Source organism: Primulina tabacum, chromosome 8 (assembly GCF_025594145.1).
Source record: "Primulina tabacum isolate GXHZ01 chromosome 8, ASM2559414v2, whole genome shotgun sequence".
NCBI lineage: Eukaryota > Viridiplantae > Streptophyta > Magnoliopsida > Lamiales > Gesneriaceae > Primulina > Primulina tabacum.
This window is the reverse complement of record NC_134557.1, coordinates 6327853-6469052: the sequence shown is the minus strand read 5'-3', so window position 1 is coordinate 6469052 and position 141200 is coordinate 6327853. Positions and strand designations below refer to the sequence as shown.

Genomic DNA, 141200 nt, shown 5'->3' with positions numbered 1-141200 from the left:
ATCCCCGCTTTTTCGGGTTCGGGGAATCCCCAAACCCGAAACTTCGGGGATCAACTTCCCATCCCCGTCCCCATCCCCGTTTCAAAAATATTAATATGGCAAGACGATGACGAATTCGGAGATTTTCTCAAACCAAAAAGTTATTATTATCAATTATTATTTGAGATAATATTAATATTAATATCAATATCAATATTAATAATAATAAGATTATTAATATTTTAAAAAATAATATTATTATTATATTATTAATGTTGATAATACTATTATTTTATTATTGATATTATTTTCGGGGCGGGTTCGGGGATGGGGATAGTAATCCCATACCCGTCCCGAAATACATCGGGGATTTAAAAAAATCCCCATCCCCGAACCCAAACCCGAAAAAATCGGGGATCCCCATCCCCGTTTCGGGTTTTCTCCGCGGGGCCCCAAACCCGTGGGGAAAGTTGTCATCCCTATACACACATGCATCGCGTGTGCAAAGTAACTGGTATACAAATAATTGTTGCAAGCTATTTTACACTCCGTAAACATATTAATAATTTTCGCTTAATTGACAAGCAATAGGTGAACAAAACATTTATTTACTCACCTGCCGGGCCAATGGCCCAATGGGCCCTTGATCCCTTTGCTTCTACCTAAAGTGACGGTGAGCCTACCAATTCTTACTTTTCAAAACTCATTTTCAATAGATTGTAGAATTTTCTAATCATTAATTTCATGACTTATTTACTAACCCCACTTTGCATGTGCTTTTTTATTTTTTTCTATAGAATATTTAGTTATTTTCATTCAAATCTATCTTTGATATTCTGTATATCGCGTGGTTGATGTTTTCCTATTATCACTTGATGTAGATTAAATAACAATGCTAACATACATGTTTCATTTACACATAATTTTTTTCAAGACCGTCTCATAGTTCAATTGTGTGAGACGGATCTCCGACATCGACATGACTTATGAAAAATTGTTAATTTTTATTCTAAAAGTATTATATTTTATGATAATTGTGGATCAGATCACCATATCTCATATATAAAAATCCGTGAAACTAACTTATATTAAATTTAATATAAGAAAGTCATATCTATCACTTCAAGTTTTGAAATCTTGACTTGGCAATCAATTGTACATATCTTATTTGACTTATTAATTGTTATTATGGGTGTATTTTTTCAAAGGAAAAATAAATAAATTTTCCCCCTATGTTTAAATTTCAACACCTTGTGAGCGGATTTTTACACTACAGTTGAAGTCACTTAAACTTTATTTAATTTTTATTAATACTAAAAGTTTTATAGAATTTTAATTTTTTAATATGAACTAGCATATGTTTATAATAATTGATTTTGAGAAAAATAAAGTAATGATTTTGATGCGCATATTTTCCATGTGAATCATAGTATATGATATTATATGATTTATCAATTATTTAAATTTTGTGCATAATGACTTAAATGATGTATCAAATTTTTTGTTTTCTATTAATGTCCAAATTATTCTTCGATGTTTGTCAATGTCATTATTTTTTTTACCATTGGTTTCAAAAAATGATGTGAAATGACTTTGGCTTTTGACCGCAATAATTCTTAATAGTAAAAAAAATTGAAAAATCCTTTTTGGAATTAAAGTAAGGCAATACATCAATTCAATCTATGGGTGAACAAATATTGATTTCAACCCAAATAACTTATCAAGCTGAATTCATTTAAAAAATCAATTCAGGAACCTACGTTTTGATTGATAGGTGATTTATACATTTTTATCTACGTCGTTTACTTATTTATCGAATCTGATATATTTATTTAATTGACAGCTTGATTCGTTTTATTTTAACTCGTCCCGTTTCTACAGCAACAACGGAGCGAACATTTTCATCAATGAAACTTGTTAAAACAACTCTTCATAACAAGATAGAATCATAGTTTTTCGGAGATTCTATGATAATCTACATCGAACGAGATTTGGTTGAAAATTTTGATAACGATTTAATAATTAATGAGTTTTATTCTAAAAAAAATCGAAAAGCACAACTTCAGTAGTGTTTTAACTTCATGTTTTCGAATGTATTAAATATTAAATACCATTTGTTTTATGTTTTCATTAAATCAATATTTACATATTTTTAATTTTTAATTTTTTAGTTAATTATTTATTTTATTAAATATAGTATGAGACGGAGCTAACCCAAATAATTTTAAATCCTAACTCGGCCTCTGGCGTGGCTGCTATATTTATTTACTCCATGGGAACTTTGGTCGTGTCCCCCCCTACATGGGGTAGTGAGATTCTAAGAGGGGAGACTGAAACTCTAGCCTATAGTTTGGGGAATTTTCTCAAAGCTTTGATTTTCTTCTCCAATTTTCTTGTCACTTGTTTATTTCTGAACTTGTTCCATCAATTTTCAGTGATGTTGATATTTATCGAACTTTGGAATTAGTCAATAGATAGGACTTGTTATCGAAACCGTTCCAGAACATTTTATTATATTCAATAATATATATATATATATATATATGTCAATTAATTTCATTATTTATGTATAATATTTACATATTCACAAACCGTTTGGTCGGGAACTTTTTTAGAAAGAAAAAAAACTTTCTTCTTAAAAAAAATACTATTTGATTACAAACGTTATTTAAAAAAAACATTTATTTTAAAAAAAATCTAAAAGCTATAATGTATGTGGGTTATGCTTCTATTTTTATTTAAAAAACAAAAACAAAAACAATTTTTCAACATTTATAAAAACGTCAAAATAATTTTCTTTTAATAAAAACAATTTAAAATGTTATAAATATTTAAATGTTTTTTTTAAATATAACTTCAGCATGCACACCGCCCTAGGTAATACAAAAATGAAGTCAACGTAGACTAGTGGAGGAACAAATATTAATTGTGGTGGGTAATTCCAGGTGAAAAAAAAAGGCAGTATCCATAATTAATAACCTCATCAATGCTATTTCCCACTATCGAAATAAAAAAGGTGAATCAAAATCTGACACGTACAACATCTGACACTGTTTATCTTAAATTAACCAATCCACATAACCTGGTCAACAAATGTTCCTCTCGCAAACATGCCCAAAACTGCCTGTGACACGGTTTTATTGATTAATTTTGTGGAAAAAAAATTTTTATTTGCGTCGTGTATAAAAAATTATTATTATTTTTATTGTAAATATGAATATTATTGACTTATTTTATAAACAAAAATTCGTTAGATCGTCTCACAAGATATATATCCTACACATACCGTGTCACCTTCGGCAGTGGCAACTAACTATGCATCGAGTTGGGTAAACTCTATTATTTTTCAAGATTTTGAAGAGTGGACTGTGCTTCGGCCATTAGTTTTCATTTTTTAAAAAAATTAAAATTTAATTAGATCAAAGACAGACATCTGTGCGAGTGCGTGAGTGTTTACAGAACGAACTAATTAATTATAAAAATATATTGAATTAATTGGGAAAGAGTAATTTATTAATTTGAAGAAATTTTTTTTTTTATAATTTCTAAACTATGAGATGGGGAGGGCTGACGAGATCACTTGGGCTAAAGTCCGGTCTCATATTGAAGAATTTACCATACTCATACATAACAATCTTATCATGTTGGGAAAAAAATTTATTAAATGTATATCTTAGGAAAATATTGATAAATTCATTTGGTGAAAAGATTATATAATTTAACCACAATATATATTTTGAATAGAAACCAACAATTTAAATATATTCCCCATATTAAAACTGCAAATAGTTTTATTTTTTGTTAAAAAAAAAGAAGAAAAAAAGCAAGCTCCATCGAAAGATGGCATGAATTTGAGTAACCTACGACTCTACCCCGCGACAATATAATTTTCCACCGTATTATTGTTATTGGCCTTTCGTTGTTATGTGATCAATGAGTGGAATAGCAAAGGCTCCACTTTTATATCCTTCCTTTCTTCTCACAACTTCCTACTCTTCCATAAACCAACAATTAATTGTTCGCCATACATTAAATTTTAAATAGTTTAAAAGTGGAGCCATGTTTTCTTCCCTCCCCACTGCTTTATTATTGCCCAAACTAAATCCACATTTGGATTTTACATTAAACTTGACTTTACACTTATTCCCTTACCCAATTCGATCATAATTTTTTTTCTAAAGCAGTCTTCCTTGTCATGAAGATGTGTAATTTTTTCGCTTCTACGTGGATTGTTTAATAAAACGATGTTTGTATCACTTCATCCAAATGAACTTTGAAGATTTATTCGGAAAATTATGTATACAAAACCATCACAGTGAATGTAATCACTAATCCGTGGACCTGTAGTTCTTTTTTTATTTCTTTGGGTTTTTTTGTTTTTTGTTTACTATTTATGTTGATGTTAACATGTGGACTCGGGGTAGTATAAAATACAGACAAAGCTCGCTGCTGCGGACACAAAGAGACGGCGGGGTGGAGGGAGGGAATGAGATATTGTGGTAGCAGCAAGGATCCTGCGTCCATCTGTTCTTTCCACTCCACACACCACTCTGTTGTCTCGTCTTTGCTTGTTTCCCGCCAAAACAAAGGGAAAAAGGCGCGTTTAATTACAGCTGCTGCTGCTTTGCTGCCTGAATCACACCCCCTTTTCCCTCTCTTTCTTGAAACCTGTGCGACCCTACACCCACAACTTCTTCTCCCTTTGTATGTTCTATATATGTACCGGTGCATGCCTATAGAGAACTGAAGCAGTTGTCTAATTGCTTTAATGCTTTCTCTGCTTTTGTAAACTATTGTGAACTTCTTCCGTCTCTTCCGTCTTCACCTCTTTCAGTACTTGAGTACTGCTACTGCGGATTTTTTACTCAACTCCTTTGGTCTAAAGATTATTTGGAAAGAAATTCATCATCGTTTTGTTTTTTTTCTTCATTTGGCTTTTGATTTTGAGCTTATGTGAGGTGGTAGAGCGGCTCCACTACTTACGGGTTTCTTGTTGTGTTTATGCTTTAGTCTATTTGGATACCAGAGCAATGGAAGTCAAGCGACCATTCAAGTTTACGGAACACGTTGTCTCGACTTCCAAGCTTGTAAATCACCGGAGATCCACCGCTGATCCAAAGCGAACCCGGAAAGTAGTTAGAATCATTCTAACAGACGGCGACGCTACGGAATCATCCGGCGATGAATCCGACTCCGCCGCAGGACTCTGCTCGCGAAGAGTCAAGAGGCACGTGGAAGAGATAAGTTTCCGTACACCGTCCACGCAACAGCTACCTGTACGAGATAAAGATCGTTTCAACAAGAAAAGGCGGTGGAGTCCGACTGGAAATGACGTCACCAGCCGGAAAAAGTTCCGGGGTGTGCGTCAGCGGCCTTGGGGGAGATGGGCGGCCGAGATCCGGGACCCGACCATCGGAAAACGAGTCTGGCTGGGAACCTACGACACCCCGGAAGAAGCTGCCACCGTTTACGACAGCGCGGCCGTTAAATTGAAAGGCCACGCCGCTGTGACCAACTTCCCTGTTGCCTCCCCCGTCATAGACTCCGCGACAGAGAGCGAGCCCGTCTCCTCCGGAAACGACGCCGCACTGTCTCCGACATCAGTCCTCCGGTTCGAGGATTTTCCGGCTTTCGAAAGCCTCGGTTACGGCGTCGACGATTTGGGGTTTGACTTTGATTTGCCGTTGGGCCTGCCGGGCATAAGGATGTCGAGGGATCACCTGGCCGACGAATTCGGCGAGTTTGACTTTGATGACTTTATCAACGACATCATGACATCAGCTGATCTTGACGTGGCGCTATAGGATTGGCCAAAAATGATGCGGGAACTTTATTTATTATATAATGTTCGGATTTGTCATTAGTTGTCTTAAGAGCTTGTATTTAGTAATCCTATAATCCTACATATATATAATATTTATATAAATATATATAATTATATACCGCAGCGAAGTCTTTGATAGGAGATTTTGTGTGTGTATTTCTAGTTAGAATCAAGCTATTAGATAACTTTAATGTACTGTAAAAATTAATTTCCAATACAAATCATATAATATTTTCTTGTTATTACATTATTTATTTATACAAAGCGATTGTTTGTGAAGAACATCGCAATCGGTGATATTTTGACAATAATCAATTTCTAATTAAGGTAATTTTAAATCTATTTTAAGATTAACTAATTAAAATGATATACTTGACGAATCCATATGATAAAGACAGTATTGAATAGTAAATTAAGTTGTAATTTCTAGCAGTCGTCGAAATATCCTAGTCCATTTAGAGTCTTAGACAAAGAATATGTGGTTTGTGTTGGGTTTCCTAGTTCAATAAATTCATGCCTGGGGTGGCCCTGCGCATTTCTACACTTGGTTCGACGGCAAATGCTATGGTCATTGGGTGTATTTCACACTGTGGAACCGGTCACCCATCCCCAGTCGATGCTACACCTAATGAAAATAACGTTAGCACTTGTTTTATTTGGTGCTGGGACTGTGGCCATTTATTTATTTTTATACGACTGAGGTCCAGGTTTCTTATCTAGACCATCTGTTTATTTTCAAGTGAGATTTTAACTCAAGATTTTATGGGTTTTGTACTTTCTTTCAAAAGGTTTTCATAACTCTTTGTTTTTTTTTTTTTTTTTTCAAAACACGTTTTAGAGTGAATCGGTCAATCCATTCAATACATAATTTCGTCATATGAAATCAGAACGATTTCATACCTCTATAACACTGACTGGTTCAACATCTCTCTTAACCTCTTTGAGTTTAGAAGCATTCTCAAGTAGGAAATTGGTCATGTTTAGCCTTATTAAGTGAAATAACATTTTTTGGACGTCACTTTTTAAACAAGTACATGAACTTTGTCACGAATAAGAACAGAGCAGCAGGAGACGAGACAAGAGGAGTTAGCGAAATATTTCTCGATCGGAGAACAAATAGTCAGCTATATGAAGCGCGAACAATTAGATAGATATAAGGTCACATCCAAAAATATCTAGAGCGTGAATTAACTTATTTGAACTAATTTATTTATAATCAACACAAGCAAACAATTTGAAGATAACATTTTGTGAGAAGTCTCCCACTGTGCTTTGGAATGAGTCATATTTGTAGATACATAGATTCGTTTTTAAAACAATAAAGACTTTTAATTTTCAATAGATGTATAAATCTTTTTAGACGTATTTGGAGAGATGAATTTGAAATTTATCAGTTACAATTATTTTTATGATTTGCAATGAAACAATAAAAACATATTTAAATACTTTTAAAATTAATTAATTTGAAATTCATCGATCTAAACGTGACTCAATGAACCTTGTATATGTTTCTTAAAATTGGTAAGAATATTTGCCATCCAAGTGCGATCAACGAAATATGAATCTTTTTTCAACGCACAAAGAAACCGATGACTGGAAATTGCGTGGAAAAAAGAGGGATAAGAATAAAGAATTGGATGGGTCCAATGGTTGGTGACCAAATGTGACCAAACTCTCTACGTGGCCGTTCATTTAGCCGCCGCCTCCCACTATTCTCTCCAAAAATCTTTGCCAAATATATATATCAAAATTCATTTATTTTTAGCAAAAATATTGTTATGTTTTCTAAATGTAATTTCTCTTGTTAATTTTTTTGGCATGGATACATATTAAATTCTATATGTTTGATATGGTTTTTTCAAATATTTACTTTTAAATTTGATTTTATTGTATTTTAAATTGTAGTTAACGGATCTTTATATGTGACACGAGTTAATCATGTCCATACACGAGTTAATCCCATCCATATTTGTAATAATACTTTTGAGATAAAAAATAATATATTTTCATGAATAACCCAAATATGAGATCAGTCTCACAAAATTGACCTGTGAGATTGTCTCACATAAATTTATGTGACAATTTAAATACATGTTAAAATAAAAGATAAATATAATTATTAAAATTCTTTAATCAATATCAAAAAAAAAAAAAAAAAAAAAATTTACCCACAAAATGTGTTCCTTAATACTCGATCAACAAATTGCTTGGAAACTGGAGTGAAAAAACCGCACTGCTGATTAATTTAATTATTAATTTATTTGATTGGCTTGGAATAAAGCGTGCTTCAACTTCAACTAGCAACTTCTTTCCTTTAATAAACATATTTTCATTTAATAATCCTTTAGGGGGACTTAGACTAATTCCTGTCGATTATTATATTTTGACTACTTATCAGTAATATTTTTTTTTGTAATGAAATTGTCCAATAGGCTAAATGTCACATACTAAAAAAGATAAAAATATATCAATCAAAACTAACTTATTATAAGCATGCTATTTATCTATTTCAATGACGTACATCTCAAATATTTAGTGTACTTGTTCAAGAATATCAAATTCGACGGACACGAAATACGTGCAGAGGACATGATACTATGACCATACAATTAAAGATGACAATGGGTCGTGTTGATATAAAATTTTACGTCTTCCGTCTGTTTTTCATTTATTATATTCAAATTCATCCTTTTCTTTATCGAGTATTAAATTTAATTTGCATACTTATATCCGTCGTCGAAAGATTGAAAATCCGTATCTTACCCAAATTTTTATTATCTACTTATGATTGTATTTTATCAAATTTGAATTAATTTGAATAAGCTACGAATATTTACTAAATTATTGAGATAATAATAAAGAAAAAATATAAAGATTAACAAATTAAACATTATAGAAAAACAAAATAATATTATAAACAATTTATTTTAACATAATGATCCAATCAGGTAAAAAATCTTTCGGTATCCCCATTTTTGCTATGTCCTGTTTTCGCATTCTCAAATCGGTGTGTGAAGAAAGAGAGAGTGAATGTTCTAATTTTTTGTGGGGAGTAGACGCAGGGAAAAAGAGAATGCACTGAAAATTGTGGCCAGCCTTGTGTAAGCCGAAATGCATGGGTGGTTTGGGGTTCAGACAGCTGGAGACTTTCAATCAGGCCCTACTAGCTAAACAGATTTGGTGCATTATCTCGGAACCTGAATCTTTGGTGGCAAGAGTCTTGAAAGGCCAGTATTTTCGCCATCAGGATATTATGGAAGCCGATATGGGCAGCAATCCTTCTTCCATCTGGAGAGCGTTGATGTGGAGCAGGCCTTTACTTGCTGAAGGTTTGTGTTGGAAGGTGGGAGATGGTAGATGGAACATGCCTCTGATCCAAAAGAATTTCTCTCCACTTATTGCTCAGAAAATCACTTCTATTCCCATCACTCTGACAAGTAGAAATGATACGAAATTTTGGAAATATGACCAGAAAGGTATATATACGGTACGGGATGGGTATAAGGCTGCCCAAGGCCTCTATGAACAGCCTCCCTCGTGCTCGGCCCCTCTCCAAAAGGGCTGGTGGAAGTTCCTGTGGTCACTATCGATTCCTCCAAAAGTGAGAATATTCTGGTGGAGAGCGCTTAACAATATTATTCCAACGGAACAAAACCTACTTACACATCATGTTCCGGTTACTGGAAGGTGTCCGTTGTGTCAATTTAACTGGGATACAACCAGTCATGCCCTATTTCCTTGCCCGGCTGTGAAATCTTGTTGGAAAAGAAGCTGGATTTGCTCGTCTCTTAAGCAGCTTCGCCACTTAAACGTGTTTGATATATTTCTAGGGATGAAGGAGAAGATGAGTAAACCTGATTTCGAACTGTTTATCATGCGTACTTTGGCCACTTGGAATGAGAGGCTTCGCTATCTTCATGAATGTAATGGTAAGGCTCGAGAATTGGATGCTGATTGGTGTGAAAATATGCTCCGGGAATTTCGTGCGGCACGTGATTCAGTTATGAGCGGCAAAGAGTCAAATTTGATCAGCTCTCAAAGCACTTGGTCTGCCCCGTTAGTTCACCAATTCCGGTTGGATGTGGATGCAGCTTATAAAGAGGGATATCCTAGTTGCACAGTCGGTGGAGTTATTCGTGATCATGAGGGACAACCGATTTTGGCTTTCGGAGAATTGATTGACAAGGCCCAATCTGTTACAATGGCCGAGCTTCTTGCCATCCAGGTTGGCTTGAAAGTCGCTAGGCAGCACAACATTCAGATTCATCAAATCACCTCGGACTCTCTTCTTGCAGTACAAGCAGTCACAAGGCCAGAAGATGATCTTAGTTATGTGGGTTCTATTGCTGCGGATATTAGCATACTTATGGAGGCACTCGAGAGCCCTCATCTTTTTCATGTCAGGAGATCGGCTAACCGAGTGGCTCACTCGGTTGATGCTTTTGCTTTTTCATCCTCCTCTCATTTTGTTTGGGAGCATGAATCTTTTCCTTTGTGGTTAATTAAACTTGTAATTGCGAATCTATCTTCTTTTTAATAAATTACAAGATTTCAGCTGTAAAAAAAAAGAGTGCCTCAATGATTTATCTCGTTGCCATCTTTTTTTATTTTTTAAAGTACTTCAATAATATAATAACTACGACATTAATTTTAAGCATTTTTATTATTTATTATTTATTATTGAAGAAAATACTTAAATAATGATAGGCTTGATTGATTAAAATTATTTTAACAATAAAAATATGTGAATTTTTGTTGGCTTAAGATCGTTTGTTTGTCATTTTGGGGTAAGTGGGTTTGGGCTGTAAAAATATCATCTTCTGCCAAATGCCCGTTCGTGGAAACCCATTTCGATGAAGCCCAATACCTGATAAGCCCATATCCACTGAAATACAGAAGTTAAAACTTAAAAACCCTGGAGTCCGTATCCTGGCCGCCAGGTTTCACAATCGCAAGCACACCAGCAGCATTCTCTAGGTTTCAAGTTTTCTGGAGAATCCCACAGCTGAAATGGTGGAATAAATCTCAGAAATCAACGTTTGTGAGTGTGAATTTCGGGAGAAAATTTTGGAACGCTTTACTAAATTTAGGAGGTAAAATCTGTGTGTCGGGTTCTGGTTTTCTGAAATTTTGATTTTATTTGTTTCGGATCCGTGTATCGGGTCTAATCTGGCATGAGGCGGTGGAGATGGCGTAAACAACTTGTTTGCTGCTTGCAGAGTTTTGAATGTTCAGAAGCTTCTCCCTTTTCCATTCGTTTTTTGTTCAAAATTTACTTAGGGGGCCTATGATGATCGAAACTATTGCCTACATTGTCTGATTTTTTAGGTGAAGAATGTTATCGACTACTTCTGAGGCCTCCTTTTGGAGATTATGAATGATTGGGATGAATTTGAATATTTTTGGGTATGAATTTTTTTTTCTATGGATTTCAAATTAATGGATTTTAAATCCAATTGATTACTTGGATTAATATGTATATTCGGTCAATTTCTAATATATCAATTACTAAATCTATGTAGATGTAATAGAAATTACGATGGATTTAATATTAACTCAAGATATGTTACATTTCAAATTCATCGTTCAAATGTATGCAGCCAGCGTTGTGTTCCTTGTTTTCTATGATTTGGATTCAACGTGGAGGCAGATGAAAACTACATATCAACAGTCCTAAGGCTTGAACAATCATCCTTAATATCGACTTTTAAGAGAAACCACTGTAGTTTTCTCAATATGTTTTGTGAAGCTTTTTGTGCAGTTTGATTCAACATGTTATACCTGGTTTTATTACACCTTCATGCAACAACAAGGTGATCGACACCAGGGCTACAACGGATAAAGTAGCAAAAACCGGGGTGGAGCTAAATCTGTATCCTTCATATTGGTATAAACTAGTTCCGGTGAAACTTGGCGACTGGTTGCAGCCATTGTTAATGGTTTGGTTGAGATCTTCGATGGTAGCTTCATCTGACGTTAAGATCTCAAGTTTAAGACGATGTTTCTAGTATGAGACTCGATTGTAATAATTGTCATTCTCTACTGAAAAAAAAATAAAGAAATTTACCTTGAAAAATATATTTTATTTGTTGAATGTTAAAATGCAAACAGCTTCGGTTTTAGTAAGAGAGGGAAGAGTTTAAGGATTTATACTGTGTAAGATATCATATTGTTCGAGGAACCCTTGACGCTGTTGGAGCAAAGGATCGTCAACAAGGGCATTCTATTGTGTTGTAGATTTTTATCCAAAACTTATATCATTTGATGATGTCATGTGAATCGTTAGAAACATGTGAAGTGTGTGATAACCCAGTAACGAAAGTTTCCGTAAAGACTGCAGCAAGCTACCATGAGAAAAGATTTTTGACTTCAGAACTGTCACAGTGTCTAAGGTTTAATGTTGAAATAATTTCAGATGTTTTTTCTGATTTTGTACGTTTCAACAAATAGTTTAAAATATTTTGATTTTTTTGGAACAGGTCCTGAGTCAAATCAGCAATGATTAGAAACACTTATTTTTACATTATTTCGGAATTCAAGAATTCAATCATATGAACATGTAAATTGCGGGAAAGTCGGATACGATTCCGTGAAAATAATCTCATAGCAAGCTTCCATGAAGGCCCAGCTGGAATATTAGACACTATAAGTAATTTATAGTATTTTTTAAAAGATAGTTACGTATTTGATTTAAAATGAATTACGTGTTTGAGTGACATTAATTACTCATAGCCAATGATTCAATCAAGTGTTTAATGGTACTAATTTGAACTCCAAAAGTGTGAAAGTTCGATTTGGAATAGATATGCTATTCACTGTTATTTTAAATTTTATCAAAATGGGATTGCATGTCAAAATTAAATAAGATTAGTCCAATGACAGATTTTTACCAACAGTATCTTTATTAATTATGGAGGTAAAACACCGAAGTTTGCTATTATTTTACACAAAAATTCTTGTTCGACTGTCTTATGATTTGATTTTTTGTGAAAACATATCTCCGATCCGACATATGAAAAATATTATTATTTATGACAAAAAAATATTATTTTCATGACTTGTATAAATCAAATTAACTCGTCTGATAAATATAATTGATCAGTGAGATAATTTGACAGTAACAGAATATAGCAACCGATCTCCTCTTGTCTCCTATTCCGATAATCGATAAATTTTGAAACTAGGTAGTACTTGGGGATTATCAATTTTACAGAGAAATGATTCCTAAATTATTTTTATGCAATATTTATTTATTAAAATCCATATGTGAATATGTCAATTTGAACAACAAACAACTCATTATCAGAAAAATTGACACCAAAAATCCAGAATGAAATTGGTAACTTAATTTCTTCTTCTTTTTTTTAGTGGAAATCATTTGCAATTCGATAAAAATAAATTTTTTAAATACCGTTTACACCGTAAATAAACTATTTTCGAACTCTCTGTGAAAATATACACTCTCAACACGTACAAAACGACTACGAACAAATACCAGACAGGTACATGTAAAGACAAGGTTACGTTTGACTTAAAAGATATACAACGGAAGTATACGCTGGATGTACTTTTCCTCGCAGCCTCTCTTTCCGATCTGTCTCGCTGAAGCTAGATCCATTGGATTTCTTTCATCAAGAAATAATCATAAAAGGTGAGCCATTTTTTCTGGCCATTCTTTTGCTTTCTTTTTGCACAACTTTTGTTCGATTATTTTTCGCATAATTATTATATTTTTCTGGTAACTTGTCGACTGATTTCATGAAAATCCCTCTTCTTCCACTGATTTCTTTATCTCGGTTTTTTTTTTTCCTACTAGTTTTTGCTGCTGGGGATTATGAAGCTTTTCCCATCTTCACAAGTTCCTCCATAAATAATATATTTAAGTTATTAGTAATAAATATTATCGAATTTTTTTTCGGTTTTATTTAATATTATTGTTATTATTAATATTATTATCTTTACGGTTATATAAATGATCGGAGACTTAGATAAACTGCTCTGGTACCAAAATTTTTGTTCTCCTTCTATCCAACATCTTTTGTCGGTGTTACTTTTTATTACTTTGATTTTATATGTTTTTTTATTTCATTTTTCTGATTTGTATTTGTTGATAGCTTTGATTGTTTACGTGCAAAAGTTATCAAGTACTTCACATAGAGATGAAACAAAGGTAATCGAAACCAAAAGTTTTGGTTTATTTGTGTACAAACACATTCAAAATTGCAAAATCTTGATCAAACCTCAAAATTTTCTCCGGTCGAACATACTCTGTCCGCCAGTTTAGAAAATGAATGGTTGATTATTTTGTTCTAGCTTCCTAGTGTTGTTGTGGGAACTTATGGTGTGTTTGTTTAATGCCATAGTGGCTTTCAAGAAATTCGTTCTTGTTCTATGATATTTGGGTGTATCAGACGCTAGTTGAAAGAATTTATTAAAATGTAATATGATAAGATGTGAGTTTGTAAAATGGACTTCAAGATGCAACTCATACTTATTGAATGAGTTATTTCATTTGTTTCTACCAAGAATTCAGAACTATCAGGTTGCTTTGAGTTTGCAGTAATGGTACCAAAAGATGTAAGAAACTTGTTTCGACACTATATTTTTAATTTAAAAATGTAAATCTAATCCTCCAGGCATATTTGTCAATTGAAGTACTATCTATGTGAAAGGGATGCCATGTAAATACATAGAAGCATATCCAGAAAAATCCTCCAGGCATATTAGTAGTACAACTTCAAGATTTCTTTTTGTTTAAATGGAGAATACTGCCCTGCTCGCTCCTGCTAGGTCCATCCCTACGGACTAATTTGCGGATGATTCTTAACAGTAAATTAGTGCGGCGAACTTAAGAGAGTCGATAGTAATAGTTTAATGTAATGCAATGGATGCATACATACATATTAACACTATTATAGATTAGTTTGTTTATTTTGCCGCTTTCCGTTTGCTTGTTTCTCACGAGATATTAAACTCCTTTGCTAGTAGGCGAGGCCAAATAGAATGAAGAGATTGAAATCAAAGAAGTCACACTCTTGGTGGTGGGATAGCCACATTAGTCCTACAAACTCCAAGTGGCTACAAGAAAATCTTGAAGGTTAGATATTTGGAATGGAACATACATTTAACATTGTATAATATCTTGGCTACATTTGGTTGAATATAAGGTTTCCATTACATTGATTTCGTTACGTATTCGATGAGTTAAAAAAGCTGTTTGGGTACACAATAAGTGTACTGAGGCACATATGAACATTCTCAGTTGATGAAACAGTAGTAGTAACAGAAAATTATTTGAACCTCTCATCTTAAAAAGGATTCTGTCACAGAATGTCATTTACTAAATTCTTGCATATTATGGACTTTGGTTTCAAATATAATGTTCTTGTGCACCACATTAATAAAAAGTATGACACAATATATTATATTTAATTGATTTCAGAAATAGACGAGATTGTCAAACGAATGCTAAAAATCATCGAAGGGGACGCAGATTCATTTGCCAAAAAGGCTGAACTGTATTATAAGAGGAGACCAGAATTGGTCAATCTGGTTGAGGAGTTTTATCGAAGACATCGATCATTGGCTGAGCGATATGATGTCGTCGCCGGAGAACTCCGAAAAAGCATACCCTCCGATCTTGTATCTCAATGTTCCGGAGTTTCTGATGTGGGTTCAGAACAGAGTATCCATTCTTCTGATCGAAAGAAAAGTCATGGTAACTCCCGTTCTCGTACAGCGGGATTTGATGTTTTTCTTGGTAGTGGTGGCAGTGGCTCGGAATTAAATAATAAAGGAGATGGGTCATCTAGTTCTGAATCGGAAACCGATGATTCCTCCATTGATAATTACGATATCACCCCGAGCAATGATGGTGAGACACAAGAGTTGCGTCAGAAGAATATTGAGTTAGAGAACCAGCTTGGGGAGGTGAAAGAGAAGCTGAAGATGCTCCAAGAAGAGATTTCTGAAGAGCATAAGAAATCCCACGATGGGAATGCTGAATTTTCCTCCAAGATAGCTGTTTATGAAGAGGAACTGCGAGTTGCTAAAGAAAAGATACAGCATTCTGGAGAAGAAATTACTCACTTGACAATCGAGCTTCAAAAGTATCATCAGTCTTTGGAAGATTCAAACAATTCTGTTACTGATCCTAAAGTCTTGGATTCTAATTCATTAGAGGAGCTAAGTCCAGCCCTAGAGCTTGGGAAAAACAGCAATCGTTCACAGGCGGAGGATTCTGACTCTGTCCACAACATTCAGATGCTTGAAGAAGAGCTGAGAATCGCGCAAGAGAAGCTTCATGATTCAGTGGAGGAAATCGAGAAATTCAGGCAGGAACTTATGAGCAAAGGCTCTTTGATTCAGAACTTGCAGAATCAGCTTGAATCAGCTCAAACAGAGGCATCGGACACAAAAAACAAACTCGAGAAAGAGAGAAGAAAGATTTTGGAGCTGCAAAATGAAATAATCAGGTACAAAACCTGCCTTTCAGATAGCGATCGAGTTATCCGGGAATTAAAAGAAACGTTATCTAATGCCAAGATGAGCTTATCTGAAGAAAACGAGCAACTTCAAACACAGATATCAAGAATGACAACGGGAAAAACTCACTTGGAGGACAACCTAAAAGAATTGGATTTACGTCGTCAGTCCTTAGAAGACGAACTGAGACTGGCCAAGGCTGGAAAAGACGAGAATGGAGGTGAATTCCGAGTTCAAATAGATCAGTTAAATGCTGATATTACCGAGAGGAATGATCGCTTGGAAGAACTAAACAAAACCTTTGATTCATTAAAGCTCAAACACGAAAGTCAGATGTCCAAGAAAGATGATCAGATCGATCAAATGAGCAAACATCTGCACCAACTGCATATTGAGCACGTTAAATTGATTGCTGGAGCCGAGAGGGCACACAAATTGTCAGAGGAGCTGGGATCGAGGGTTAAAGAACTGGAAAGGGAAGTAGAGAGGAAACAAGAGACCATTCTAGAAGGAGCAGAAGAGAAACGAGAGGCAATCAGGCAACTTTGCTTCTCGCTCGAGCATTACCGCGATGGGTATCATAAGCTTCGTCAGGTCATTTTGGGCCACAAGCGATTGCCTGTAATGGCATCCTGAGTTTGTCGTACTTTTGAGGTGTATCATGTTTACCGGGCTGTCTTAATCCGGATTTTGTTTCGGTCCTGTGTTTCTAGCATTCAGCAGATGATCATGAACTACTTCAGCTGCGGTGTTACGGTTGTCACTGAGTTCTAAAAGGAAGAAGAAGACGCGATGATACTAAGTGTAATGTGTTGGATTCCCTTGTCGATTATTGTTTTCTTAAAGGGCATCATTCGCATTCATGTGTATTTCTTTTGTCCGATAATTAAAATGAATTTAGTATTTCTGTTTTTTTTTAAATAAGTTATTGAGACTATCCTATTCCTTGGTGTCGTGATTGTGTGTGTGTATATATATTATATGTCAATTAATGATTTTTTTAACTTTTTTTTATTCATATATTGTGACTAAAAGAATTCATTTGACATCTCAAATTTTAAATCAGTGGAAGGAAGATTGGGGTCACTAATAGCAATTGGCTCCCTTTCAGTAGTTATTCTTAGTGTTCATTTATATTTCAATTGATTCGTGTAAATAGGTCTATCTGAATTTTCACGCAATTTAAAAAAGTTATTGAAAAAGCAAATTTTATAATGAAAAATTTCATCTTATTTAGTGAATGCTTTAGTAGAATAAAAAATTTGTTATAATTAATTACTGTATTTACTTAGAGGATATATATATATATATATATATATATATAATATATGAACTGATCTTTTTCAAATTTAAAAAAAATTATTAGAAATTTTGAAATAGGTGATATGTAATAAATGATTGAAAAATATTAATTTTATCCATTTTTATCCATTTTTTTATCTAGACATCTCAATTTTCTTTAAAATATTGTAACGTAAATTTAAAAATATTTGAATATAAACTTCATTTATTATATGCATTGATTATACTATTATTTTGGCAGTTCTAATTTGAATTTAATTCATATTTATGTAAATTCAATCGTGATTTATGAATTTATTCAAATTGAAATTCACTTAAAAAAATAATCTACTTCTAAATTTTTGCATTCTAGTATCAATTCATATAATTTGATATATGATTTTGTGTTAATTTGATATATTGAGTTGTTAGTATAAATTGTATAAATAATTCAGTTGATTTCTATTTATTTTAAAAATTCAAATTTGAATTTGACTTCATTTGAAAATATAAATTATATTTAAATATTATAATTATTATTTTATTTAATTTTGAATACGGTTTTGAGTTTTGTGTTACTTTCATAAATTAAGTAATCATTAATCTCTAAAATATTAAATAAAATATACAATTTTATATAATATTATGTTTTTCAATTTTTCAGTGAAAAATATCATCTTGAATTTTTGATATATTGAATATTCGTAAATTGATATTATTATTATTATTATAGTTTATCTTAATCAAAACTTTATATAATAACTCTTTAACATATTTTAAAAAAATAATTAAAAAATCATATAATAGATGACATAAATTTTTGAAAAATATTTATTTAATCTTTAAAATTTTGATAGATAGAATAATATGTATTTGTTTAGATATCTTTTTTATTATTATTAACAACAGTTTCACTAAGCCAATATACCGATTGTAATGCTAAAGAAGTCAATTTGATCTAAACATTTGTGTATAATAATTTTTTATAAGAATATTCAAAATTTAAATATATTCATTATATTATATCAATAATTTTAAGTGATTATTCAAATACTTATATTTCATTAATTTTAATAATTGGTTACATACAATGATAATATATGTCAATATATGCATCGCACGAGTGATATACTATTAGAAAATGAGTTCAATATACAATCACAATAATTTGTCTGAAATTTGGTTGTGTTAACAACTTTGAATTTTGTAATTCTCGATAAATCAATGTCAGTTGGCTATTCAGATAAGTTAAATGCGGAAGCATGCTAGACTCTGACAGATTGAAAACTCAAAATTGTCAAGTAAGAAAATAGTTGGTTTATCAAGAGTATGTCGAATGAAATGTAAATAATACAAAGATGTTTTTGGATGTTCGGATATTTGAACAACTCCTACGACAATCCTTTTTTCTTGTGGGAAGAATGTTCACTAGAAAACTTTAGAAATTTCAACTTTTATATCAATTCGATTCAGTCATATTTTTTATGGATGCTTACGAGATAAGAGAGCAATAATGAAAACTCTGACATGTATTTACTGCACGCAAGACCCTTAAGGTTTTAATCGTTTGTAAATGGTTATGTGATGAATTTTCTTAATTGTTGATATGCTATTCTTTGAATTGATGTATTTACCTTTTCTAGTGATTGCATTTCTAAGAATAAACCCCTCTAAGAGCATTTGAAAAGGATATTGAAAAACACCACTAATAGTAATTTATAATGATTTTTAAAGAGCTCTTAAATTTCTTTCCACTGTTACTGTTAATAAGTTTTCATCACATCATGATTCATTCATATAATAAGTTACAATAAAAATTATTAAAATTTTTAAAGATCCAAATAAGGACATCAATGAAACAAAAATAATTGTTTTTCCACCTTACAAAACATCTCAGTCGATACTTGCCACCTGCATGTACCATTCATATTTTTTAAACAATGAAAATATAAAGTGAAGAAAAGAGAAGAGAAGATAAATGCTACAAACTTTTACCTTAATCTCTAAAACCCTCAACGAATTAAGGATCCTCTTAAACAATAAATATAGTCTCCTAATCTAAACTATTTGCAGCTTTTATTGACAATTTGATAGTTAACATTTCTTGGTACGCGCAATAATTTTTTTAACGGAGTCGACGCTCTGTTAATCGATGTATCGATATAGCTATCAACCAATAATCAAGTCGATTTTGTTTTTTGTTTTTTGTTTTTGGATTTCAGCTAATAAAGATTGAATAAGTTCTTCGTTGTAAAATGTAGATTTTGTGACTTTTTAGGCTTTTCATTTATCGGTTATTTTCTTGGTTTCATCGTTTTTTTTCGAATTTTTTTATATAAAAAATATATTATTTTTTATTATTAATATAAAAATATGTGTTATCGTGAGTCAAATTAATAATTAATTTAAAAGTTTTTTAATATTAGTTGACTTTACTACCTTACGTAACGCTGTAATAGAAATAAAATATCAGCCGAATTGCAAGAAATCATTTTCGGGGTTAGGTTTGATTGAAAATACTGTCCCCATCCATGGTGGTAGGGTTGTAAAAAAATATATAACATGACGTGGATAAAATAAAAAAATATTATTTAATATTAAATTTAGAATTGAAAAAAATAATTATGATTAATTCAGAAAGATCAATTGCCCACAATTACAAAATCCTACTTTATCTTTGAGAAATTAGAATTATCTTTCAATTTTAACTTGATATCATAACATGGCATCCTTTCAGAAGTTTTTAATAGGCAAACTGTGATTATTTTATTAAAACTAGTATTTCGATACATGTGTTGCTGGTTTATATGGTTTTTTTTTTAAATAATGATAAAATTAAAAAAATATAACGTTTTCGTAAACAAATAGGAAATTCAATTTTTTTTTTTTCAAACAAAGAATTTATAATTTTGTAATTTTATGAAAGTGGTTGGATTTCAAAAGAATCGTCGACGATCAGTGTGGTCATACCAAACCCCTTAGTTAATTATGAACAGGGGAGAAGTTCATTTATTACATTAAATGCTTATATATATATATATATATATATATATATATATAATAACAAAAGTTTAGAAATCTATTATATATATATAATAAATACTCATTTTTCTATAAATGTATTTGATTTTTATTTCTTAATATCATTAAATAAAAGTTTATTAAAAAATTAGTCTTTATGATTTGTTTTCTCAATAATATTTTTACAATTTATGTGAAAATAAAATATATTATATAATTGAGAGGAGAAGTTCTTACACATCAAAATAAAATATTTTAATCCTTCAAAATTGGAATTCAAACATCGATAGATGAATCAATCAGTCTAGATATTTATAATAATTAACAACCAAGTTTTTAAATTTAAAAGAATAATAAAAAAAGATTACTTCACCCAAAAAAAAGGAAAGTATAATTAAATGCGACTTTACGGCCGTACCCCAAACCCGCTTACCTACCCTCAAATCCTTTCCTAAACGTAAATTCACGTCTGGATCACCGTCTGTATCTTTGACGGCGTCAATTCCCTTATTTTTAACAAACAGCCGTTAACTTTGACGCCGTCAAACCCTGTCTCCACTCTCCTCCTGCCATTCTATAAATCTCTACTTTCCACCACAATACTGGACAACTCCGCCATCCTCCGCCGTGAAACCCCACCACTGGCCAGATAAGCTGCTTCCAGTCATGGATCTTCTCCTCCTCGAGAAGACCCTTCTCGGCCTCTTCCTCGCCATAGTCACCGGCACAGTCATTTCCAAACTACGAGGCAAGAAATTCAAGCTCCCCCCGGGTCCCATCCCCGTCCCAATCTTCGGAAATTGGCTGCAAGTCGGAGATGATCTGAACCACCGCAACCTCGTGGACTACGCCAAGAAATTCGGCGAGATATTTCTACTCCGTATGGGACAGCGCAACCTCGTCGTTGTATCCTCCCCCGACCTTTCCAAAGAGGTCCTCCACACTCAAGGAGTGGAGTTCGGGTCCCGCACGCGCAACGTCGTGTTGGACATATTCACCGGTAAAGGTCAGGACATGGTCTTCACGGTGTACGGCGAGCATTGGCGGAAGATGAGGCGGATCATGACGGTGCCGTTCTTCACCAACAAAGTTGTGCAGAGGAACAGCCGCGGATGGGAGGCGGAGATGGCCGCCGTGGTGGAGGACGTGAAGAAGAATCCCGAAGCTTCCACGAATGGGATCGTTCTCCGGAGGAGACTCCAGTTAATGATGTACAACAATATGTTTCGGATCATGTTTGATAGAAGGTTTGACAGTGAAGAGGATCCATTGTTCAATAAACTCAAGGCTTTGAATGGGGAGAGGAGCAGATTGGCGCAGAGCTTTGACTATAATTACGGGGATTTCATTCCCATTTTGAGGCCATTTTTGAGAGGGTATCTCAAGGTCTGCCAGGAGGTTAAAGACAAAAGATTACAAGTATTCAAGGACTATTTTGTTGATGAGAGAAAGTAAGTTTTTTTTTTTCCACCTTGTTTTTTTTATCCCAATCATTGCTCTAACTTTACTTCTTTTGATCCATCCTTTTCCGTTTTCTAAAAGGTGGGGTTTTCCAAAAAAAATTGGTGGGGTCGAAACACCCTTGATTTTTAGGATACCTTACAGTTTTACCTCAGAAGATTCAATTTTTAAGAAAGAAAACATGATTTATAGGGACTACTCATACCTACTGACCATCTATCCGTTCAAGCTTTAGCGTCATCAAGAAATAGGGTCATTACGCATCTTATTCTGGAGGAAATAGCCTAATAGCTAGAGTTTCATGTTATAGGAAGCTTGCGAGCACGAATGCTACAGACAAAGATGGCCTAAAATGCGCCATTGATCACATCATCGAAGCCCAAGAAAAAGGAGAAATCAATGAAGATAATGTCCTTTACATTGTTGAGAACATCAACGTTGCAGGTGAGTTTTTGCTTTATTTGTCCAGTCTTTTCGTTCTTATTGCAGGTAAATTTTCCATTTTTTAAAACCAATTTTTCTCCTGGTATAATTGATTCTTTGATGATTCCTGATTGTGTTGTTGATAAGTATGGAAATGGGGATTGGGGATCTTGATCGATTCATAATTATTTGAATAAATGACAATGACCCAGAGACAATTTCAAGGCTCAAATATGTCCTGGTCGGTAATTAAATGTACTTACCAATAAACTAGTGGTGGTTTTAAGTAACCCCACGAACTATAGTCTATATTTCTTGCTACAATCGCTCGAGGACTTCAATTGTAGATCACCAAAATTGGGCCCAACTTCAACTTAAAGAGCGAGCACAAGGACATAGAGGATAATATTGAAAATTAAATATACTGTTAACACCTTTTTTCGATTTACTGAGGGGAAATAGCTCTTAAAACATATAATTAAAACTTTTTCTCAGACCAAGATTTAATAGAAATAAATTATTTCAAAAACTCGAACTCTTAAGAGAATGACTGACTCGACAAAAGTAATCGTTCATGATCAAGCCAAATCTAAAGCATTTTTTTTTCCTTGAACAGCAATTGAAACAACACTTTGGTCAATTGAATGGGGCATTGCTGAATTAGTGAACCACCCCGAAATTCAGAAAAAGCTTCGGAATGAAATAGACACCGTGCTTGGCCCGGGAGTACCAGTTACGGAGCCCGAAATCCACAAACTACCATACCTTCAAGCAGTTGTCAAAGAAACGCTCCGCCTCAGAATGGCCATTCCTCTTTTAGTACCCCACATGAACCTCCATGATGCCAAGCTAAGCGGCTACGATATTCCAGCCGAAAGCAAGATCTTGGTGAATGCTTGGTGGCTGGCTAACAACCCTGACCACTGGAAAAACCCCGAAGAATTCAGGCCTGAAAGATTTTTGGAAGAGGAGTCTAAAGTCGATACTAATGGCAATGATTTTCGGTACCTGCCATTCGGGGTTGGCAGGAGGAGCTGTCCTGGCATTATTCTGGCATTGCCTATTCTTGGCATCACTTTGGGGGGACTGGTGCAGAATTTCGAGCTGCTGCCTCCTCGAGGGCAGTCCAAGATCGACACCGCCGAGTGCGGTGGCCAATTCAGTTTACGTATTTTGAATCATTCCACCATTGTTTTGAAGCCAATATCTTAATAATGTTTAATCAGTTTGAATAATAGAGTAATTGGACTGAATTTTGGATTCATCAAAAGCATGTTTTGTAATGTTTCTATCTTGTGCGTCATTGGGTGATTATATGTATATTCTTCACAAATCCTCTTCTTCGTGTTTTTCTTGCTTCCTTTCTTTTCTTTTTTAACCCCAAAAGCCCTTTAATGTATTATGCTACTTTGTCTTTATTTCTAAAACTAATTTTGTCATTATTTCTAACACGATTATGTATATTTATTTTTATTTATTCTTATAAAAATGTAGATGAAAGATAGTACATTATATGTGGAGTAGGTCTCCTATGAAACGGTCTTACGAATTTTTATCCGTGAGAGGGATTCTCCTTACCGATATTCACAATAAAAAGTAATACTCTTAGCATAAAGAATAATATTTTTTCATGGATGACCCAAATAAGACATATGTCTTATAAAATACGATCCGTGAGATCGTCCCACGTAAGTTTTTGTCTACAAAATTGGAAATTAAATATGATAGTGGAATAACTTAATAAATAATATAATTAATTTAATTTAGAATTTATTCATGGAGTCCAATTGTAATAGCAAATAATATATGCTATTATCTTGCAACAAGCGAAAATGTTTAAAATCATATAGTAAGAGATGAAAAATAATCAATTATTATAAAATGAAAGGATATAAATGAGAGTGGACTAGATCTAATAAATTTCATAATTAAATTAGAATTATAATTTAAGTTCATAAATAAATTTGACAGTTACGATTAGATGGAAAACAAACTTGATAAAATTTACAAAATATTATAAACTTTAATAATTTATAATCAAATCAAACTACGAATGTGTTTGAAGATAGTAAAATTATATTATTGAAAAATTTATAAATTTTATTAAAAGTAAGCAATATGTAATTAACTCTATTTACTACTCTATATATATTTAACACCATTTTATTTTGTGTTAGTACTAGTGCATATTTTTATATTTATATATTATTCAATAGAATAATACGTGCGAGACACAATAGTTATATAAAGTTGAATGAATTTCAAATCATAACATTATTAGGTGAACTTGAAATTCATTCTAATTAACATAAAATACTATATAAATATGAAAAAAATTGATTTTAAAAAATACATTGAAAATCAATAAATTTGAAATCATTTGATTCAAGCACGACCTAAAAGTGTTTCCATTTTTTTGGGGCTTATTTAAGTTGGGCCATTGTTTGCTCCTTTGAGTCGCCTTCTTCTTTTATTGGTCCATGTTATTATCTGCTTTGGGCTTCTTACCATTAAAATCTTTTCTGAATAAAGCCCACTCTTGCAACGAGGCAATCTAAACCTTTCAATTTTAATCGATACTAGTGGACCATGTGCACGTCACGTGCTGTACAACAATTTTTATAATTCATTTAATTTATATTTAAATGAACATCAAAATATAATTATAAAAAATAGTGACAAACTAAACTACCATTTTGATAAAACGAATTTAAAAAATAAATATAAAAAAGAAAGGAAAAAGAGACCAAGAATATATAATTAACATGAATAACTCAACCGTGAATTATAAAAATCGTTGATTTTCATCTTGATATAATTAACATGAATAGCTCAACCGAATATTTTTTTTATCCAACTAATCAATCCTACGTTGCTTACTACAAAAAAACGAGGAAAAAAAAATCCAATTAAATAGAAAAAACATGGTAGAGAAAAATTCCATCAAAGGACAACCTAAATATTGAATGAACCATGGTTGGTTGTGTTGGAAAATCTTATATGGATTAGAGGAAACCGAACGTCGTAGCAATAAATGAACTACAGATATCACCAAAGAAATATTAGATTGAGGTGTGTCGATGCACTTGATTAAATAGTATTTTAGCCTATTCGATTAACAGTCCAACACTTTCCAGAATACAACGATCTCGTATTGTTCGCGAGTTACATGGTTAAAAACAAGGCTTTCTTTTACACCTTACGAACTGTCATTGTAGCAAGTGAAAATCACTAGATAAGTGCATCTATTAATTTGAGAAGTTGGCTTGAACAATTGATATACAGTACAAGTCATATAGAAATTTTCGTTATGTTTTCAAACTATAAGCAGGCTCGGGTAATGGCTTGAAAGTAGAAGGCCAAAACCCCTAAAACTCATAGTTTGATAAGGCTGCATGCCAACTGAGAGTGGAATAATAATTTGGTTAAGGCTTTCCGATTTGAGAATGAATTGAGAGTCGAAGCTCAAAACCTGTAAACCTCGTAATTTGGTTAGGACTCTCCTACTCCAGAGTCGAAGCCCAGAACCCATAACTTTTGAACTTGCCACACCACAACTCAACCCTCCTAACTTGAAAATATACGAAGCTTGTAAAAATATAGCCGCACCATTATAAAAATTTAAAAATATATATTTTTTTGTTTTCAAAAGGAAATAAATACACGCGACTACAGGTCCCCGAGTAGTGCCCTTTATGTCATGATGATTCGGAGGAGGATCTTCATGTTCTTATAACTTGTCATCTAGCTCGTAATGTGTGGAGTCTTACATCAATTGGTTGTCAGGTTGGTTTAGTGGGATTTTTTGTTGGGTGGTGGAACTCTTTTGTTACAAATAATTCACTCATGGAAGTCGAGATAGCGGCGGTCATTTTGTGGTGTATGTGGAAGAACAGAAATGATGTAGTGTGGAATCAAAAGAGTACAACGGCAATCAAAATATCTAGACAGCTTTGGATATTAGATCTCAATGGCAAGCTGCTCATACTATCTCTTTGAACTCCTCTGCTACTTCTATTCAGGTCAATATCATTAGGTGGACTCAACGTCCAGAGCATTTCTTGAAATGCAATGTTGATGCAACAATTTTTTCCATGTCGGGTCACGCTGAATATGATTGTATTATAAGAAATCATCTCGGATATGTTCTAGGAGCTGTTCATGGGATTTTTCCTGGTATTCGAAATCCTTCAGTAGCCGAAGCACTAGGAATTAGGGAAGCCTTTAGTCGGATCAAAGATTTGGCTCTCTCTCATGTCTTAATTGAATCTGATGCTCTATCAATTGTTCATAGATTAAATTCCTCAATTCCAGATTTCTCTTAAGTTGGGCTTATTTTGGAAGATGGGAAATCCAATTGCAAAATACAAGCCTTGGATTTTCAATCTTTATCATTTGTTTTTGTTAAGAGATCAGCGAATCATGCTGCTCATTTTTTAACTAGGGCTGCTGTGTCTTTGTCTGGTCTTGAAAGCCGGGTTTAATTCAATCTCATGTGTTTGAGAATGTGATTCTTCAGGATTTAATTTAATATTATTAGTGTTTCATTCAAAAAAAAAAGTACACACGACAATTTTTCCAGAACCAGGCATCATTTTCCATCGTCTTCACTATTTTACTCACTCCCACACACAGATCACACCCACTGCACATATTGTGCACGCACGCACACTGCACACGCAGATATTGTGTGCACGCACACTGAACACGCAGAAACACACAAGCACACTGTCCATGCACACACCTTGCACATGCAAAAACACACAACTTGCTCACGCACGCACACTTCACACGGAGAAACACACACTATTCATGCACGCACACTGCACACGGAGTAACACTCACAATTCACGCACACACACTGCACACGGATAAATACACACTGTCCATGCACGCCCACTGCACAAGGAGAAACACACTATTCACGCACGCACAATGCACACGGAGAAACACACACTGTCCACGCACGCACACTGCACACGGAGAAACACACACTATTCACGCACACACACTGCACACGGAAAAACACAAACTATTCATGCACACACACTGCACACGGAGAAACACGCACATAGATCGCACGTATGAGAACAATTAAAAAAAAATATGCATTCCTAACTGGTTGAAGCTAGTAAAATAATTATGAAGCCATTTAATAAATAATAAAAAATTATATTCTAGTAATTGAAAGAATAATTTCTAATTCCTCAACCCAAAATTAAATTATATATCAAATATCATATAATTAATCCCACCACCACATAAAATACATACCTATAATTTTTTTATCACACATATAATAAATCAATATCATTCAATCATCTAATATCAGCATAAAACGACATTAAATTCTATACATATACGCCTACACAACTTGAGTACTCGTTAATTTTTTCCATTCTTGAAAATTTTCATTCAAAATCGCCTTAAAACTAAAAGAATAAAAACACAAAATAAGCTTATTAAAAAAAATTCGAAAATAAAAAGGTGCTCAAACAAATAAAGACCTGTGTTAATGAATATTTATTCTTTATATATATATATATATATATATATATATATTATAATCCAGAAATATTTGCATAATCCCATTGTTATGTCCAAAAATAATTCAGAAGCCCATAAACAAAGCTCAAACATTCGGCCCAAGAAGAGTTGCAGTTTGGTCCAAGAAAGCACGATGACAGTTGAGCCATGACCCAACGTGAGTGAACATGAGATGTGGTTGAAACTTCCATGTGGAATGTGACAAAAGCAGAATGATGAATCAGAAAGAGGGGACGAAAAAATCAACAGCAAACTTCTGCAGAATTCTGTAATTAATTGTTCGCTCATTTTTCATTTTCAAGCAGTTTATTTTCTTATTTCTTTAATTTTGTTGTAGAATGTTGATCAAAATTCATAACAGCATATTTAAGTTTGATGTTGTCTCTTTATAATTTCTTTATTTTCCTCAGTTTATACGTTTAGCTTTGAAGCCATATCGAAGGAATTATAACTAACGGTCAAATCGAGACTCGTAACGCTTGATAAACGAAGTCAGATCTTTTCACATTTGGTACGGTTACGTGCCTGGCACGTCCCGCAATTCTCGTGAGAAACACCCATAATGCATTATTTGTACAAGTTGAAAATTTACATACAATTAAGTTCGTGCTGGGTGGATCATGCCATGCCTCTCTTTTACGGCATGATTTTTGATGCCGCTACATATTAATTATATATGCTAAATGTAGAAATATTTGAGAGGCTACGCACCTATATATTTCTAGGACTTTAACGACTTTACATTATTTGTGGAAGATTAATAAAATTTAATTTAATGATTTGTTTGGAATAAATTAATATTTCTCCTAAAATCTCTTGAATATTATGCCCTAATGTACGCGGGGTATAGTTTATTTGATGAGTAAAATTTATATTATATAAACAATAATATACAAAATTAAGATGAGTGGTGGTTGACGATATGGTCCCGTTAACTGAAGTTCAATATTGATTTTTAAAATAAAATATGTTATTTAAATCTGAAGAATTTTATATATTCGGTGTATAAATTTCCCTACTTGCCAAAATTAATTAGCATTTAAATTTTTTTTTTTGGAAGCTAGATAGTATTTGGTTTCAAATAATTAAAATAAATAGGGATGAGGCATGCTGTTGGGAATTTAAGTCAGAGATTCTGATGTACGTTTGGGATCCCTGTATCTTTCATGCTCTTCTTTATGGTAAAGTCGATCCTACTCTGGCTGCGCGAGTTATTGTTATTTTTCATTCGTGTTAATTCATATAACAATGCGAGGTTGTTTCTATAAATAACCATACGGATCCATTTCACTGCTGTAAACCACCAGTGATTCTGGTTGACAGACTCTCGCAAATGGATCTTTCCATCTTCCAAAATACCCTTCTGAGTCTCTTTGTCTCGGTAACATTCGCCATTTTAGTCTCTAAGCTACGGAGGAAGAGCTTTAAGTGCCCGCCAGGCCCCTTCTCCTTGCCCATACTCGGAAGCTGGCTTCAAATTGGCAACAACCTCAACCACCATGACTTTACCAGCTATGCAAAGAAATTCGGCGAAGTTTTCCTGCTCAGAATGGGCCAAAGGAAGATCGCGGTGATCTCCTCGAAAGAGATGGCCAAAGAAGTCTTGCTCACTAAAGGAATCGAGTTCGGCTCCCGGTCCAGAAACATCGTTTTCGACATCTTTACCGGTAAAGGGCAAGACATGATCTTCACAGAATACGGGGAGCACTGGAGGAAAATGAGGAGGATCGTAACAGTGCCCTTTTTCACCAACAAGGTCGTGCAGCAGAACAGCCACGAGTGGGAGGCGGAGGCGGCCGCGGTGGTGGAGGACGTGAGGAATAACCCGGCAGCGGCGACGAAAGGGATTGTCTTGAGGAATAGGATAGAGTTGATGGTGTACAATAACGTGTACAAGATAATGTTTGGTAGAGGGTTCGCGGGTGAGAAAGATCCTTTGTTTGTGAGGTTGAAGACTGTAAACGCGGAGAGGAGCAAGTTGGGGCAGAGTCTTGAGTACAATTTTGGTGATTTTGTTCCCATTTTAAGGCCTTTCTTGAGACGTTACTTGAAGATTTGCCAAGAGGTTACAAAGAGGAGGTTGAAGTTGTTCAAGGATTCTTTTGTTGATGAGAGGAAGTAAGTTCTTCAGTTGGAAAAATCTTCTTTATCTTACATATATGTTATATCATATCATCAAGCTTGCCATAAATCTTGGAAATATTATTTTGAATTCTGAACCTGATTTTGTTGAATCAGTCTATAATATTTATTACTTTTTTAAAACACCATGACAATAGGTCTAAATTTCTCACTCTTTGATTAAATTTTCCTTAGTTACTTCATAATTGACACTCTTTTTTTGAAAAAATGAAATAAATTCAAAAGAAAAAATTTAAGCACGAGAACAACCCAGACCAAAGATGTGAAGTATGGAATCGATCACATTCTTGAAGCCAAGAATACGGGAGAGATAAATGACGACAATGTCCTCTACATCATAGAGAACATGAATGTTGCTGGTACGTAAAAAATTTCAACTCTATTTTCCCCCAGTAGTCCCTATATCCCACGGTGCTATAAAAGCTTATTTACCTTAATTAATACGTGTTTGAAATTATTATGATTAAATTAGAGATGCAAGAATTTTATTTTATTTTATTTTTGATTTGCCGAGCAGCAATCGAGACAACCATATGGGCAATAGAGTGGGCGGTCGGAGAACTGGTCAACGACCCACGAATCCAAACCAAACTCCGGGCTGAGATCGACACGGTGCTGGGACCGGATGTGCAGGTTACCGAGGCCAATGCCCTCAAGCTCCCCTATCTCCAGGCAGTAATAAAGGAGACTCTTCGCCTAAGGATGGTCGTCCCTTGTTTGGTTCCACACCTGAACCTCCATGATGCTAATCTCAAGGACTTCACTATCCCCGGAGGAAGCCGAATCTTCGTCAACGCCTGGTGGCTCGCGAACGACCCGGCTCACTGGAAAAAGCCGGAAGAATTCAGGCCCGAGAGATTCTTGGAGGAAGAGAGTAAGGTGGAAGCCAATGGCAATGACATTAAATATATCCCCTTCGGGGTTGGCAGGAGGAGCTGCCCCGGAATCTTCATGGCGATGGCTGTTATTGGGATCACCTTGGGAAGGTTGGTTCAAAATTTCGAGCTTTTGCCTCCGCCGGGCCAATCGAAGGTTGATATGACAGAGAATAATGGACAATTCGCTACCCGCATTCTGAACCGCCATAACATCGTGATGAAACCTCGATCTTCCTGAAGAAAACTACTACTGATCTCCCCCCGCGTCACACCATATTTAAATGTGTGCGTAGTGTGTGTTTATGAAAATAAAAACAAAACATGTCTTGCATCGGCATGTATGCGCTCCCGTAAGATTTCAACCGTATCTTCGATGTTAATTATAGCAAATAAGACACATACGCACGTGCATATGTAATACATATGAAATATATACATGTTGTATTTTGATATCTTTAAATTATCTCAAATTGATCTAGTTTGTTCACGATTTGGTTAACTATTAATATTAATACTTGGACCTAACTCAACCCCAAAAGCTAGCTCAAGGGAGAAGGATTGTCCAAACCCATATATACAACTCCCAGGTTATTTATCCAACCGACGTGAGACAATTAACTTTAACCGCCAGAATTGAAGTGAAACTGAAAATTCTGTTTTAATCGAAAACTGAAACATTAATTCGATTCAAGTTTTAGCTTTTTTTGGATTTTTTCCTTTTTTTTAGCTCAGTTAACCGTACCAAACTGAAAACAAATTATTTAATTTTTAAAATCATTTTTTAGTTTTTAAAACATTTTTTTTTAATTTTTTGTGATTTATTTTTATTAATATTAAATATAACTAATTAAAAAATGGAAATTCGGGTGATCCAATTTTTTTCCAGAGGAAACATATAAAAATAAAATAGTCATCTAACTTTTTAAAGTTCACTTAATAAGCTGTGCAACATCTTAGCCAACGATTTTTTTATTTGTTTATAGTTTTTATAACATTGAGTTTATAGCATATCTCAAAAACCTCATCCACACAATCTTAATAGAGAGAGATTAATTATTAGCGATAATTAGCAAAATAACATTTAAAAAAATTAATCATTTCAAGTGTGAGTAGATTTCTTGTGAGACAGGCTCATGAATTTTTATCTGTGAGACGTGTCAGCCCTACCGATATTCACAATAAAAAGTAATACTCTTAGCATAAAAAGTAATGTTTTTTCATGGATGATCCAAATAAGAGATTTATTGACTCGTGAGACAGTCTCACACAAGTTTTTGTCATCAAGTATTTAATCAAATACACTTGAATCTATATATATAAAAGTAGAATTGTTGTTATATAGTTGGTTCCGGCCAAAAAATTTATGCTAAAAAAATATATATGTATTAGTGTTATATTTAATAATGTTATAATTTTCAATATTATTAACTAATTAATTTCTAAAAAGATATAATATTCCTCGTTATTTCTTATATATTTATGTAAATGTATTGATTTTTAATAATATTAAACAAAAATATATTAATATATTTATATATGTAATTAAAGTAATAATTTACATTAAAATAAAATAATACAAATATTTATTATTTCATTAAAGATAAATTCATTCGGAAAATATAAATCTACAATGACACGCACAATAATTATGTACTATATAAGTATTTATAATTTGTAATAATGTATTACAATATTTAAAAATTGGTAGAAATCAATAGTATAATTAAACTGTTTATCAACTTATTTACGAAAAATTAATGAAGATAGAACAAATAAATTTACCTAAATTAGTTTTGAGTAAGTCTCATGTGAAATATTTTCAAATAAAATAAAAGTATCATATGAGACGATCTCACATATCTATATTTAATTAGACGAGTTGATTTGGTTCATATCTTGAGTGAAAATAATAATTTTGACATAAAACAATATTAACAGCGTTGATAATATTATTAACAGCGTGTACATATACGCCGTTGATAATCTTGAACTTTCAACAGCTTGCAACTTCGCAGCATGCAATGTGCGCTGCGGAAAGAGAATTTACACGCTGCGAAAACCATTTGTTGTAATGGGTAGAGTAGAAGATGTATCTTACAAATTAGCTCGTGGGAATGTTTTATAAGAGTATTTGTTAATTAATTTTAATAATTTTTTATATTTAATAAAATAAAAATGTATAAAAGATATTGTATTTTATATTAATATTTTAAAAAAAAATTGAAGATATATTAGATATTTCAGAGTAAAGAAAAAAATATTAAATGTATTTAAAAAAGTGAAGTGTAAATAACTCTTCTTAAATGTTTGCATTATTTGTATCATTTCATTTAATTTCAATTATAGTTCTGAGTTTTTATTTTATTTTTATATATTTAGTTCTCCATATTCTCTAAAGTATTAAATAAACTATTAAATTTTTTATATATAATATTATATTTTTTCAAATTTTTAGTAAAAAATATTATTGTGAATTTTTTATATATTGATTGTTCATACATCAATATTATTATTATTTAATTATAATTTTAGTATAAATATTTTTTAAAATGTTAAAAAAATAATTAAAATATTAAACATTTTTTAATCTAATAACTAATATTTTTTTAAAAAAATATTTATTAATTCTTTAAAATTTGATAAACAAATAATATATATATTTTAATATTTTATTTTTTTATTAATTAGAGTTGTACTCAACCAATATATCAAATTCAACTATAAATAATTTAATTTGATGACATGATTGTTATCTTTATTTAAACTAGGATATTGATGCACGCGTTGCTTGCTTGTACAATATTTTTTATAATTTATTTGATTTATATTTAAATAAGGATCAAAATATAATTATAAGAAACAGTGAGAGAATGCACTGTAATTTTGATATATGAATTAAAAAAATTAAAAACATACCTTTAAGATTTATTTGATTAATTTTCATTTCACATCTGAGTGTGTTGATTTTAGATTGGATGTTTATTTAGTTTGTTGTTTTGACGGAGTTTTGAAAATGCTGGAAACTTAAGAAGTGGGAGTATGTCTCTTGTGAGACGGTCTCACGAATCTTTATTTGTGAGACGGGTCAATTCTACCGATATTCACAATAAAATGTAATACTCTTAGCATAAAAAGTAATATTTTTTCATGGATGACCCAAATAAGATATTCGTCTCACAAAATACGATCCGTGAGACCGTTTCACCCAAGTTTTTGTCAAAAAATGGTGAGGAAGTTGATAATTGTGAGTGAGTTGATTTGTTGAGAGATATTAGGTGTGGATAGATACTTTAGGGGTATAAAAAGAAAAATTTGGTGAAAATTCAACGTCATGACACTAAAAACAGTTTGTATATGTTGATTAGACTTAGTAAGATAGTAAAAGATATGATAATTAAATATATAATTAAATATATTTATTATATCAATATTTTTAAATAATTATTTAAATATTCATACATAATAATTTTATTATTCTGTATAATGTACAATACTATTTATTTTTTAAAATTTTCCACGTGAGCTGCTAGTTGATTGAGCTAAACAAAGCAGGATTAAATGACGAAACTATGTGCATATGCAATTCGTGCGTATTGGTTGGCTTAGCTATATAAAACTCCGGACTCATGCGTTCCCGCTATTCCTATCTCTACCTTGCGCTACTCTGAAGCCGCCGATCACTACGGACTACCGAAGAATATCGAATTCATCCGAAAACTCTACGCAATTCATCTCCATTTTCCGTCTGATCTAGAATCAGAGGTAGTAATTTCAAATGTTTTTGCTCTTTCTAAGTGCCTCTTTCCGTTTACACCGTCACTTTCCTTTTACGCTTTTTATGTTACCTTTTATCGAGAGTTTTGAGTGATGGATTTTCTGATTCTGATTAGTAATTAGGTATTATGTAGATGAGTTCGCGTTTTGATAAACCGTTATATGATCCTGTTTAGCAGTTAGAAGGTGAGACAACTCTACTTCACATGCATATGATTTCATCATTTGTTTATTTGGTTAGTTTTGCCTGTATATTCAATTAGATTCTAAAATTATAAATTTTTTATTTGTTTGATAGAACTCAAAGCGTATAAATGGTTTCATCACTCTCAAGTTATCTTCAATTTCTTACTTGCTGTTTATGCTGTGGTTGAATCATTAGTTTTACAATTTTTCCAGTCATCGACCAAAATATAAGTTGCTCTTTCATTTTAATTTTAGCGTTATGTTGAATAAAGTAAAATAATCTACAAAATCATGATGATGTTAATCAGTGTTATATCTATAGATTTGTCAATTACGTTTTTTTTTGGACAGCATTATATCTAAATCCCTAGATGCAGGTAAGGTCAGCTGTTACCTCCTCAGATTGATGTTTCATGACATTATGTTTCTATGATGATTTGCATTGCTGATGACATTTTCTCTTTTTCTTTCATTTTATTTGTTCTGTGGCTTAGTTGAGTCTGAGTGTATGGTACACAATGTTACAATGGATGGGTGGATCAAGGCGGAAAGTGGCAACTGTGAGTTTTGATCAGCTGACTTCTTTGCATTTAAGCTCACTATTTTGGGGACTCGTAGCTGCACTTACGAAGTGTTTTTCTTAAAAAACAATTATGACTATTTATTTAAGTAACAACCATTCATACAAGGTGTATAAGTAATTTGTGTGAGATATTTTCATATTTGGTAATTGTACCTCATGTTAAGTTGGATAATGACTGAAAACACTGCAATAACTGACGACATAAATTTATATGTTCATAATGACAAAAAGACCATCAAATCAAGGATGTATCATATAACAAATGCACAGAGTATGAAGGTCGGCCAATAGAGGTGGCCCCCACTTTACAGGCTATTATTAATAGAGCCAAGGTTTTGGTCATCAAAGCTTTATCCAATCTGACAGTTTAAGCTCTCTCAATACTTGTTAGTTTAGTCTAGCCAGCATGAATGTTCTGTATCCTCTAAGAGGCACTTAGGGATAATTCTTTTCATTGCAATGAAGCACTTGCATAACTTTATATTGCTATAACAGATGTTTTTAGTTCTCCTGTGCTATGCCTTTTTCTTCCTGTTGCTTAATTTACATGATAGAAATTGATGCAATCCTTGCGTAATGTTGCAACTTTTGTATCGTAGTTTGTTTCATTGGTTGTGTTTAACATTAGCATTTGTTTTCATGCGGGTGATTCATGGTAAAAAAATGCAGTCAAGAAATTCAACCCATAAAAGGTGCAAACTTTCTCTACAGCATATCGATTTCTTGTTCTCTCTTCATGCTGATCTTTCAGCAAATGAAATTCTCAGTACTTTCCATGTGGAGTGGAGTGAATATATTCTGTCCCAAATTGATCTTGACTTAAAAAAATTACAGGCAAAGGCAGTATTTTGAACAAAGGAAACGGCAGCAGCAGGCAGCAGGATCAGAAGGCTATGTTGATGGAAAACCTTCGTGCAGTCAAAATTGTGAAAATAATAGATCACTTGACATACTTAGTTTGGTAAATGCATCATCTAGAGCTTACGAGAACGAGACCAGTAGCTTGAACGGTAATTTGCGATACTTCCATTTTGTACTTTTACATGCTTGATTTTCAGAGATTCTCATTATTTGATGTCGATGAGGACCGTTAGGAGTGTAACTCATAGTTATTTGTCACTTAAGTCAACAATTAGTTGAGTATTGGTGCTACTTTTTTTATATAAAAAAAGTAGAAGTTATATTTTGTTTTCTTTTATCTACACTATGCTGCTGGTGACTAATAGTCTCCATTTTATTGTTGATTCTTTTTGGATTTATTTGGTTCGATATATATATTTAGTTCCATGCTTCTGATACCATTTTTTTGGCAGTTGCATATGCAACCTGGCTTGCTTAAACATCATTGAATTTCATAAGCTGTACAAATATTTAAAAATAATTTTGACATTTTGGTTCATGACTGCGCTCTATGCACCCATATTTGAGATGCATTTATTGTTGGAATTTAGCAAGTGTCTTAATTTGTCACATAAAATTTCCACTGATATGTTTTAATTATTTCTATCCGATCTTTAAAAGCAAGAGATAACTCAAATGACGATGATGGTTTCGAATTCCATCATCAGTACGCCCACCAGTTCACATCTACTCACACTGGTAGAGACACTGTAAATCAATCTGAACCAAAAGAAGAAAGTATGCTTCTGATCCTAGTTCGTTTTTTCTTTTCGTCCGACTAGGTCAAATGCTTTATTGTTTTATTGAGACTTTGTTTTTTGGGTAAGCGTCATTCTTTGTTGTTTCAGCCTCAGGAACATCAACTAGCCACTACTCAGATACTGGAAAATCAAAGAAGTGAGTGCGTTTAAATGTGAATCACATACATGCTTTGGAATTTGTTAATGAATTTGTTGCAATTTTAAAAAGTTATGTATCTATTAAATTATTACATCATAACAATGACTTGTTTACTTTATTACGTTGGTAGTCAACACAAATTTATGTGGAATATCATTTCTGTGGTTTCTGTGCTGCATCATGTTTTATGTTTCCTAGCTATTGTTTGAAGAAAAATCCTCTCATCCAGAAGGAATTAACACCCAATTCTTCACAGGGTTCTGGTCCGTTTGACTGATCCAAAGGAACATTTAGTTGGGAATGACAACAAATTTGATCATTCCATGTTGTCCCCTGCACAGCGTGAGCATCAATTGATCTGTGTTAGTTCCCTTACTGTTCCCAAAGAACATATGTTGTTCCATGTTGGCTGTCAAACGAAAGTCATGTCTTTGTTGGAGAATCATTCTTAGGAGGGTGTTCATGCCATTATCATCGATACTCTGTTTGCTGCAATATTGATGATAAAATTTTTGTATGCGATACTCAGCTGGAATATATTTTCCATCTTGTTTGATGTTCCCAGAGATGTCAGTTATGGATTTGCTTGGCGATGGCGGAACAAACAGCAATGCAGAAGAAACTTCAGTGCATGAACAGGAAGCTCATGTTGCATTTTCAGTTGAAGGTTTGCTTTTATAATTTATTGAATAATAAAGTTCTTGTTTATCATTGAGTGAAATGCTATAAATTTTGTATCATGCTGTCTGAAAATTTTGATACACTATATATTCTTCGCTTCCCATTCCGAAGATAAAATATTTTGTTTCATTTTGGCATTTTTGCTTTGTAGTCCCTTTGTCTACACATTAGAGAAATCATTCTCCAAAACTTCAGAGTTTTACCTTGCAGGATTGTGTTATTGCAGATAAACTCACTTGTAATTCCAAACTATGAAGAATCCTTTTTTCTATGAAAATTATATGATCTTTCGAATCGTTAGTGGGCCTTATAAATTTAGCATGCATTAATAACGATACATATCTTGTTCATTTCAGGTTTAGGGAAAGTGGAAGCACAAACTCCAGTTCAGTCACCAAAGACACCAGGGAGGTAATCTCGTGAAATTGCTGATGGAAGAGGTCACAATGGGGTGTAATTTAAGAATTTTCTGTCAAGTCTAGATTCGACCTTCTAGCCATGGTTTCTGTGATCTAAATCCTGAGATTTCTAGCAGTACATACAGATTTTGTCGCATGTGGATTCTGAAACCATAACATGAATTGATTTTTTCATTCTCGTTTCTCTCAACTGAGAAGCTATTCACATGATTCCTCCACTGCACACTACTTAAGGAGTGTTTGTTTGGAACCATAACATGAATTAATTTTTCCATTCTCGTACTTCTCCTTCACTGTATAATCGTATACCGGCCCTTTACGTCTCTTATAATAATTTCTTGCCGATAATCCATTTGATTATTACCCTCTTATCTTTTTCTGATTTTTACAGATTCTTTTTAAAGGGTTATTCTTCACCAAAAAAATCCTGGAAACGACCTGCAGCATCCAAACACATGGATTATAGTTTTGATGATCTTGGGTTCAAAATGGTGAGCATTTATATCTCCGATTTTCAGCTATATAAATAATTCTGGGGTCAAAATCGGATGTGCTTGTAGGTCCCGGGTATAATCGTTGTGCAGTGCCGGATTCTTATTCTAAGCTATTTAGCATGCCCATAAAATTATTGAATGCCATTTCCACTTGTGTTATTTAACCTGCACCTGCTAAGGTGCTCAACATGTGTTTACCAGCATGTATTAATTGGAGCTCCTGGTAAATACTTGATTATACTGTCAGCTAAAATTCTATGTCTTCAGTCATGCAGGAAAAAGTCAAGGATAGTAACCATATTCCTGGTTGTTAAGCAAACCGACAATTTAAATTTTGTTTTCATGATTTCAAAGCTCTTGTCTATATTATCTGGTTAGAAATTATATACACAATCGATTCTCTTGTGAGTTAAACTTTGAGCCAAAATATGGTGAAATTTTATTCTAATAGGAAGCGGGAATTGGTCTAAGTTGTAATTGGCGAAATTTACTGCTTGACCAATGTTTGATTATTTCCAATTATTCAGGCCTCCTTAACTGCTACTTAGAAGAATAACTTCTTGGGTGAATGTACTTTATATACCTTTGTATTTTGTCATTGGTTTATCAAATATTTGCAGTTGCTGACATTCTACATGTTACCTGCCAAGTTATTTTAACCCCAGTATTTCTGGGTATATTTATCACACTTTCAGACTAATACATCAAATGGATAAACTACAGGACGACATGATGCAAGATTCTGAATTTTCACCTTATGCCAGCTCTAGAAAATACCCTTTCTGCTCAACAGAGAAGTTGAATATAATTGATGATCCAAATCCAAAATTCTTAAATTTCAGAAAGTCCTCTCCGTTATATTGGAATGAAAGTGATTTGAAGGGTGTTTTTAGCAAGAATGAGCTTTTCTCCATTGGCCGAGAAAATGGCAGAATCATTTGGAATGGTAGTGTTTGTTGTTCGATATACCTCTTCATTTGTAACCTAATTTTCTTTGTTTTACTTATGATTTGAAGTGATATATGAGGAATTGTTGAGCATGCATCATCTGGTTTAATTTTTTCAGATCAAAAGAATCTAAAAGTTTGTGTAGCCAAAAGGGATAGTATTTGGGTCCATGGTTTATTTTTTGTGGACTCTATCAAACATCTTGAGAGAAGTTGAATCTGCGTTTGTTGCACTTTGAATTGATAGTCGAATGCTTTTGGATCACCTGGAAATCTTTTGACCAACTTACCATGTATGTAAGTGTACAGTGCTAATCGTCTTCGACTCAAATTTAATGACATTTTCTTTATTATTTGAAACATGCTCTTTGAAATCAATTGTTACTGATGAACTATCACCTACCTTTAACTTGTAATTTTTTAAGGGGTTATTAATGACATTCTGCCTCTTAAGAAAGGCATCATCCTGACAATGACGTTGCTACTAGTATTTACTATCTGAAAATTGGGCTTCAGATTTTTTTCTTGTAATTATTTTGTTGAGTTGGGTCATTAGGTTGCTTAATGACCGAGGTTTTTCCTATGTCGTGTTATATTTTCTTCTATACGCAAAGAGTTGGTACAGATCATATTTTTATTGGCCAAGCCAATTTCTCTTTGCTTAGGTAGGATTCACTATATTAAATGATATCACTGGGAATATTTGTTCTTTTTCCATTCAATAGGTCCAAACTTCTTAGATGCCGATGATGATGAATTGGGAGATTATGAATCATTTTGCAATAGTCGGGCAGATCCAAGTGACGTCGGCTTTAATGATCATTTCGATATTGAAAACCATTGGAAAAGAGATTTCAAATTTGAAGATTGGAATCTACAGACTAAAAGGTCCGCCTCATGTGAATATTTTCTCCATTCTTCTCACATATGTATTCTACTGACAGGATTTCTTGTGACTTCAGGTTCAGTACCAAACAAAATCGAAGTTTTGATATGGCAGGTAATTTTTTCCCAATAGTTTACCAATCAAAGAAGATTTATTAAATTTTGCGTGAGTTCTCTTCAGTTTCTGCATTATTTTGTAGATCTATGATACAAAATCACCGGAAGTCTGGTTTTTGGAAAAACAAAGGTTCTCTGTACGCTTTGGTGTAGTAAAATAGTTGCATTCCATCTCAGTTATTACTAAGCCTAAACATTTTTCTAAGGCAAAAGTGAAGTACTGACTTAGGCTGCTATGGGGAAAACAAACATTTTTAACCACCAGCAAATTTAATCCCAAGTTTCAGTTTTCTCATTCCTGCAGCAATCCTTTAGAAATTATATTTCCAATTCAACTCTATAGCATTTTCGACTTCCTCCATTTTTTCTTAATTTCGATGGCAAATGTTTCATTCTTTTTCTTAAAAAATCCATTCCCCTTCATTTCTCATTTTATGTTTACCAGCTTCTCCAGTAAGAATGCTAATTCTGGATACTATCTGATGCTGCTCTTTTTCCCCTTTGAAGTTCGTTAAAAAATTTATGTTTTCTTTTTCTCATTTGATCAGATACACTTCTTCCATATTCAAAGTACAAGATACCGGAAGACTATCCTGATTTCAAAATTTCAGATACAAGGTGGTATTCAAATTATAGGAATAATTTTTACGTTAAAGTTGTGCTCCCTAAGGGTTTTGTTCTGCATAATGACAGGTATACTACTTTTAAAATTGATGATGAAGATAAAGATACCTCTACCTGCTTTGCGAGTGAGGACACGAGAGAGATTAGTCGGCTGAGGTTTAACATTTGTCATTCATGTCCGACAAATAAAAGATTTCATTTTATTCCCGTAAAACTTATTTAAATTTAATTTCTTCATGCACAGTGAAGAATCATGCTCTTCCACAGCAGGTTAGTTTCATTAATACACAATACTAAGTACTTGCAAAACACACACACACACACACATGTATGTACATGTATATATTTCTTCTTTCAATTGTGAACTTTTCATTGTGATTAACTTTTTGCATTCAGTGAGGGGTGATGCAACCAAGAAATCTTGAAAAAACAGCATAGCGTGCCGGATGATGCCCCCTGGTATGCATTGACGACCGCTGAAAATGATTAGTTCTGGATAAGATAATATTTCCAGAAAAATAGAGTTGAAATTTTTTCTTCTGACAATCGGAAAAATATATATATGCAATGCAACAGCATTATTTGATTTCCATCATATTCAAATGATTCACAGATTCTCGTCTTCTCGTAAACTCTTTTTGATTGATATATCTTTTATTATTTTTCTACAAAGTTATTGATTTTGGGCATGGATTGATCTAGCAGATGGGTATCACATGAAAAACTTGAAATTTTATGTATATCTTTTCTAAAATTCGGCATTTTCCCTCCTTTTAAGGATTCTAAAAAACAAGTACATTAAGCCACTCCAGGGTTTTCTAGATCCGCCACCAGTGGGTTAATTTTAGGCATATCCAATATTTTGTATAATAACATGATTTAGTATTCATTACATTCTGGTTGAAAAATGTATTTGATAAGTAGATTCATCGTTTTTATCTTCGATAATATCTATCCATTGTATTACAATAATTATCATCGATATTTTTACAGATGACAGTCTTGTTTGTAAAATAAAATACATGCATGCAATGCACATGTTGTCTAAGCTTTTTGTCACTAATTGCTGATTTCGAAGATAAATTTAATATATATGGCAGTTTTGTGACCGCCCGTGCCAGAGTGCTCGTGATCGATGCCAAGCTGTAGAATCTTTATGCATAATTAATTCAAGGTCAATTATTGGATGCTCTTCCAAATTCTAATTATATACGTGACATTCTTCTTGTTGGGGTTGTCGTCCCATCCCATACGCCCAAAGATTCCTGTTCAAGATAACTACAAACACATATTAGGCGGATCTAGGGTACGTGAGCTTCTTTCTTAAAAACATAGGGACTGTAATACATGTAAATTTTATGTTGGGCATTTTGCACAATCTCAATATTTCACAAGGGTGTTGGATGCATTTTACCCAACCGATATGTGATGAGTAGTCGAAGTATTTAATAAAATAAGAGATATTGCAATTTTTAGTAATTTAAATTATCATGTTTCGGGTTTTGGTCATGTAACTTGTTAATGTTTGGTTTTCATCAATTAACTTGAATTTTTTTTTTTATGTTTTGGTCTTTTTTTTTATACCAAAATTCACTAATTCCTTCAAATATTGTTTATTTGACATCGATATTTTTCTACGTAACTCATGTAGCGAGAATAAACTCATATTATATACATCAAAATAAAACTTAACAACAAAAAATGAGAAAATTAAAGAAAAATGACATCAAATATTTTAAAATGAGAGAAAAAACTTGTCGTTTCCTTTTATTTTACACAAATAGATTTTAATGTATATAATATAGCTTTTATTCTTGTTATAAAGTCATGTATGAGAGTATCAGTTCCAAGTAAGCCATATGTAATAGATTTATTGGTTTCTGATGAAAAATGACCAAAAAAAATAATTAAGTTAGTGGATGAAAATTTAACATTGACAAGTCACATGACTAAAACAAACAAAAAAATTTAAACTTGCAAGATTAAAATTGAAATTGTCCCATAAAATAATTAAATTTAAGGAATACGGAAACATTCGAAATCAATTTTGCGTTGGTAAAATTTTATATATCTTAAAATTTGATGTATGAAGTTTAAACTAGTTTTCATTTGAGTTCCTGATCAATTAATATGCTTTTATTATTCGCTTTCGGGAATTTTATTGAGGAAAATGGAAAAGGTCAGTCAATGAATCACTCAACCGTCGTTTATTTTTTAGTGGGCAAGTATGTATCTTAGTCGTTGTTTACAAATTAATATGATTCATTAAATAATCTCATTTTTTATGAATGAATTTCACGTCAATGTTTAAATCGAGCTAATGTATGTATTCATTTTTATTTGGTCAATACACTTCACCAAATTTCATTAAAATTATTTATGTGTTTTCGGAAAACTAGTAATAAATATCAGTGTTCTAAAAATCCCCGCCTAGGAACGCCTAGGAGCTGGACGATCCATAACCGCCCCGATTTTAGGCTAGTCGAAACTTCTAGGCGCCACCATATTAATCGGCTGCCTAGGCGGTCCGGGCGCCGCCTGGCGCGAAAGCCGCCTAGGCGCCGCCTGGCGCGAAAGCCGCCTAGGCGCCGCCTGGCGCGAAAGCCGCCTAGGCGATTTTACAATTAAAAATCCGCCTAGGCGATTTACACTTAAAAAAAAACAAATTATGATGAAGCAACTATGGCACAAGAATGGATTGTTGATGGTGGAAATGAAGATGTTGAGACAAATGTTGAAGATGTAAGGGAACTTCATGAAGAAGAATTTGTATCGGATGAAGATGAGGAAGAAGCCATGTATTTTGAGTTTGAATCCGATACAGAAGAAGTATTGGAAAAATATGGAGATGAACTAGAAGAGTTAGATGTTTAGGTTTAATATCAATATATTATGTTGGAAAAAATGTTGAACAAATTTAATTTTCATTGTACAACGGTTGTAGTAAAGTAGTAAACTGATGTGGATGATTCATATATAAAAATTTATTAATATATATTTATTATTACAATTTTAAATTTTATAATAATATATATTTCATATACAAACATAACACTCATGAACCACTTAATGAATTTAAGCTTTAAAAAAACCGCCTAGACAACCGCCTAGGTCCCGCCTAGTCGCCTAGGCCGTAGGTAACCATCCGCCTACTGCCTACCGCTTTTTAGAACACTGATAAATATTTATTATTTTGAAACTCAAATGCGTGCACGAGTAAAATGTTATTTTTATATATAAAAAAAATTACGTGTTATCCTTAAAACAATATTCTAAGGACATGCGATGTTCGCGCGAAAATCTTTAACACGGTGAAGTCCACCTCTTTTATTTTATTTTTTTAAAATTGAACAGTGAGATTTTTCTTGTTGTTATTAATTTTTAATAAACAAAAATCTATTAAAAATTGTAAAAAAAAAATAAATCATAATGACTAAAATTTTCAAAATCCAAACATTTGCCTATAAATAAACTTCATTTTTTCTTTATTTTACACATAATCTTAGATATTTTTCCATATATAGTATTGAATACAATTTGATTAATATTCTTCAATATTTATCATGGTGTACACGAGTTCTTCATCATCGGATGATGAAAATTACAAGTATATTATCATGGTCGATCAATTTCTCTTCACAGCAAAAATGACCACTAACCCATAAATACATGGAGTGCATCGTCGTTATGCTTCAATTGGGAGAGTCACGCCGCACACATGTCTACAAACGAAAAGAAAAAATCGAGAACGTGTTGTCAGGACTGAGAGATGATATAATGATTACTTCATCAGTAGTCCTGTCTACACTGAGCGAGATTTTGAAAGAGATTCTGAATGAGGAGATCGTTGTTTTTTAGAGTTGCGGAATCTTATAAACCAATGTGTCCTACTTTGTCCAACGGAATGACATAATTGGTAAGCTCGAGTTGTCATCACTGCAGAAAGTTAATTACCGTTGTAGTCTGACTTTCATATTATGTTGTGTGTGATGTTGTTGACTAATACTTGAAGATATGTATATCGACAATATTGGAATGTTTGAAAATATTTTGCAAGGAGTGTACGATATTTTTTATGAAAAATATTTGAGTCAGCCAATACGTGATAACATTGCTTAACTAACTGTTGAAAATTCTCGAAGTGAATTTCTCGGCATGCTTGTAAGCACTGATTGCATGTACATGGCTTGAAAGAATTGCCCGACATCTTAGTCATGACAATTTCAAAATGGACACAAAAAAAAACATTCAATCACACTACATGTTATTGCATTGAAATATTTATAAACTTGATACGCATATTTCGGCGTACCATGATGTAGCAACAACATCAATTTGCTATAGAGATCCAATTTGTTCTTAAACCTTGCAAAGAGTGAAGTCTCTCGGTGTAGTTTTAGGGGAACAAGAACGAGTACAACATGAATATACTATCTCGTCGATGATATTTATTAATCTCGGCATGCCATTGTGAAAACCATCACTCATCCCTTCACACGAAAACCTAGGATTTTGCATGATATCAAGAGGATGTGAGAAAAGATGTTGAGAGCATTTTATGTACTCTAAGCATGCTGACGTATAGTGAGAGGTTCATCTCATATGTGAGATCCAATTAATTTAAATTATAAAATAAAAACATACATCATTCTCCATAACATGATTGTCGAGGAAAAAAGAGATTTTATGCTCAAATATCGTGATTTCTCAGCTGAAAATGATGAATACGTGTCTCAGATGTTGTCCCTTCAAGAGATCTTACCATAGAGTTCAACGCATTTATGGAGCGAAATATTGGCTTTCAGAACCGATAATTTCACCACATGTTTCAAAAGGACTTGATTGAATACATTTGAAATTTACATATAGATGCATAGTGAAATTCGTTTGTTTTTTCAATTTCATCTCACACCTGACCATGTTTTAAGATGTGTTTGAGGGTGAATATATATTATCACATATGGAATATACTATGAAAAATATGGATATGAACCTAAACGAACCAAACCGAGCCGAACAATATCAGGCTCGAACTCGACTCGTTTAAGATACTTACGGGCTCGAACTTAATTTGAGCTTTTATCATTAAGTTCGAGTTCGCCTCGCTTTGAAATTATTAAGCTTGTAAATAGCTCGAGCTCGATTTCTTAATAGCTTGTTTATTATGTTTAACGAGTCTGGCTCGAACTCGACTCGTTAAGCAGACTCTTTTTTGAGTTTGTGAAACATACAGTTGAGCTCAATTTAATTTTAATTCGTGCTCGTTCAATATTGACCAAGCTCGAGCATACAATAAAATGTATCTATACAAGTAAAGTTATTCAAAAAACGACAAACCTAACATTAAGAAAACATATACTATAATTTCTATTTGTGTAGGTTTTGCTCAAATCTGAATAATGAACTTTCCGATCTAATTCTTATTTTTTTCAAGAAAATTTTAAAAATAATGAATAAATTGTTTAATTTTATTTTTAGTAAATTTAGACAGTTTTTATTAGATTTTAATTATCTTCCAAATAATCGTTCATCGTATATGATTCTAATTTCTATTTTATATTTTAAATTGAACTGTTATTTCATTTATAAATAAAAATATAAGTACGGTCCTAGTAGTTAAGTTTTAATATATCAACAAATTTTATTTAGATAATTTCATTTAAGTAAAAGTCTAAAATGTCATTTATCATATATATTTCTAATTATTTTTATATTTTTAAAAATATTGATTTGTTATTTCATTTCATTAGAAAATGTATTGAACGAATAATCATTTATTAGACATGTTAAACATAAAAATATTATTATATTATCATAGAATTCGTATATTATTTTTCGTCCTATTCTTATTCATTCCAATCATCACATAATAAATGTTATCTTGTTAAACAATAGTGAAGTCATAATTCTAAGTTTTAACCATATTAAGTTTGATATTATTGTCTTCAAATAATTATTAATATTGTTGAATGAATTATCGATTTAATATATAATTTTTTTAATTAACCGTCATAGTATATCATTCTAAAATTTAGATTTTAGTTTTGTTTATCAATATAAATTCATTCTATTCTATTCTATTTAAAATATATGTTAGTTGTAGAATTTTTTTTTTTATCAATTTCATGTAATTTATTGTAAATGGTTAATAAATCATATCAAGATTTTATTTTACAATTTATTTGATTAATAATAAGTCTAGTTTTATTAATCTAAACCTATAAAATTATATTATTATTCTATGAATTCTCTTGATTATATATAAGTATTTAATTTTTTATATATAGATATGAAATGCAGCAATGCGATTATGAGATTCGGATCATATTTTGTTTATTTATCATGCTTTAAAAATATTTCATCATAATATATACTAGTTTATTCAAATTTTAAATCAACTTATTAATGCAAGTTCATATTATTTTAACGTTTTCAATCTTTTTAAATGAATTAGTTGGTATGTGTTTTTGTTAAGATTTATTTATTGGTTATGCTAGTTTTTTAAATAATATTTTAGTACGATAATTTGTAAATCTATTCAACATGTATATGATTTAGTACGTAGCATAAATTTTTTGGGAGAAAAGTTGTGAGTTGGTGCATTATTGTTATGGTTTTTATTTTATTTTATTGTGTTCTAAAGAGAATTTTAGTTTAATGATCTACAAATTAACTCAAAAATACAATTGTGCTAAATGAGATAAATCCATATTTATTTCAATAAAGTCTTGTGTTCAAATAATCAAATCATTCCAAACACATTAGTACTGGTATTTTTATTTTTCAACTCAACAAATGATCCGAGCTCAACCTCATGAACCATTTAGACGAGCATACATGAGTATGTAGACAATCCAATCCCGAACCAGATAAACGAGGCGAACTTGAGCTCGAGTCTGCGAACCATATAAACAAGCATGCATGTTTCGTGAAAAATAAAGTAGCCAAGCTCCAATGACGGAGCTAGGAATCCGATTCTACCCGGGCTAGAATTTTAAACTCTAAAATATATAATATTTTAAATTAATCTATCCGGGCTAATTAATATCAAATTTATCCAAAATTATACAAAAATTTACATATAAATTTTTTTAAAAATTTTTGGACCACCCGGGCTAAAGCTAGGGTGAAAAGCACACTGCCTCCGCCCCTGCCGAGTTCGAGCTCGTGAGCCACATAAAGGAGCCGAGTTCGAGTTTGAGTTCGCGCAAATTCATGAGCCGAATATCCTTAAACTCCAGCTCGACTCGATAATATTGGCGAACGATCTCGAACGAACTTTTCACCGAACTAAACTTCGAATAACTCGCGAGTGTCTTGTTTCATTTACATCAGTAAATATGGACCGCAAATATAAGGATACATATGAACCTTGAATGCATCATACAACGATAGCATCTCATATAATATATTAATTATATCCCTAACTACGTTGTTCCATCATAATATAATACATGACACAATTAAATTAAATCAAATCATCATATTATAATAAAAGTTAATTATCATAATATTTACGTACGTATATAATAAGTTCCACCGAACCCCACCTAAATTAATTGTATCGGGCATGGACCTCAAATTTGGTAGCATGACAGTCGTTGTTTTAATTGACTAATAATTACAATTGTTGCCACGACAATAATAGTTAAAATACAATTGTTTTTACGTGGACGCGATTATCTTATAATTCCAAACATGCATGCAATATATTTTCACTAAATAAACATCAATGAATCGAATTTTATATCTACATTTCACTCGGAAACTCCGAAATTTGTCTGGAAATAAACCGTTCAAATACAACCTAATATATTAAAAATAGAGAATTTTACAATTGTTTTTTTAAAAAAACACGGTTTTTTTTAATTACAAATTTGGAAGCTTTAGATATGAAATTTAAAAATTCTTTATCTAATTATCACGATATGTTTTTGATACTCATGGGAAATTCAGGATCCGATTCCAGCAAGTGTCACTACTCCAGACGCATGTTTCAAAATTGTACCGAGCCTGAAATCACGAATCAGACCGTTAGAAGGGGACCAGGAGGGTGTCCTGACGTAGCCCCTCCGACGCTCAAGTCAGAGACTGAGGATGTAAGTGGAGAGCAGCTAATAGTGCTGCTGAAAAATAATATCGTGAATGAATCAACTGAACACTCAAACCTGATATTTATAGGAGAATACATGAACCTTTGATAGGCCTGACTTGTCTTCCATTTGGGTTAAGAATGGATTAAAGATAGTGAGCTCATACATGAGATATCAGTTTCGTTGCTTGAGAGAATCTATTTCCTTTTTTCACCCCTTGATTTTCACAATTGCATGCGAAATATATATATTAAGCATGATAGATTATATGATTTTATCGCTTAATAATTTTATTATTATGTTGTGGTGTTCAGTGTTCTCCTCCAAAATTAGGCGTCACGTCTGTTACAATCATTTGATGTGAAAATGACACGTGTATAATCGGTGATCGTGACAATTCGTTTGAAATTTAATATATTATTATTTAATTAAAAATTATCCCAAGTAGATATTTTCGATCAATTTAGGTGAATGTATACCAAAATGATTTTTTTATTTATTTATAAAAATCATTATTAATGTTCCATAAATAACTTTCCGTGTTTTCTGATTCTCGAACATCAAGAAATAGGTATCTCTTCATATATATATATACACACAATATCTATGTGAAACGAGTCGCTCAATCTATAAAATATTATTTTTTACGTTTTTTTATTGTTAGATCGAAAGAAAGATTTGTCTCATGAAATTATTAAAAATATCCCTTGACTTTATTAAAAATATGGTAAATTATGGATCCTCTATAATAAGGGTTTTAATCAAATACATAGTTAATTTTAATCTTTATTTATTTTTTTAAATCGAAATAGTTACAAACTTTTGATGGGTGTATAACCGTGTGTGTATATATATATATATATATATATATATATTATACATATGTGTATATAATTTTTTTTTTTAAAAAATTACAAATTTCAATGCTAAAATTCATTGAGCCCAAGGCCTACCACGTACAACTCATTAATAATATCTTGACCTTATAGAAAAAATTGATTATCAAATAATAATACATCCTTTTTACCAGAAATTATAATAATAAATATTCAAAAGCACAAATTACAGGGCTTCTTCCAGCCACGAGGATCGATCGATCGATCACGAATTAGGTTTCAAGTATGTCAAAACGAGTTAAACACACAAAATCTGTTTAACAAACAAAACTGGTCTGTAGAATGTTTTATATTTTTGGAGAAAAAAATATTTCTTATTGGGAAAACAAATAAGACCTAATTATTAAATAATATATTATTCATATAAAGATATCAAGGCAATATTCTTAGATATATTACTTATAGATATCTTATATTATAACGAGTCAATTTTTTGAAATATATTTTTTATTTGAGTCATTTATAAAAAAATATAATTTTTTATGTCAAAAATATTATTTATCATTGTAAATATAAATATAATTGATTCGGTTCACACATAATCTGCATATTTATAGATATTGCACATTTGACATCATGAAATTAAATATATTTTTATTCAATTATACACACACATATACATACATATATATATACACATACACACACATATACATACATATATATATATATATATATTTATTCAATCTATGTGTGTGTATATATGGTGTAAATGTGATGCGTTGACAACGTGGGAATCTATGATACAGAAGCGACGGGGAATTCATCGTATCGCTTGTCTGAAATCCTAGAAAAAGTAAAAACCTCGAAATTAATAATAATAATAATATTATTATTATCAATTATGAAAACATATTAATTCATACATAATTTGTTTGAAAGGATAAGAAATTGGGTGTGCGAATTAAAAAGCATTCACTTAGTGCATCTGCCGTCAAGTGTCGTGCATGCATTTTGTGCATCTGTTCCCCTTTGCATGCCCGGCCGCCCGCTTTTTCTCTCTCTATCCTCCCCTTATTTATCTTTCTACGCACACGCTAACGCTACATACACGTCTATGTATCTACACTGCTACACACATCTCTATGCCTAATCCGTTTGTTTATGTATTTTTATTTTTTGTTTTAATTAATTTGATTTGATTTTGGCACATCAAGAATCAGTAGTACCACCGACGGGGATACCGGCGACTGCCCCTGTTTTGACTTTTTTTTTGAATCTCAGATTCAATCTTCGATTTCCAGTTTGTGATTTAGAAGATTGGAGACGTGGGTTTTTGATTTGGCCTGGAGATGTTTACGTGCATTTGATTGATTAGGACAAGCTGAGTGGAACATGATTTTTTTCTGAAAAATTAAGGTACATGGGACTGTTCCTCGTTTTTCTTTCGATATGTCGATTTGCTGGAAGAGTTCTCCGTTTTGTCCATATGGGTCGGCAAGATTTCATTTTTGACGGGGTTCTAGGGTTTTGATTTCGATGTTTTATGTTTGGGTTTAATAGGGATTTTGAGTTGGGGAGTTGAAATTTGCGAGAAATGGGGTCAAAGAATTGCATGAATGAGGCGTGCCGTACTACGACGTCGTCTGAGTGGAAGAAAGGTTGGAGCTTGAAATCAGGAGGATTCGCCACGCTTTGTTACAACTGCGGGTAATTTCTGAATACCAAATTTGACCCTTCTCAATTTTGCATACAGTTTATCGCCTCCACCGTGTCTGATTTCAGTTCTTGGGGGGTAATCTGGGGATGTGAGATATTAATTCCTAAAATATCGTTCCGCTGTAGAGTTTTTCTTGTTCTGCTGGTATCAGTATTTTCTTTTCTTTTCTTTTCTTTTTTTTTCTTTTCTTTGTCATTGACATTCGTGTGTTTCCTATTTTTAGAATTTTTCTTCTATTTTCTGCTCCTTTTTTGGTTCCCTTGCCTTCTCCCAATTTTTTTGCAGTTTTTCCTCGTGGTTTTTTTGTGATTGTTCATTTTATTTTGAATTTTCCAAGTAAAAAATTTATTATTTTATAATCTGTATTTAAATTGGCTCAGAAGCTAAATCTATTTATGGAATATATGTATATGTATCTCTTTGAAAGATCAAAGTTTCATCCATATACATACTTCACTGGCTGTGCTCGAGTTCTTGTGTATGATGTCTATATCCTGTATCTATTTGTTGTGTTCGACTAAATATTTTCTGGGAATCAAAGATGTTTCTCTTCACTTAATCAGTTAGTTGATTTGTGTGGTCTGCTCGTGTTGTGATATGGCCTAATGTGGATTCAGATTATCATATGATAATTCAGTCTTCTGTGAGACATTCCACTTTAAGGAATCTGGTTGGCGGGAATGCAGACTATGTGGGAAGGTAATAATAATATATTCAGTCTTTTTAAAGAAGTTCTTATGTGTTAATTAATTTTATTTATTTTTTTTTAATCTTTGTGTGTGTGTGTGTATCTTTTTGTCGTTTGGCATGACAGATCATCCATTGCGGGTGTGCCGCTTCAAGGTATCAGTACGAATACATGGATTTTGGAGGTATCAGTTGCCTAAGCTGTGCAAAGCATTTGGAAATTCAACCTGTGCAACCAGTTCAGGTTTTTGTTGCTTTAACATGGCTAAAAATGCAAGAACTAAAATGCACTTATTTTGAGAGGTCAATCTGGTGGGTATGGATATGCAGATTTTTTTATTTTTTGATATTTTTCTGAGATTGCAAATTTAATTCCATCTCACCCTGTCCTCTTCCTGAATAATGGATTGCATGTATTGTGAATTGACATTTTATAAAGAACCGTTTCTCATGTATCAATAACCTTAACATTATGTGTGTTCACATTTTGTAGAGATTTTTGTCTTGTTCGTAGTTCATGAATTTGTTCCTTTGAAAGCCTCTGAAGTTGAATCCTGTTTAATTGTGATCCATGATCTGATTAATTTTGAATATTTTTTTCTCTTATGAGATAATAGGATGATTCCATGGTGCTTATGTGTGACCCGTTCATGCAGACTCCTGGTGATCTTCCCAGTGGCCCATTCATGACAAATGGTGTAAAAGACGTGTATCCTCTAGTTACCGAGAATAAAGGAAATGACGACAAATTTAGTAACGAGAGGCTTCTTCATTTGACGAAGGCTGTGGGAGCAAATGACGTGATTTCGAAGCTCGAGCAACTTAGACGAGAAGAATCCATGTTGAAAACCGTGGACGCCCAAAAATGTATATCAAATCTCAGACCGCAGTGTTCTTCATCTTCTTTTCTCAAACCAGATATCGGTCGACCAAAACAAGAAGTTAAAGATACATTTGAGTCTCTGGCTCAGCAGTCCCTAAACTTCGCTTTGGCAACTTCTTTAGGTAGTTCAAGTTCAGTTCTGCCTTTTCGTGGAGAGATTATTGAAGGGGTCGAACAGAGCAAAAGTTCTTTCCAACATGGGAAAAATACAAAGCAAACATTGTCAAAGCCAGTCAAGCATAGCCCCGCAGCTGGTTCAGAGACAAATAAAGGCAATATCACACAAAAACGTTTTGCTAGGACTCCAGCTGATGTGCGTGGTCGGACTCAGCTGCTTCCTCGGTACTGGCCTAAGATCACTGATCAAGAATTGCAGCAATTATCCGGAGAGTATCCTCTATAATTTATTTTTTTCTTATTTTATTCCTGAAGCATATTTTTCTTTGTGAAGAAGAAAAAGTCTGAAGAGTTTCCTTAACAGTAGATTTTCAGCTTGAAATCCTCGATTGTACCGTTGTTTGAGAAGATCCTGAGTGCAAGTGATGCTGGCCGAATTGGTCGCTTGGTCCTTCCTAAAGCCTGTGCTGAAGTTAGTCTTGTGTTTTTGCTTAGTGTTTTCAGCATCTGACAAAACCTCGGTAATTACCATCACAATAATCTTTGCTGCAGGCATATTTTCCTCCTATTAATCAATCAGAAGGCATACCTATAAGGATTCAGGACATTAAAGGAAAGCATTGGACATTTCAATTTAGATTTTGGCCTAATAATAACAGCCGGATGTATGTATTGGAGGGTGTTACCCCTTGCATCCAAAATATGCAAGTACAAGCCGGTGACATAGGTATATCCTTGGATAATTATATATATGTTTTTTAATTACTAAATAGTGTTTACCATCCATGATTATTTGTCAAACTGTTTGATGGAGACAAATTTATATTACTGTGCATTGTTTGTGTTTTGAGCAGTGACATTTAGTCGGATAGATCCTGGGGGTCAGCTCGTGATAGGATGTCGGAAGGCGACAAATAACGGTGATGTGCTGGTAAGCATTTTATGCATGACCCTGTTGATTATTTTAAATTGCTGACATGTAATGTTGTTGCGAAACAAGTAGGATTCCCATGCGACCATCCTTCCAAATGGTAATTCTCCTAGAGAAACGTCGTATTCTGGTGTTACTGACACCTTGCTTCCTGTAAGTTATTACTTTCTTTTTTTCCTCGATTTGATTGATTTTACGCCTATGATAATGACATGATCTTGTTTCCCAAAATTTGGAAGACTGGAGGCCGAACATCTGATGATTCCATGCAGCAGAGTAATCCTATGTCTGAGAAGAAGTTGAGAAACATAAAAAATAAACGGCTTCTTATGCACAATGATGATGCTCTGGAGCTGAGAATTACTTGGGAAGAAGCACAAGAATTGCTTCGTCCCTCACCATCTGCCAAGCCAACAATTGTCTTGGTTGAGGACCTTGAATTTGAAGAATTTGATGTAAGAAAAGTTTCATGTATTCATCCTATATGTTCTTTTAGTAAATGGTGCTAATGTCTTGAGGTGTAAGATTATGAAACTTTTATTTTGCTATGGTTATGTTGTTTCAGATTTCACTTTGGATTTTGTTGTATTGCATCAATGCTCCCGTTATTTTGTATATCTATTAACATGGCACAACAATTAAAACATGATGCTTCGGCTGCTTCACTTCCAAATTATTGAGTTATACTTTTATCATCTATAACTTTTGGTGCAAGTGTTAATGTTAGGTGGTTCAACTTCTTGTTTTTTACTTCGTAATAGTTTGTACTGATTATTTTTCTGTTGCTTAGGAACCACCAATTTTTGGAAAGAGGACAATTTTCACTTCTCGACTTTCGGGGTAAAAATTTAAGGATTTTTTTATTCCGCAAGAGTGACTCAAATTTAAATAAATGTCTGCAGAAGACTTTTTGTTCTTGCGCGTTTATTAATAACGACGTTGCATAATCTTATCAGAGAGCAGGAACAACTTGCACAATGCGACATTTGCTCAAAATGGCGAAGGTTACCCGTTCATGCTCTTCTTTCTGCCAAGTGGACGTGTTCAGATAATATATGGGACTCGAATAGGTTAGTACTTTGAGAGGTTTTCGATATTGATAAAAATATTGAATTTAACTTTAGAGCATGTATTCTTGAACCTTCAGAGTGCATCCATAAATTTTCGGGACCATATTTGATTAAATCTATACTAGAAATGTTTAAGGCCAATGCGGAGCTGTTTTTTTTTTTTTTTTTTTTGAATTAAATGCTTTTAGTTTTTTAAAATTGGATGGTTATACCTAAAACTTCAAGCATCAACAAAAAAGGACAATAAAGGCAAAAAAAATAAAATTTGTGTATCGTTCGGCTTCTTGTTCACTGACACTAGAATGGGATTAAGTGATTCAGGCCAACCTTAACATGAAAAACTCTCAAGATTGTACAATTCTGATCCCAGTTCCATACCCTTAAGACTTCTGAATGAATCATCTAAGTCATTCAAGTTATTAATAACTTTTTTTGTTTCTATATGTTTCTAAGTCTGTCAGAACAGTTATTTTTAGCCTTTACTGCTCCATCAGAGGTGGAGCAAAGGGAAACTTATCGATGCGCTGTTTATTTGCTTCAGGTGTTCATGTTCAGCTGCAGAGGATGTAAGTCCACGGGATCTGGAAGCTCTTTTTACCTGTAACAATGGTATGAATTATAAGCATGCTTCCATGAAAAAATCCCTCCTTTGCGGTCGTTTAAACTTTGCAATGAAGTAATCGGAGAAATTTTCTATTTTGTTAATCTGTATGTGTATATGTAGGTGTAAACCATTTTTTATATGTTTACTTCACCAAATAATTTTTCTCGTGTACGATTCTGAATTGTTAGTGCATAATTTCCAGAGTTTAAGAGGAGAAAAATTTCAGATAATGTGTCAAAAGAAGGGGAACCATCTGGCTTAGATGCGTTGGCTACCATTGCAGTTCTAGGTGACAACATCGGTGACATGGGAGAGTCTTCTGCTGGGGCCACCACAAGACATCCTCGACACCGGCCAGGATGCTCTTGCATTGTTTGCATCCAACCTCCGAGTGGGAAAGGAAAGCATGAGCCCACGTGTAAATGCAATGTCTGTTCAACTGTAAAACGTCGATTCAAGACTCTAATGATGCGTAAGAAGAAGAGACAATCAGAACGTGAAGCTGAGCTCGCCCACGAGAAAGATAAGCCCACTCTTGCCAAAATTTGTTTCGAGAAGGAAGAAGAAGAAGACGACATCGCTGGAAATGCACTTTTAAATATGAACCATCATCAGGAAAATGAAGATGGAAATCGAATGTCTACGGAAGAGGCGAAAAAGGGAAGATTGGACTTGAACTGCGATCCGTACCGTGAAGAGGATGTTATTGCCGAGGAGAATGAGATGAGCTTGACAACGTTGATGAACGTTGCTACTCTTCCTTTCGATATGTTTCTGGAGAAGCCGAACGACGTTCCGAGCCTCGAAGCATCTATGATTGAGGATAATATTGCTGGTGAAGGAGCCATGCTGCTTCCTGGGGTTTCGGGACAAGAAAATAATCCCGAAGATGGGCAAGGGGCATAAATTTTGGGTGATATATTTCTTTATTTTATGTTATTTTTGTGACCACAGTCTTGTTTTCTCGGATACATATACTTTGTTTCTAGCTTAAGTAGTCATACAGGGAATAGAGTTGAGTGAGTGATTTGTTTCCTTTAAATTGTGGTTACTGTTTTAAAAAATATCCCGAGTGAACCAAACTCGTTGAGACTGAATCAAGTTTCGATACTTCCACATTTATTGAAACAACCCGACTTTTAATGTTCTCCATCACTAATCCCTTCAGCAATTAAAAAATAAGAAATTATTTTCATTATTTTTTTTAAAAAAAAATTGAAATTTGTCATATAATTATAGGGGGTTGCGAATAATGCCATGTATTTTTTCCCAAAAAAAAAAAAACCTTGACATGCAACACTTAAATAACAATATTAATGCACGATTATTATTATTATATTTTTTTTTACCGATTTCATATATGAATGATCCCACCACTGTTACAAAGGCAAAATCTTGTGTGAGATGGTCTCACGAGTCGTATTTTGTGACGGATCTTTTATTTAGGTTATCCATGAAAAAGTATTACTTTTTATTGTGAATATCGGTAGGATTGATATGTTTCATAAATAACCCAGGTGAATCCCCTCACGTACGGGTTCAACTTTGTTTCCTTTCTCTTGTATTCTACGTACAGACACTAAAACGCGTGGCCGGCCTAACATTTTGGCCCTTTGCAATGCCTCCTCGTCCCTTACACTACGCCTGTTCGATATATTCCCACCAACCACACATTTACTTCATTTCACAATTCTCTCAATTACGAAGAGAATTTTCTCAGTTAATGGGGGACAGAGCAACGCTAGAGAAAGCAAGAAAAGAGCTTGAGGATTTCTATCTCGGAGTTCCAGATGATTCAGTAAACCTCACTTTCCAAGATTTGGCTCAAGTGAGGCAACAGCATGCACCAGACAAGAAAAAAGCCATCGTATCGGAGTCGTGCCCGGAAACGCGGTTAGCCAAAATCCCTAGCCTAGACTTCACCAAAGGCTTAGAAGCATCTTTTCAAACCACTAATAATCACCATAATAATAGTCACCATGGTGATCGCCATAGATCTAACGAGGATGATTTTCGGGGGGGCCTGGGGATTATGCATGGCCATGATCATCACCACCATCATCGTCATCATGCGAATGCGCATAGTCATGACCATCTTCATGGATTAAGCTTACGTGGTGGTGATCATGGGGTTGGCAGTTTTCAGAGGAGTGTTGTTTATGACGATGATATGAGCCATGTCAGTGGCATGAGTGTGGCCTACAGCGGAGAGAGAGGCGGCGGGAGGACGCGCCCCGGGATTCCACACTCCAATATCTGTACCGTATGCTGCAATTATATCTACCTTTTCCGGTACCGTTGCTTAGTAAGTAGCTAGCTAGTTTGTTTGTTAAAAAAATTTAAATGGACGCGCATAGATTTTGATCAAACATTTTTACATTTGTGCGTGTTTATTATAATTTATAGGTGTGTGGAAGGGTGTATTGCAGGCAATGTGTGAGCATCGGAATGGGAGTGATGACCGAAGGTCGAAAGTGCATTGAATGTTTGGGAAGAAGATTCAGCCAAAGGTACAAAAACTACATGATCCAATGGCCGGGGCTAGCTAGAAAGAATTTTCGACTTTATATATATATATATATATATATATATTTGTTAGTGCTAACATATGGTATGATATATGATATTGTTTGACAGATATATAAAAGAAGCTGGAAAGACAGGGTGCTGTATGGGATATCCATCTTTGGTGAAACAGCAAGAGCTCAAATGGGCAGAGAGAGGACCTCCAAGAAGTGGCGAAAATCGATACGCTCGTAGCGCGATGGTATCAAGATCAAGAAGTCCGGTGACTCCAAGAACGCCGAATAGGCCACACTCTCCTACTAATCACCATTCGTTCCCGGTGACTCCAAGAACACCAACAAGGACACATTCTCCACACAATCCCCCTTCATTTGTCGCGAGCTCGTCGCCCTATTCGCCTTATTCACCAGCTCACCACCATCCATTGCCTTTCTAGTGCTGATGAAAAAATTATTTGGTTTTCGTTTATAATCATTGTTTTATCTCCTGTTATTTGAGGATTAAAGGTAATTTTTTGAAGTGTTATTTTCGTTATGATCGAAGGGGTGCTGGCTTTATTGGATGGACATAATTGACTCGACCGGCTGGGAGAATAATGGTGCATTTTAGAGTAATGTTATATGTGTCCAATGTTGTTCAAATTTAAATGTTTACTTCCAAGTTTGAATAATTAATTGGTATTCTACAATCATTTGGTATTCTACAATCATTTTAATCATAATAAAATATATTTAAATTTCAAGCCATTTTCAATAAAAATTTAATAAACTTTTAAATAACTATAATATTTCATAATTTCCAATTTTATTCAATAACATCTGAGATTCTTATGATTGATATATTTGAATGAAATAACGTGAGAATAAAATCGACTTTAGAATGAAATGAGAATATGAATCAAATGATGTGTTTATTTTATTCAAATGACTGGTAAAAAAATAAAACACGAATGAAATAAAATTATTTTAAATTATCAAATAATTATTAATTAAATTTCAAAATACTCAAAAATATTGTTTATTATTATTATTATTAAAAAATAGTAAAATTATAAATATTGTATTTTATTAATTATTATAAAATTATCGTTATCATGAAACTAATAATTATGTATTTAATTTTTATAATTATAATTGTAATAACATATTATTATTATTATTATTATTATTATTATTATTAAGAAGATATAAATTTATACTTAGTTAAGCTAAATAAGGAAAAAATTTCATAAATATATAAAATGAAAAGTAAGAATTATCATTCTCATTCAAAATGAATAAAATGACTATTTCAATGAATATTAGAATAAAATGTCATACCAATCACGAGTATAAGATGATAACGTTCATTCAAACACTGACAACAAATATTTATTATCCTAATAAACTAATGTCTCCATGAGATAATCCTACCGATCATGCTCTAAATAGTGCATAATATCACATTGGTTTATTTTTTGGATATCATCCGATTGATATCACGACAGAAGAATAAATTTTTATTAAGATATTTAACAACATATACATATATAAAGCAGACCATTTGGTTTAAAGTTTGAAAAATTATATTATCTATCTATTACTATCTATTAAGAATCTCCCTAATAGAGACAAAAAAGTTGGTCTGTTTTTTGATTTCCCAATTTTACCCTTATTTTATATCAAAATTACATTTTTGTTTTTATTTTTTAAAATCTCAAAAAACATTTTTTTATTTTTGTTTTAAATTACAACTATTCAAATAGCACTTTAGTTCCTCGATAATTTATCAAATTTCACTTTAGTCTATAGATAATTATAAAAAAAACTGTGCAAAGAAGCTAGTAATTAATAATTATTCGAAAAATATTATGAAACATAAAAAAAAACACATTTAATATTCGTTTTCAAAATAAAAATGGAAAATCATTTTTTTTAAAAAAACAAAACAAAAGGTAAAAAAATGACATGACTATATTTGTTATGAATAATGAAGCTGGTATCCTCGCTGAGCTACTGTCCTATACGCCGCAACACAGACTCCAAAAGACTCGTTTACGTCAAATACCTTCGCAGGACTTCTGCGTCTCTCCCCAAACTAAAAATCAACCGCTTCGCCTCTCACTCTCGATCTCTATTGGTAACAATGGCGGTCGGTGGCGGTGCTATCTCCTCCGACGACGTCGTGATGAAGTCCCCCACGGACAGGCGGCTTTACAGATACATTCAGCTCGCTAACGGTCTCTGTGCTTTGCTTGTTCACGATCCCGATATTTACTCCGATGAGACTCACGGGGAGAGAAAGCTTGGTGACAGTGAGGAAGACGAGGACGAGGATGAAGATGATGAAGAAGAAGACGATGAGGATTTTGGAGAAGGAGATGGTGGAGAGGAAGATGAAGCAGAGGAGGAGGGAGAGGAAAAAGGATTCAAAGGCTCGTTGCAGAAAAAGGTTGGATAGATTCTGTCAAATTACGGGGGTTCAATTACATCAATTTGAGTTTGTTTAATTCATTCAGTTCAATAGAGCTTTGTGATATTTGAGAACGAAGTTTTCCTCGTTTTCTATTTTCGATACAGGCTGCGGCGGCAATGTGTGTGGGAATGGGGAGTTTTAAGGATCCTTATGAAGCCCAGGGCCTGGCCCACTTTCTAGGTTTAATTTTACCCCTCTTGTTTGACTATGAAATGCTACTCCTTTCATTTGAGCATTGCGAGTTGTCGACTGAGTTTCCGTAGGATGAGATAGTGTGGAGATATAGGATAAATAACTACAATCGCAGGCTGAGATACTAAGATCATACTTTTCGTTGCACGATATTCAAGGAATGCTCTTGATCTTACCGGGCGTGAGAACAATAGGGGGCAATGGGTCATTCCTTATGAAGTAAATATAATTTAAATTTTCTGTTATTTAAACATTCTATCTTGAAACTTTCAATGCAGAGCACATGCTTTTCATGGGAAGTGCTGATTTTCCAGATGAAAATGAGGTTTGTTGATCAAAATTGTTTCCTCCGTGTAGCTTGCTTTAAATGTTTGATTAGATGCTGGTGGAACTTTGTAGTCTAGCAACTTACCCATGTTTTCTTTGATTCGGCAAAATAAACATGGTGGAGGGCTGAGGTAGTTTGCAAATGATTGAACTCAAGCCGCCCTAATACAAAAGTTTGAGTTGAGGGATAGGTAAGTTGTGAATGTTGAGGTAGGAGAGAGATGAACAATAGTAAAATTAATATGTAAATGTTATGGCATAAAAAATTAGAAAATAATTATAACATTTAGAACTCAACCAAAACTGTCCTAAATGTCATGATTTGTTCGAATGTTGAAGTCTAGAGCTCCTGGTGTGGAACACACATCCTTTTGTCATTATCTTGTGATTTGGTAGAGTTCGTCTAAAAATTTCATTGTCTATTTGTAATAGTCTTTTTTGTTTTGTTTCTAGTACGATAGTTATTTATCTAAGCATGGAGGATCATCAAATGCTTACACAGAAACTGAGCATACCTGCTACCACTTTGAAGTAAAAAGGGAGTTTCTTAAGGGTGCCTTGACAAGGTAAACTAAGGGTTCTTTTGCAGGATGGAAACTTCATTGATTTGATTTCTTTTTTCAGCCGCTAGGCATTCTCTTGAGGCAACCTGTTACTAAGTTTTTTGTTGATCCAATCTGTTTTTCTCGTGTTTTAGTTACCATTAATATTCTTTTGACTGGTATTCGAAATCATAATATCTTTGCCATACTGATTTTCTTGAACATCGTTTAGCCCGTAGAGAAATGAGCTAACTCAAATAAATGATATTATTTTCCCCGAGCTTTATAACCGCACACATACTTTTATATACACTTTATGTTTTGTTTATTTACCCTTAACGCTCACTTCATGAATGTATTGAACCGTATTTTGCAACTCTTTTACTGTGCCTCATGTGAGTGCTTAAATATATCTTGTTTATTCACTAATGTTTATATGTGAAATTGTTTATACATTTACATTTCACATCACCAGTTCTTTATTTTGAAGAAACTAGAATGTTATATTTTTTTGTTATGGTTTCTTTATATTGTGTTTCTGTCCAAGCATGGTAATTTAGCCACTATATATAACTTTGACACATGAAATCATCTGTGTCTATGCTTAATAAAACTCTTTATAATCTTTATAATTGTGTAAGATGTTGCTAATTATTCATGGTTACATCAAGTGGACAACCGTTTTATGGTTTTTTGGAGAACATGTAAGATTTTGTTGTGTGGTGGAGAAATGCAAAATTATGCCAGTTCTTCAAAATTTTGGACTTGATAGAATATGAAGGTGCAAATGGTTCTAGTGATGCTGATTGATATGAAGGGTAATGTAACATGAATTGCATGGGTTCTGTTAGATGCAGCATATGTTGTACTATAATACTGATATCTTTTCATCGTGTGATGTGTGGTTATGGACTTCATGATTTCGTTTTGCAATCATGGAACTTGCTTCTTGTTTGTGATTTGCTTGTGTTTCTTGTATGCAAGATTATGTGAATGCTTATTCTTGATGTTCAATTTTTCAGATTTGCTCAATTTTTCATCTCACCTTTAGTTAAGGCTGAAGCCATGGAACGGGAGGTATTGGCCGTGGATTCGGGTAGCTCAAGTTTTATTGTTTGTGTCCTCATGCAGTGTCATAAAAGATCATACTTCTTTAGTGATTCATTGTTTTCTGCTTCTGTTAACACTTGGAAACTCAATGTTCCTTTTTTTATCACATGGCAATCTGGGTTACAGAATTTAATCAGGCTTTACAAAATGATTCCTGTCGGCTGCAACAACTACAGTGCTATACATCTGCATGTGATCATCCTTTTAACCGATTCTTTTGGGGTATTTTGCATTTCTATCACCTTCATTTTGTGTTCTTGCTGATAAGTTGTGGTTACTATTAAACTTCACCTTTGGATTATTGTAGGGAATAAAAAGAGCCTGGCTGATGCCGTGGAAAAGGGAATAAATTTACGGGATCATATTTTGAAGCTGTACAATGATTATTATTATGGTGGATCAATGAAGCTAGTTATTATAGGGGGCGGTAAGTTTTTCAAATGTGTACAAGTAGTAAGTAGTAAAATTGAGTTGATGTGAAGGTTTTTAGTTTGTTAACTGGTCCAGATGAATTTTGAGTTTTTAATTGGATTCCTGTTATTGAGTATTTAAATGGCTATTTAGGTAAGATTCTGGGGCAAAACACGTACAATAAATTAGCTGTCTTGGAAAAGAAATGAGTATCAGCTGTCTTAGAAAAGAAAGGAGCAGCTGGGGGCATGTTTATACTTCACCAACCTCCCCACTTGACTGAGAGAATAGCACTGGAAAAATTGGGTTACCTGTAAAATTTCTAATTTTGCTTTCGGTGAAGGCAATCAGGGAATCTGGGTTGAGATGGGCCCCAACCTGTATAAATTCATTTAATTTAAATACATGAGGTTATCTTTGTCAACTGTAGATTTTAGCGCACCACTAAACATTGTAACCACCTTTCACAACCCTCATGTCAGCATAGTAGTCGAAAAATAAATATACTCTGCGTATCTGATGGCAACAATCCCATGATGAAATTAATTGTAAATCATGATGTTCGGGGATATGGTTTTTGCTCTTACGCTGAATTTGCTTAAAATTCCATTGGGGTTTTGAAAAAAGGTACCTGTAAGTGTGGTCTAGGTGATGGTGATGATTAAAAGGTACTCTCTTGGCTCAGGTGGTAATATAAGAATCTACTGGCTCTTTAGTAGTGTTTCATCTTGTTACTTTCACGGCCTACCCATAGAAAGACATGATCTGTCTTATCCTTTTGTTATTATTTAACTGCTGAATTTTTGCAGAGACTCTTGAAGTTCTTGAAAGTTGGGCCCTCGAATTATTTAGCAATGTCAGGAAAGGCCTTTCGGTTAAGCCAGAGATTGGGTTGAACGTTCCTATTTGGAAAGCAGGCAAACTTTATTGGTTAGAGGCAGTTAAAGATGTTCATATCCTTGATTTGTCATGGACATTACCTTCACTGCGAAAAGATTATTTGAAGAAGGCTGAAGATTACCTGGCTCATCTCCTTGGACACGGTGAGATTGCTGCTATTACAACTTCTTCCTTATGTTGGTTAGCTGCTTTCTAAAAGCATAACAAAATACATATGCTACAAGCAAGAAATAATATGTTTCTGCTTTTATTTTTGTATTTAGCTCTTCTTGATATTTAGCTCTTCTTGATAGTTTGCATCTGGATTTGGGAAAAAGCTACTTCATGTATACTCTCTGTAAGCGATGCAACTTGAAAATTGGAAACACATGGTGCAAAATTCTGTTTCTTGTAATATATTTTATTTATATATTTATTTTGGTTCTTGTGTTTGCTTTTCACTCTTGAGATTAGTGGGAGGATTTGAAGTAAATAGTGTATAAGACCACCCTTTTTCGTCATGGTTATATCTGAAATGTTTCTATCTTTTGGATTTCTTACTTATCTCTAAAATGCCTTACTCTGTTTTCAGGCACTTGTTAGAATTATGAACTACAGTGCATAGTTATGGGTTTTTCCTGGCTTCTAAATGTTTGTTCCGTTATTTCCAGTCCTGTCAAATTGTTAAATCATCTCTTGCATATTTACTCGTTATAATCCTTGCTTGTGTGTCTCAACATTTGTAAAATACTATATATATCCTATCAGTGATTTTAGCCCAGACGAATGGGTCTATTTCGTTCATATTTTTAAATAAACTCTCTGGCTTTTGAATATATATAAATCTCAAACTCCAAAAAACGTGAGCTGAGTAGAGCGGTTTGCTACAAGATTCTCATTTTACACCCATAGACTTTTACCTCATTCATCACCTTACGTCATTTTCTGGAAGATTGGCCTCTCAAAACGTGTTTGATATGGGCTTATCTTCTGTTTCTTCATCTTTGATTTCTGCCTTCTGTTTCTTCATTATTGGTCATTCATTCTAACCGAAGGAACAATCTTTGATGGTATGGATTAGATCTGGTAGCTTAGGACTTCAAAATTACTTTTTGTCATCTTCAAAATTATAAACTGTGTTTGCCTATATTTTTATGAAATTTTTATGAAACGAGTGTGCTTGTATCTGAGAATTTAAATTTTGACTGAGAGAAACATTAACATGATTCCAGAGGGCAAGGGGAGCTTGCATTTTTTCCTGAAAGCTAAAGGCTGGGTAACTTCTATATCAGCTGGCGTTGGCGATGAAGGGATGTCTCGCTCTTCAATAGCTTACATTTTCGGCATGTCTCTACACCTCACGGACTCTGGCTTAGAGAAGGTAACACTTTCCTGCTCCTTCCGTAGTTACTAATAGAAATAAAGTATTCTTCGTTAGATTACATTCCTTGAAGAAGCAACTTAGTACTTTGAATAAGTAATTTCCCTCTTATGCACAAAGTAATTTTGTGTAAATATTATTGCCATTTATCGGCAGATTTATTTACTTCAATAGTGAATTGACGAGCTTACAACCTTCATGGGATGTCGGAAGAAAAAAATATCCTTTGTTTTAAGGTAGTATTGTTTTGATACATGCAGCTGTAAAATTGCATGAATGTGATAGCAAGGGTTTGTAGCTCTTTGTTATCAGAGTAAACATGGAAAAGTTACCCTTAAAATCACATTTTCAACTTCTTTAAACTTTATGGTAATTCAATAAAGACACGCAAATATAGATAGGAAAAAATGGTTGATTTTAGAGCACTACTTGAAACTATTTGCATGTAGAAAAACAAGCTTGAAAATAGATATAATGTACTCTCTGATATCCATTTTTTAGACTTTAGAAAAGCAGCATCTTTATTGGACACAAATTAGGGTTCATGTCTGAGTTATTCGGTCTTGCAACATGGCTTCAAGGGCCCAAGCACCTTTTTTTTGTCCCATCCTTTCTGTTTGGGTTGTTTTTTTTTCCCTTTTTTTGCTTTTTTTTTTTATTTTGCTTACTTGTGAACTTTTTTCACCATGCCGATTGCTAATTTATTTACTACTCTGTCAATGGGATTCATGGATGTTCAAGAGCTTTGGTCTGCCATTCTTTCTCCTTTTAACTTATTGACTGATGATGCAGATTTTTGAAATAATTGGCTTTGTTTATCAATATCTCAAACTGTTGCGTCAAATTCCTCCGCAAGAATGGATTTTTAAGGAACTCCAAGATATCGGAAACATGGAGTTTAGATTTGCTGAGGAACAACCTGCAGATGATTATGCTGCAGAACTTGCTGGTATTTTATATATCACATTACTACGTTCCTGTTTATATTCATCGGTTCCAAATTTCATAATCCATCAATTAGAAAATTTTCAAAGTTGCTTTAATATCTCTCTCATCAAACTAGCATGTAGCAATACCACTCATCTCATTTGGCTTGAGACCTTGTGAAATTTTCTTATTATTGAGTTTCCCATTTTTTCATCGAGGCATTTTTACTACAGTTAGCCTAGATATTATATTCCTATAAACTGACTTAGTTTTTTTAGTTATTAACAATAAATTATAGTATGCAGCAAGACTGTCATATGACTATTTGCTTATAATATCTAACTACTGCTGTTTATCCAAGAGAATTCATGAGATGATCCATCCAAAAGAGATTTTATTAAAAAAAATCATCATGATCCATCCAGAGAATCTTTTCGAGGAACTGTTTTGTTGCCAAAACCTCTATTATCTGTTAGTCATACCTGTGCGCTTCTGATGTTGTGATATCTATAAATGCCTTTATAGTGTGTTTGACAGGAGAGATTGGAGGAGGGTTTGATAATAGATATTATCTATTTGGGAAACAATCCATTCTTTGTGTTGGTAGGAAGAACAAGTGAGAAGAGAGAAGAGCAAAGGGTTGGCCATCCGTTATCCTTCAAAATCTTTAAACCCTGCGATGACAAACACACTTTTGTAGTTGGCACAAGATTTTGGAATTTGTTTAACAATGAGCCCATTTTCTACGCTGAATCTTTTTAATGTCCCACAACAATTGTGGCATTAGTCTTCAAACATTCTTTTAGAATCGAAGGATGCTCATAAAAATTTTTCCAGAAATTTTAATGTCATTGGGATAAGAATCATTTACTTTTGTCATTTAAAATGATGCAGATCCCGAGTTATTTGGTTTGTCTTGCTGAATATTCATTTGACTTGTAATAGAAGAGGTTTGAAATGGTTACTTAAACATAACTGTAGTTCTGGTGTTTGACAGATTATGAATCTCGACAAGACATGTGATGAAAGGGGTATATAAATTAAAAAACAAAAAACAAAGAAATCTTTTTCTGAGGCTTTCTTGGGTATAAATTTTATCTTTGTCTTTGCTTACATTTAATAAGGCATATTAAGTCACTAATGTTCAATTGCAGGAAACCTCCTGGTTTATCCTCCAGAACATGTTATCTATGGTGACTATTCATATGAAGTCTGGGATGAGGAGATGATCAAATATCTTCTGGATTTCTTCGGGCCTGCAAACATGAGAGTCGACATAATAACCAAGTCTTTTAACAAGTCATATGGTGATTTTTGCTTACTAGTTATTTATTGTTCTATTTTGTTATCTTGTAGTCACGTGCTGGACTTTTCCTTAAATAACATAAGTGTGTAGGATATGAAAAGTGATTGATTGAGGTTCTCCAAAATATCCTGTTGTTTTAGGAATATCAGCCATGATATCTGTATGCATTTTCTCGTGTCTCTGGGTTAAAATATTTAACCGCAAAGATCACATTCTGTAAAGTTTACTATTTTGTGTGAAAAAAGTCGTAATACGTTCCCGTTCAACTGGTTTACCTAGGAACTGAATTGGTGACGATGGTTTGTCCAACCTTCATAATTCATATTTGTATGTCTTCGATTACTATGGTTCATTACCTTAATAAATTGAAGACTGAACCATCTTTGTGGCTTTTTGTTTAGTTGCTGAATCATCTATCATCGCTTCTTGCTATTGTTTTTGGTTCACACTGACAAACTCTTGTTCAACTCGAGTGTCACTCGAAAAATATCTTTAGAATATCCATTATTTTTGTGATGAGTTTTATCCCGATTAATGGTTCAGCCTTTTGTCTACATGATACCAAATGATCGTTGAATGTTGGTCCTCTTACCCCCTTGCATGATTTTCAGATATTCAGCATGAGCCATGGTTCAAATCACGATATGTTGAGGAAGATATACCATCTTCTCTGATGGAGTTATGGAAGGATACTCCAGAAATAAATTCCTCTTTACATCTGCCATCAAAGAATCACTTTATCCCACGTGATTTTTCCATAAGGGCCGACAAGGCACCGTGCGATGTTGCAGATGCATCATCTCCAATCTGTATACTTGATGAACCTCATATGAAGTTGTGGTACATGCTTGACAATACTTTTAGACTTCCTCGCGCTAATACATATTTCCGGATATCACTAAAAGGAGGATACAGTAATTTAAGAAATGCAGTCCTGACTGAAATATATATATTGCTCCTGAAGGATGAACTCAATGAGATTATTTATCAGGTTATCACTCTTCTGCTGTTTTTTGTTATCTTGATCTGCTTTTTGCGTGCTGATCCCGGTGAAGTATGCTGATTTTTTTATAAATATTATGCATCTTATTATATTTACTGCAGGCGAGTGTGGCAAAACTGGAAAGTTCTGTTTCTCTTTATGGCGATAAGTTAGAGCTGAAGCTTTATGGTTTTAATGATAAGCTTTCAGTTCTCTTGGATAAAGTTCTGGGAATAGCTGAGTTATTCTTGCCAAAGGATGACCGTTTCAAGGTATGTAACATTCTTCTTATTAAATGGAAGATGAAAGCAGGAGCATTATTCAGAACTAAGAGTTGTTGTGAGGATGAGTTTAACTTGACATTGAACAAAAGCACAGATAAAATGGTATCTTTATACACTTTAGGCGTTACTGTAACCATTGCGCTGTTTCATATTTTCATTTCCTTATTAGTTATTTCATTGTTATTTGTTAATAATTTTTCCTTGCAAAAAGAACAAAAAAGGGATTCTGCATCTTGCATATAGGATTTTCTGCTCCTCTAGTTGCATTCGACATGGGATAAGAACTGTATATAGTTGGTATTGATCTATGAGCAATTCAAGTAAGTACCATCGATTTTTTTTATGCAACGAGCAGCAAAGTCAATGATCAGGTTATTTAATTTATGTTATGATAGGTGTGTCCATTTTTTGAATATTTCTTTTAAGGTGTGATAAATAGATATGTGTTTCATTCCATTCTAAAATGACTTTAGTAAATTTTTCTCACGATGATTTTGAACTCTTTTAAAATGTTTCCATGTTTGGCAGGTTGTTAAAGAAGATATGGAGAGAACTTTGAGAAACACCAACATGAAGCCTCTAAATCATTCTTCCTATTTAAGGCTGCAAGTTTTGTGCCAAGGTTTCTGGGATGTGGAAGAAAAGTTGTGCTTGTTAAGTGATTTGTCTCTAGCAGATTTAAGGGCTTTTGTTCCAGATCTTTTATCCCAGGTTTTAACTAGTTATAATTTTGTTGCTCAGTTATCTTTAGCTGTTGAAATTTTGTAAAGCAATAGAGATGAGTAGTCCCGGATAATAGAATTTAGATAATGATAACATTCTTATTTATGAAACAAAATGATGTTGAAAGGGCATAAAGTTATTCCTTTATATGATATACATGTGGCTGGCAGTCAAGTTGAGTTCGTTTGTGAATGTAAAACCATTAAACACTAGTCATAGCATTTCACAAATCGAGGTAAAAATGTACAACTAATGATGGCTAGTACAAATTTATAACTGAATAAGCTTTATCAACTTTTTCTGATAAACCTAGAGTATTTCTCTTGTAATACTAATACTTAATTGATTTTTTTTTATATTTTAATTCAGTTCATTTTGCTGTGAATTTGTAGTAGCTTTTGTACAGAACCGTTTCCTAGCATTTGCAGTGATTTGTATTGATGTTTTTTAATCTTGTTACTCTGCTTTTCCATCTATTGTTTTACAGTTGTATATTGAGGGCCTTTGCCATGGGAATTTACTGGAGGAGGAAGCTCTTTACATATCAGATATATTTAGAAGTAACCTATCTGTACAGCCCCTTCCAATTGAGCTGAGACACAGGGAGTTTGTGATGTGCCTCTCTCCAGGTGCTGACCTTGTCAGAGATGTCCGAGTGAAAAATAAACTAGAAACAAACTCCGTGGTGGAGGTGATCTAAAAAATATTTTTTAATGAGGTTTGTTGGTTCTTGTGGCTGAAAACACCCAATTTTACTTTGGTTTGTGTGTTGGTTTATTTGCAGCTTTATTTTCAGATTGAACCGGAAGGCGTCGATTTGACTAAATTAAAGGCTTTAACTGACTTGTTTGATGAAATAGTGGAAGAACCACTTTTTAATCAGCTCAGGTATTTCATGTTTTAGTTGAATTGAACATAAAGGATTTGAAAATTCTGGTTCATATTCTTTATATATTTTTTTTTTTTTGGAGGATAAAACGAGAAGGATGATATTAGTTCTTCGCCCTCTCTCATAAATCGACAGTCCAGCACACTTATGTAGTCATGTATCAAAACATGATCACATGTTGTGTGTCCACACAGCTGCGCTAAATAAATGATATTTGTAATTTGTTGTTCGTTATAGGACGAAGGAGCAGCTAGGGTATGTTGTTGACTGCAGTGCACGGGTAACCTATCGCATATTAGGATTCTGTTTCCGTGTTCAATCTTCTGAGCACAATCCGGTCTACTTACAAGGCAGGATTGAAAACTTCATCAATGGCTTAGAAAAAACATTGGTAAGTGTGGATTATGAAACCTGTTATAAATTCTCAATCATATTTGTTAGTTGTTGTTTTCTTTCTTATTTGTATTCGTGTGTGGACTGTAGTTTGTCAGTTGTTGTTTTCTTTCTTATTTGTATTCGTGTGTGGACTGTAGTTTGTTAGTTGTTTTCTTTCTTATTTGTATTCGTGTGTGGACTGTAGTTTGAGTGTGTTGCGGGTAAAATTAGACCATTCCGTAAATCATTTTCTTGTATGCCCTGTTTTCTTTGCCCCTATTTTCCAATTTCTGTCATTGGCCGAAGAAAGGGCAACATTCTGTATGTTTGGTTGTTTTATTGTGTCAATTGTCGTATTCAAGTTTCATAAAACAAAATAGATTGACAACTTGATTGAATTTGAATTGTTTACTTCCTTGATATGTGTTTTCCTAATGAAATTCCTGTTGGTGCAGAACAAACTCGACTCTGATACCTTTGAGAATTACAAAAATGGTTTAATGGGGAAGCTTCTCGAGAAAGATCCATCTCTTTTGTATGAAACAAATCGTTTTTGGGGTCAAATTGTCGACAAAAGGTAATTCATTTTGTTCCAGAAAAGGTATTTTACTGTCTGAGTTCGATTTGAGACGGATTATACTTGAATTAAGATCGTTAAACCAACAATTGTTTAGTACTTTCCTTCCTGGGATGTCCTCTAGTTTTAGGTATATGTTCAACCAGTTTTAGGTGAAAATCGAATCTGGTTTGTTGCATAAAATTAAATTGGTTTCAGGTATATGTTTGACTTGTCGAAGAAGGAAGCGGAGGAGCTTAATGGTGTCCAAAAGAAAGATGTTGTGGATTGGTATCGCACATATTTGAGGCAGCCCTCTCCAAAGTGTCGGAGGCTTGCAATTCGTGTGTGGGGTTGCAATACTGACTTGAGCAATGCCCAAGTAACATCTGCGCAGGTCATTAATGACCTCGAAGAATTTAAGAAGAATTCCAAATTCTATCCCAGCTTTTGTTGAAACAGAAACTAATTAAAATGTTTCATTCAATGTGATGATGAATTGGAAATTATTAAATCACCGGAACTTGATTATACGAAGGTGAATGAAAATCAACAAATAAAGAACAACTAACATGTATTATATTCATTTTATCTTTTTCTTTTTCCCCCTCGAGTAAAAAATGTAGTTTTGTTTTGTATGCACGAGGCGCTCCGAGTCCCTGGCATGCGGAAAAATCATTTGGTTTCATTATGTGTTTGATTTAATGTTATATAGGGTTAATTACTCGTTTTTTGTTTGTGTGGTAGCAATTACGTAATTGGGAATTGGAGGCTTAAAAATATTGTACGCTTGGGTCTTTTTTGAAGTCCCTACGGTTAACTGTGTTTTTTTTTTTTTTTTTTTTTGAGAATCAACCGACTGTGTTTCTGCCCATGTGTTATTTTTATTTATTTACTAATCCTGTGTGCAAATGTTGTATACATGTTAAAATTGAAATTAAAAAAAATTAAACTTTTTAATAAGTATTTTAGATATTTTTACGTAAATTTTATTTTTCATGAAAAAAAAAGAAAACGGGGTTAAAAAAAAGGTAATTTTTGGATTTTAAAAATTAAATTAAGATATTATTTTATCTTTATTATGACTTAAAATATTATTTATGGTTTATATATTGTTATAAACAAAAATTAAATTTCAAAAATTTAAAACAAATTTAATTTTTATGACTTTTGATAAGTTTTTTTAGATAATTAATTAAATTTAAAACTTTAAATACACGGTGTGAGTGTGTGTACAATAAAAATAAAACTTGAATTGGAAAATTTAATTAAAGTAAATAAAGGTATTTGTGGAATTAATTAAAGTAAATAGGGTATTTGAGGTATATTAAAAATTATAGCATGACTCCAAGTTTTTTGTCTTATTATTATGCCCAGGTTTTGTGAAATATTTTCTTAAACTCTTAATATTCGACGCACGTAATTTTTACCAATTCATTTATCAAATGCTTTATGATTTGTTTTTACATTTTTAATTAATATCAGAAAGATGAGATAATATTCATATCTTTTCAGTCATTTCAATAATAATATTATTAATAATAATAAATATTTTCCCGCTTAAAAACTTGTTTCATTTTCTTGTTATAAAACTATCAACTACAAAATAATAAAATAGAAAACGTATATCTAAAAAAATGACTAGTTTTACAAATTTCCGGAGAAGTTCCATTATGGGAGAAGCGTATGACCCCCGGCCCTTAATTATTCATGATTAGGTCTTTTGTGAGATGATCTCATGAATCTTTATATTTGAGACGGGTCAACCCTACCGATATTCATGTATGACACAAATAAGATATATGTAGCACAAAATACGACCAGTGAGACCGTCTCACATAAGTTTTTGTCATTATTCATTAATCTTGTAAAATATAAATATAAAATGTTTAAAATAAAATTTAGTTTAGGCTGTTTATTCAAGAATTTTTTTAAAAAATTAAAATGCAATTAATTTCAAAATAGAAATAAAATTAAAACTAAAGCTTTACAAACTTCAGATACTCACATTGAACAGAATAAATAAATAAATAAAATTACGTAAAAGTTCAACTCTCATGACCAAGGGCAAGTCCAATCAAAATATATTTTTATCTTTGGTCCCTTTATTGGGCCTAAAATAAATCGATCCAAGCTATCATTTTGGGCCTAACAGATCTAGGGTTTCGCATATAATACTCTCCCACTCACCTGTACCTGAAACGAGGCACTTTTGCGCTGTGAACTTGCGCCTTCACGTCCAGAGATCAAGAACTATCGATCCGCTATGGTGAGAAAATAAAACCAAATTTTGTTTTAGGTTTATCCACTATTTGATCCTGAGTTTTATACTTGCAATTTTCCTGGAGAGCTGATTTTTTTTGCTCCACATTTGGTTTCTCAGACCTTCAAGAGAAGGAATGGAGGCCGCAACAAGCATGGTCGTGGCCATGTCAACTTCATTCGCTGCTCCAACTGTGGGAAATGCTGCCCCAAGGTTTCTTTTGGTTGTTTTCATTAGCTTTTTGGTGAATAATTTTTTTTCTTCGATATAATTATATGTGCCTTGCCAGTATGTTTAGATCTGTATATTTCGTTGATTTGGATTTTCTTTTTGAAATTAGTCTGTTAGGTGGTGAGAAATTGAATACGTTGATATTATTCTTTTAAGTGAATATAAGGTTATACTTATCTTTAACGCTGTATTGAACTCGCTTTATTGGTTAGGATATGTGTGTATTTGGTCAAATATTGTATTGTGGTTGGAATTTAAAAAATCAGCTCCTTCTCGGATTGAAACTCTGTTTGTAGGATGCCACTGCTTTTCAGTGTAGAAGAAATACCAAATTTTTTGCTATTGCGGATGGGAATCTTTAAATTATCATGATTTTGCTTGCAATGGTGCATGAAAATTGATATTGCGTCCCTAGGCGTCATTAGTTTCTGCTCATAGTTATTAAAGGCGTGCCTGGTGCGCATCTGATGCACCTGCAGGCACAGCCAGGTGTGGCAATGAAGCAAAGCTTTTAGCCTGGCACCTATGAAAAAGTGTAGCATGCATGTGGTTCTTTAAGAAGATTTGTACTCATGCTAATCATGTTTCTGCTACAAAATATTTTCTCTATTCTATTTCAATCTTCTTAAATACATTTTATGAGCTTTAATTTATTGGCTTCTTTAAAATGTGTGATACTGCCCCCAGGTTGAAGTAATCTAATGAGCATGAGTGAGACACTGCTGATTAATTTTTCCATCATCGTTTTACTTTTACTTTTTTGGCCAGGACAAGGCAATCAAAAGGTTTCTGGTGAGAAACATTGTTGAGCAAGCTGCTGTGAGGGATGTTCAGGAAGCTTGCGCTTTTGATAGTGAGCTTCCTTTATTTTTGTTTTACACGTCACTCACCTATCATTGTAGTTGTAATCTTTCCTCGTAAATCATCGTTAGGAAGAAATCTATACAATCTCATACATGTCTTTATATCTCTATAGTGTACACCCTTCCAAAACTGTACGTGAAGATGCAGTACTGTGTTTCATGTGCCATTCACTCCAAAGTGGTGAGGGTCCGTTCTCGTACTGATAGGAGGAACCGTGAGCCTCCACAACGCTTCAGACGGCCAAGGGTTAGTACTCTTTTACCTTTTTATATTTTGCAGTTTGGTCTTTATCTTTTGGCTATTGATGATTGTCACTTCTCTCAACTGAACATGCAATTATTTTTCACCTTTCTATCAAACACCATTTCCTCAATGTATATTTCAATGTAGAACATTTATGATCCTCATCCTCGCCTCTCTTTGTGGGCACAGAGTCAAACTTCCCTTTCAAGGGGTTGTCTCATCTCATGTATAGAATGTTGAGTGTGTACTCTGTATGCCAGATAAGTCCTGAAATAAAAACTTTTGAAATTACTGCTTTATATGGTAGATGTTTGCAACGAGAACTATATAAAGTCTGAAAAAGTAGGTTAAGTAGTTTCAAGTCTTTAATAACCATGACACCTAGGAAGATTCTCTCAAGTCTTCATGCTGCAACCACTAGCAAGTTTCAGAGTTTCTATGTTTTCGTTGTTTTCCCAGTGGGCCATGAACTAAAACAAAAGGGGATTTCTCTTGTGCATACAATCTTCTGGAGTATTTCGAGTTTAGTGAACTATATATGCCTGTTTGCTCACATGTTTTTACGGATGTGAAATTTACTGTTTTTATAAATAATATTTGGAAACATGAATAATGCATTGGTCATTTGATATCTTTTCATCTGTTTCTGTGGACATTTTTTCTCTAACGTATATAATTATGATTACATTTTTTTACTGTCATTTCTTTTCCACATTTACAGGATGATATGCCAAAGCCCGGTCAACCTCCCCGTGTTGGTGGAGCACCTGCTGCCGCACGGCCATAATATATTTTGGTTGAACATTTGCTATTAGTCTCGCTGAAGTTATACTATGGATTTTGCATGTCCTGTTTTTTGAGCATCATCAAGTACGGTTTTTTCCTTGAATGGAACAATGCTTTCATAACGCATCTCCTGAATATAGTCAAGGGGTGGGTTTATCATCGTTTGTTGGTTTCCATTTGAAAAAAATTACTATTTCTTGAATACATTCTCTCTTTACCCAATGTGAATTGACGCTTCAATGTAACCTAAAAGTCAAGGGTACTGGTCTAGTATTTCTACGTGAATTCGACCACGAGCTAGTTCCCATTCTTCTGGCTTTACTCTCAGTACCCCTTGCGATCCCTAGTTAGTTTGAATTCCATAAATCCTAAACCCTTAGAATCCGTGAATTCTTGACCACGAGCTAGTTCACATTCTTCTGGGTTTACTCTCGGTAAGCCCTTGTGATCCATAGTAAGTTTGAATGCCATAAACCCTAAACCCTTAGAATCGACACGAAATAAGATTTGAATACCTTATCGAAGTTACCATCCTATCCTGATTTCAGTATTCAATTGAATTTTCAAAAAAAAAAAATCAACGGTACGTTAGGATAAGAGCACGTGTGGAATGTGGAGAAATAAGAGCCAATCAATTATAGGTTGCTACGAAGTGTGACCCACAATATCCCAGCATTTGACTGACAAAGGTACCGTGTAGGATTTTCTTAACACTGATTACATGGATCATCCATCCCGTTAGTACTTTAAAATTTAGATGTTTTCATGGGTGCGGCTATTCTACTCACAACCTCGGAATGTGGCCCCACATGAAAATGACACAAAAGGTGAGCTATATGTGAGGGAATAAAGATAAATCTCGGGATAATTTTTTTTAAAATTCGCAAAGGGGAAACATCATTTTTTTTATTCTGTTGTTGTGATGTGTTTGATATATTTGAAGATAATACTCGTACAAAGTGTTAATTGAAAAATTGTTTTGTTGTTCTAAATTTCGACAACACAAATTTGCATTCTCTAGTTTTGGTTATTTTTGTTATTGATATTTTATGGTACAATTTACTTCATTGACTTGTTAAGGATAATTTCTTCACTAGTATTGGTTTTGTAAACTAGATTTTTTTTCTTGTGATATATTAATGAAGCTTTAAAAGATGAGTTTTGGATCAATGCAATACTTGGTGAGCTTGAATAATTTGTCCGAAATGATGTATGGTACTTAATTCCACTTCCTGAACACGATAACATTTGGAATCAAATGGATTTTTAAAAACAAAACCGACGAGTCAGGAAACATTTTTAGGAATAAGATATGTTGGTTGCTCAAGTGTATGCACAGGTAGATGAAGCTTATTTTGATTAGACATGTGTTCATGTGGTCCGCATTGAGTCAGTCCGACTGTTGCATGTCATTGCATGCTATATGAGATTTAATCTCTATAAATGGATGTGAAAAGTGTGTTTTTAAATGATATCTTAAGTGAGGAAATCTATATGAGACAACCAAATGGCTTTGATGATCCACAACACTTGGGTCATGTCTATAAGTTGAATAAAGTACTTTATGTATTGAAGCAAGCTTCTCGTATATGGTATGGTAGGTTAACTGAGTGCCTACTCAAAACTAACTTCAAACCAGGTGAGGTCGACAAAACTTTATTTATTTAAAGGTCGAAAGATGATATACTCATTTGTCAAATCTATGTGAATGATATTATTTTTTGTGATTCTTCACAAAATCATGTAAATAATTTTGTTGAATGTATGTCTTCAACATTCTAAATGAGAATGGTAGAAGAGTTAAGTCTCTTTCTTGGATTAAAAATCGAGCAAATTCATAATGATATTTTTCTGTGTCAAAGCAAGTATTCAAATAATCTAGCCAAAAAAATTGCAATAATAATACTAAACATATGAAAACTCCTGTAAAATCTAGTGGGTAACTATTGATTCTATTTTATCTGCTCTGAGTTTGTTTGTTTATAAGCTATTTTATATTTCTTAAGTTTTTATTAATCCATTAGATGTTAAGGCGTTTTTAATACAATCCTCTTATTTAGTATTAAGTGATAAATGTTTATGTCACGGTGTTGTCAACACTGCTAACAACATCTAAGCTAACATGTTCAAATTCAGGGAGAGATTGCTTGGAGTTGAATCAACTTGCATAGACTTGTTTGTCCTCATTTTGTCCAGAAAAAGCCCAACAAAAGTGATTGATGGAAAATGTGTCTTGCTCCTAAATTCCTAAATTCTTTTCTTTGTTGATAATATTTTGTACAAGAGTTTTGTATATCTAGAATATCGAGTTTCTTAAATTCTAGATCTGATCTTTAATATTTAAAAGATTTTGTCTCCTAATAATTTTGTCTCTTTAATATTCAAGAATAATTGTTTCACAATAGGCAACGAGATACGAGAGACCATTGATAAAGCTCGGGAGAATTTTTTGAAGAACTCGCAAAGACGAAGGATCAATGTTTCAATATGTTGTTGTGACGTGTTGGAGACACTTGTAGTCAACACCCATACAAAAGTGTTGATTGAATGATTATTTTGTTCTTCCAAATTCGGCCACATAGATTTGCATTCTTGAGTTTTGGTTGATTTTATTATTGATATTTTATGGTGTAATTTACTTACTTGATTTATCAAGGAAAATAGGTTTTCATTTCTTCACTAGTATTGGTTTTATAAACTCGATTTTTTTTCTACTGATTATTTTGTCATGAGACATCACACAAGTGTGTTCGCTTGTGCATAATTATGTATGTGTTACTTTTAATTAAGTTATTTATTTCTGTATATTATTCCGGTGCATGTTGTCACAAGACGTTACAACATCCGAGACAAAACTTATATCTGGTAAACACAATCTTTACTATCGTGTTAAACAAAATACTTTCAGAATGTTCAATCTAATGGATCTCTAATTGAATTTATAAAGCATAAAAATGGATGTCTTTAAAATTGTTTTCATTTATGTTACATCAAAATGTAATTAATGTAGAATTCTTACCTCCATCTTGATACACAGATGCAGTTTTCTATCACTTACAAGTTATATAGGACACTCGATGTGTAACCATTATGGACTTATTTCCTTGAAATTGTTGTCATTTAGTTTAAGAGAATAAGCCAACGAACTTGTAACTCATTTGCTATCAAGATCTCAAATTTAACACGAGATCTCAAGTTTAAGACTCAATTGTTATATTTATCTTCCCAGCTCAAAAAAAATGGTGGAATAAATAGAAAGTAAATTTTTTTAACACTATCAACTTGTGTAGACTTTGTCCCCTTATTTCGAAATAGGTCCTATGACAAGGAGATTTTATAGCACGATTCATCTCCCTAAATTCCAAATTATTTCGAATTAAATTTTCAAATAAATTAATGTAGGCCTAAGAAAAATGAAACTTCAAGTGGTATAGTGGAATTATGCCACTCATCTCATTATACCATATAGATATAGGATCGATTTTAATAAATATTTGCAATTTATCACAAGTTCAAAGTTTTCTTGATTTAATCGAACGACACTCATTGTATTCAATGCATATATAACGAGCATATATGTGAGCACCGACTAAGATGACGTCTTGTATAGTTTTGATATATTTCTCACTAACCGTGCCTACCTCTGTGTACATCTCATATTACATATACATTACATCTACTTGGTGCATATAGATGTGAGTACGGTTGGTGAACGACATCAAAATATAACGAGCATCTATATGAGCACCGACTAAGATGACGTCTTGTATAGTTTTGATATATTTCTCACTAACCGTGCCCACGTCTGTGTTCATCTCATATTACATATACATGCACATCTACTTGGTGCATATAGATGTGAGTACGGTTGGTGAACGACATCAAATATATATATATATATATATTTTTACACACACAACACATTTTAAGATTTAAATTTAATTTCTCGTTCAAAAGCTAAACAATTTTTTTTCAATATGTATCAAATAGTAAAATTAAATCTGCCTTTTTAAAACACTTATTAAATTATTATTATGCGACTGTAATATTCAAACGAAGTCATTAACTAAGATGTAAAAGAATGGTAATTGAAATTAGGCCTGGTTTGGATTTTGGGTCCAATTTTAGCCTACTTGGATCAATCAAGTTGACGACATTATTGTCAGATTTTAGAACCGAATTGAGTTGACTTGAAAGTTGAAATTAGCTTGTCAGATTAACAAGTAATCCGGATTCAAATGGGTATTTATTTTTTTAAATATAAATTAAAAAATTATCGACACTTTGACAAAAAATTAGCAATTATTTAAAAATCTATAAATAACAATATTATGAAAAAAATTCATATGGACAACTAATAATACAAGTAAAAAGACTATACACAAATATAATTTTGGTTTAAAAACTACTCAATATTGATAATACATTGCAATTTGACATTTTAAAATATAAGTTTATATATATTTAAAGAATTACATATAAAATCTAACTTCGTTCTTGCCGAATATAATTCTAAGTTTGTAGCAGTGCACCTACTAATGTTATGGAAAAAACCCATTATTATTGTTGTTCCGATGGTCAAAAAAGTTTTTTAAAAAAACAATTTTAATAAATTTTATAAATTAGATTACAATATGAGGATTGGATAAATACTTTTTTTTTAAAAAAAAGGATTAGTGAGAAAGGTCAGCATTATTCCTTTAACTGTTGCAAGGTAGGAGGCAATAAATGAGATTACACACAATTTTTTTTAGTAGGTTTTTATTAAACGTTTCATAAATATTTATATGTTACATACGTAAACCATGTTCACATTTATAATAATAAGTAATATGTGTAGCATAAAAAATAACTTTCTCATGTGTGACTTAAATATGAGATCGATCTCATAAAATTGATTCGTGAGACCGTCTCATAAAAAATTGTTACGATTTTTTATTAGGTGAAATCAATAACGATGAAATGAGTAGGATTACAACAACTTTCTTTGGTTTTCTCAAATGCTTTTGCAAACTTTTAAATTTAGTCTTTCAAATAAAAATATCATTTCCACTCCATATTTTTGACAAATAATTCAAAATTAAAATCGGTAAAATGCATATTTCATTGAAATATATATATTTGGAAAAAATCACCCATGTTTATTCACTTGTAAATTTCTTTTAAAAAATATTACAAACATGAGATTTTAGGAAATCAAAATATATAACTATGATTATTGCATGCTTAATGTACCTGCTCAGTTACCATTTTATATAAAAATCCTTAGTAGGCGAAATTTAATATTTCTGATAAATTAAGTTTACATTCTTCTCTATATTTATATTTAAATATCTCTCGTTATACATGAATAATTACGAATTCCGGATACATAAATGAATCGAGTCGAATATGAGTTATAATAAAATTGGATTCTAATTTTTTTAATTAGGATTAATTTAATCGTAAACATGAACAAATATAGATTCTACGGCTCATTCGCATGTAATCTGATCGAATCCGGTATAATATAAAGTTTTGGTGACCTCAGTTTGAGTTTTGACTAGGAAAAATTCGATATCCAAGTACTATTAATATCGAGTAAAATTCGAATCTTGACCGTTATGAGCATTTTTCGAAGTAATTTACGCGAACAAACTCTAAATTTAATGGATCATGTGATAAAATGTTATAAGTTATCGATATTTTTATAGTTTTGTATATATTATTTCTTTAAGCTAACAAAACTATACTCTCGATCATTATAGTGAATAAAACAATAAGGACAAAAACTTATGTGAGACAGTGACACATGTCGTATTTTGTGAGACGGATCTCTTATTTGATCATTCATAAAAAAATATTATTTTTTATGCTAATAATATTACTTTTTTATTATGAATATCGGTAGGGTTGATCCGTCTCACAGATAAAGATTCGTGAGACCGTCTCACAAGAGATCTACTCAATAATAAATTCCTCGTCACGACATTTTTGATTTATTAAAAATTTATAATTATCCTCAGTGACAAAAGATGTTGATTATATATATATTTGAATTTAGTTTCAAATAACTAATATTATAACTTTATTCATAAAAAAACCCTAGTTCATTATATCAAAACGACACAGTTTGACCCTCAAATTTATCCAAACGTCACCGTTTTGGTTTCGCCGCGGAAAATTTCACGAAACGAAAGCAAAAATTTTAAAAAAGAATCTGACAACATATACGTATATATGTGTGTATGTATATATTATGTGTGTGTGTGTGCAGGAGACCGGGTGTGGGTATGCAATGTAGAGAGAGGAGGCGGGTGAGGGAGGAGCAAGATAAACGAGGTTGATTTTGTCTTCTCTGCATATAACTGAAAAAAAGGATGGGGCTTCAGAGAAGACGAAAGCAAACAAAAAGCAAAATTTTTATTACAATTTTGTCGTCCATTCCGAATTTTGGGTGCCCTTTAATTTTTTTCCCTTTTGGACCATTGTTTTTGAAAAACCCTTCTTGTCAATATATATGTGTGTGTGCGGGGCTATGTATATGTGTAAGCATCAATGAGATTACTAGAATTGAATTAAATTCTCAACAAACCCCAAATTTTGAACCCATCTATTTCAGAATTCTCTGCTTTTTATGTAACGAGAAAACATTGTGAACATCTTTTCTCAAGATTGAAACAATTCTTAAAACCAGGGATTACTCTGGTTTTGCTTCCAGTTCATTGTTTTTTCATGAAAAAAGGTGAACAAACAAAGATGTCTGAACTTGAGGTGGGTTCTGCCGCTAAGGTTTTGAAGGAGGAGCGTGAAGTTTTGCATCTGGGGAGGATGTTTCCTAGGCCTGATCCGGCGTCGCTTGCTACAGAGTATTTATCTGTGGCAGAGGAAGCATCTCAGGAAGTGTTGAATTGCATTCACCCTACACTCGACTCCGAGGAGGAGAGAAGTGATGTCATTGATCATCTTCAGAGGCTCATCAAAACTCACGTTAATTGTGATGTGGGTCTTTTTTTTTCTTCCCGAAATTTTTGAATGCATGCCTTTTGCTCTGTATATGAATTATGATGGATTGAGTTTATCTTAGGTGATCTTTATTTTATCTCTTTAATTTTCACATGTTAATTATATCTATATATGTCTTGCATCATTTCGAAACAAATTAGGTTTGATGTGTTTTTTGTTGCTTTTTTTCTTTATCAGTTTGTGATTTTTTTGAAGGATTTGGAGGCTATATTTTTTTGTAAAGAAAAGTTTATGATCAATTGACTTATAAGATTTGTTAGATTCCATGTTGTTTGCATTGAGTTATGCCAGATACGGTTGTCGGTACTTGAACAAACATTCGACATCTGAAAGACCGTTATGTGTGAGCTACGATTTTTTAAACTGATTTTTCGATTTCATAGAACTTTTATTGTCGATTCCAAATGAAATTTGCCACGTATCTCTTTCCTTGTGGATGAGATGGGGTTTTTTTTTATCAACAAAACTTTCGTTGCTACTTACTAAATAATCTAGGATCCGAGTCTCTTGCATTAAGTGTTTCATGGTATAGCTCCAAATCACATGTTACACTACTATCGCAATTAGTAACCTTATTTGTTCATCATTTATGGCGTCTAGTTTTCGAGCATTCTAAATTTTGGAGTTTCAAACCTCACAGGTTTTTCCTTATGGGTCGGTGCCGCTCAAGACTTACCTACCTGATGGAGATATTGATTTGACTGTCCTTAGAGATCCCGGTGCATGCGAATCTTTAGCCGATGATGTTCTTGCAATTCTACGTGGGGAAGAGCAGAATGGAAATTCGGAGTACCAAATCAATGGTACCCAATTTATTGGTGCTGAGGTAATCTTCATTTATAGAGAGTTTGAGGCAACTCTGTTTCTGACTGTGAGCATGTACTATTTATGATAGCTTTTTCCTTGCATTATACATGTGTCATTGTGGATGTTTGTTGTATGTGAAATATGATAATGATCGTGTTGCTGTATTTGTTTTCAGCCATTTATGGATAGCCTGGATATTGCAGATGCTTCTGTTGTCGCTCCACCTTCTCCCTTGTTGCTTCAATTTTTTAACTTTCAATCTGTTTACTTTTTTATAGATTAAAGTAATTTGGATCTGATTATAGCTGTCAAATTTGATATATCAGCGAATTGGAATTGCGATTATTCTATTAGATCTGAATTTTAACTATGCTGTCAGTTTGAGGAGCGTAACTGAGTGATTGTGCTGGTTTGGATTGTTAATGTCATTCTAAACAAGCTGGCAATTGTGTGCTCGTTTATTAGTTTCTAATTTGTGCACTTTCTTGGTATATACAGTCATTTTATTTATTTCGAACTATTTTTTGTTTGAGACTGCAGGTTAAACTTGTGAAATGCATAGTGCGGAATATATTGGTAGACATATCTTTCAATCAGCTTGGTGGACTTTCTACACTCTGTTTCCTCGAGCGGGTAATAACGACCGCTTCTGAAAAAATTGTCTGGGGTGCTTTTGCCATTTATGTGACAGAATATTGCTGGTCGATGTGCTCAATCGGTTATCAAAATATCATTTGTTTATAACTGCTGAATTTTCATGCCACTCTCAGTTTGCTTACGATAATATATTGTGAATCTTGTTTTTCAATGCAGGTCGATCGCCTAGTTGGGAGAAATCATCTTTTTAAGCGAAGCGTTATCCTGATTAAAACCTGGTGCTTTTATGAGAGTCGCATTCTTGGTGCCACTCATGGTTTAATTTCGACATATGCTTTGGAAACACTTATCCTGTACATTTTCCAGCTGTTCCATTCTGCTATAAGTGGTCCTTTAGTGGTAATACCTATTGATATGCTATAGTAACTCTAATGAAATATGAGCAAATCATCCTTGAGTCAATTTGTTTGTTTTTCTCTTATATCTAGGCCCTATGTATGTTCTTGGATTACTACAGTCAATTTGATTGGGACAACTATTGCATAAGTTTGAAGGGGCCAGTTTGTAAATCATCCCTTCCTAATATAGAGGGTAAGAAATGATCTTCCATTGTGTAAAGGTGGTTCAATATCCTTATTTTTCTCATCTTTTTTACTGTTTTTGTTGTTAACATCTTTGCAGTGAAGATGCCAGATAGTGGATTAAATGACCTTTTACTTGATGAAGAATTCATAGAGAACTGCATGGACATGTTTTCTGTTCCCTTTAAACGGCTTGAAGCAAACCAAAAGCCATTTCAACCAAAACATCTTAATATTATTGACCCACTAAAGGAAAATAATAACCTTGGACGCAGTGTGAACAGAGGTAATGGACATTGGCAGAAATTGTTCATTTCGTTGATTTATCTCCAAATTGAGCCTGCTCGAGTCAAGTCACTATTTCTATATTTTTTCTCTTCCAAGCTAAAATGTTGAAAAATAACGTCAAACACGTTGCTAAATTGGCTTAGAACTTGCAGAATCTGGTATGGTGTCTTATCACAAAATCTTATGGTTCTTGATCCACTGCATCCTCTCTCTCTCTCTCTCTCTCTCTCTCTGTTAATCAACCCTGAATGACAGTTCAGAAAATATTTTTAAGTGCTTTTTTTATGGGTCACACATCTGCAGATTCCTTTATAGGATGAATGAATGAATGCTAAACTGTATCTGTAATATGTTTTGACAAGAAGTGTTTCTAATTGCATGAATGTGAAATACTTTCTGTGCTTGATTTATAGGCAATTTCTTCCGTATAAGGAGTGCTATCAAATTTGGAGCTCGCAAGTTGGGTCATGTTCTGTCCCTACCAAGTGACCAAGTTGCTGATGGGATCAATAAATATTTTGCCAATGCCCTTTCAAGGCATCGAAAGCACTCGAGAAGCAAAGTCGAATATTTGGACTCAGAAGTTGGTGATGAAGCATCTATGACTGCATCTTCATCGTCCCAGTCGGAAGCGTCTTCTATGTATGACATGCTTCTAGAATCTTCTTCCAGTGATTCTGATAATGATAGCGTTGGGGTGGAAGTGAACTCGATTTCATCGTCGGAGAATGAGCCCGACAGATGTTTGGCTGAAGAATTTTCTTCCAATAAGGCATCTGAATCCTGTTGTCCTACTAATCGGGTAATTGTTTCAGGAAACGCTTCCACCGGGGATGTAAACAACTTTGAGACAACTAATTTAATTTCGAGAACTAGTGCGTCCAGTTATTTATCGAACAGAAAGCTTGGTTCTTCTCTCTATGGGAACGTTAAATCAACTTCCAAAACTGAGAGCCTACCACCAAAACAATTTCATAAAGTGGATTTTGCACGTAATGCATCACAGAAAGGTGTTTCTTCTTCTGAGATTGTTTTGGAATCAGAAGTTGTCGATTGTCTGGCAGACCTCTCTGGAGATTATGACAGTCATCTTAGGAGTTTTCTTTGTGGTCAGTTAACCATTGGATTTTCTTCATCCGCACGTGCACTGTCCAACCCCACATCGTCAACTTCTAGGATTCAAACCATGCGACATTCTGTCTCTCTTAGTCAGAGTCATGATTTTCAGGTGAATCCATCTGCATTCTCCACGGGACAAACCATGTATTCTGTTGCTGACTATGCCCTGCCAGCCACTGGGTTTTATACTGAAGGGAGGCCCAATACTCGAGGAACTGGCACTTACATTCCATATGTTGTGGTAAATTTTTCTACACTTATTGTGCACGTCTCATTTTCTATTTGTATTTGTCATAATTTACATGCGTTCTTACAAACCCTTTGTTTTGCAGAGTGGTTCCTATAGGTCTCCACAAAGAAGGGGCAGGGGTAAGGTGCCAATGAGTCACAATCATTCGCACAGGTACCCCTACAGTAGTGGCTCACACCCAGCTGTCAGCAGGGTGAATTCATCTGGACAGGGATCTCATGGGCAATGGAGATCTGATGCCCAGATGAATTCTCCGTGCAGGATAGAGTTTGGTTCCATTGGGAACCTTGCAGAAGAGGCGATTTCTGCCTCTACTCAAGCTAGGGTCTCAAGGCAAAGGAAACCCGAAGCACAACCATAACAAATAGTGAAGGTATGAAAATTTCCTTCTAGTATCCTTGAAGTGCATATTAGGCTACATCTAAATACAATGTGTTTTGGGTGTTGCAGGTTTCCCCACCCCGTCCATTTAGTGCAGTAGAGAGGAAGATTTACTTGTACAAAAGAGCTAGGGACATAGAGTAGATGCTAACAGACATCTTCTTGATTTTTTTGTTGATTTTTTGTCACCCTTTCAGCTGTTTGGTTTTGTAGTGTTGCTATTCTCATTCCCCACTCTCTGCATAAATGAAAAAATATTTTTGACTCCTCATATTTGATGTGCTATACTTGTGCGCCGCACGTGCGTTTGATCCTGCTCAAAATTTTAAAATAATTTTGACTCTCTTGATATTTGATGTGCTATACTTGTGCGTCGCACGTGCAACTAAAGTGAAAAATATTCGTACGCGCAAAATTAGCAATTAATTGTTGACATTTTGAAGTTATTATGATTTGATTATGATATAATCACAATTATTATTTGTAATAATATTATGAGCTTTTCACCCTAAAAAAAACAATTTAATTGAAAATGTGATACATATTATTTTTTTTTCCTAAAGAATTTTTTTTTAAAAAAATATGATTGGATTATTTAGAAAACACAAAAAAATTTTGTGAAACAATATTACAAGTTAAATTTGTGAGACAAATATCTATCCATGAAAAATATTACTTTTTATATCAAGGTATTACTCATTATTATAAATATCGACACTTTTGATCTGTCTTACAGTTAAAGATCCGTGAGATCGTCTTAAAAAAATATACTACTAAAAAAAATATTGTTGTACTGCAAAATTATAGTTGTTGATCATATCAATTTTGTCCACGATCAACAATAATTATTTTCCTGTTTTTAAACCGATTATGGATTTTATTTTCCCTAAATGGATTTTAATTTTTTTTTCTCAACCGGTCTCGTTCTCGAACATTTTCCAAGTTTGGTTTGTTAACAAAATGCCTCTACATTTTTTTTCTTTTACCCATAAAACACGTTTTAAATTCAGGATGGTTTTGTATATTTTTTCAAGTCTTTCCAATTTCATAAATGATATTTATTCTAACGTAAGATAAACACTTTCATTGATATTCATTTAAAGAAATTTATAACCCACACAATATAGATTTATTTAAGATAATTATGATGAAAAAAATTGGAAATAGTAATAATAATTGAGACTGTCCCATTTCTATATTCCATTTTTGGGCTTGAAATTGAGGTTCTATCTGCCTACCTAGTAAATTGATTTTTACCAATTTCATATCACTGCCAAACAAAACATGGACTGAACTTGTCAATGTATATACTTTTTTCTCTATCTCCAAATTATAGTTTCCACTTTTTTAAGGTTCAGTTCATCATAAAATCAATTATTTCTTATAAAACTTTTTATGCTTCATCACATCCAATAAGTGAATGTCACATCATCGATGTTCACATAAGTGTGCACAGTGAGTATGCATCACATCAAAACTATATATATATATATATATATATATATATAAACACGCGCACATTAAGAATAATATTTAATATTGTAAGGTATAATATTCAGAGACAAAAATTTAATCTCTAAGCACCCACCGCAATATATACTAAGATTGAAAAATGTTATTGTATTCATTTAACTCTTTTTATTTTAAAATAAAATTTGTGTTGATTATATGTCTTTTAACTTAATTGGACTAAATATACAGAGAGAGGCAACAATTGGAAGTTCAATATCCAACTTCAACCATTATTTTAGCATCCTTTATATTATATTACAATTTGTCCATTAAATTGTTTTCCAATAGATCCTAACTAAAGAAATCTAATACACCTATATAGATTATATATAAATAAACGAGTAGATATCTTGTAAAATAGTCTCACAGAACAATATCCGTGAAACGGGTCGACATAATTTATAGTGGATATAAATATAAAGTCGCCAACAAAAGATATTACACGTTATTGCAGGTTCATTTTCATTATGAGAGATACCCACACAACTTAATAATTCTTCCTACAACATGTTTCTGCCTCCTGCGCCTTTCAGCACATAATAACCCGTTTGTAAAACAATTTATAAATACTTTTTTAAAAAAAAAATCGATGAGAATTCTTACTTAAAATTCATATGTTTCGATTAAAATGTGAGTTTAAATTTATATCTAAAATTTTACAAAAATGTGCGTGCATATTCTGTGGCATTTTTGATAAAAATGATTTAAGATTTAGTTTGGATACCAACTCAAAAGTGGCTTTACTTAGTCTACATGCCTTATCGTGATGTACAAAAAATTGTGGACATCCTTTCTTTGTAGTGCTATCATCATTTAAAATAAAACAAAGAAATCAAACACTAAATATGAGAAAAAATTTCTTCTGTTTATTCGCATGATTTTCCGACATTAATTCAGTACTTAGGACACCTAAATAATTAAATCTTTTGAAAATACAACACTAGAGATCAATTAGAAGACAACAAGATCCAGAGAAAATTTGATCTTGTGTGTGTGTGTGTGTTTAAGCGATTTAAGTATAGTGATAGATGGTCATATTTTTGAATTTACGCTCTTTCATTTACTTATTTTGATGAAAATAAAAATTTTTTTAAAAAAGAGAATGGATGATTTGGTTAATTGGTTTACTAAACACCGTAACAATCGATTGAAATTACGATGACAAATATTATCATTGCCCAAAATATTTAACTATGGGTGACAACTGAAGATGTCGATTATACGTAAAGGGGACTGAGAACCTCTTGATTTTTATTGTTATAATACTCAAAACTTAAAAACATGCAGTATTTGTTTACATCTAATAAATTTCATACTTGAGATTTGTGAAGGTGTTGTGTTGAGAAACACTAGTAATCTTGATTTTGATGATGATAAAACTTGTTATTGTGTTTTTAACATATTTATTCAATTGTGAAGTTGTCATCTCAAGTTGGAAGCTGAAACTCGAAATCAACCAAGCTGAAAATCTGACGACCTACAGTCTTTTGATGATATCCTATAACTCGGCAATGCAAATGACAAGTAGTCAAAACGACTGAATAGAAATCTCAATTTTACACAAATCATATTCCATGATAGCTCAGTTAGTTCGGATGTTATCTAAGTGAAATATTAGTCACAAAATCAAACTGATGGAAACGGAAACAAACAACAATCAGCTCAGTCTGACCAGTTCTGATATATTGGTCATATCTCTCAACTCGATTATTCAAATGGGGCGATTCAATATGTGCTATGAAGATAAGCAAATGATCCACAAATCATCTTCACAAGTCAAAGTCTTAATCGGATGAGAAGAATTTGATACACCACGATGAAGTTGCTAGTTCTGCACTGAATATAGAACAAGTTCCAGATTACCAGCAGTCTGATCTGTCGAGCATATTTCTTTCATACAAATTTTGAATTGAGTTATTCTTAATTATATGAAAATTCAAGAGAAGAGCTACAAATATCATATTTATCTCTTTGTCCAGAAATCGATTAATCAAGAGTTATAATCAAAAGAACATAACAACTCGACTTGATCATATCTTGATTTGGTTCACGGTCAAGTCAGAGCAAATAGATAGGACCAGATAAGACCAAGCTGATTTGATGGCATATCAGATCACATCAGACCATCAACAACCCAATTTCACAAAATGGCCAGAAATACGAATTTGACTATTGTAATGTCAGAATATATATACAACTTTTCCAAGTAGTTATATTCTTATATCTAAAGTCTATATCATTCTTGGAAGTCATAAGTACAACATACTGAAGAGCAAATACAAGCTTTAGAAAGGGATTCAAAACATGAGCAACGTACATGAGAAATTAGCTAGACTGAGAGCAAACTCAAGTGTGAGATACATTTAATATATACATAAACTATAAAATTCTTCACACACTTGCACATATATATGAGAGTTGAGTTTTCAAGTTTATATGATCGAGTCTTCACTTGAAGACATTAAAAATTGTGTTTGTAGTCTTAATATAAGAGATATTAAATATTATGCAGATATCGAATGTGCTAAGAGTTTCAATTAGGTAACAAATAAGTCCTAAGTTGAAATGATTTTGTACAAAGAATTATATAAATCAAAGTTTTCAATTGAATCTTTCCTAGGTGGTAAAATATGTGACGTAAGTGTTGTTAATATCTGAATATCTATAAACAAATTTGTGTCTATTTATTTATTGTATTTAATTATTGCTACTATTTTTAAGATGAATTGTTGAAATATTTTATGTGTTCACAACTATCCAAAACATTATATATCAAGTGTTTCATAAAATCATTCAACAAAAAACGCTTTTACACATTCAACTTGCATATCTTTTAAATGATTTTCAAAATATTTCATACAAGATATTATTTTCAAAATTTATTTCAAACTCGATTTAATTTTTCGATGTTTAATATTTCAAGAATTCGTTGTAGCTCAATATTTTTCATCCAATCGATCATATCAAAAGAGATTCTATATATGCCTTACGTGCTCCATAGGATTCCAAAAATATGTTTAAATTCAATGTACAACGGAAAGAAGAAAAAAAGAGAACGGAAAAGGTGATGAGCATTAAATAAATTGAAAGAGAAAACGAAAAGTTTGCACCACACACTCCTGGTGTGAATTATTAGCGGTAATTCAATATATATATATCATATCATATTTACCAATATCCACAGCGTGATAGTACATATCTATTGGACATGATGAATTATATCAAAATTTATATGTCTACTAGGTAAGTGTCACATCAAAAAATGACACAAAGGTGGACACGATTGGTGATGAACAAAACAAAATTATATATATATATATATATATATATATATATATATATATATACAATCCATTTTTCGGAAACTTTGAATTGATAAAAAAACTAAGTCTCTTGTGAGACGATTTCACAAAATTATATTTATGGGATAGATCGACCAAATATATATTTGCAGTAAAAATATTTTTTCATAAGTCGATTGGATCGAATCAGAAATCCATATCACAAAATTGACTTATGAGAGTGTTTCTTAGGAATTTTTGTGTTGATAATATATATAAAAAAAATATATGTTAATCTCACAAACGCTTTTTTACTTGTAAGTAAAAAATCACGAATCTAGCCTATATAAATACCTTTGTTTGATGCAAGATAATTGAAATGGAGTGTAAATTTTTTTGTGCCGAAGCTGTGGCATCTACTATAGTATCGTGTTAAAAGATAATTTCATTTCTAGGCAAATTTAAGAGGTGGCCGAAAATAGTTGTATCCTAACATTAATATAATACTCAACTGTCGAGAACTTTTTTTTTAATATCAATGTACTGAAACACAGTTGATTTTCATATGATTATCTACCATGAATTCTAAAACTACACAAATTGATAAACAAAATACATTAAAAAATATTGATACTGATGTTTAACTAGATATGGGCATGGTGAACCAGATTTGCTCGAAGGCCTTGATGATGAGATCATGATACTGGCTCGAATTCAACGACAGGTAACAAGCAAGAAGCTCTTCAAGTTCCCTCGAAGTCCGGATGTTGTTCTCCACGATCATCTCCTTCATTGAATCCCTGAAATCTTTTTCAGGATCGAATGATGCCTTAACCATCGCAAAGCTCTCAGAATAAAAACAGTTGTAGGCCTTCTTTTCGTCATTGAAGCTCTTTGTCGCCCCACAGGTTTCGATTTTCCGGTTCTTGATCTTCAGTCTCCTGGATCGCGAGACTGATTTTCGGGTGCCGGGGCGGTTTGTTTTTGTTTTTGTTTTCTTTGGCTGGACGCTGAAATTTTCAGTTGGGGAATCGACAGATGAATTGATCTTGTTCTTGGAGTTGGGTGATGCTGCTGGGGTGATCTGTCTTGTGGGCTTAGTCAGGATTCGAGGGAGTTTTGGCTCTGATATCATATCGAATTCCACCACCTTTTCGATTCTTGTGGACGTTTCTTCCCTGCTGAAGATGATCGAGTAGGAGTCGAGCTTGTCGTCGAATGATTGATCATAGGAGAAGTGATCGAAATAATCGACGCACTCGAATTCTGAAGAGGGAGATTCTAGAAATGCATCTTGAAAACAGGCGTGAACTTGAACAACCGTTTCAGGCTCCAAAATACAATTGAAATAATCTGAACCAGAAGGGATTATTTGCTTAGGAGATGACCGGTAGATGCTCTTTCTCTTGGGTTTCTTCTTAGACGATTTTGTTGGAGAATCATCAATTTTTGTTAAATTGTAAAGTGTGTCCAGTGAGACTGATGCTGGGGTGTATTTGTAGGAATTTGTTGGGATTTGAGTTGGGGGAGGAATCTTTTTCTTGATGGTATGAAAAGGGGGATTTGATTTCTGGTCTTGTTCATGTCTCTCAGCTTGTAAAACCAGGCATTTGGCATCATATCTGCCAATCTGAACTTGTGATTTCTCATAGAAAAACACTCTCCGGGTTTGTGGTTTAATAAACTCAGTGATCACGAAAATGATGGAAGAATATAACACGAGCAGACCAGGGGAAGCTTTATATATACACGAGCATACGAAATAGATGCAAATGTTTAACCATGGTTACCTGGCCTGTTGTTGCACCTGGTTAACTTCATCCTCATGATATATATACCACGTCAATGTGGAGCAGCATAAATTTGGCCAAAATAAACCAAATATAATACAATTAATGATTGTATTTATATATAATATCATACTAGCTTTATTTGAGTACAATATAAGGATCGATCGCGACAACGGTGGCCACCGGAACAATCACAAGAGTCCAGATCCTGTTAAATGTTAACCATGGTAAGGGTTTAGATAGTTTTGTTTTGCATGAGTCGAGTTTGAGTAAGAGATACCTAAACATATATTTAGCCTGCATGAAAGCTAAATAATGAAAAAAAGAGTAGAAAGTAAAACAGCCGAAACCCCATTGACAGCAAATGGATGCAGGCTAACGTAACAAGAGGCCAAGATTGCTTTTGGCCTTTCCTTTTCTAACCACAACCACAAGCTATTAAGGTCTGAACATGTATCTGTCCAGGGCAATGGAGCCCCGTTTTCTTGGGTTGAATTACAATATTATTTAGATGTGTATCTATTCTCTTCTCTCTTCTTTTTCTTTTTTTTTTTTAAAAAGAAAATTATGAATAATTTCAAGAATTTATATCAAAGGTGCGCAGCTGTCGCTAGTGCAAAAAAAGGGTGCGACGTGACACTACGTTGACGTGTGTAATGTCAAATCAACATTCATGATAAAAATGACTAAAATTGTAATAATAAGAAAGATATAAAATTGATGACAAGATTTGATATTGTAGCATATCAAAATTACAAAGAAACAAACATAGATAGACCAAAATCGCAATTTTTAATTTCCCTTCATATGCAATTGTGCAACTCAAAGCCATAATTTATAAATTGAAAATCAAATGTTTCACGCTGAATAAATTGATCGATCGCTGAATAATACATATAATATGCACATTTGGTATTCTCGGATATATACGATCATTAAAGTGATCATTTTACTTACTTTATGATCGAGTTGGGGTTGGAGATGCTCTTACAATAGATTTCGACTTTATATTGCTAAAAACTAAGGCCCATATGTCTAAGATTTTTCCATTATTTTGCGATTGAGAAAATGATTGCACACTCCACTGATCTTTTTCGAGTGTCTAAAATGTTGATGATTAAGTGTAATTATTCGCGTGCTAGCTCATTCATATGATTCCTGGTCTGCCTTTTCACAAACATTTTTCTATCGTGTTATACATGAATAATGTTAAATGTACAAAAATTTATCGTATATTGATATTTACAACAATTATATCGTAAAATTTTGTTATTATCTCACAAGATTTTATATTGAATTTATCACAAGATTTTGATAAATAAAATTTTTGTATTGAATTTTTTATGTTGTACTTGCATCATGGACTCATTATATATATTCTTCGATCACAAGATATAAATAGGATAATTAACGTTTCTTTTTAGGAAAAAAAATATGGATTTTTGCATATACATAGCAAAGTATAAAAGTTTAGCTACTCAATTTTAAGTTTAGTGCTTCATGTACTGTACAATTTGTAGTTAATTTTGTAAATCTTAAATCGACTAAAATCTTGCACGTGTACAGCCTGTTTTTAGTGGTGCATTTCAAGGTTTTGGGAAAAGATGTTTGCCATTAATTTGAAAAAATTGCAATCATCGCACATTAATCTATCTTTTTAACACACAAGACACTCTCTCGTAGGCAAGATTCTAAAAAGTGTGAAGCATGTTGAAGCGTGAGAGTGACACTTCAAGTATAAAGTCCGTAATTTTTCATGAAAACAACGCGGGGATTATTTAGAAAATGGCTGAAACTGGCCGAATTCAAGCTAGCCGAAACCACCAAAAATTTCAGCACTTTATAAAAATAACGCCTTAATCAATATAAAGTAAATGTCTCATCGATCACCACTCGAAACAATTAATAAACCTCAACGCATCCACAAGGTTTGACCAACAAATCAAAAATATAAAACTTCAGCATAAAAATAATTTATTTACTTGCTTGTCTTTGCGAGTTTCTTTCTAATTAACAATATATATATTTATTCCATTTACTCTCTTGTCATAATTTTAACAATATGTTTATTCCATTTACTGATTAATCTTTACGAGTTTTCTTCCATAATTCTGTTATTAGTAATACTCATACTTTTAACAATGTACTTATTTCGTTTATTGTTTTATCTTTACGAGTTTTTTTCCATTATTCTGTTATTAGCAATTTCGCTGACAGTGCTCTCTCCACCCCATAGCTTCTTTCCTCTCAGCCTGTAAAACGTCAGTCTTCCTCACCCGCGACTAAATATTTTTTGAAGCATGCAGCACATTCGGTGTTTAAATAAGACTCGCGACTGGCGGCACGGCCCGGGATCGAGCACGAGCCACCACACACATGCTGCACGTACGGGCATTGCACGCCCAAGCACGGGAAGTCACGACAGAGACATCCATTCCTTGCTCGTACATCAACGCACGCAATCCCATCTTCGAACACCACGCAGCATGCCTTCGCACCCTCACCAACGCACACTACGCACGTGTAATACTCCTTCATGCACAACCGAATCCTAGTTGGGTAGACCGTAGACCACCTCCATATGAGTATATGAGTACACCATAAATTCTCAAGAACTCCATGAAACATTCAACACAATCATACATAATCTTCAATAATAACATAATAAATAAAAGCTTAATATGATTTCACGATACGTCATGCTAAGAATCGACTTGCCTTGTTATACCTCGAGCAACGCGTGAAATCGTTCAAGAACGAGGTTTTGATCCTAAAATTTCGGCTTTTCCTTAGAACCCTAGCAGTGACTCTTCCTCTCTCTTTTCTCTTGAATTTTGTCGTCAAAATGAGTTGGAGAAAGGGAGAAGGTGACCTTTATTTTTCAGAAAATCAAATGCGAAAGTTGGTTTTAAAAGTGCTAAACAATTTTTAAAAGTTGATTTCATATTTAATAAAAATTAAGATGCTGAAAGTTAAACCTTATATTTTCAAGTTGAGTTCTATTGTTTAAAAATAATATCTTGCATTTTCCTTCCCTAAAATGAAGTGGCCGAAACTTTCAAAAATAAAAATAAAGAATTCTTTTTCACATTAGATAACCAATTAAATAATAAAATCACCCAGCCTCGGTGGACAATTTTCGGACGCCACATAAAGCTTGTTAAGCTTAAGTTGGGTTAATGCGAGTTTAATCTTCAAAAGGTACTTTAGACTATAATCTCAGTCATCTCAAACAACTAAATAGAGTACATAATTAATGCATAAATACTATAAATTTAAGTATAACGTATTAATTTTTTGTTAGATTATAATTGAATCTTTTATATCATTCATTTTATTTCTCGTTTCATCAAATAAAAACTCAATTTAGTTGGATTTCTTTAAAACATTAGCATTAATATCATTTTCACAAAAACTCTTGTGAGACGATCTCATATGTTAATTTTGTGAGACATTTTTCTATTTAGTTCACCTGTGAAAAAGTATTAATTTTTATTGTAAATATGAGCATGTTTGACCCGTTTCAAAAATAAAGATCAACGAGACAATCTCGCAAAAGACCGATTATATCATTTAAGGTTGTAAAGTCAATATTTATTGTATATTCCTTATCGTTATAATTAACTATCCAATGTTGTACATTGCTAGCAATATTTGCTAGTAAAATTTCTAATTTATGTTTCCCTTCTTCTTGTTTATCAATCTTTCTTCAGAAAAAACTCTAACGTAAACATTATTAAACACGATTGTATATTGCTACCATAACTTATTAATATTATCAATGTACAAAATGGTATCGCTAACTGTTAATTGTCTCACGTCGGTTGGATAAATAACCTGAGAGTTGTATATATGGGTTTGGACAATCTTCCCCCCTTGAGCTAGCTTTTGGGGTTGAGTTATGTCCAAGTTCCATTCATAACATGTTAATTGTCCCACATCGATTGGATAAATAACCTTGGAGTTGTATATATGGGCTTGGACAATCCTCCCCCCTTGAGCTAGCTTTTGGGGTTGAGTTAGGTCTAAGTTTCAATTTTAACATGATATCAGAGCCCGGGTTCCACCGTTATGTGTTGGACTGCCTATAGTTAGGCCACCCGTTCTGCCCATAATTGGGTTATTTGTAAACTCCACGCTCCAGATGTTCATTCCTGGGCGTGAGAGGGGTGTGTTAATTGTCCAACATCGATTGGATAAATAACCTTGAAGTTGTGTATATATGAGCTTGGACAATCCTCCCCCTTGAGCTAACTTTTGGAGTTGAGTTAGGTCCAAATTTCAATCTTAACACTATCAAGTAACATAACCACGCAAGAAGGGCCTCCAAATCCTCCATCTCTTTAACCACGGCTTTATAATTCGGCAATCTTGTTTTCTATCAACTACTAATTTCTATAACATTTATTCTTTTATTGTAATAATAGTTCATAAAATATTTGTATTTCTGAATTCTGACATTTTCCTGGGTGAATGATATATATATATAACTTTTTAAAAATAAATTAAAGAAATAAAAGTAGGTTAATTTATTTTGTTTCTTTTAATTAATAACTCATTGTATAGAAATATAACTCCAAACTCGTGAGTCATTTTTTTTTTTTAAATTCATCAGTAGGTCTAATTTATAACATGGTCTGGTTATTGGCAATAACTTGTGTGAGACGGTCTCACGGGTCGTATTTTGTGAGACAGATATCTTATTTGGTCATTTATGAAAAAATATTATTTTTTATGCCAAGAGTATTACTTTTTATTGTGAATATCATTAAGGTTGACCCGTCTTACAAATAAAGATTCGTGAGACCGTCTCATAAGAGACCTACTCTTGATTATTTGGTTAAGGCAACATCCATCGAACCTCAAAATTTTGACACCTATTCGTGTTTCCATGTGAATCAACAGAGTTATTACAAATTCCATTTTCAATGTATTGTCATTGTCCAAGATTCCCGATTTGATATTCTTTCATCCTTCTTCACGTATCCCTCCCACAGTTTATCTCTGCTGACGTAATAATCATGATACTTGATACTGGAATATATTTATATATGTGATTCTGTTCAATTTTTAACTAAATAATTACATGTCATTCCGAGTACTCAACGTTAAACAATATTAAACAAAAAAACATATGAAGAATTTGAAAATGTTCATTAATTTTTGGTCCATATTCAACTCAGCTCCCTCATGTCTCTATACTCTCAATCCGTGGTTGGAGCGATCCACATGTGTTGTATGAATTATTGTATGATTTAAAAGATTTGAGTTACACTATTACTACAAATTATTATTTTTCTTATAAACGGTGAGCATTTGATGCAAAACATATAGGTTTTTTTTTTATGGCGTTTCTTACTTTAGCAATGAAGGAATACAATATATTTAATTAAATGTTTAATAGTATCAACTTTTATGTGCCTATTTAATTAAGATATGCAGTCATGTGTGTGCGTGATTTCTAAACTTCAGATATAGATCATGTTTCACAAACTTATCATGGTTTTATATACTTTTTAATTGATGACCAGAAATAGTAAATAAATTATTAATTAGTTGAAATAGGGATTAAATAACAAATTCTTGAAAATTAAAGAAAATACAATATAGTTCTCAGTTTCATATTAATATAAATGATTTGTAGGACTTAGCGCTTGCCGCTTTACCAAAAACTATAGCTAGTAGTAATGGTGTAACTTCAAATCTTTTAAACCGCACAACAGCTCAAGCACTACGGTTCGATCGCTCTACCAAGCAAGGACAATTATTAATGCACCCAACAATCTCCCTCCCAGCAATATAATTGCACTCCTTGGAATCAATGTGAATCGAATTCGTGACCTTAGCTCTGATACCAATTGTAGGACCAAGCGCTTGTCAGCTTTACCGAAAGCTATAGCTAGTAGTAATGGTGCAACTCAAATCTTTCAAACCGCACAACAGCTCAAGTACCATGGTTCGATCGCTCTACCAAACAAGGACAATTATTGCACCCAACATGATTATAAGGTGCATAACCATAAGAAAATGGGTGAGTTAATTATGGAGAAGAAACTTGCATATACCTCAAAACTGGCCAGGGAGACGACCTGACCCCAAACCTATAAGCGAATCATGAATATTTGGTGCAAAACGATGATTTACAAGTTGATTTTAGAATATTGAGATCACCACTTACTTTTAAATTTTTTTTGACAACACACATCTGACATAAAATACATCAATTTTAAAATATGTAATTTAATTAATATTGTAAGAAAAATACATTGTCATAATTTTCATTGATCTGGCTTGATTTTCGTCGAATTTTGCACACACTTGCCAGCCTTGAAAAATTGGTCAATATGCTGACTAGTTATGAAGCCACCGTTAAGAAGGAAGAATATGTTTTCTTAATGGCTTTTTGTCTGGGACGAAAAAAGCGCTAAAAGGGAAGGTAAGAAGTGTTCCACCTATAAGCAATATGAAATGAAATGAATAATTCTCTTTAGAAAAGTATGCATGAAATAATGCATTAATCTGGACCGGGCGTTAACACGAATTAGGTTGGTTAAGTTTCGAGTCCCCTCCCATTTGTAATAAAAAATAATAATGCATTATTGAAAATGACAGTGTTAGAATAAATTCAAGTCATGTAGAATAATAATGGAAGTGAGGTTCTTGCCACTCGTGTGGACTTGTACGACTATGCATTAATCAAATATTCTCCAAACGGCCCCCCTTGCACTTCTAGAATTCTCCTTTTATAAAAATAATGTATACAATTCAAAGATTTTCAATATAAAATAATCACATAATTTGTGCTATCATAATTATATGTTCTCGAAAAGGATTCATACTTTCAAACGTTTAAATAAGGATTCCTAACCTACCATTTCAACAAACCATCGTTTGATACGAACGATAAGACTTTACGTTCTTGTTTCATTTACATTTGAGTTTTCGTTAAAAAATGATTATGTTATTCGTATCTTTCAATTTATTAGTCATATATTATCATTCTCGTATCATTTCGTCCTATTAGATGACTCGCGGTCGATTACTCCACGCCTCGCGCGCATGTCTTACAAAAGAAATGGATACAGATGAGTCGATGTTAGATGTGGTTCGTGTATACTGCCATTCATGCTCTCCTCGATGTGGTTCGTGTATGCAGCCAAAGTATATATATATAAACTCTTCAGTTTCTATTCTAATAATTCTTCGTACGACATGACACTCAACATGTCATGTGATTGCAATTTGAACTCGATAAAATACTAACATAAAATAGACCTCTCCACTTATACTTGATAAGCTTAAATAATATTTAAGCCACATACATCGAATTTTTTAATGCAAATAATTGTTAGAGTTAATTACGATATTTATTTTATCTCCTCCAATAATTGTAGCGTCTTTACCCGAGCCACCTAAGCTAACGGAAATAACATGCATGATAAAGTCTTAAATAAATCATATTTAAACCATATATCCTTTATTCCAAAGAGAAAATGGGTCATTACAATAATATATAGATGTTTTATATGAGTAGGTATCATGTTGTAATGGCTCAAACGTACGAGGTACATGTCATGTAAAGCAATGAAAATGGTTTGGACGAAGTTTCCTTTGCAAGCATATATGTACTGTGGAAGCACAGGAAATATAATTAAAACCTCTCATAATTTGGTGCATAAAAAAAAAACATATGAAATAGGTTTTGTATCCTTAGTTTTAAATGTCTTGTCCGCTTCTCTTTGCCTTTGGAATCCAACGAAGTGATGGATGGGAAAGGGGGAATGGACTTTTCTATTTAGGTGCCAATATTTATTTAATTTATTTCACAAAATCTTATGTTAAGTTACATAGAAATTGGAGTTTCATTCAAATCCCAATATTGGGGTCTAGGAATTTGAAAGAATTAACGTTTTAGTAAATGAGATGTTATTCGCGAGTGTATTTACTGGTGGATATTTATCAATATATTCGAAGATCACACTTTTTTCAGCGATCCTTACATGTGAGGTGAAATATCTACTTTCATATGCATTTTTAGGATAATACCGTAAGAATAACATGAAATTTTCCGTTTATCGTAAAACAATGTAAAAAGTGAAATAATAATGAAAGTGTTGGGACACCCACACATGGAAAAAGGAGAGGAGAATAGTTGGTGGTTTTACTCTGTTTGGGAATTGTAGAAAAAGTCTGCAGCGCAAATCTCACCTCCAAACATAGCATAGCCCAGGAATCGACCCCCAATCTCCCATTCCATCCCCAATATTAATGTACGAAGTTCTTGGCCAATTATATAATAATAATTACTTTTTATTGTAAATATAGATAAGATTGACTAGTCTCATACTTAAATATTTGTGAAAATGTCTCACAATAGACCTACTAATCCAACAAGGCAAGTTCAACTTGAACTTGGTCGTATATATACATCGATCCTTTCACAAATAAGTTGTTCCGTCTTCATTTCGATCCTTGTAAACCATTTAAATTCAACAATCCTAGCTAGCTAGCTCCAAACATTTACACACACAATCCCACCATTACTTATAAAGTTTACTGTTGCATGGGGTATATATGATCAGATGTCGGAACCCAGCGAGACGTCATCTTTGCTCCGATTTTTTTCGCGTTTTATATAGTATAATTCTTGCCATAGTTTCTTGTTGTAAATGGCGCACTTGCTAATGTGCATAAACACAAACAGATCAAATGGGTTCAAGAAATGGAAGACACAGACACCACTTGTTGTAGTTTATGCTGTCGGGATTTTCTGCTTCTTCGGCTTCTGCATTTATGGAAGGACAAATATAATCTCCTCATATTCTTCTTCGGGTGAGTTTCAAAATAAAAACAAACCCATTCTCTATACTTTATTGATAAAGAAGATATTTCATCAAACCAATCTACGGAACCCAAAATAATTGGCATGGAACTTGCATTTTCTTGAATCAACTTGGTTATCTGATTGTCTTATTTTTGGATCCTTTCATTTGCAGAATACAAGAGGATGGTGTTGTCTCTTAAAGCTAATGAGGATTACTTGCAACAGGTTAGACCATGTATATACATATATGATATATATCTATATATATACATATATATATATACATATATATTTTGAGTTGTTGAAGAGATCGTTGTAATCGATCTCCAACTCGAGAATTGGTTCCAAACATTACAGGTTATTGCATAGTGGATTGGAATATTAAGGCCCAGTCGAATTTTTTGGTCGATTTAGGGCCCATTTAGATTTTCAGAATCCCAGCACGTGTGGGAGAAGCGCAATTTAGCAAGTCATGTGTTTGATTGGATTTTGAGCACAGTGGATCCTCTACTGGAAATTGAATTTTATCTTTTTTTAAAAAAAAAAAAATCAGTTGTAGAAAGTGTGATAATTTATTGTTCGTGTTCTGGCAAGAAAAAGATAAAATGTTTGAAACCTCGGAAATCCCCAAAGCATTTGGTTTCATTTATGTAATTTTGATGGTATATTAATTAAGGAATTTTAAATTGTGTTTGTTTGTATTTCCTAGAATAAAAGGTTTTTTTGATTCAAAATACAATAACAAGTTTCCATAGCTCTCTTTTTATACTATTCATTCATTTCGTTCAGATTTTCAATGCGAATCTTCGAATCATTACAGAGTTACGATAGAAACAAGATCTGGAAGTTCGTCAACACGACCAGAATAGACATCATAGGAGCAAGAAGACTCCTAAGTGGCCCAGGATCATCGCCCCCTCGTTGCACTTCAAAATGTAGTCGATGCGTACCGTGCAAGCCCGTTCGCGTCACGGTTCCACCGGAGACTACAGAGTACTACCCCGAAGCTTGGAGGTGCAAATGCCGCAACAAACTGTACATGCCATAGTCAATTTTTAAGCTTACTACTTGCTATATTCACTTGGCAGGCATGTAATTGTTTGTCTATAGGCAGTGAACCCACTTTGCGCATAATTGGTTTAATTTAGTTAATTAAATACTTATATTTGGTATAGTTTCGTGTCAATGGATACATAGGCAGAAGTTGATCAAGTTACATTATGTAATCCGGGTGAATTGGGTGAGTTGGGTCGGGAAAATCCACCGAATCTAGTAAGAGTTTTGTCGAGGGAAAAACGAACAATAAAATATATCCTGGTATGAGAATATATCTTGGTGATACAGCTGCATTATATCCTGCAAACAAGAAAATGAGCACGTGAATGGGCGCCGAAGGAGTGTCCAGCATGATCACTCCGACTATTAAATCAGCAAATGAAGAAAACTAGTATATATGTGTGTGTACGAGTATATGTGAATGCGTGAATATGCGAATAATCCCCATCTGAATGCGAAACAAACCTACTATTTATACAAAAGAAATATATAATTGCCTTGTTTTCAGTGCCCACTTACTAATTAAAGAAAGATGGATGTCCATACCTTACTTTCTAACAACTTTTGTGGCATGCTAAACACATGTAATTCTGATAGTAATGATTATCAAATATAAGATATCTCATACTAGTACACTCGAGTATGGTGCTACTGTCGAGGTAGTTCGGGTAGAAAACCATCACCCGAGAGCTTGTCTGAGATCCCGGGCTTCTATAGTCCGGAGTGATGATATCTCAGGCAATCACCTGCCCGTCTACTCCATTTACTGTCTCGGGTCATCCTGGTGGTTATCACTCCAATTGCCTCGATTCCAGCAACCAAATTGGATGTTTTACCGAAGGATCTCATTGCATTTTATTTTAGTCGTACTTGAATATATGAACCTGTTACCAGTTACTAATTTGTTTGGATGTTTTTTCATTTTTTACCAATTATGCCTGATGTTGTTATCAAAAAATGTAACCAACCAACCAATATATCCCCTCGTCTTTACTTAGGTGATGCATTCACATGTTGGCGCTGGCAGAAGAATCCGAAGTGGGCAGCGATAGAGAGAAAAACAAACGATAGTTGGCGGAGGCATCTCCCTCTTTAATAAAATAAAATATACAAACTAATTAAAGTTTTATTTGATATTTGAGACCCAAAAATTTCAATTCTCTACGACACATTTCACAAACACCACCCAAAGTTGTAAACTCAAACAATTCATATCTTTTTTTTCAGCGTGCTTTTCTTTATAGATGTCAATGTGTGTTAAAAAATATTTGTTGGGTTGGTCCGTGGCTTGGCCAACCATAACTCGTCAAACTACAAATCGAATTGGTTAGGTCAATCTTTCATTTAAAATAGACGAGTTAAGTTGATAATTTATCATCTCGTCAAAAAGATAATGGCGGGATACAGTAGGTTGCAGGTCAGCCGACCTCATGGATCCGTTTTGACATGTTTAGTTTTTTGTTATAAGTAAACATATATTTTTTAAAATAGAAGCATTATTAAAAATCATTGTCAAGGATCAGAGAAAGAAGATAGGAGGGAAGAAAACGTCAGAAATGTTGAATCTGATAAAAAAAAATTTAGGTTGGAAATAAAATCGGTTAATTTGTTTGCTTTAACATGTGATCGAAGACATTGAGAGGAGATGTTCAGACATAAGAAGGGAATTAGGGTTCATACATAGATCCCAGTGTGAATAAAATATACTCTATTTACGACGCTACTAACAATAGCATAGGAAAAACAAAACAAAACAGATAAAAATACTTCTATTAATTTAGCAAACCGAATATCCAAACAATTTTATAGGCCCTCGGTGACTCGGGTGTTTAGGCTTAAAAGAAACCTATCACATATTTCCGAAGCCCATTTCTAAAAAAAATATCTCGTCTGAAATTTGTGTGTTGATTTGGAAAAGTTGTGTGGGAACTCGGTTTCTATCAGAATTAGAAGTAATGTCTCCGTCAAAAGTGATTATGAAATCAATTAAAAAGGCTTATTCTTGAAACTGATGTTTCTTTTAACAAAAATTACATGTCAATTTTGTGATATAGATATTTGATCTGATGTGATCCGACCGGAAATTAAAAAAATATATTAACAGTCTCTTACTTACTATTCTTTGAAGGCAAAAACTTGTGTGAGACGGTCTCACGGGTCATATTTTTTGAAACGGATCTCTTATTTGGATCATCCATGAAAAATTATTATTTTTTATGTTAAGAGTATTACTTTTTATTGTGTATATCGGTAGGGTTGACCCGTCTCACAGATAAAGATTTGTGAGACTATCTCACAAGAGACCTATTTTTCTTTGAATGATGGTTTAAATTGATTATTTGTTGTGATTGAATAAAAGAATAATATTTGGCGTAAACATAATAAAATAAAAAGTATGTGTGCTCATACAATATTTTTTTATTAGGAATTCAACCTACGACTTAATGCTTAGAAATCAAAGCTTTATACGTTAAATTATATGCGATTTGCTTTAAAACTTTAACACTTTTTAAATATATATAATTATTAAAACAGACTATGACGTCAAAAGTTAGTTATTATAGATTTCTCTGATATAATAATTAATAATAATTATTATTATTTTGGAACTGAAAACACGTGCGACCATATGTTAAATGTGATAAAAATTCACATTTTGAAAAAAATTCAAAATTCTCATGCTCATATTCAACTAGCTGTTAATCACAACCAATCTTCAAATACAGACAACCACACCTTTTCTTTTACTCGAGTAAAATTCGCTCTCTCAAATTTCAACAGCTCATAAATATCTGTATACTTTTTTTTCGGTCTCTGGATCAGCCCAGCGATGCCAGAGATCGAGGAGGTATCGGCTTTCCACCGGCCGTCCCCGCCGGGATCCCCCGCCGACCAAGAGGCGGCTTTGGCATCGGGAACCGCGTTGTTCAACAAATACGAGATCGGGAAACTTCTGGGCTGCGGTGCATTTGCCAAAGTCTACCATGGCAGAGACATTCAAAGCGGCCAAAGCGTCGCCGTTAAAGTGATTCACAAGAGCAGGCTCAACGACAACATCAATCTCATGGGTAACATTAAGCGCGAAATTTCCATTATGAGCAGGCTGCGTCACCCGTATATTGTCAAATTGTTGGAGGTTATGGCGACCAGGACGAAGATTTACTTCGTGTTGGAATTCGTTAAAGGCGGGGAATTATTTGCTAAAGTGGCTAAGGGACGATTCAGCGAGGATCTGAGCAGGAAATATTTCCAGCAGCTCATCTCCGCCCTGAGTTACTGCCACGCGCGAGGCGTTTTCCACCGAGATTTGAAGCCTGAAAATATGTTGGTGGACGAAAATGGAGATCTCAAGGTGTCCGATTTCGGGCTCAGCGCTCTCACCGAACAAGTCCGACCCGACGGGCTTTTGCATACTCTTTGCGGGACCCCAGCTTACGTCGCGCCGGAGATTCTAACAAGAAGAGGCTACGATGGCGCTAGAATCGACGTCTGGTCGTGCGGTGTCGTCTTGTTTGTCCTCACAGCTGGATTTTTGCCGTTCAACGATCCAAATCTGATGAATATGTACAGAAAGATATACAAAGGCGAGTTCCGGTGTCCGAAATGGATGTCGCCCGATCTCAAACGGTTTTTATCTCGCCTTTTGGATACCAATCCCAATACGAGAATCACCATTAACGAAATCGAGCGCGATCCTTGGTTCAAAAAAGGTTACATACAACTCAAATGCCACGAAAATGAGGATCTCTGTACCGTAGCCAAGGAGGAGCAGGATAAGAAATTATTGGATCTGAACGCTTTCGACATAATTTCCTTCTCTTCCGGGCTCAATCTTTCTGGATTGTTCCACGACAAACATAGGCCTGCAGAGTACGTGGAACGGTTGACGACGGAGGATCAGCCAGAGAAAGTCATCGAGAAGGTGGAGGAAGTTGTGAACGCCGATAACGGCGGCGTGAGGTTGAGGAGAAAGAAGGATTGCGGATTGGAGCTGGAGGGTCAGAATGGTAATTACGTAGTTCAACTGGAGGTCTACCGGTTGACCGACAATTTGGTCGTTGTGGAGGTGAAGAAAGAAGCCGGGGATGCCAACTTGTTCTCGGATTTGTGGAAAGACAAAATTAGGCCTCTAATAGTACGGCAATCGGAGCCGCTGGTGGCCGGAAACTAGCTTAGGTTGTCGCTTGGCGGGGGCGGCGACGTTCGATGATTTTGTCCCTTTTTTAAAAAAATTAATCTCGCTCATTTAAATTTATAATTTGTTATAATACATTATTACTGTAATTTAAAAATTGTGGATTATCGAATAAGACATTGTGTAAATTTACCGGTGAATCGATTTTTGTGTGTATACGAAGAAATAGGTTTTGGATTTGTACAATGAAATTAAAAGTAAATATATCTTCATAATCTTTGTATGTGTCGTGAAAAAGTAAAAATTTATGGTAAAAAGTAAAAATCTCAAACTCTCAAAATTTATCAAACTACACACTTTATAATATTTTTCTCTCTACTCAATTGTGATTTTCTTCACAAATGAGAGATCTATTTATAGGAAATCTTTACAAATAATCCAAAAATAAAATACATCATTACCTACATCATCACACACTAATTTTCAATATTTACAACTCTTATTTTCAACATTCAAATATTCAACATTCAAATATTCAATACACACATTTTAAATATATTTTTCAACACTCCCCCTTGTGATGATGATCATAATGATTGTCTTCATTACGTGTTTTTATACTGCCTCGTTAAAAACCTTACTTGGAAAAACCCATTGGGATAAAAACCATAGTAAGGGAAAAAGAGTGCAGTCACGTAAACTCTCCCTGATGTTGACATGAACAATTCTTCACAAATTTCGTAGATTGCGCATCCCAATATTATATATGTGCTTTCTGAATATTGACGTAGGAAGTGCCTTTGTGAAGAGATCTGATGAGTTTTCACTTGATTGAATGTGACGAACATCAATACATCTATTCTTCTCAAGCTCCTTGGTGAATGCGAAGAACTTAGGAGGAATATGTTTAGTTCTGTCGCTTTTTATGTATCCTTCTTTCATTTGAGCAACACATGCAGCATTATCTTCATATAGTATCACATGCTTCTCATCAGATGATAATCCGCATGAAATTTGGATATGTTGGGTCATTGATTTTAACCACACACATTCACGACTTGCTTCATGTAGTGCAATAATCTCGGCATGATTTGATGAAGTTGTTACGAGCGTTTGTTTCTGAGAACGCCAAGATATTGCAGTGCCTCCACGAGTAAATACATATCCAGTTTGAGAACGTGCCTTGTGTGGATCAGATAAGTATCCAGCATCAGCATAACCAATTATACTTGGATTAGCATCTTTTGAATACAAAAGTCCCAAGTCTGTCGTTCCTCGTAGATAACGGAATATATGTTTAATTCCGTTCCAGTGTCTCTTTGTTGGATATGTGCTAAATCTTGCCAACAGATTCACGGCAAAAGATATATCAGGCCTTGTACAATTTGTAATGTACATAAGGGCACCGATGGCACTTAGATATGGTACTTCTGGACCAAGAATATCTTCATCATCTTCACATGGACGGAATGGATCCTTTTCTATGTTTAATGATCTAACAACCATTGGAGTACTTAAAGGATTTGCTTTATCCATATTAAAACGTTTAAGGATCTTTTCTGTATAATTTGTCTGGTGAACAAACATTCCACATTCTTTTTGTTCAATTTGTAAACCCAGACAATACTTGGTTTTTCCAAGATCCTTCATTTCAAATTCTTCCTTCAAGTATGACACAACTTCTTGAATTTCTTTATTCGTTCCAATGATGTTTAAATCATCAACATATACAGCAATAATTACGCATCCGGATGTTGTTTTCTTAATGAAAACACAAGGGCATATTGAATTATTTACATATCCCTTTTTCATCAAGTGATCACTTAGTCGATTATACCACATTCGACCTGATTGCTTTAACCCATATAATGATCTTTGTAATTTCACAGAATAACATTCCCTGGGTTTTGAACTTTGTGCTTCAGGCATCTTAAATCCTTCAGGGATTTTCATATATATATTACTATCAAGTGATCCATATAAGTAAGCTGTAACAACATCCATAAGACGCATTTCTAAATTTTCAGATACCGCCAAGCTAATCAAATACCGAAACGTAATTGCATCCATCACAGGAGAATACGTTTCTTCATAATCAATTCCAGGCCTTTGAGAAAAACCTTGTGCAACAAGTCGAGCTTTATATCTTACTATTTCATTTTTCTCATTTCGCTTTCGAATAAAAACCCATTTGTATCCAACAGGTTTTACACCTTCAGGTGTAAGGACTATAGGTCCAAAAACATTACGTTTATTTAGCGAATTTAATTCAACATGGATGGCATCTTTCCATTTTATCCAATCCTGCCGATTTTTACATTCACCAAAAGATTTTGGTTCATGATCTTCGTTATCATTTATGATGTCGATTGCCACATTATAAGAAAATATATCATCAATTTCATCTATATCTTTTCGGTTCCATATTTTTCCAGTATTAATATAATTGATAGAGATTTCATGATTCTCGTCAGTTTGTGGTTCTGACAGAACATTTTCATCATCATGTGTTTCTTCAGGAACACCATTCTCTATTTTGTGATCATCATGTGTTTCTTCAGAAACGTCATTCTTTATTTTGTGATCATCGTGTTTCTCTATGAATTTTCTTTTTCGAGGATTTTTATCCTTGGAACCGACTGGCCTTCCACGCTTCAGGCGTTTAATGACATCAGTATCTTCCATTTGTTTCTTTGGAATTTCAATTCGAGCAGGGGCATTTGCAGCATGTATATATGATTTAGTTACCCCTTTTGTGTCTGCAAATGCATCTGGTATTTGATTTGCTATTCTTTGCAAGTGTACAATTTGTTGTACATCTTTTTCACATTGTTTTGTTCTTGGATCCAGATGTAACAATGATGATACATACCATGTAATTTCCTTTTCGGTATGTTTCTGTTCTCCCCCTAACATTGGGAAGATTTCCTCATTAAAATGAAAATCAGCAAAACGTGCTGTGAACACGTCGCCTGTCTGAGGTTCAAGATATCGAATGATTGATGGACTATCATAACCGATATAAATTCCAACCTTTCTTTGAGGTCCCATTTTCTTTCGTTGCGGTGGTGCAATAGGCACATACACCATACATCCAAAAATTCTCAGATGAGAAATGTCTGGTTCTTTACCAAATGCAAGCTGCAATGGGGAGTATTTATGATATGCACTTGGTCTGATGCGAATTAATGAAGCAGCGTGTAAAATTGCATGTCCCCATATAGAAATAGGGAGCTTTGTTTTCATAATCATTGGTCTAGCAATCATTTGCAGACGTTTAATCAATGATTCAGCCAATCCATTCTGTGTATGTACATGAGCAACATGATGCTCAACAATGATTCCCATAGACATACAATAATCATTGAAAGTTTGGGAAGTAAATTCACCAGCATTATCAAGTCTAATTTTCTTGATTGTATAATCGGGAAATTGATTCTTCAATTTTATTATTTGAGCAAGTAATCTTGCAAATGCAACATTTCGAGTTGATAATAAACATACATGTGACCATCTGCTGGAGGCATCAATCAATACCATAAAGTATCTGAATGGTCCACATGGTGGATGGATTGGTCCACAAATATCACCCTGAATAAGTTCAAGAAACATTGGTGATTCAGTTTGGATTTTGACTGGTGATGGTCTTATAATAAGTTTTCCAAGAGAACATGCTTTACATTGAAACTTATTATTCTGAAAGATCTTCTGGTCTTTCAGTGGATGACCATGTGTATTTTCTATAATTCTTTGCATCATTGTTGAACCAGGATGTCCCAATCGATCATGCCAATTGGTTAATATCGAAGAAATATCAACTACCATGTTTGATTCAACGGGACTTATATGTGTATAATGCAATCCAGTAGGGAGCATTGGTAGTTTTTCAATCACATATTTCTTTCCTGATTTATATGTGATAAGACACATATATTTCTCATTCCCTTCATTCATTGTTTGAGTATCATACCCATGGGAATATATATCATTAAAACTCAACAAATTTCTTTTCGATTGTGGTGAATATAAAGCATCATTGATCAAAAATTTTGTACCATTAGGTAACAAAAATTGTGCTTTACCACATCCTTTAATCAAGTCTACAGGACCTGATATTGTATTCACCGTTGTTTTTGTTGGTTTTAGTTCCAAGAAATATCTTTTATCTCGGAGGATAGTGTGCGTTGTACCACTATCGGGTATGCAAACTTCAGCTTTGCTCATAGCATTTTCCATATTTGAACTTCAAAAAAAATATGCAATGAAATAAATTACTTGCAATATATATTTAAATATAACACAAATCATAATTATACAATAAAACATTATTCTATGAATACATGAAAAATAGATTATTGTACATTTATATTCTACCATTATATTGTTCATTTTCAGATAAATCGTTGAGAAAATCTGCAGCATCAATATTGTTCATTTCTATCCCACCAACATATTGATCATTTCCAGAGAAATCATTCATAAAATCACCAGCATCAAAATGAGTTGAATCACTCAAACGGTCACTGCGTTCAGTGAAGTTGGTCTCCTTTTCTTTCCCCTTTAATGATTCTTTATAAAGTTTACAAAGGTGCTCAGGGGCTCGACAAACTTTGGACCAATGTCCTGGAGTACCACATCTGTAACAAGAACTTTCATATCTTTTTGAGTGCTTCTCATTAACACTTGTATTCTCATGATGCCTTTTCTGTGGATGGTTTGGGACGTTCTTTTGAGATGAGTTATAAAAATAACTATCTCGATTATTTTCAAAACCACGGCCTTGACCACGACCACGGCCAATTCCACGTCCACGTCCACGTCCACGTCCACGACCTCGACCTCGACCAAAACCTTGTCTTTGAATTTGATTTTGATTTCCAGGTTTAAATTCATTTTTATTTACAGCATTTACTTCTGGAAATGCTGTTGATCCAGTGGGTCGGGACTGATGATTTCTCATTAATAGCTCGTTGTTTTTTTCCGCCACAAGAAGACAGGCGATGAGTTCAGAATATCTCGCGAATCCACGTACTCTATATTGTTGCTGTAGAGTAATATTTGATGCATGAAACGTGGAAAATGTTTTTTCAAGCATCTCAGATTCTGTGACCTCATGTCCACAAAATTTTAATTGCGAGATTATTCTATACATCGCCGAATTGTAATCACTGACTTTTTTAAAGTCTTGGAATCTCAATGTATTCCATTCATCCCGGGCGGTCGGAAGTATAACTTCTCTTATATGTTCGAATCTTTCTTTTAATCCCTTCCACAAAGCCATGGGATTTTTTTCAGTCAGATATTCACATTTCAATCCATCGTCGAGATGTCGATGCAAAAATATCATGGCTCTTGCCTTTTCTTGTGACGTGCATATGCCATTTTCTTTAATGGTCTCGCTTAGACCCAATGACTCAAGATGCATTTCTACATCTAGAGTCCATGGCATATAATTCTTTCCCGTGATGTCGAGCGCAACAAATTCGAGCTTTGTTAAATTTGACATGGTGGTACTAAAAAAAATTACGATGCATTTTATTAGTTAATAATTATTGCAATACAAAGTAACGGATAAACAACAAGTACAAGTATTTGTAAAAATAAAGAAAACGCACGAGTAGGATATTCTCCGATAAATACAAGACTCGTGAGTATGACAACCAAAATAATTAAAAATATCATTGAGAAAGCCATCTTCTTTTTTCTTCGAAAAATTTGATGATGAATAATTTTTAGAGAAGAAGAGAAAGTTGGAGTGATGGAATGTGTTTGTGAGATCATATTTATAGGGCAAAAACTAGCCGTTTTTTACCATTTATGACCGTTGGGGTACAAAAAAAATAAAGGTATGTATTTGTATAATTTTATGATAATAATATGATATATATAATATTAGACATGTTTAAATAATTATGTAAATCATATCATAATATTATAATGAGTGTCATAATTTATTTTGTTTAAAAACCTTATAGGCTTTTATACTTGTCGTATCCCTTACCGGGAGTGTGGGATGTCGTCTTAACATCCTCTCAGGATTTATAACAAGTTTATGAAAAATTTATTTTTATTATTTCTAATAATAACATTATATTATATATTAAATATATACACAATAAATAAATAACAGTAAAATAAATATTATTACTTTTGTTACCTTTTTCTTCTGTTTGGAGCTTGGAAAAAATATGGAGGACTTTTAGAGTTTCGTGCTGATAACGTGTTGTGAAAAAGTAAAAATTTATGGTAAAAAGTAAAAATCTCAAACTCTCAAAATTTACCAAACTACACACTTTATAATATTTTTCTCTCTACTCAATTGTGATTTTCTTCACAAATGAGAGATCTATTTATAGGAAATCTTTACAAATAATCCAAAAATAAAATACATCATTACCTACATCATCACACACTAATTTTCAATATTTACAACTCTTATTTTCAACATTCAAATATTCAACATTCAAATATTCAATACACACATTTTAAATATATTTTTCAACAGTATGCACTTTTATTTTTATGTTTTAAACGTAGTTTTTTAGTTAAATCATCTTGTTTAAGACTGTCAAGTTGAGTAATATATTATAATATCGAATTGGGGAATGAATGGTCCTTTGTTTGTGCTTTGTCATAATGTCAGCTGTAATTCGAAATAAAAAATTTGATTATTCAATTATTTTATAATTTTGATATTTCAAACATATAATGGACTTTTAAAATGACTTGATATAATTTAAATTCAAGTTTTTAACAGTTTCTCAAAAATGAAATAGCTTTATGTCTACGCATTCTTAAGAGAACTGTGGTTGGATTTTGTTCGTGCGTCGTTGTTAATAGGGCAAGGACGGTGCCGCTCATTTTGACCTTCAAAAACTCTTGAGGTTGGAAACCTTCAAAGGTCAAAAGAACATTCTGGATTCTGGAATTGCTTGTTTAAATGAAGTACTAATTGGCCATATATATCTCTAACTACATGTATATTATCTATATTATTATTATTTTATTAAATTTGAGACACTTAGAGTAACTAACTTTGGTGTCATGGTCTGTTTTAATAATTATATATATTAATAAAATGTTAAAATTTTATTGTAAGTTATATGTGGTTCAGCGGATAGAGTAATTGTTTTTTTGGGTTTATGTTATAGGTTCAATTCTTACTCAGGTTATTATTTTATTATGTTATTTTTCAATTTATTTTTTAATTTATATATCGAAATCACAATGTAGTCCTTCACTATTTCTTATAATTATATCTTGATCATCATTTAAATATAAATCAAATGAATTATAAACAAATATTATACAAGCACGTAATGCGTGCGTCGGTGCACTAGTTTTAAAAAAACAAGAATGTGGTGTAAAAACTAACTACCTATTCTTTTTAAGAGTATACGTGATGCGCTCAAAAAATGTGCATTCATAAAAATACCTTGAATCGATGATCATGAACCAATTCTTCAATATACCGAATCAAACCGCTCCAAAAATATAAATGTGTATCAAAAAAACGGATGAGATGACTCCGCCTTCTTATTGAGCGCATCAATACGTATGTTTATGATTCTAAATTACAAAGATATGATGTGATTGTTCGTACTATTGATTAGGACTTGAGCGTTAATACAAGAATGAACAACTAAATCTACCTATATGAATTTAAAAAACTACCCGCAATCAAATAAGCTCGAACATGAGACCAACAAGTCTCAGAGCCTCAACTTTAACTATTGAATCAAGATCTCATCCGCAACTGACTTCATAGATTCAAGTGAACTTTCAAAACTAAACTTAAAACTAAGAAGCTAGAACAAAATAATTGTAATACGAATTTTAAAAACTTGTCACAACTTCTTTCCTATTTATATTTTATTTAATTAGTTTAATTACCATTTTTACACAATTTAGTAATTAAATATATTAAATATACATGAATTGCCATATATATATATATATATATATATATAAATATCGTTAAAAGCTATATAAAATTTCAAATTGGACTATCAAAATTATTTGAAATTTTTTTCAATCTATGTCCAGCAAATTCATTTTCTTCTTTTTAGGGGAAAAAAAATAGTAATAGAGAAACTAATGTTGAATCAACCGAAGGATTGGGCAGGCCCAATTTCGGCCCGCGGGTCTTACAATACAAACGGCGTCGGCTCCCTCCTTGATTTGCCCGCCAGCATACTGGGAGGTCGGTTTCAGCAAAAACCTACTGAGCATGGATTCAAAAGGTACTCTTTCCTTTTATTTCTCAAACATTTTTCAAAGGTTTTCTATGCTCACCGATGATAAGCTTATATAAATGTCCAGATTTTTCTCAGTTTCGTGTTTCTGCTTTGATTTTTTACTATTTGCGTTCCAGTGTAAAGAGCGCATGAAATGTGGCTATAACTGGGTTTCAGCATTCGTGTTTTTATTGGTTTTGAGAATTTCTGAGTAATGTCTCTAGGAAGAAGTTCGATTAGGGGCACTGCTAATAAAGTTCATATGAAAGCGAATGTTGCTGCTGGAAGACCAGGAGGGTTGAGTGATGGTATTAGAGATCTAGAGCTTAAGAAAAAGGGAAGTAAAAAGGTGCAAAGTAGAGTCGATAATAATAGTGATGTTTCTTATGTCAACGTGCACGAGAAATCGAATAAACCTAGTAGTAAAGGAAAAAAAGGACGATAAATTGAAGAGTAGAACTCGAAATGAATGGCTTGAAGTAGTAGTTGATAGGAACTCCGGCCGGAAGAGGAAGAGAATCGATGCGGATACCGGTAAGTCTGTGGATCGAACACATGAAGGCAATCTGAAAAAATACAAAGCAAGGCCTGTGTTTAAAGATGAGAAAAGAGTGATTAGATCCAATTTTGATAAAGAAAGCTGCTTGAAAAAGGTAATTTTCTCTTTCATTGCTGCTTCGCCCTCAACAAATACCAGCTCCCACTCTCCTGACCTCTTGAAGAAGTTGGTGCTTTTAGTAGCGTTTGTATCCTTAGTATATTTACGTTAATTTATTTTTGTGCAGTATCTGTGTCGATGTTTCACTGCTTGTTATAAACTTTTGGAATTTTGAACATGCCAAGAATTTTGGATCTTCATTTAAGACTTAGCAGCTGAAGTAAACAATAGAGAAAGTAATTTTACTCTATATGTCTATTGGCTGTATCATAACCATTCAATAAGCTGCATTTTTGTAACTATTTCCTATTTTAATGTTTGCTCATACTTTTTAAAGTTGTTTGTAAAAGTCTTGGTCCTAGACTAGTGGAAATCAGCTACATGCAACTCTCATCCCCATAGTGCAAATTCACCAACAAGCATATTGTATTTATAACTCTCAATATTATCATTTCAATGTCTAGATAAACTCCTTCTCCTAATTTTCTGTCTTTACATTATCCAGGTGGACAGTGAACAGAAGAAACAGCAAGCAGCAAACATTGATGTTGAAATGTCAAATATTGCAATGTTTCGTGCCGTTTGTCCTAGCTCCTCAATCCTTTCCTTTGTGGAAGACAATGTAAATTGACCTCGTCTTGAATGCTTGATAAGTATATCATCTTCAAAAAGATATTGTTTTCTAAAATCTTTGGTCAGGCTAAGATTTCTCTTATATCGTTTTCCAGTTACTAGGTCATAGACGGGAGATTGAATTTAGGAGGGCAGAATACAACACCAAGCTTTCTGCCCCTTTAGATAACATTCCTTTCTCAACAAGTTCAGAAAGGGAGAGGATCGAAGTACCAGTATGCACATATATCTTGTACATTCTCCTTTTAAATTTCGGTTTGGCGAACCTTGGCGTACAGTGTCAATGTACATTTTTTTTTCAAGCATGAAACTGTAGGTGCTCATTGAAGATGAGAGATTGAGACAAAATGCAGATGCATCCTATCCTTGCAATATTGTGTATACCTATTACAATCCCCTGTAGATCATGTCTTTTACCACTTTATCATTTGCTAGAAGAATTAAGCTATGTAGTTTGGTGCAAACTTAGGATCTTGGAGTCAATGATGCACAGATTAAAAATCTAATTTTGATGGAGATGCCGTAATTGCGCCATATTTTCTCAGTTTTCGAGGATAAGCATCCTGGTATAAATAATATACTCTAATGACTGCCAGTCAATAACATTGAGCCTAAAATCAACAAAATCTTCTCCATCATTTGAAAATTTACTTTTATAGGTGGTGGGTACTAACTATTTTATAGGTGTTTCGTAAGAAATTAGAATTCTTTGCTGCGGCCAAGATTTCATCGTCATTTCCATCCCCTGATCTTTCAGAGATTGCATTTGCGGGTAAGACTGTTTAATCTTCTAACCAGAGTCAGATGATGAATTCTTTTCTACATATTGCGAACTAATGCTCGAGGCGAGTGATATACGTGCTATTTGCTCAATACTGTGTTTCTTGATTTGGTTGCTTCTTTTGTTCATGCTTCATTTATTAATTTGAATCTCAATGTGGAAAATTTTGGGGAAAATGTTTTATTTTTACTGGTTTTAGAGGCAAACATGAAATTGTTTACTTTTCCGTTGTTTACTTTTATTGTAATCCTTCTAGGAATATAGGTTTGTTACGAGTGTGGGGTTAACATATGTACTTTGGATTTGAATCTCTTTAGGACGGTCAAACATGGGAAAATCATCTTTGTTCAATGCACTTACCAGGCAATGGGGTGTTGTACGGACATCAGACAAGCCCGGACTTACTCAGGTGCTGCATGTGTTGTACAGCTGAATCAAAAGTATGTTGGTTATGCATATGTTTTAACTTACTCTTTTGTAGACTATTAATTTTTTCAAACTTGGACCGAAGCTCTCGCTAGTGGACTTACCTGGATACGGGTTTGCTTATGCTAAAGATGAAGTGAAAGAATCTTGGGAGGAACTTGTGAGTCTGAAACTGCGTGTTAAGAGTTTGTTTATGTCTTTCTCTTCATCTGTTTACCTTTGTTAATTTGGCATCATCATTCTTCAGTAGCTGATATTATGTCACGTGCATTTGTAAATAGCATCGTGTCATGGAAAATGTAACGTCTTTTCTTCCTATTAAATAAGTTAAGTGAGATTTGCATAGTGCAATACTTATTCTTACTGGCATATAAAGAAAAAGGAAGCTGCCTGTCTCTGGAACGAGTAGTGGCCTATTGATCTCAACTTGCCATGGCTTGATGTCAGTCTGTATTGATAATTTACTGGTATATTCATATCATATTAAATTTTTTACTTGCGTTTGATAATGTTGAATTAACAAGTTAAATTGTGTCACATCTATTGGTTGTTTAGGAAATTTCAACTGGAATTCTGAACCAGATGTAACATGGCAATCTGAAGACTAAGTGGTCTTTGATTAAATTATTTTTCTTGAGTTGACTCGCATGTTAAACTAGATTACGAACAACTTCAGGAGTGTACTTGCTGTGATTGTGTCTTTGGTGTTTATCTGAGGGTACTTGTCTGTTTTCCTTACGAATGTAACTTTTTGTGTTTACAAGAATAATATTTGAATTCCGTTTCACAGTTTCATATATTGTATGTTCATAACACCCAGAATGCACATTTGCAGGTGACCGTGTTAGTCTGAAGCGAGTGTGCCTTCTTGTTGACACAAAATGGGGTATGAAACCAAGGGATCATGAGCTCATCCATTTGATGGAAAGGTAGGTATATCATATGTGATGATGCCTGCATGGATATGGTTTATTGTTGCATATGTTTTTGAATGTGGTTGATTTATTTACTTTTTCATCAAAAATAATTATAGTTTTATAAATAATTGAATTTTAATTTCTAGACTTGAAAGACTGGGGCTCTCAGTAGCCTTCCTCTTAATATTTTGCCTCATATATGTTATCCTGGTTTATTCTTGTCGGAGAGGCTTGAGTCTATTTTATGCGTTAACTTGCATGTCACAAACCAGGTATCAAATTGTTTTAACAAAGACAGATTTAGTTTTCCCAGCTACAGTGGCACGACGAGCAATGCAAATTGAAGAGGTAGTACACATCTTTTGCATTTGATTGAAATCTCAGTAAATATTTATTTCCATACTGAAGCTACAACATTTCTCGTCTACAGAGCCTCAAAGCAAGCAAGTCTGTGATTCAACCCTTGGTATGTTCAATTAGTTAGCCTAATATCTTATCAATCATAATAAAAATATTAAGTTACGGTGACATGCTTGAACTGCAAATGATGGTTAGCTCTAGTACTGGGGCTGGCATCAGAAGTTTAAGGACAGTACTTGCCAATGTTGGTCGGTTCATGAAGCGCTAAAAGTTGTTTCTTGATCAGGTATGTGTACACAAATTAAGTCTAAATTAGTGAAGTTAGTTGATCGACTCAACTCCAATTATCATGTCAATTGGTCTGGACCCCCTAAGCGGGATTAGTTTTTATAAGCTTTGTTTTACTAGGCTGCTCTAAGCTTAGTAGGACCCGAACCACCTAACCTGTTGACTGCCTTACTTGGTAGTTATTATGAAAACCATATCTTATCTATGTGAGCATAAGAGCGATGGTTCATTCATGTTGCAACACTGCTGTGGTCGAGTCGGCATGGACCGTCTCTATGTGCTCTAACGTCGACCTGGGATTCTTGTGACTCAAATTTGATTGGTTGAACGAATACATTTCAAAATCTTCAAATAGAACAAATACTTCCTTTCATATCACATCGTTATCTAGTTTTTTTAAGCCTGTTTATTAAAGCTGACCGGATTGAATCCTTTCCTAAAAAATTAAGCTTCCTCAACTCCAACTTGTTGACAATGTCATTTTACAAGATTGGTTCAACTCCGATTGGCTTATTTATCTGTTTTGTTAGGATTAGGAAAAAATGCAGTGGGTTTTGACAGCCGAGTACTGTTTTGGATTCCCATTCTTGCATAGAAAATATATAATTATCCAATCCTTTGTCTATGTCAATGTTTGAAAAATAATATAAATCCATAGCTGTGAAAAGATAACTCTTGAAACTTGAATTTGTCAAAATTCAAAATACTTAATATATGACGAGAGAGAATATACGGAGAATTGTCCAACTACTATTTTTTTTGGTTGCTTTTTTCATTATTGTTCAACTACTTTTTTATATGATCCATAACAACCCGATAAAGGGGTTTGAAACTTTGACTTATTCTTATATGTATTGCTCAAATAAAAATCAAATATCAAAAAGAAATGCTCTCAAGTTAACGTGTTGAAATATAACGGGTTGGGTTGACTTCTTAAAAATTATTTGCATAAAAAAATACATGAACACGACGTTCCGAGTGGGGAAAAAAATGTTTTTCTCAATTTAATGGTAGGAAATAGTATTGGTGTCTATAGAAGGATGGATTAAATAATATAGTTTTGTAGTATTTTTAAAATCTCAATAATTTTTTTTTTCTTGAGGGATTTATTACTTATTAGCCATTTATTGAAAACGTAAAAGAGGGCCCAAATATTTACACTTGGCACGTAAGCTATCGATTTCCATAATTAATTAATACCTCATATTTGTAACAGTCCATTAAATCGCGACTTTCTAAAATTACAATTACGTTTACTGGGACAACCAATAATGCGGACCGGACCTTCTGTGACATTTCTTGCTTCTAACTTGTAAATTTCGAGTATGATGGCATACTATATTTGGATGAAGTATAGGAACTGGAACATATATATAAAAAATGAAAAATAGAGTAATGGCTGCTGGTTATAGTTAGAACTAGTTATTCTGTACACGCGATGCGTATGTGTAGTCTTTTTTATCATTATCAATGGGCTAAAGTGAAATTTGATTAATTATGGAAGCACTAAATTGATATTTGAATTGTTGAAATAAAAAAAAATGTGTGTTGAAATTTAAAAAAAAATAACAAAAAATAAAAGTTTAATATTAGTATCGTATAAGATAAAGTTGGAGGAAAAAGTTGGTGTTTTTTTAGGTGGTTATTGTCATGTCCTCAACTTTAATAAAATAGAATAGAAGTAATCAAGCAAAGCAGAGATCGATCAGAAATAAGTTCATGGAGTTTGATCAAGTAGAGGTTTTTTGAGCTCCATCTCGATTAAAAAAAATGAAGTAATTTGAGCTTGTTAATCAGACGTTAACCATATGGTATTACCTCATGGTCACGTCCGACTATTTTTGTTAATTCTCATATATGAATGAGGTTGACACGATAAATCATAGAGTTTTTATGTTAGAATAAATATAGATTGGTGGATTAAAAAAACAATATTATTTAGGCATAACATAGATACGAAAACTCAAATTTTACAATAATTAAAGTAAAAAAATTAACTATCCATTTGGGTTGGACCAGCAAAACGGTGGTTACCCGCTGCACCCCTACATGTTAATATGATAATAATATTATTTTTCTTATTAGTATTATATTAATTGCGAACATATAATTAGGCATAATTGCATAAAGCACGTAATAATTGTAATAAATGATAATATAAAATACATATGAAGATTTTAGTCAAATAGCAAGCCAACCCACCCACCTTCTCCACCACTGACAAAATTCATATTCTTTTCTTCACCTAATCATTTCATTTCTTCCTCAACGGAGAGAGAGAGAGACAGGGAGGGAGGAGAAAATGTGTCCCCTCAGAATTATTCTCATCTTCCTCTCCGCCACCCTGGCCGGATTCCTCGTACTCCGAGGCCTCAAATCGCCGCCAAATCAAACTGACGACGTCGTCGCTTCCTCTGCCGAAGAAGAAATTGCCTCCAAGAACACCGTTTCCCCTTCTTCCAGGGTAATGTTATGATCATTGTGATGGTTTGATTTTTTCCATTCAGTTCATTCCAGTTCGAACGCTTTCAAGTTGAATTTTAGTTGTCAGGAAGCCGACGAACTACTTGGATTGGTTTAATTTTAATGTGTGTCTAGTTCGGGAAAAATCGTGTTCTGTTTTTTTCGTTATGCTGAATTAAATTTAACTTTCTTCTCATTGAGCACTTATTTTGTATAGAAGGAAAAGAAACGATGAATTTTAGCTACGATGATTCTGATATTTATAAAATGTGATTGCAGTTCTGTACGGTCGTAGGGAAGGGGTTTTGGACTTGTGTGGATATGGCAAGCGGCAGATATCTGTGGAGGAATTTAGTTTCTTCATCTTCTCCATCAGAAGGAAAGCTTCGTGCTGATTAACTCGGTCCATGATGCGTTATAGGCCATTCTTTCCACTCTGTTTGTTTGGGTCATTTTCTTGTATTTTTTACCTGTCATGTTAGATCTGGTTTGACGCAATGCAATCTGCGTTACAATCATTGTGATTGCGAGTTTTATGCATGATTTTATAAAGGTGGGTGCAGCCTGTTGTAGTACTTCTGTGCTCAAATAGTTCATTCATCCTTGTATAGATGATTGGTATTACCTTGTTGTTAAAGATTCTTTCTTTCTGCTGCCTTAATTTTGTGGTTTCACTTGAAAAATGTACTTCAATTTGAGTGTTTATTTGCACAAAGGTAAGTTTTTGGTTGGTTTTGTGTTTACCTGTGGGGGCTCGGTGACGATAATTTGTGTGGATGTTTAATTTGAATTGTCGTGAATGACTCGTGTTCTGGTGTTTACTTGTCATCAGATTATAATGGATCAAAGTGCTGGTCCCATTTGCACAAGTTCTTTTAGAAACTTCTGGTTGGATATGGATGAAAGTGCTGCATGATCACAGTTTCATTTGTTATGCATTAGTCATGGGTGCCAATTGCTGTTCTTTTATGACTTTCCCTTTTCCATTGGTCAGCAAGTTTTAACCATTGACCTGTTATGCATGTCTATTAAAATATATGGTTTAGTTCAATGCACATTGCCAAAAAATTCAGTATAATATATGTGTATGGTTTAACTTGTCAATTGGCTTGATTTGAAATTGACATGGCATACAGGTGTTTCCTGTTACTTCCTCCATCTTTCTTAGAATGAGGAACAGTATTTAATGTTTCTTATTTACAGTAATAAGCTTCCGTAGTTAGCTGGAGGCATTGTGTGTGATGTTTAAGTTCAACATTCTCTGAATCTTAAATTTTCCCAGTTTTTGGTTCCTATTCAGGCATCTGTAGCCTTAGATCTACGGCCTTTGCATTTATTAAGGTATTTGGTTAGTTTGGTTCTTGCAAGTAAGGGTTTTCCACTGGCTTTAAAACACTGTGCTTTATTGGTATGGATGAATAAATGTATGGCTTTTTCCTTGATTCTTTTTGTGACAGAAGATTCCATTAATATTTGGGGTTCCTTTTGCTTGCTTGCTTGCATGTTGTTTATTCCTATCTTTTCTACTGTTGAATGCATTCCATTCCCCCCCTCCCCCTTCTACTTAATTTCTTGTAAATAGTTGTACTAATCCGTGTATGTTTGATTTGAAAACATATGGACCAATCTCAGTCAGCAGCTGATATGATATTTGTTCTATGGTTCTTTTTTAATGCCTACACTTAGCTGTAAATCTGGTGGGGTTGAAAGGGGACTGATTCTCCTAGTTGAAAAAATTCTCTGTATTAATAGAAAAAATTTCAAATTTTATGCATTTTTTCTATAAATTATAAAACCCCCCTCCCAAAGTAGACAATTTGATTTTATCGTTGTTTGTACTTTTGATGGGTTTTTTCCAATTATTCTTTTAGCCTTTTTTTATATCAAATATTCTTTTACCATGCTGTGGATCAATAGTGATATAATATGTAAAAAAGAAAAAAATAGTAAAGTCAGTTCTATGGGAGGAAACTGGATGGATTCTATTCTGATTTGGGGGGAAAATACTTTATTTCTTGTTTTATGTAATGACTGATAAACATAATCAAAATAAATTAAATACAATTTATTATATGTATGTCATCAGGTGAATGTGAATCTGAGTACCAGCCGCCACCCGTTTTTCATATAAAAGTGAAAAACCATATTTTCCAATCTCAAGAATATCGATGGGACATAATGCTTGAAAACCCATTAAAAAAAATTTGTAATGGTAAACCCAAGCAAGAAATACTCTATCTGACTGTGATCGAAAAGGAAACTAGGCTGCAATTGTCACAGCCCGGTTAGCTTCACCATAATCCCACTACTAATAAATATATAAAATAATAATAATAATAATAATGAAGAAAAAAAATCTACGAATCACTACGGTCATTTTCTGCTGTTGAATTGAGGTTAATCCATTCGATCAGAAAACAATAGAAAATTGTAAAGAAAGTGTGAGATGAGGAGAAGGAAGGTGACAAAGGAGACCCAACAAACCCTTTGATGGAGAGGTAAAAGGAAAAGGGGGGAGATTCGTTGCATGTTATCTGCTGACGTCTCGTAGTCCCAGATTCAAAGGCCACACGTACAATAGGGTATACTGTTGGATTGTTAGATGGAACTAAAGCACTTGATTTACTGCAATGATCGGGTTTAGGATCATTTTGTTTATTGAAGTGATTATGTTTGATCAGAACAGTAGAAAACTACCAAATTTTTAGTGCCGTGATTTTGCAGATTTACTGTGAATCCACGGCGGAGAATCAGGCAGCACAACGGTGAAATCGGGAGTGGTGCTTGGCGTACCAAGAAGAAACGCCCCTGGGAGGTGGTGCTGTGCATCTATGGCTTCCCCACAAATGTTGCTGCTCTTCAGGTTATTTTTTTTAAGAGCAAGAAATAGAGGCGGTGCCATTTTTTAGCTACTCGTTTTTGTGAAATTATTTATTTATTTTGAGTAAATTTTCATTAATTTAAGCTCGTGTTTTAGAAAATGTATCGTTCTTAATTTTTATATTTAAGAAACCAGAAATCCTGCTGTCCTGATTACCTTGTAAAAGTGTTATGCTGGGAAGGTAATTTTAGATTAGTGATACGAAACATAACAAATACGGCAGGGTCTTATGAAATTTGCTGTGATGGTTTTGTATTTTGGCCGTAAATAATTGAAGATGGATTGTGTTTGATTGGAGCTTGCAGTTTGAATGGGCATGGCAACATCCAGTGGAATCTGTAGCCGTACGATCAGCTGCTGCAAGTTTCAAATCCCTTTCTGGAATTGCCAATAAGATTAAATTAGCCCTACACTATGCTCTCACTTCCTGCATGGAACAGGTATATCAAATTTTGTATAGATGGACTGGTTATTGATTCTTTCTGATGTGATTCTTCATATGTTCCTATTTTCTTTCTTTGTTCTGTGTTTCAGCTTGAATCTTGCTATAAACTTCTTCTCCACAAAGTACAGAAACCATACATCTGGTTGTCCAACTTTGCCTCAGCAAATGCGAACACAGAATTGTACAATGGATGAGTTGCCCTGTTACAATGAGAGCAATACAGGGGCGACTGATGATTTGAGTTCCGACGACGACTGTGATTTAAATGACGTTTTGCAAGAATCAACACAAGAATCTATAGAAGCAGCAAGAAAAGCAAGTGATTCTCCAAGCAGTCTTGGTGGTTTCGAAGAAACTTTTCCAAGACATATCATTGATACAAGCCATGAGTTTACTGGTTGTTAAAAGGAAAATTGGATAGGGATAAAGAACTTACAGCATAGCAGAAAAGAAGATCAAAGGCAGTCATCACCTCCTAATCGAGCAGAATCTTCATTTGTCACCAGCTTCTGTAATATTGTCAGTTACAGTTATGTTGAAGACGAGCAAAATACTACCTGTATCAGTGGAAGAGTTTGACAAGAAACAGTCGGCAACAACCTTTGTTGCTTGTAAAGGTCAACTCACAATCAAGAAGAAAGTCGAGGTTATAGCTATTTTTACACCCTCGCCTTGCCATATGATCGGTTCAGGCGGTAAGAAGAGAAAGGCAGTTGCATATCCTGAGATAATCGACTTGACAAAGTCTCCCATGTATTAATGTATTAACGTGAGGAATCTGTGTTATCCAAATGAATGAACAATTTGAACCTCAATATTTTGAGAGTAGGTGTACAATTAGATCCCATCGTTACCTAGAGAACCAGACTAAGGTAAAAACTTGCACAAATATAGCTTAAGAATTTTAAAAAATTGCACGAAACCAACCAATTTTGTAATGGTAAAAATAGTAGGCAGTCAGAATATATAGCATTTCTAAATGATAGCGTGTCCCAAAAATTGAAGAATAACTCGGGTAAAGTTGAACCAAGAATTTCTTTCTACAAACATTTTTAGCCTCCGCAAAATTAGTTTATTAAAAGAACAACAAACAAACTATGTCGGGTATTTGAATGAAGTTAGACTAGGAAATTCAGTCAATGAGCGATTCAATGTATTTGAAAGGAAGCATACTCAAGGCGGTTCACCGTCCGTGTCAAGTACAAACAATTTCTTGCAGACCAGGTCTAATAACTTCAGTCCAATAAATTATGATATTCAGAGGTATCTCCATTTGTTTTCCTCACTTCCACCATATGAAACGCTGGGGCGACCCCAAATATCTCCGCTTCTATCCATAAAATTCCATTCCTACCTTCCTTCGTTGCCTCAAACTTGAACAACCCCTCGTCCTTTTTACTTATCTTCAGCTTTGAACGTTTGGCAATTTCTTCCAGCATAGAGACAATAACAGATGCAGGTTTCGAGGAAAAGAATCGGGCTTTCGAACAAGGCTCCTCAAACAATCTGGAAACATCAAATCCATCTGATAATGATATTATGTCAAACGCATTTAGGTTTGTAAGCCTCGGATTTTCTTCCAAAACACCACCATTTGCGTGCTGAAATGAAGCCATGGCATTTCTATCTGATGAATTAGTTGTACTACTCTCTGCATTGTAAGTTCTTGATTTCATGCTTAACCCTCGCCTAAACCAAGCATTTTCCTTGATTCTTGCTATTGTAATTCGACTTTCTGGATTTGGATCCAGTATTCTTGTAAGTAACTTGCGTACTTCAGGTTGAAACCAACTCGGGAACTTAAATTTCCCTTTCCCAATTTTTCTGTACATCTCCATCAAATTAGAATCATAGAACGGAAGAAAACCGGCCAATAAAACATAAAGAATCACCCCACATGACCAAACATCAGCTTTGGCCCCATCATAACCTTTCCTGTTTATTACTTCAGGAGAAACATAGGCAGGAGTTCCACACGTGGTATGAAGGAGCCCGTCTAGGCGTTTTGATTCAGCAAGGGCACTCAAACCAAAATCAGAAACTTTCAGATTTTCATTCTCGTCTAATAATATGTTTTCAGGTTTTAAATCCCGATGGTAGACAGCCCTGCTATGGCAGAAATCAACAGCATTTATTAACTGCTGAAAATATTTTCGTGCAACATCTTCCTGTAATTTTCCCTTAACCACCTTGTTGAACAGCTCGCCACCTTTAGCATACTCCATCACAAAATAAATCTTGGTTTTTGTAGCCAAAACTTCATAAAGAAAAATAATATTCGGATGTCTCACCAATCTCATGATGGATATTTCCCGTATAATTTGAGCAGCATTCCCGATTCTCATGACCTTCTCCTTGTCTATCACTTTAATAGCAACACTTTGCCCAGTCTGGTAACTCCTAGCATAATAAACTTTTGCAAATGCACCCTGACCTAACAACCTCCCTAACTCGTATCTTTGCATCAATACCCCACTTTTGCTATCCATAATAATCTGTAAGAATTGTTAAAAGTCACCATCCAAGGTTCACATTTATGCTGGCTAGACCATTCATTCAGTCCTAAATAAGGTAACGATGGTTATATCCTGGAGCTACACTCTCATCCAGAACCAAAAATGTGGAAACTCATTCAAGGCCAAAATCTTGGAACTGAAGCGTTTCCCATAATGCATTAACATTTTTTGCCACCTCCTGTTTTTTTTTAATATTGAAGACTGCAATGCAATACTGGAATTTTAGGGCGAAAAATGAGAAACTTCAGTGACAAAAGGTCAATTTATCGGAGAGAAAGAGGCGTAATCCTGTTTGAAGAAATAACAATTATAAATATACACATTAAAAGAAAAGAAAGATGCATAACATGGTAGAATGACAGCATACTATGGCAAACAAAATTCAGCCCTTGGTTACTGCTAGTTGAGGACATCACAGAGTTGATAGGACTAGAAAGCTATCACCTCGGCTAAATTGCTATACTCTTAGTCAACATGATTCAATGTATATTAGACATATATAGGTAAATTGGAATGCTCTTAGCCTAACATATACAGACAGGATAACATAAATTTTCTAATATCTTTTAGCAGTATGTCACTATCAGTGAGCAAAAAGGTATGGCAGATGTCATTCATGATATGTGTATAAGAAAAACAAGAGGAATAAAAGGGATAGCTAACATGACAGATTCCATTCCAGTACATCAAACAGGTTTAGCTCAGTTGAGATACCAACCCAGAATTTACTGTGGAATGAATTGCATAAATGGGTCATATTAACCTAAGAGTAAAATCCAGGTGGCATACAATATCACCGACTTCAAATGAAGTTCTTATACATCCATCGTCAGAGTGTCCATCATTAAAATCAGGGATAAAATCCAACACGGGCAGAGTTTCCTCCTGAAGGTCGTGTATACTCGTAATCTATGAAAATTTAACCTATCAAACACCCTAAAAGCCTGGATTAATCATGCAATGAACCCATGACTGGTGAAACATCTGATATCCATGGTTTTACAAGCTTGATTTATTTCAATTTCCATTTTTTGTTTAATCTAAATAACAATGGGCTGATCACCAAGTTTCATAATGATCGATCCTATGTATTTTCCAATCTGGATGCTTACTTCATACTAACCCACCGAGGCACACGCGTTGCGTGTGTCATGAATATATGGAGCTAATATATTAAACATTCATGATATTACAACACCATGACACCAAATCATTTTGTACTTGAATCATGAAAGGGGCAGTGGATTCCAAAGCTTAAATAAATCTGTCAAACTCAATTTGTTACTTTACATGATATAAGTTTTGATCATAAAAAATAATATTTTTTTGAAGCCGTAATATCATCTAATTGAAAGAATGATAAATTTCAATGTAAGAGAAGTAAACAAATAGTCAAATGATTGTCCAACAAATATCAGAATATCATCAAAATAAAATTTATTGAATATAAAAACCTCAAATTTGTCTTCTAAATTCATCTTAATAAATTAATCAAAAAACAATTAAAGCTGTATTTATCTTTAGACATTTTATGCATAAGTTAAACCATCTTTGTTCTAGCATAATAAGAAAATATTCATTTTATTGAATCATACCCAAGTACAACATAAACATACAAAATAAATATAACAATCTATTAAAGCATGTTGTAAAAAAATTGAAATGACGTAACAAAATGTAAACTACTGCAAAAATTTCGTTAAATATATGGCAAATAAAGTAAAAATTGATAAACTCCTTTGATTTGCCAAAAAAACCAAAATATTGTAAGTAGATCACTTACAAAAATGAAGAATACAAATCGGCAAACTCCTATGTATTTTGCAATCTTACTTCAGATAAATTCCTAGAACTAAATTGATGCAACTTGAGGCCCAAACTGAAAATTTCTTAACATCCCAACTTCTAAATGATTGAACAGGGCAACACTACAACTAGAAAAACGATTGTAGAGAAGTCAAAACGACAGAAAAGTGGTGGGGAAAAAAACACACCCCCACACAGGTAAATCCTTCATGAATTAACAAGAAAATATTCAAAATCCATTCACAAAAGGTTAGTGAACCTGTAGTATATGCAGCTAATTCATTGTTTCAGAACTCGGAACAATAACCACACACACAATAAAGAACCAAATCGCAACAGATTATATTTTTGCTCCACAAATTTCATTCCACAACTAATTTAGGGAAATGGGGTTCGCTAATTACCTCTGAAATGACCCAGAATGAGTTCGATCAATCGAGAGACGGAGCTTCCTGTTTGTTGTGAGGTGGAGGGCCGGACATTAATTAAGACAAAACAAATTGTGGCTTTGTGGTTGCCTCTCACGGTATTCGTTACTTTTCAACTTTTCAAAACAACGTAAAAAAACGACCTTTGCCTGCTCACTGATATTTTTTTTTTCGATTTCGAAAATATCCAATTTTATATTTCCACCCAAAAAAATCCGATATAATATTTTTAAACATTGTCTGGGATTATTAAGATTATATATTTTTCAACTTTTGGAAGAAGCCAAAGAACCATTGGAGCTATAACGGCTAAAGGCTAAGAGCTGCCATTTTTCAGGTGTGTTTTCACTTTTAATACATAATATCTATTACGTGTTTTAAACCAATATTCCATTTTTGAAAAATAAAAATTATATTTGATTCTTTGCTAATAGTCTTAGGTATATTTTTTTAATCATGTTTCGATTTTTATTGTCAAAGTGTCGTAACTCTAAAAGTGTCATAAGTCGATAATACGACCTCTTTTATTTAGAAAAAAGATAATACATTTTAGTTGTGTGTATCAGTGAAACCCCATCATCATGTTTAACATGCTTAACTTCTGAAATTAGATTGCTATCATCCTCTCCAATTTGTCCTCACTTGGCTTTTTCAAGAAGATCCATGGAAATGGCCAAATTCAAGTCAACTGTTATTGTTGGACTAAAAATAATATATATTGGATTGGGTTGTGTGTTATTGAACTTTTCATTTTGCATAAATGAAAAATAGACGATAAAATAGTAAGTAGATTGTGTAAATTAAAGTTGATATTTATGAGTTTATATTGAGTTATATTTTATCAAAGTGTGATATTGACTATTCAAAAGATTTTCTCGCGCGCGTCTGCGTAGGGGTACAAATCAAGGGTCCGATTTGTACTGAAAATGCCTAACCTGTGACCAAGCGCAACATGTGTGCGATGAATGTCATGTCGATCTTGACAAAAATCACTCATCTAAGTTGCCCATCATGCGACTGTCTAGATAGATCTCGCGCGCGTCTGCGTAGGGGTACAAATCAAGGGTCCGATTTGTACTGAAAATGCCTAACCTGTGACCAAGCGCAACATGTGTGCGATGAATGTCATATCGATCTTGACAAAAATCACTCATCTAAGTTGCCCATCATGCGACTGTCTAGATAGATCTCGTGCGCATGTCCAGAGTCCTCAAAACATACAACAAATCTGTCATTCATTTTTCTCGTTTACTTCTGTTACTTCAGTTTCCGTGAAAAAGTTCAGATATTTTTTCAGTTCGTCGATGTAAGACCTTTGTGTTAAATTATTACAGAGTCAGCCATTATATCCTGAAAAACAGTTATTTGTCTTGATCCTCGGAGCACCATCGAATGCGACAAATCTGTTTTAAAAAAAATTGTATTTGTTACATGTTTCCGTTTATTTTCCAATTTTCATTCCATTTCATCTTCTCATGATTAATAATTTTTTCTATGCTATTTAATCTTTCTACATAATTGTCCACATTTTCTTTTATGTTTACATTTTATCTAACACTCACGACATCACAATTAATGTATATTTTACATAATCTCACTATTTCGCATTCTTATTTTCTTGTCGATGAGTTTACGTGATTTATCAAATCAAATATTTAAACTATTTCGGAGACAAATTTATGAAAATAATCTATTACTATTATTATTATTATTTTAATTTATATATTTGAACTTATACAAGTATAGACGACATCATATGTTACATAACTATCTAATATAAATAAAAATCACACATGATAAATACTTTTAATAAGTATAGACGACCTTTTTTTTTATCATTTACAGTATGACAAAAATTTGTGAGTGATGATCTCACGATCGTATTTTGTGAGACGGATCTTTTATTTGGGTCATCCATGAAAAAATATTACTTTTTATACTAAGATTATTACTTTTTATTGTGAATATCAGTAGAGTTGACCCGTCTCATAGATAAAAAATTCTTGATATCGTCTCACAAAAGACCTACTCTTACAGTATTGTACTTGTGTATCAAATCTTGACCGATCTATTTTTTATTTCCAAAAATATCTTGATCTCTAGTATTTATATGACACGTTAAAAATTAATATTACAATATATTTTTTATTTCCTAAATTGTTTTATAATAGCTATATAATAAAGTCCTTTTTTGATATTAAAAATACCAATATATATGCTCTATATCTCTTACTATTCATTAAATTTGGGCATAATAGAGGTTTTCTTTTTTTTTTTTTAATTCGTTATTACAAAATTACAGTGTAGTCTATCACTGATTTTCATAATTATGTTATTGTCTTATTTAAATATAATGAAATCAAATTTCAATATTAAAAATTTCAGTATGATCTGTCATTAATTTTTACAATTATTATATAATTTTTATTTAAATGTAAATGAAATAATCATAAAAAAAATTATACAAGAGTCAGTAATTAATTTAAATACAAAGTATATACATTATACCAGCATTTAAGTACAAAACCTGGGCCCGAAACAGCTCAGCCCACATAGAAATGGACAATGTCAGGTATTAAACTAATATGGGCCGACCCTTGTTCCTAACCAGTCCACCGCCAGCACGATGTCGGCTGGTCGGCGGCAGACCACACCCAATTCAATTTGTTTGCCGGCCCTATCTAACTAATATTTACTTCCTCTTCTTTTTATGGTATTTAATAAATTTTTTTTTTTGAGCATTTTTATGGTAAATTAGTTGTCTTACAGAATTCCTCTATCACCTCTTGAAATAAATTAAACATAATAGCATTTCCCATTTTTATGTTATTTTAAATATATAGTCAGGTTTCTATATTCGATATTATTTCTTCTTGTTTTGTAACTAATACAGTCTATTAACTAAGTTTCGGAAAGACGCACAGCCATTTTTTGAATAAATTAAACAAGAATAGGTCTCTTATGAGACGGTCTCACGAACCTTTATCTGTGAGACGGGTCAACACTACCGATATTCACAATAAAAAGTAATACTCTTAGCATAAAAAGTAATATTTTTTCATGGATGACCCAAATAAAATATATGTCTCGCAAAATACGATCCTTGAGACCGTCTCACACAAGTTTTTGCCAACGAAGATATAATAAATAAAATGTTTTTTTTTTCAACGCTATGCGATGTGTATATTCAATTGTTTTATTTTATGATATTACGGTTATTAAAAGTTTTAAGATTATATGTTGAATTTAAAATTTGAAAATGCATTATGTCACAATATAATGTAATGATAGAATTTATTTTTTTTTCGAATGATGAAAAGGTATATTTTAAAAAATAATTTATATATGTGAATGTGAAACTGAGACAAAAAATATGATTCAGATTTAAAACCAAAAAAATAATACTATATAATTACTGGCTTTTATTTGTTTAGAATATTATAAATAGATAATTAATTATTGATAATTAATTATTTATGCCCTGTGCATCGTGGCGTGGCGATTTAAATAATCAAAATATGAATTAATATAGTACATTTGAGGTCAAGCATGACAAGGAAATATTGGTATATACCACACTCTTCAACTTTTATTTATTATTATTTAATATATTTTTCAGCTTGAAAACGTCACTACCGAATTCAACGTGTGAAGCAATTAATGCAAGTAGTAGATTTCAGTCCAAAAGTCAACAAGGGCTACATGTCACACGTGGTATAGCTTTCAATAAGCTGGCATTATTTTAATAAATGGGTGATTGAAATTCGTGAGACGAGTCAAATACGTTCATATTTATAATAAAAAATAATAATTTTAATATAAAAAATAATATTTTTTTATGGATTATTTAAATAGAATATTAATCGAACAAAATTGATCAATGAGACTGTTTCACAGAAGTCTTGTGTATTTTAATTTTAATAAATATTCAACTTTGTACTTGTTGCCTTGTAATGAATGCTACACTATCATGTTAATAATGATTTAAAATTTAAGTTATTACGTTATTCATTTAAGAAAATAGTCTTAGGTATTTTATAAATTCGATTGTATAATGTTTTGTGTTGTGCTAGAAACAACATCAAATTGATTAAGAAAGATTTTGATGAAATGGAATAAAAGTGAAAAAATTATTATTTTTAGCAAAAGTTAAAATAGGTGATCTTGTAGGATGAATTTCTATTTTTTTTAGTCACCTAAATTCCATTTAATATTTTCGCTAATTTAATTTAATACTTATTTAAAAATTATGAAACTTTTTATATATATTTAGAAATAAACAAGAAGATTACTGATTCAGCTATAACGGGATTTTTTTAAAAAATTAAATTTTATGTGAACAATTTTTTTTCAAAAAGCAAAATCAAACTGGTTTTTCTTCGATCAAATATATTAAATCATCGTCATTGATCAAAGTCACATATAGATAATCTTTTCATTGACACTCAGATGAATGCTACATAATTGAGAATACAAAATTTATATATATCTATATTCATATATATAGGTAGTAGTATATTGTTTCAAATATTAAAAAAAAAAGGTAGTAGTATATATTTTGGTAAATGATTTATTTGTGGAAACCCTTGAAAATTCTTACCAAGAACATTGACCTATTTTCCCCTAATTAATCGAGGAGAATCAACACTCCTCTCTTAAGCACTTCCCTTGTTCCCCATTCGTGCTTCCTCTACCTCTTTTCCTCGAGTCTTAGCCTTGATCAGCAACATTAATTTTACTTGAATGTCCAGAGAAAGGTAAACCCTTTGATTTTCATCTCTTAGAAAAGCCCGAAACCCCATGAAACTCTTTAATTTTATCCATTGTTGACTTAACTTTTGTGTCTTCCGAAACGTCATTTTTCTTGTCTAATTAGGGTGGAGGGGTTCGACGAGACTGGCAAGAAGTTGAAGACGGAGAGTAACAGTAGTTCGGTGATGGGAAAGAGACAGATGATGCTAAACACAACAACTCCATGCGCAGCTTGTAAGCTTTTGCGAAGAAGATGCGCCGAAGAATGCCCATTTTCGCCTTATTTTTCCCCGCATGAACCCCAGAAATTTGCTGCTGTTCACAAAGTCTTTGGAGCCAGTAACGTTTCCAAGATGCTCATGGTAATATTAATATTCTTCACTTTCCAGTCAACCCCCACATCTCTATATTCAGATATATGTTCTTTGAAATGATGCCGGTCGCAACTATAAAACCCCATTTGATTGGATGGTATGTGAATTTATTGTAGAAAAATAAGGTTTTAGATCGATCAAGAATAGCCAAGAATCTTGACAGATCTAGGTATCATGTGTTTTGAAATTTTAATTCTTCTCGTTTGATTCATGATTAGGAGGTGCCAGAGTCGCAAAGAGCCGATGCTGCGAACTGCTTAGTTTATGAAGCTAATGTGAGGCTTAGAGATCCGGTTTATGGATGCATGGGTGCGATTTCAGCATTACAACAGCAGGTCCAAAATTTACAAGCTCAACTTAATGCCATCAGGGCTGAGATAATAACATACAGATATAGAGAAGCTGCAAATAACATCATTAATGCATCCAACGATCATGCCGCCGTGTTGGCTGTTTCCGTGGCTGAGCTGCCACAAGCTCCACCAACTCCAACCCTTTCTCCACCAGCTCCAACCCCACCTCCACCTCCGTCAGTCGTCGTTTCCTCGTCTTCTTCTGCTCCGTCTATGTACACCTCTCCTACTAACACTGCGAGCTACAACAGCATTTCCAACAATCGTGTACCTTACTTTGATTGAGTTATTGCAATAATCAATCGGCATTAAATATATGGTTTGTGCGACTAATATTTGGTTTCAAGATCATTAATGGTATCATCGGAATCAATCAAATCTTTTGTTGTACCAAATCTTCACACATAGATAGCCAGTTTTTTTCTAATATTTGTTCTGTTGAAAGATTCTAATTTCTTTTGCCGAAGTTTCTTCGAAGAATGGGTGTAAGTTGACTTTGTGGAGGTAGAGTTGCTAGATGAATTAATATTTAGTTTATATGTTTGGTGCTCTAATTTTTTTTCATTCCTCTCACTAATTTTGAAATTATTTTAGTGACGATCGCGATGTGTAAATCAAATATTGAAGATGGGAAATAATCGTGTAATTAAATAAAAGAGAAACGTTTCATATAAAATATCCGATAATATATATAACATCTTAATTTATATTCTCAATGGCCTGCCTAATTGAAAATGTCCATGGATTTCAATTTCTGGAAAATGGTTTGTACATAAAGGAATGGTGGTTGCACGTGCATGGGATCGTGAGCTTTGACTGTGTAATAAATAAAGTGTCTGCAAACATGTTAGTTTGTGCCATTTAAGGAGCTGGGTAGTTTAAGGCATACTAGAAATCAATTAGGAGACAAAAGGTATGATGATTGTGCTGCCCAATGCTGTAATGCTAATATTTCATAACACCAGAAATTTATGTAATCACTTAAATAACCATCCTTTAATTTCCTATCTTTTCAAAAAGAATATCATTTTGATTCCTCCAAATCCAGTTAAGAGTTAAGGCAACTATCATATACGTGCGCAAGTGAGATTTCTGATAATTTAAAAATGGAATACTTTTGGTTTTGTGGGTTTTGATTCATTAAATTTTCAAATTTTGATTTCTATACATTAACATTTTTTTGGTATTTCGGCCATATTTCATTGGGAAAATGGCATCGAAATTGATGACTTATCTGATGTCAAGTCAAAAATTAGATCAAAATAGCAAAAAAATTAAAGTTAATAACTAAAATTGGATAAGTTAGTGGATTTAAAAAAAATAGTCCAAAAAGATATACTATATCAAATTAAATGGGCTTCATTCAGATTCCATGTAGGATTAAAAGTGAACACAAGTACATGAGCACATATATAGTTCCCGAATAAGGAAAAATGGAAATTCAGCAAAGATACAAGCATGTTTTGAGTATAATTCGACATCATGAAAGTGTGAAGGTTGAATAACCAAAAGGTCCAACGCTTAGAAATGAAAAATGACTCGTCGTGCAAGTCTTTATTATTTGAAATAGTTTCTTCTCGATATAAAAGATCAATTCCGAATTGCTAATTAATTAACCCTCCTACAATTCTTCCTTATCTGGCCGTTTGATCCTCCAGTAAGAGGACTGATGTCACCCATTCTTATCATTGCTGCAACAAAATCATCATTAAAAGCTTTAGGGTTCTTGCTATATGTTTCGACAAACGAATCAGTGGATCCACCGTTGTAGAGTATTTGGTCAGAATGCAAGAGTCCATTCTTCACCAGAAGAAGTTTGTAGTAATCGTTGTCAAATGTTGTTGGTGTTTTAAGGTCGAGAGGGGCCAAGTTGTTGTCTCCAACCCCATTCCGACTAGGGCAATTGGCTTGTCTTGTTCTTGCAAAGGATGGATCGATGTTGGTTTCGTTGTATATCCTGTTTCTAAACGATGTACATCTTGCTTGCCCAATGGTGTGTGCTCCTGCTTATCAAAAATTAAACATATATATAATCAAATTTGATATCCACAACATCAGAATATATACGTCATTGATATATATAATTCTATTATAAATATAAATCTATATATAATAGAGTTAGCCTAGGATTATAAATTTTCTGGATATATTTTTTTTATCGAATGGATGTACATTTACGCGATGCACGTACCCGACAAGACTACCATATCCTTTACTGAGAGACCCCTAGCTTGGAATCTATTGACGAGGTTGGAAAGAGTAGAAGTGGGGGGAGGAATCACACCGCTGTTCGCAGCTGAAAGGCTTGCTGTTAAGGAATCCCTTCTTCCGACTTTAACGTTCCAATTCGGTCCTCCGAGCTGCGAAATTAACGATATTAATATACATATTGTATGTACATGTCGTCATTTATTATTTGACAATTCTAGATTGGATGATATAAAATTCATAGATTTTATCAAACGATTAGATATGAACATGCATGAAATATATTCATGCATGGCAGTAGTCATCATCTATTTCATACGAGTCAATCGACGAGTGAGTACTGTACGTGTTTGTGTATGCATAAGTTTTTTCCTTATTAACACTGTCACATATCGTTTGGCAAAATGAAATTACTCACCAGTACGACAGAATCTCTCGCGGCGATAGCGAGAATATCGGCACATGAGACGACCCCAGGACACACAGACTCGACCTTGGACTTGATATCATCAATTACGTTGAAACCCCTCACTGAGTTAAGATTGGGAACAGCAGTTTTCTCCCCAGTGAAAGAAGATGTGTCATCCAGAAGTACCGATCCATCGCACCCCTATCGATATTAGTAGCATTTTAGGAATTGAATATATATATATATATATATATATTGATGGGTATAAGACCAATTATTTGTTGGATTAATAGAATCGATTGGGCTTAGTGCTATTGAGGTCCATATCATTGATTATACTTGCAGAAGCCCAAGCCCATTAAGCCCATCAGACGCTCTTAAAAATCTATAAATAGATGAAGCTCTTGACAATTTGAGGGGCTCTCATTTTCATAAAAGTCCTTTAGTTCTCTGAATTTTCTTTGGACTGCTTACTGACTTGAGCATCGGAGTGTCCACGTCGGGAACCCTCCCGACGCCCACTTAACGAGTGTTCAGTGACTGCAGGTGACGCCCCGCAAATTAACTGTATATCGTCTACGTGGATCCGTTTACCAGCCAGGTGAGCTCGTTTACGGGCCAAGTGGACCAATTACTAATCAGTCGGATTTCGCTTGTGCAGTCTACTCGACTCATTTATTTTAGCTGCATCATATCCGTATGTATGTATATATATATATATATATATGTGTGTATGTATATGCTTGGAATAGAAAATATACTTGGACAAAGCAATCATGGAAGTGTAGGCGGAGAAGTGAGGCACCCATGCGTCTTTCCTTTGCCACCGCGGACTTAACCACCGATTCCACCACGTCGAACACCTTCGGACATGATTTTGTGTAATAACCAGTTGACAGTTGAGCGGAGACGCCGCCGGCTGAAAATGCAGCTATGACGACTAACCAACATATTGTGGTAATATTAAAACGCATTATCACTGAAGAAAAGGAAACCATTTTGAATTCTTCTCTCAAAATAAGAGTAAAAAGTTTGAAAAAGGGATAATATTAATTGGATGGATGATTTGTGAATTTTGATGAGCTATTTATAGAATTCAAACTGTAGCTAGACAAAACTTGCTTTGAAAAAAATGTAAGTGTTGGGTTTCATATAATTCCAGTTTAAATTGCCTCAGTCAATCGCGCGACGACTGGTAAAATTTTTGAATCCTTCAATGCTGCAATTATTTTGGAGGGGGCAGGTTACCTAATTATGCATGCATGCCAAAATCCATTTGACTAATTGCTCACAAATGTAGAAAAGAAAACAAATTTTGGATTTGATTAGTGACTTTTAGATTTTATCATAATAAATTAACTAAAGATCCATGGGAAAAAAAATCAAAGGATAGCGTGAAATGAGTTAGACGAGGAAGTTGAATAAGAGATCGGGGCAGGTTGAAGTTTTGTCAAAATTGAGTTAGTCTATGCATGCATAACATTTATATAGTAACATGCGCATATGAAGCCAAATTATCGTCGTAAAGCCATGCGGGATCGAATATTTAGTTCCAAAATTATATAAAGATCGATCCGAATTAGATTTGCGAGTTAGATATTTTTATAGGTGATACTCACGGGAAATTTAGGGTCCGATTCCAGTAAATGTCACTAGTCCTAGACGCAGGCTTTGAAATTGCCATGAGCCTGAAATCACAAATAAGACTGTTAGAAGATGGCCAGGAGGGTGTCATGGCATAGCCCCTCCGACGCTCAAGTCATAGAATGAGAATAAAAGTGGAAAACAGCTAAGGGTGCAGCTGAAAAATAATATAGGGAATCTCTGAATCAAACACTCAAACCTGGTATTTATAGGAGAATACATGGGTCATTGATGAGCCTGTCTTCCATTTGG

At 33.4% G+C, this 141200-nt stretch overlaps 18 protein-coding genes, 2 long non-coding RNA genes and 1 other non-coding gene across 28 annotated transcripts; 16 read left to right on the top strand and 5 right to left on the bottom strand.

Annotated features, from left to right (window-relative positions):
• Positions 1-4405: 4405 nt before the first annotated feature.
• LOC142553399 (pathogenesis-related genes transcriptional activator PTI6-like) lies at positions 4406-6045 on the top strand. Its single transcript, XM_075663617.1, has 2 exons — positions 4406-4649; positions 4990-6045. Exons 1-2 carry the CDS (start codon positions 4466-4468, stop codon positions 5781-5783), a joined length of 978 nt encoding a protein of 325 aa, XP_075519732.1. The 5' UTR covers positions 4406-4465; the 3' UTR covers positions 5784-6045.
• A 5037-nt stretch (positions 6046-11082) lies between these two features.
• LOC142554900 (small nucleolar RNA SNORD34) lies at positions 11083-11165 on the top strand. The gene has a single exon (XR_012822264.1). It is a non-coding gene; the product is annotated as a small nucleolar RNA SNORD34 (small nucleolar RNA).
• A 2103-nt stretch (positions 11166-13268) lies between these two features.
• On the top strand, positions 13269-17230 carry LOC142553397 (protein NETWORKED 4A-like). 4 transcript variants are annotated; one of them, XM_075663614.1, is made up of 4 exons: positions 13269-13454; positions 14307-14380; positions 14792-14900; positions 15246-17230. In XM_075663614.1, exons 2-4 carry the CDS (start codon positions 14366-14368, stop codon positions 16922-16924), a joined length of 1803 nt encoding a protein of 600 aa, XP_075519729.1. In that variant the 5' UTR covers positions 13269-13454; positions 14307-14365; the 3' UTR covers positions 16925-17230. The 4 variants fall into 4 exon arrangements, with proteins under 4 accessions (XP_075519729.1, XP_075519731.1, XP_075519727.1 ...); XM_075663613.1 differs by lacking the exon at positions 13269-13454 and adding an exon at positions 13954-13973; XM_075663616.1 differs by lacking the exon at positions 14307-14380 and having other exon boundaries at positions 13270-13454.
• On the bottom strand, positions 16872-18025 carry LOC142553398 (uncharacterized). The gene is made up of 2 exons (XR_012821942.1): positions 17905-18025; positions 16872-17127 (listed from the first exon to the last, which is right to left on the bottom strand). It is a non-coding gene; the product is annotated as an uncharacterized LOC142553398 (long non-coding RNA).
• Positions 18026-21049: 3024 nt separating this feature from the next.
• Positions 21050-23892, top strand: LOC142553396 (trans-cinnamate 4-monooxygenase-like). The gene is made up of 3 exons (XM_075663611.1): positions 21050-22041; positions 22362-22495; positions 23091-23892. Exons 1-3 carry the CDS (start codon positions 21257-21259, stop codon positions 23684-23686), a joined length of 1515 nt encoding a protein of 504 aa, XP_075519726.1. The 5' UTR covers positions 21050-21256; the 3' UTR covers positions 23687-23892.
• A 5393-nt stretch (positions 23893-29285) lies between these two features.
• LOC142553395 (trans-cinnamate 4-monooxygenase-like) lies at positions 29286-31493 on the top strand. Its single transcript, XM_075663609.1, has 3 exons — positions 29286-30139; positions 30389-30522; positions 30681-31493. Exons 1-3 carry the CDS (start codon positions 29355-29357, stop codon positions 31277-31279), a joined length of 1518 nt encoding a protein of 505 aa, XP_075519724.1. The 5' UTR covers positions 29286-29354; the 3' UTR covers positions 31280-31493.
• A 3154-nt stretch (positions 31494-34647) lies between these two features.
• On the top strand, positions 34648-42232 carry LOC142553394 (uncharacterized). Its single transcript, XM_075663608.1, has 18 exons — positions 34648-34803; positions 35324-35383; positions 35496-35561; positions 36254-36276; positions 36419-36594; positions 37106-37222; positions 37333-37381; positions 37641-37726; positions 37950-38051; positions 38422-38476; positions 38876-38975; positions 39702-39924; positions 40651-40813; positions 40888-40925; positions 41476-41545; positions 41621-41707; positions 41796-41821; positions 41948-42232. Exons 3-18 carry the CDS (start codon positions 35520-35522, stop codon positions 41974-41976), a joined length of 1386 nt encoding a protein of 461 aa, XP_075519723.1. The 5' UTR covers positions 34648-34803; positions 35324-35383; positions 35496-35519; the 3' UTR covers positions 41977-42232.
• Positions 42233-51450: 9218 nt separating this feature from the next.
• Positions 51451-57640, top strand: LOC142553393 (B3 domain-containing transcription repressor VAL1-like). Of its 2 annotated transcripts, XM_075663606.1 has the most exons (14): positions 51451-51899; positions 52044-52190; positions 52818-52899; positions 53015-53131; positions 53544-54160; positions 54263-54359; positions 54440-54614; positions 54742-54818; positions 54891-54971; positions 55058-55273; positions 55609-55658; positions 55775-55888; positions 56430-56497; positions 56695-57640. In XM_075663606.1, exons 2-14 carry the CDS (start codon positions 52078-52080, stop codon positions 57396-57398), a joined length of 2511 nt encoding a protein of 836 aa, XP_075519721.1. In that variant the 5' UTR covers positions 51451-51899; positions 52044-52077; the 3' UTR covers positions 57399-57640. The 2 variants fall into 2 exon arrangements, with proteins under 2 accessions (XP_075519721.1, XP_075519722.1); XM_075663607.1 differs by lacking the exon at positions 51451-51899 and having other exon boundaries at positions 51925-52190; positions 56719-57640.
• Positions 57641-58175: 535 nt separating this feature from the next.
• On the top strand, positions 58176-59544 carry LOC142554477 (uncharacterized). The gene is made up of 3 exons (XM_075665146.1): positions 58176-58797; positions 58899-59002; positions 59130-59544. Exons 1-3 carry the CDS (start codon positions 58216-58218, stop codon positions 59452-59454), a joined length of 1011 nt encoding a protein of 336 aa, XP_075521261.1. The 5' UTR covers positions 58176-58215; the 3' UTR covers positions 59455-59544.
• A 1443-nt stretch (positions 59545-60987) lies between these two features.
• Positions 60988-72942, top strand: LOC142553392 (nardilysin-like). Of its 3 annotated transcripts, XM_075663604.1 has the most exons (19): positions 60988-61448; positions 61577-61652; positions 61943-61989; positions 62445-62557; positions 63556-63629; positions 63770-63865; positions 63951-64070; positions 64864-65097; positions 66166-66314; positions 67107-67263; positions 68396-68548; positions 69159-69538; positions 69652-69801; positions 70342-70524; positions 71024-71227; positions 71321-71424; positions 71663-71816; positions 72256-72377; positions 72576-72942. In XM_075663604.1, exons 1-19 carry the CDS (start codon positions 61143-61145, stop codon positions 72811-72813), a joined length of 3060 nt encoding a protein of 1019 aa, XP_075519719.1. In that variant the 5' UTR covers positions 60988-61142; the 3' UTR covers positions 72814-72942. The 3 variants fall into 3 exon arrangements, with proteins under 3 accessions (XP_075519719.1, XP_075519717.1, XP_075519718.1); XM_075663602.1 differs by lacking the exons at positions 72256-72377; positions 72576-72942 and adding an exon at positions 71959-72195 and having other exon boundaries at positions 61006-61448; positions 71663-71861; XM_075663603.1 differs by lacking the exons at positions 72256-72377; positions 72576-72942 and adding an exon at positions 71967-72025 and having other exon boundaries at positions 61006-61448; positions 71663-71868.
• A 1529-nt stretch (positions 72943-74471) lies between these two features.
• LOC142553391 (small ribosomal subunit protein eS26y-like) lies at positions 74472-76971 on the top strand. The gene is made up of 5 exons (XM_075663601.1): positions 74472-74625; positions 74740-74832; positions 75619-75703; positions 75827-75960; positions 76679-76971. Exons 1-5 carry the CDS (start codon positions 74623-74625, stop codon positions 76742-76744), a joined length of 381 nt encoding a protein of 126 aa, XP_075519716.1. The 5' UTR covers positions 74472-74622; the 3' UTR covers positions 76745-76971.
• A 6032-nt stretch (positions 76972-83003) lies between these two features.
• Positions 83004-88081, top strand: LOC142553389 (uncharacterized). The gene is made up of 9 exons (XM_075663600.1): positions 83004-83724; positions 84389-84574; positions 85096-85188; positions 85369-85551; positions 85641-85743; positions 85834-86019; positions 86435-87381; positions 87473-87763; positions 87841-88081. The coding sequence occupies exons 1-8, from the start codon at positions 83458-83460 to the stop codon at positions 87749-87751; spliced, it is 2244 nt and encodes a 747-aa protein (XP_075519715.1). The 5' UTR covers positions 83004-83457; the 3' UTR covers positions 87752-87763; positions 87841-88081.
• A 5024-nt stretch (positions 88082-93105) lies between these two features.
• On the bottom strand, positions 93106-94320 carry LOC142554476 (transcription repressor OFP3-like). The gene is made up of 2 exons (XM_075665145.1): positions 94146-94320; positions 93106-94113 (listed from the first exon to the last, which is right to left on the bottom strand). Exons 1-2 carry the CDS (start codon positions 94212-94214, stop codon positions 93205-93207), a joined length of 978 nt encoding a protein of 325 aa, XP_075521260.1. The 5' UTR covers positions 94215-94320; the 3' UTR covers positions 93106-93204.
• An 8490-nt stretch (positions 94321-102810) lies between these two features.
• LOC142554475 (EPIDERMAL PATTERNING FACTOR-like protein 6) lies at positions 102811-104352 on the top strand. Of its 2 annotated transcripts, XM_075665144.1 has the most exons (4): positions 102811-102922; positions 103059-103186; positions 103351-103403; positions 103999-104352. In XM_075665144.1, the coding sequence occupies exons 1-4, from the start codon at positions 102918-102920 to the stop codon at positions 104224-104226; spliced, it is 414 nt and encodes a 137-aa protein (XP_075521259.1). In that variant the 5' UTR covers positions 102811-102917; the 3' UTR covers positions 104227-104352. The 2 variants fall into 2 exon arrangements, with proteins under 2 accessions (XP_075521259.1, XP_075521258.1); XM_075665143.1 differs by having other exon boundaries at positions 102824-103186.
• Positions 104353-106967: 2615 nt separating this feature from the next.
• On the top strand, positions 106968-108654 carry LOC142553388 (CBL-interacting serine/threonine-protein kinase 11-like). The gene has a single exon (XM_075663599.1). It carries the CDS (start codon positions 107065-107067, stop codon positions 108403-108405), a length of 1341 nt encoding a protein of 446 aa, XP_075519714.1. The 5' UTR covers positions 106968-107064; the 3' UTR covers positions 108406-108654.
• A 7818-nt stretch (positions 108655-116472) lies between these two features.
• Positions 116473-122727, top strand: LOC142553385 (uncharacterized). Its single transcript, XM_075663597.1, has 11 exons — positions 116473-116612; positions 116744-117259; positions 117770-117886; positions 117993-118112; positions 118582-118669; positions 118996-119087; positions 119160-119289; positions 119940-120033; positions 120294-120369; positions 120452-120487; positions 120577-122727. The coding sequence occupies exons 2-11, from the start codon at positions 116984-116986 to the stop codon at positions 120580-120582; spliced, it is 1035 nt and encodes a 344-aa protein (XP_075519712.1). The 5' UTR covers positions 116473-116612; positions 116744-116983; the 3' UTR covers positions 120583-122727.
• A 140-nt stretch (positions 122728-122867) lies between these two features.
• LOC142554343 (uncharacterized) lies at positions 122868-123769 on the top strand. Its single transcript, XM_075665018.1, has 2 exons — positions 122868-123133; positions 123412-123769. Exons 1-2 carry the CDS (start codon positions 122972-122974, stop codon positions 123529-123531), a joined length of 282 nt encoding a protein of 93 aa, XP_075521133.1. The 5' UTR covers positions 122868-122971; the 3' UTR covers positions 123532-123769.
• Positions 123770-124794: 1025 nt separating this feature from the next.
• On the bottom strand, positions 124795-125990 carry LOC142553387 (uncharacterized). The gene is made up of 2 exons (XR_012821941.1): positions 125863-125990; positions 124795-125719 (listed from the first exon to the last, which is right to left on the bottom strand). It is a non-coding gene; the product is annotated as an uncharacterized LOC142553387 (long non-coding RNA).
• A 1399-nt stretch (positions 125991-127389) lies between these two features.
• On the bottom strand, positions 127390-131314 carry LOC142553384 (CBL-interacting serine/threonine-protein kinase 10-like). The gene is given in 3 exon segments (XM_075663595.1): positions 127390-127695; positions 127697-128953; positions 131185-131314. Coding segments are annotated over 2 exon segments (1293 nt in total). The 5' UTR covers positions 128948-128953; positions 131185-131314; the 3' UTR covers positions 127390-127653.
• Positions 131315-135786: 4472 nt separating this feature from the next.
• LOC142553386 (LOB domain-containing protein 15-like) lies at positions 135787-137224 on the top strand. The gene is made up of 3 exons (XM_075663598.1): positions 135787-135965; positions 136085-136322; positions 136553-137224. Exons 1-3 carry the CDS (start codon positions 135952-135954, stop codon positions 136970-136972), a joined length of 672 nt encoding a protein of 223 aa, XP_075519713.1. The 5' UTR covers positions 135787-135951; the 3' UTR covers positions 136973-137224.
• An 806-nt stretch (positions 137225-138030) lies between these two features.
• LOC142553383 (peroxidase 4-like) lies at positions 138031-140378 on the bottom strand. The gene is made up of 4 exons (XM_075663594.1): positions 140066-140378; positions 139314-139505; positions 138879-139047; positions 138031-138690 (listed from the first exon to the last, which is right to left on the bottom strand). The coding sequence occupies exons 1-4, from the start codon at positions 140300-140302 to the stop codon at positions 138296-138298; spliced, it is 993 nt and encodes a 330-aa protein (XP_075519709.1). The 5' UTR covers positions 140303-140378; the 3' UTR covers positions 138031-138295.
• Positions 140379-141200: the final 822 nt, after the last annotated feature.

What these genes read in the sequence shown, in the direction of transcription:
- LOC142553394 (XM_075663608.1), top strand. Translation starts at nt 35,520, where the DNA reads ATGTTACAATGGATGGGTGGATCAAGGCGGAAAGTGGCAACT. An exon ending in GATACTGGAAAATCAAAGAA is followed by an intron (nt 37,382 to 37,640) that starts GTGAGTGCGTTT and finishes AATTCTTCACAG; the next exon opens with GGTTCTGGTCCGTTTGACTG. An exon ending in TGGCAGAATCATTTGGAATG is followed by an intron (nt 39,925 to 40,650) that starts GTAGTGTTTGTT and finishes TCCATTCAATAG; the next exon opens with GTCCAAACTTCTTAGATGCC.
- LOC142553385 (XM_075663597.1), top strand. Translation starts at nt 116,984, where the DNA reads ATGTTTCTTATGTCAACGTGCACGAGAAATCGAATAAACCTAGTAGTA. An exon ending in AAGAAAGCTGCTTGAAAAAG is followed by an intron (nt 117,260 to 117,769) that starts GTAATTTTCTCT and finishes TACATTATCCAG; the next exon opens with GTGGACAGTGAACAGAAGAA. An exon ending in GAGCAATGCAAATTGAAGAG is followed by an intron (nt 120,370 to 120,451) that starts GTAGTACACATC and finishes TCTCGTCTACAG; the next exon opens with AGCCTCAAAGCAAGCAAGTC.
- LOC142553399 (XM_075663617.1), top strand. Translation starts at nt 4,466, where the DNA reads ATGAGATATTGTGGTAGCAGCAAGGATCCTGCGTCCATCTGTTCTTTC. An exon ending in CCCTCTCTTTCTTGAAACCT is followed by an intron (nt 4,650 to 4,989) that starts GTGCGACCCTAC and finishes TTTATGCTTTAG; the next exon opens with TCTATTTGGATACCAGAGCA.
- LOC142553393 (XM_075663606.1), top strand. Translation starts at nt 52,078, where the DNA reads ATGGGGTCAAAGAATTGCATGAATGAGGCGTGCCGTACTACGACGTCG. An exon ending in AATGCAGACTATGTGGGAAG is followed by an intron (nt 52,900 to 53,014) that starts GTAATAATAATA and finishes TTGGCATGACAG; the next exon opens with ATCATCCATTGCGGGTGTGC. An exon ending in AGTACAAGCCGGTGACATAG is followed by an intron (nt 54,615 to 54,741) that starts GTATATCCTTGG and finishes TGTTTTGAGCAG; the next exon opens with TGACATTTAGTCGGATAGAT.
- LOC142553395 (XM_075663609.1), top strand. Translation starts at nt 29,355, where the DNA reads ATGGATCTTTCCATCTTCCAAAATACCCTTCTGAGTCTCTTTGTCTCG. An exon ending in TCTTTTGTTGATGAGAGGAA is followed by an intron (nt 30,140 to 30,388) that starts GTAAGTTCTTCA and finishes TAAATTCAAAAG; the next exon opens with AAAAAATTTAAGCACGAGAA. An exon ending in AGAGAACATGAATGTTGCTG is followed by an intron (nt 30,523 to 30,680) that starts GTACGTAAAAAA and finishes TTTGCCGAGCAG; the next exon opens with CAATCGAGACAACCATATGG.
- LOC142553388 (XM_075663599.1), top strand. Translation starts at nt 107,065, where the DNA reads ATGCCAGAGATCGAGGAGGTATCGGCTTTCCACCGGCCGTCCCCGCCG.
- LOC142553386 (XM_075663598.1), top strand. An exon ending in ACGTTTCCAAGATGCTCATG is followed by an intron (nt 136,323 to 136,552) that starts GTAATATTAATA and finishes ATTCATGATTAG; the next exon opens with GAGGTGCCAGAGTCGCAAAG.
- LOC142554343 (XM_075665018.1), top strand. Translation starts at nt 122,972, where the DNA reads ATGTGTCCCCTCAGAATTATTCTCATCTTCCTCTCCGCCACCCTGGCC. An exon ending in CCGTTTCCCCTTCTTCCAGG is followed by an intron (nt 123,134 to 123,411) that starts GTAATGTTATGA and finishes ATGTGATTGCAG; the next exon opens with TTCTGTACGGTCGTAGGGAA.
- LOC142553396 (XM_075663611.1), top strand. Translation starts at nt 21,257, where the DNA reads ATGGATCTTCTCCTCCTCGAGAAGACCCTTCTCGGCCTCTTCCTCGCC. An exon ending in TATTTTGTTGATGAGAGAAA is followed by an intron (nt 22,042 to 22,361) that starts GTAAGTTTTTTT and finishes TTCATGTTATAG; the next exon opens with GAAGCTTGCGAGCACGAATG. An exon ending in TGAGAACATCAACGTTGCAG is followed by an intron (nt 22,496 to 23,090) that starts GTGAGTTTTTGC and finishes TTCCTTGAACAG; the next exon opens with CAATTGAAACAACACTTTGG.
- LOC142554475 (XM_075665143.1), top strand. Translation starts at nt 103,024, where the DNA reads ATGGCGCACTTGCTAATGTGCATAAACACAAACAGATCAAATGGGTTC. An exon ending in CTCCTCATATTCTTCTTCGG is followed by an intron (nt 103,187 to 103,350) that starts GTGAGTTTCAAA and finishes TTTCATTTGCAG; the next exon opens with AATACAAGAGGATGGTGTTG. An exon ending in ATGAGGATTACTTGCAACAG is followed by an intron (nt 103,404 to 103,998) that starts GTTAGACCATGT and finishes GAATCATTACAG; the next exon opens with AGTTACGATAGAAACAAGAT.
- LOC142554477 (XM_075665146.1), top strand. Translation starts at nt 58,216, where the DNA reads ATGGGGGACAGAGCAACGCTAGAGAAAGCAAGAAAAGAGCTTGAGGAT. An exon ending in TTTTCCGGTACCGTTGCTTA is followed by an intron (nt 58,798 to 58,898) that starts GTAAGTAGCTAG and finishes TATAATTTATAG; the next exon opens with GTGTGTGGAAGGGTGTATTG. An exon ending in GGAAGAAGATTCAGCCAAAG is followed by an intron (nt 59,003 to 59,129) that starts GTACAAAAACTA and finishes ATTGTTTGACAG; the next exon opens with ATATATAAAAGAAGCTGGAA.
- LOC142553383 (XM_075663594.1), bottom strand. Translation starts at nt 140,302, where the DNA reads ATGGTTTCCTTTTCTTCAGTGATAATGCGTTTTAATATTACCACAATA. An exon ending in CGAGAGATTCTGTCGTACTG is followed by an intron (nt 139,048 to 139,313) that starts GTGAGTAATTTC and finishes TTAATTTCGCAG; the next exon opens with CTCGGAGGACCGAATTGGAA. An exon ending in GGATATGGTAGTCTTGTCGG is followed by an intron (nt 138,691 to 138,878) that starts GTACGTGCATCG and finishes TTTGATAAGCAG; the next exon opens with GAGCACACACCATTGGGCAA.
- LOC142553389 (XM_075663600.1), top strand. Translation starts at nt 83,458, where the DNA reads ATGAAAAAAGGTGAACAAACAAAGATGTCTGAACTTGAGGTGGGTTCT. An exon ending in CACTCTGTTTCCTCGAGCGG is followed by an intron (nt 85,189 to 85,368) that starts GTAATAACGACC and finishes TTTTCAATGCAG; the next exon opens with GTCGATCGCCTAGTTGGGAG. An exon ending in TGGACGCAGTGTGAACAGAG is followed by an intron (nt 86,020 to 86,434) that starts GTAATGGACATT and finishes CTTGATTTATAG; the next exon opens with GCAATTTCTTCCGTATAAGG.
- LOC142553397 (XM_075663612.1), top strand. Translation starts at nt 13,776, where the DNA reads ATGATCGGAGACTTAGATAAACTGCTCTGGTACCAAAATTTTTGTTCT. An exon ending in CACATAGAGATGAAACAAAG is followed by an intron (nt 13,974 to 14,791) that starts GTAATCGAAACC and finishes CTTTGCTAGTAG; the next exon opens with GCGAGGCCAAATAGAATGAA. An exon ending in GCTACAAGAAAATCTTGAAG is followed by an intron (nt 14,901 to 15,245) that starts GTTAGATATTTG and finishes AATTGATTTCAG; the next exon opens with AAATAGACGAGATTGTCAAA.
- LOC142553391 (XM_075663601.1), top strand. An exon ending in GTGGGAAATGCTGCCCCAAG is followed by an intron (nt 74,833 to 75,618) that starts GTTTCTTTTGGT and finishes TTTTTTGGCCAG; the next exon opens with GACAAGGCAATCAAAAGGTT. An exon ending in AACGCTTCAGACGGCCAAGG is followed by an intron (nt 75,961 to 76,678) that starts GTTAGTACTCTT and finishes CCACATTTACAG; the next exon opens with GATGATATGCCAAAGCCCGG.
- LOC142553392 (XM_075663604.1), top strand. Translation starts at nt 61,143, where the DNA reads ATGGCGGTCGGTGGCGGTGCTATCTCCTCCGACGACGTCGTGATGAAG. An exon ending in CAAAGGATGACCGTTTCAAG is followed by an intron (nt 69,802 to 70,341) that starts GTATGTAACATT and finishes CATGTTTGGCAG; the next exon opens with GTTGTTAAAGAAGATATGGA. An exon ending in CCACTTTTTAATCAGCTCAG is followed by an intron (nt 71,425 to 71,662) that starts GTATTTCATGTT and finishes TGTTCGTTATAG; the next exon opens with GACGAAGGAGCAGCTAGGGT.
- LOC142554476 (XM_075665145.1), bottom strand. Translation starts at nt 94,214, where the DNA reads ATGAGAAATCACAAGTTCAGATTGGCAGATATGATGCCAAATGCCTGG. An exon ending in TTTACAAGCTGAGAGACATG is followed by an intron (nt 94,114 to 94,145) that starts AACAAGACCAGA and finishes CCCCCTTTTCAT; the next exon opens with ACCATCAAGAAAAAGATTCC.